Genomic DNA, 141,862 nt, shown 5'->3' with positions numbered 1-141,862 from the left:
GGAACCTTCCCTACTCCTAGAATTTTTGGAATAGTTTCATGAGAATAGGTGTTAATTCTTTTTTGAATGTTTGGTAAAATTCACCTGTGAAGCCATCTGGTCTAGGACATTGTTTGTTGGGAGCTTATTGATTACTGATTCAATTTCATTGGTAGTAATCAATCTGTTCAGATTTTTCTGTTTCTTCTTGATTCAATGTTGGGAGAGTGTATGCTTCTAAGAATTTATCCACTTCTTCCAGATTGTCTAATTTGTTGGTGTGTAGTTACTCACAGTATTTTCTTACAATTTTTTTGTACTTCTGTGGTGTTAGTTATCACTTCTCTTTCATTTCTGATTTTTTTTATTTAGGTCCTCTCTCTTTTTTTCTTGACTGAGTCTGGTTAAAGATTTGTCAATTTTGCTTATCTTTTCCAAACAACAGCTCTTGGTTTCATTGATCTTTTATGGGTTTGTTTGTTTGTTTTGTCTCTATTTCATTTATTTCTGCTGTGATCTTTATTATTTCCTTCCTTGTACTCATTTTGGGTTTATTTTGCTGTTCTCTTTCCAGTTTCCTTAGGTGTAAACATAGACTCCTGATTTTAGATTTTTCTTGTTTCTTTAGGTAGGCCTACATTGCTATAAATTTCCCTCTTAGGACTGCTTCACTGTGTCCCATAGATTGTGGGTCATTGTGTTTTCATTTTCGTTTGTCTTTTTTGATTCCATATAAATTTTAGCATTACTTGTTCTAGTTCTAAGAAGAATGTCATTGGTATATGGATTGGGATTGCATAGAATTTGTAGATTGCTTTGGGTAGTATGGTCATTTAAATGATATTAATTGTTTTAATCCACAAGCCAAGGATTTTATATGATGTGTCACATATGGCAGTGTGACTACAAGTGACACAAACTTCAAAGTGATATAGGAGAGCTCCCTCACTACAAAAGTTTTAAGCCCCCCTCACTATAGAAATTTTAAGTCTCCTTTTCCCTAGTTTCTTAGCTCCTTAGCCCCTGGCTTTGATTTCTCTTCTAATCAGTTTCTGAGTCCTAGACTAAAGACTGCTCCTAGCCTGAGTCACAGGATGTCTCTCACCCCTGCCTCAGATAATCACCTAAAAGCCTGTGACTTCCCAACATCCCCCAAGCCATTCTGGACCTAACTCTTGGTCATCCCAGAAACCAAATAGGTTTTAACATTCCCCCAGGCCAGTATACTTGTTGATTGTAATCACTAAAGCCTAATGTTCTCTCCTACCGGTTCTGGGCCCACTTCCGAGACAACTGCTACCACCTGAATGACTGGTTGAATGGCCACAGGCTCTATAGAGCTAATGGATTTATTAATTAAAATCTATTTTTCCTCATTCAGGGGCCTTGGGGATACAGAGGATACCCCAGCAAGATTACCTGTCCCAACCAAAGATGCCCACACGGTCTTCCAGGCAGATCCTGAGACCTCTTCCTCTCATCTGAGATCAGATAGGGTGAGAGTTCCGTGAATGCCCCAATAGGTAGGGACAGCTCTATGCCCCTGCCCAGCAGGAAGCAAATACAGAAGAATAGACCTCCTGTCCCTCAACTTCCCATAGAGATTGTGGGGACAGAGCCAGGAGTGCAGTTTCCAGGCTCTCGGCCTCACATAGAAAGATGCAAACTCGGGTAGTAAATGGCCATTGTGGGGACAGAGCCCCAGAGAGTAGTTTACAGGCTCTCGGCCTCACGTGAAGGGGTACTGGCTCGGGTGGTGAATGGCTGTTGGCTGTGGCTGATTGGCCGTCGGCTGTAGCCGGTTAGCCAATTGGCCGCTGGTATAACTGCTGCGGCTACAGAGGACTGCCGAGGATTGCTGAGGAGCCGAGCAGAGCCGAGGAGAGCAGAAGAGGAGAGCCGAGAGAGAGGAACAGAGGAGAGAGTGGAGAAGAGTCGTCGGTCGGTCGGTTGGTGGAAAAGCGGATGGCAGGTCGGCGTCCGGTGGGCCCAGCCTCCAGTGAGACCGTGGTGGTATGGCTCCCCTACCTATGGCTCCGTGGGTGTTCCTTGTTGGCCTCACCATATCCTGCGTTCTTGTGTGGGGAGCGGGACCAGAGACCCCGCAGGCCGCCCCGCACGACAAATGGCGGAGCGAGCAGGGTCTCCCGCACGACAGCCATCAACTGTGATTGCATGGCCATCAGCTGTGGCTAGTTAGCCGTCAGCTGTAACCAGTGAGCCATTGGCCACTAATACAACTGCCGTGGCTACGCTAGCAGAAAATGGGGGCTAGCAAGAAGATGGTGGCTGGCAAGCGTGTAGTGTGGCGGAGTGAGGGTTGCGGATCGTGTGGCTCCTGCCTCCTGTGTCTCCAACCCAGCTGCCATTGAGACTATAGTGGTATGAGTCCCCTATCTATGGCTCCGTGGGTGTTCCTTTTTGGCCTAGCCACATCTTGAGTTCTTATGTGGGGAGCGGGAGCTGAGACCCCGCAGGCTGCCCCTCATGACAGAGATTTTATGGGGATCACGTCTCTCAAGGGAAAAACAAGGCAGGCAGTTAGAGACAGGCATCAGGTCTCTAAATTACTGCCCAGAAGACCTCTCCTCTCTGTTCCCCTCTCTGTCCGAAACTTCCCCTTCCCACTGTAAACAAATGGGTACAAGATATCCAACTAGATCAAACCGGACACTCACACCAGCGCAATTTTAAAAAGATGAGGTAATAGCCTCTTGTCAATCACAGGTGTGAATCAGGTGGTCCCACGCCGGGAAAGGAACAGCCCATTTGAGAGAAAAATATGAAAACCTCACTTCATTAGTCTGGGCCCTTGAGCCAGTCTCTACTGCTCGGGTCCACTTCTATTTCTTTGAAGTGTACTCTCTCTTCTAATAAACTGCTCTTTCATCACTTTATTTCTGTATCTCGTTCAATTCTTTGCTCGAGACACCAAGAACCTGGGCATTGCACGGAGGACTCACTCTCCGATAACAAAAGTACCAGTTGCTTAAGCAAAAAGCCATTTTTATCGTATCACATAGAGGATGCCTGAGGCAAGCAGTAAGGGGCTGATGTGACAGTTCCATGCAGTCAGAAGCCAGGGTTCCTCTTATCTTCCTGCCTCCAACTAGTGGTCTAAGATGGTTGTATTAGTTACAGCTATTGTGCTTGCATCCCAGCCAGTGGGAAGGAGGAAGGGAGAAAGAAGGGTGCACCCCACAGTGTAAGACACTCCTCAGAAGTTTCTAGACACGTTCACTCACAATCTGTGGCTAGAACTCAGCCACATGGCCATACCTAGATGCAAGGGAAGTAAGGACTTGGACTTTCTATCGCAGGCATCCATGTTCCCAACTGAAGAGGGCACTTAGACATCTCTGTTACTTAATTCTAATCAGGTCTAATAATTTCCAAAATTTAAATCTTATTTATGTAGTTTTTGTTAAGTAACGTGATCATACAGCATGAAATTCAAAATGGCATGTGGTGAAATCTCTACCTCCCACTCCTGCCCCCAGAGGGGCAACAGAGGTCATCTGGGCTCGCAGTTCTCAAAGTGGGTCCTAGGATCAGCCCAGCATATAGGGGTTTTTAAAAATGGAGATTTCCAGGCCCCTACTGAGATAGGTTAGTTAGCATGATTGCTAGGTAGATAGGGGGGGGTCCCTGGTGGAATAAAGAAAAGACAGCCATATCCTAAAACTCCAGGTTTTGAAATCACTCCTTTACTCCAGGACATAATGTAACAAGGCCTTGAGGTTAATCATAAAATTCCTTTTGGCCTGACCAATGGAGCAGATCTGATAGATAAGAGTGGGTTACTTTGCTAATTCCTTTAGGATGGGTAAGCAGAACAAACCTGGTAGACGAATTTCATTAGAAGGCGCTAATTCCCTTTTTCAAACAGTTCCCTTCTTCAAACAGCTCCCCTTCCCCAAGCAGGCAAGGGAAGGTATAAAAGAGCTTTTGCCTCAGTCATGGGCACCCCCATTCGGGACCCCCTCCTGCTTGGGAGGTGCAGCCTCTTCTTCTGCCTCTAATAAACTATCCTCTTTTTAAAACTTTTTGTCTCTCCCTGGTCCGTGTTTCCATTCTTCGGCTTCACGAGATATGATCCAGGCCCACACTCAGAAACTGCTAGCAGATCCAACATCACCTACATCACAACCCCTGTCTGGGGGTGAGGTCAGGAATCCGTTTCAGCCAGCCTTCGGGGTTCCTGAGTCAGCTAAGTCTGCGAGCAAATACACGTGTGCCTGAGGGCATCCGGCCCATCTGCATCAGTGGAAATCCACTCAGAACTCAAGCTGTCCTTCTGCTGCTTTACTTGGCGGCATTCAGGACCACAGACAACTTTCCTTCTTTGCCAGCTAGACTGGGATGTAATTCACACTCCATTAGTGATGTTTAAGTGTATACACTTAAGTATATTCAGAGTAGTGCAGCCATCACCATAATCCGTTGTAAGACACTTTGATCATTCTTTGTTATTTTTAATTTAATTTTTGAATAGTCATATTCAAGTGACTCAAACATTTTAAGAAGGCCTCCCCTTCATGCTTGCCCCCACCTACTCAGTGGCTCCCACACCCAGGGAACTGCCATCTTTGAGGCTGTGTTACCTTTCGAATCTCTTCTTGGTCAGCACAAGATGGACACAGACACATTTCTTTATCCACACTCATGGACAAGGGCAGGCCGCATTGTCACAGTCTTGTACTTTGCACCTTTCCCCAGCTTTTCTGTTTGGGCCCACTTGCCGGCCCCTGTGGTGTCTCAGGGTCTCCATGGGTGACCGGCCCACACAGCAGAAGCAGGACCAGTGAGGCCTTGGGACATCCCCCTCCCAGGGTTTCTTCGTCAGTGGTCATCTCTGGGCTGCCAGCTAGGTGGGGGATGGTGACATCCCTTCTCCCACGCTCCCCCACCCCCAAATCTGGAGTCCAGGCTCGGCTCCTTGGGGCCCTGACCTGTACTCTGCTCTGACGCTGATTTTTTAAGTCTGTTCTTCTGTGGGATGGTGAGTGCACCCGGGCTTGGCTGGGGTCTGTGAGGGGTGCATCCTCACAAATATTTGTGGAATGAATGAATGAGTCAGGCTGTCCCTGCAGCCCCATCAGTAACTCTGGACCTTGGAATGTACTACACTTCCCCGAGCCTCAGTTTCCTCCTCTGTAGGTTGGGGACAACAATCTTTACCTCACAGTGCTGTGGGCAGGATGCATTGAGAGACAACCATGGGACTGTAGAAGCAGAAATGTTTTCCCCTCCCTCTCGGAGGAAAATAGCCTTGAGCACAGTCGCTCTTTCAAGTTCAGTATTCTCCACCTCTGAACTCTACCTTCTGATTAAGCCTCAAGGCGGATTGCTCTCCTGCGCTTCCCGGCCAGCCACCAGCAGGGGGCGCAGCGCACCGGAGGCCTGGAAAAGGACCTGTGGTCAAGCGGAAAGAGCTGGGAAAGGGCCTAGGTCTTGGCCAGGGGAGTCTGGAGAATTCAGTTAAAGATTTTGTTGGGCACAGGCAACCAAGGGAAAAACAAACTTCATCAAAATTAAACACTTTTGTGCATCAAAGGACGCTGTCAAAGAAGTGCAAAGACCACCCACAGAATGGGATAAAATATTTGCCAATCACGGATCTGACTAAAGTTGAGTGTCCAAAATACATAGAGAACCCCTGAAACTCAAAAGCAAATGGACAAACAACTGAATTCAAATATGGGCAAAGGACTTTAATAGACATCTCTCTGAAGAAGACATGCACAAGGCTATAAACATGAAAAGTTGCTCAAATCACTAACCTTAGGGAAATGCAAATCAAAACCACCTCATACCCATTAGGAAGATTAGAATTGCAAAAATGAAAAATAAGTGTTGGCAGGCATGTGCAGAAACTGGAACCCTCATACAGGGCTGGTGGGGATGTAAAATGCTGCAGCCACTGTGGAAGACAGTCTGGCTGTTCCTCAAATGGTTACTTACCATAGAGTGACCTTATGACCCGCAACTTCACATAAGTGTATACAAAAATGTGCACATGAATGTTCATAGCAGCCAAAAAAAGTGGAAGCAACTCAAATATCCATGGGTGATGGATAAACAAATTATGATCCATCTGTGCAATGGAATGATATTCAGCCATAAAAGGAATGAAGCTCTGACACACGTTACAGCGTGGAAGAACTGGAAAATATTAGGTGAGTGAAAGAAGCCAGACACAAAGGGCATATAGTGTGTGATTCTATTTATATGAAATGTCCTGAATAGGTGAATCCAGAGACAGAGACTAGTGATTGTCAAGGTCTGGGGGCGGGGGAGTGGGGAGTGACTGCTTGGTAGTCTTTTTTTTAACTACTATTTCCCAAACGTTATTAAAGGAAAAGGAATGATGACAAATCTCTAGAAGATAGTCAGTTTTCTGGGGTTCCACCATTAAAATTTCCAAACACATGCCCGAGTATACTAAGCAGGTGAGCAGCTGAAATCCTCAACTGTTGATCTTCCGACTTTCCCAGTCTGTGGTCTGTCTTTGCGTCCATAATGTGGCTTCATTCATTTTTGCCTGTAGCTCTCTGAGCTCCTCCATATGCAGCAATTGCAGACTTGGAGCAGCTCCATTGAAAGCTGCATCTCCTGTGTCAAAAGCAAGAAGAGGCTTGTCTAAAGCAGTAGGCAAGCCCTCCCATATGTGATTTGCGTTAGCAGCTGCGTCCTGTGTCAGGGCTGCTGGGCCACAGTCAGAGCTGCATGCTGATGCTAAAGGGGAGCCAGAGTGACACCAGCCTCAAAATCAGGGTTATTTACATCCAGACTCACCAGCCCCCGACCCCACCCCACGTCTGTAGTTGCACTGTCAGCGTTTTTTGTGTTACCAGGTACCAAGTACTTGTGTTTTTCAGCATCATCTCCATATTCTAGTCTGACAGCTAAAGCTTTCTGAATCTTGCAAGTACAGCTGACATTTCTGAGATACTTTTCAGAGAACTTGGGCCGGTCACTGCTGTGGATATTTCTTAAATTATCTCTCTTCAATCTGGTAATATCTGGTTTTCTGGTCTTTAAGGCAAGCAATACAGTTTCTAAACTCTGTTTCATCTTTGAAGTTGAAGCAGCAGATCCTGGTGGTCAGGGCCGTCAGCTCCATGGGGACAAGGGCCCTGCTTCTTGCACTGGGCCCAGGCCTTCAGCCGGAGGCCAAGTCTTCTTCTGAGACTGTGCTGGACTGGGTGGAAACGGTTGCATGAGTCTATATATGTGCTGACACCATTGAGTTATATGCTTTCAAGGGGGACTTTTATGGCATGGGAATTATTTCTCCATTAAAAGAAAAAGATTGTTGGTCAGTATGAAAATGTGGTGGCCCAGGGTGGCTCATGCCCTTACTATGCTGGCCCCCTGCCCCACCCCCAGAGCCTTTTTAGACATTTCTGTCCAATTTCTAGACATTTTCAGCTTTCTGTTGAGTTCACATTCCTGTTCATTTCTTCCCGTGATTCTTTCTTTGGGGGGACATAATGGAAAATTGCAATGTGGCAGACACCCCTGGGAGTCACCCCTGGAGGCCTGGGATGTGCAGGCTGAGGTGGGGGTATTCACTGGCCCCGGGGCCCCATTGTGCAGTCCCAGGGCAGTGACATTGGAGGGGGATCAGGAGTGCAGCTGGAGGCATCTCGAAAGCACAGTGCTCCTATCCTGGAGATGCCAGCAGGGCCAGCAGTCAGCCCTCAGGCCCCGGCGTGGGGCTCACTTAGAACAACCCCAGACTTACAAACAGTCCCTTGAGGAGGTTAACTCATTTAGCTAAGTAACACACATTGTTGGCACTGCAACAGAACTAACAAAAGTGTGTCCCCATCTTCACAGGTTTGCTAGGTTGCCCACCACGACCTCTGACCTCAGGGGTCTACAGCGAGGTCAGGGTGAGGCCAGATGGGACCAGCCCCATGGAGCCCAGGGCAGTCGCCAGCACCATGAGCTGACACGGCCTCACGCTTTTCTGGGTGTGAGCTGTGTTCTCTGGTGGAGAGGGTTTACAATATCAACAAACGAATCAATAAATGACCAGCATTTTCAGGAAAGCGAGGTAGCCATGTGCCTGGCCCATACCACCTGGGCAAACCGAGGGGTGATAGGGTTCATATGCAGAAAGTACCTCCATGGACACTGAAGCTGTCACCTCCCACAGCCCACATGGAGGGAAACGAGCAGGGCACAGCGTAGGGGAGACACCTACCGCCAGGAGGTGGCGTCCTGCGTGGTGTTCCTGTCGGAAAAGGTAGGATTAAAACGCTGCCGTGAGATCAAGTCCCCAGCTAGTGGGCACCATTCACAAGGATGCAGGTTTACGCCCCACCTGCCAGGGCTGGGGTGGGAGTGGGGGCTTCCCGGGGTGGGGGCAGTGAGGGGGCAGAGCAGGGCCCGGCCTCGGAGCCCTGGCTGAAATAAGATGAAGGATGCATCCGTGCCACTGTCCTTGGTGGTCACTTCCTCTGTGGGGGTGACAGTGGCCCTGCTGCCTTGGGGCCATGTGCGTGAATGCTGGCTCTTGTGCTTTGGGGTGCTGGGACCCTGCGTACCCCTGGACCGTGCTGGCCCCTCCCCAGGTGCCACCACCAACAGCCTGGACTGAGTAGTACTTCCCACAGCAACTCGTCCACATGGCATGGGGTACCCTGCTCTCTACCACAGTGCTGGGCATGGCTGTAAGCAGGCCTGGTGACCAGCGGGGGTGGGTTTGACTGGGGGGGACCAGGCATGGACTAAGTGGTCATTCCAGCTGCCCTCACCCAGGCCGACAGCGAGCCCTGGGAGGGAAGCTGTGACCCAGCACGAGTGTGATCTGGGGTGGCTGGAGGCCTCAGGGGCACAGGCCCTAGCCTCCTGGAACCCCACTGACCCATCCTCCTGTGCTCAGGCCTGGACTGCCTGCTCCAAGCACTGCAGACACCTGCTCTGTCACCCTCACGGTGACCTCGGAAGTCAGCAGCACCACGACAGTGTACAGATGGGAAACTGAGGCCTAAGGGGCCAGCGTGCAGTGGGGTCCCCAGTCTAGGTTTGGCCTGGGGCAGTCCAGGGGCCAGACTTAAGTCCAGGCCACACTTCCTACAGCCATCGTCTTGGGGCTAAGACCCTGCTTCATGGGGTCCCTGGAGCAATGAAGAGGGTTCATTACCCAGTCCATTCAGCTTACACCAGCTCGGGCCCTATTGGGGCAAGGGAAGCACTGGAACCAGAGAGACAAGGTCCCCGGGCTGGGGCCTGATGCTGTGGCGGGGGAGAGGCAGATGCCGTGATGGCGGTGATTTCAGAGTGATAGGAATGGCCTAGACAAGCCCCTGGCACCTCGAGCCTTGCCTTCTCCCTTGTAAGATGTTGAGAACAACACAGATGCCTTCGTCGCCGCACTGTCTGGCTTGTTGAATCTTTCCACAGCCCTGAGAGCGGGCACACACTTTCTCCGTGATTTATAGAGGAGATGGCTGAGTGGGTTTGAGCCCCTCATGGGCATGGCCGGCCTGTCTCCTCTGTGGGAAGGTATCGTCCACACTGTGTCCTGCATGAGCGTGGTCACAGGTGAGGAGGCCCAGACATCTCATCCTGGCAGCTGGGAGTCCTGCTGTGCTGTGTCCCAGACCCAGGACTCACAGTTGGAACCCAGGCAGGGACGGGTGACAGGCCTGGACCTGAGTGCAGAGGCTGAGCTCACGCCTAATAAGAGACACGGAAATTAAAGCCTGGCTGGGATATTGCTTTTCTCCTAAGCAAAGTCAATTAACACACTCTGCGGGCGAGGCTGCTTGGCTGGTGGGGTAAAATCAGTACAGCCTCTCCTGAGGATGATGTAGTAAAATCTATCACAATTATAAGTGCATAAACTTCTGCCCCAGCAGCTGGTTCAGGGCTGGCCACGCGTGTGCAGTGCACAGCAGAGCTGAGGGACAGCTGTGGCCGCCATTTGAAAATATCGCAAAAGCACAAAGGAAAAATGGAATCCACCCAGATGTAACCACTGCTGATATCCGGTGTATTTTCTTGCAGTATTTTTTTCGGAGATCATTCTTTTATTTGCTGTTTTAACAATTATTGGTATAGCTTCTATGATACGCCAAGCTCCCTTGTCCGCTGAACTCAGTGCTGAGTGTATCAGTCCACGCGTGCTGTGGTAACAGCCATCTCAAAGCCCATGGCTTAGGATAAAGGGTGTGAGGGGTGTGGGGAGTGGTGTTACCCAGGCCCTCCTGCTGGAACCTGATCGTTTCAAGTAATTCTGAGATAAACAACTCTAGGCCTAAATCTTTGCTTTCCTCGGGGTAGGTTCCAAAATGGAGTTCAAGAGTAGGAGTAAGTGAGAGAGTCTGCCAGCCTGCCCCCCTGAAAGGCTGTCCGACCGACCGGCCCACAGCATGCAGTCTGGGCCGTCCACCAGCTGCAGGTCTTACTGTTAAAACAAGGACTGCTAATCTCCAGGTGAAGACGCCTTTGGTTAATTCCCCGTGAGACCCAACTGGGTTCTAGACATCCTGTGACCTTAGGTCTGAGCATGTCCTTTGCTCTCTTTTCTTTCGGGAATTTGGGCTTTCCCTCCACACTGCAGTCATATCGACTCGTACGAGCGTTTTGCATATTAAGGACAAGCCCCCTCATCTTCCATACTTGCTGCAAATCTCTTTCAAGTAAATGCTGCCTTTCAATCTTGTTTCTGAACGTTTTTAATTTAGTCAGTTTTATCTTTCTCTTTTAAAACCCAGCCCCATCTGCCTGCCTACCCTCACCCCAGCCCTATTGCTCTTGTTCAGAAACTGACACACACATTAGATGACTGTTCGTTCGAAAAAAGCTCCCTCTGGGCTGGGATGAGGCCTCATAGGACCTGGAGCCCTGGTTCTGTGCCCTGCTCACTGGGTGCCCTCCAGCAGCTTTCTTACCCACTCCAGGACTCGATTTCTCAATCTGTTAAAAGGCCTGGTTTGCTCTTGCCTATGTCTGTGCTGGCCTCCACCCCTCAACTTCAGGCCCAAGGCCTCCTGGCCTGCCCCCCGCCGCCCCAAAGCCTCAGAGACACAGACCAGAGCCATGTCACACCCCGTGCCGCACACACTGCCCTCCTGTCCTTATCTTGTGGGGGCCAGGGCACCACTCTGGCCTGGCCATCCCTGTGACACTGATGTGGACAATGCCCCTGGCCCAAGGCTACCCACAGTACCTTGCTGGTGCCCTGTGGGGACCAGTCATATTGCAGGTTTTTATTTAAGGCAGAGGACAATTCTGGTCACCGGTGTCCAATTATCTTGTAAAATGGCAGTTCCATCTCTAAGATTGTTAAGGATTTGTTCATCAGATGGTCACTGTTGTGGTTTATTGATTAGTGACTTCATTTATTGATGTGCAGTTCATATAAAATCTTCTAGAAAAACAGATGTTGCAGCCTGATGGCCCCATGAGGGTGCCACCTACTCCCTTGGCAGATATGTGTGGAGTGCTAAGCCTGGGAAGGGGACGTTAGTGTTTAAGGAACACTTCCTGTGTGCGGGGTTGTCCAAGACACTCCCAGCCTGCTTCCCCAAGGTCAAGGTCAGGGCATTGGAGGATCAATTTCCCCTTGGTTTGGAGAAGCCCTCCTCCCACACCCAGTCCTTCAGTCCACAGGAGACTTGTGCCTCAGGTCTGGCCCATTGGAGTGTTCCAGCCTGGGCCGTGGGGATAGTTCAGGGATGGGCACATGACCTGTCAACCAATGAGATTCCACTGCAGAGTTTTTCTTAGGGCCACCAAGGGAGAAGCAGGGAATATCGAATTGGAGCTGCTGGAGGCTGTGAGCACTGCCTCTAGAAAGGGTCAAAATGCACACGAGGCTACCACAGAAGGAAGCAGAGCTGAAAGCTCTGGACACATCACTGGAGGCTCTGGACACATCACTGGAGCACCTGGGCCCAGTCACACCTGAAACTGTAGCTGCTTACCAGATTTTCCACTAACTGAGTCAATAAATTTCCTTTTGGTTTAAGCCAGTTTGAGCTTGAGTTTTGTCACTTCAAGAAACGTGTCCTGAGTAATGTGCACTGCTATAAGGGGAACACAAATAGAATCAGAAGTGTTCTCACTTCTGAACCCAGAGTCTATGAACAGGAAAAGAAGAGCCACTGTTTGTCAGGTCCCAGCAGGTGACTAGTGTAAAACACAGGCAGAGGATAGAGGGGGCAGAAGCAGAAGCTCCTGAAGGGACTAAGCAATAATCGGTGTGTGCTGTGTATGCAAAGAGAGAATAAAAAGGCAGTGGTGGTAAAATCTCATAACGTTTCAAATATTTCAAAATAAAAGTTGAGAAAAGCAAAAGCAAGCCTGCGCCAACCTCATCTGAGCCACAGTGGGGCACCTGTGGGTGCCTGGAGGGTGGCTGGGCCTCTGCCTGTTTACCTCTGCCCCCCAGGGACCCACCGTGTGCCTGTGACCTTGGGCAGGTAATTGGTGTCCCAGAACCTGCCTTCTCTATTTGTAAAATGCAGCATCACAATTCCTACTTCATGAAGTGGTCTCCTTGGGACCTTAAATCAGGACGTGTGTGCTGGGCTCGGACCAACCAACCCAGGGAGTGACAGTATTTGCAAGGTGTTGGGGGACACGCCCTGTGATGCATGGAAGACTAATAGTGGACACAGGTGGCCCCCCTGTATCCACAGGTATGTGTTGTCCCCAGCCTGCTGGCCCTGTGTAGGAGGGGCCTTTGCCTTGCTGGGGGGGTGGGGTGGTGGCTTGCCTCAGCAGAAATGAACTGAGGAAGCTCAAACCTAGGCCTGGCCCCTCCCTGGCACCTGCCCCCATGTTGTGGGTCTGCAGACCAAGTTCCTCCTGACTCCCTACTCCCACACACGACAGCGGGATGCCAGACTGGCTGTTGGCTCTGTGAACAGGCTGCCATCTGACACACAGAGGGCCTCACTCCCAGACATTGGAGGAAGTGAGACGTGGACATAGTGCAACCTCTGCACACAGAACTGACGGTACCCAGATGAGCCCTACTACAGTATGGAGAGACGGAGTCACTTAGGATAAACTGCTCTGCCCTTGAGCAGCAATGTGTACATGCTCAGGTAAACTCCTGGGGATAGGATTCTTGTGTCCAAGGTGAGGAAAGAGTGCAGACAGGGAATGTATAAAATGAGTCATTTTAACCACGGTGCTAAAATTATCAACATTATGAAGGTTGAGGCATGAGGAAAGACTCCATTTTTGCTCTAACTGGCTTGGAAGCTTAAACTATTTTGAACTTTCCTATCCTGCACCAACACCTGGATCTACACCTGGACCTCCAGGTGACCCTCTAATTATCCCTGAAGGATTTGAGGTTCCAGGCCAACTGATTACTCCCTGAAAGACTCAGGTATACACCGACCTGACATCCATTATCCAGATTGCCTGACATCTGACGGGTAACTCTCCTGGGCCAATCCTAGGGCTAAGAATGCAGGACTGATATTAATAATTCTCAAGAATGTGCTTTTTACTATAAGAACTCTTTGAACTTTTCTTTCTCCTTTGGAACACTTCTGGGTTTTTACCTAGCTGTGTTCCCAGTTTGCAAACTCTAAGACCTTCGAATAAATCTTTATCGTTTATTTCTAGCAAAGCCTTTCCTAGTTTGTTCGCAAAGGGCATGTGTGTTCGTGATTATTGTCCATAGAACAGAGGACCGCTGCCACCGGGGAGTCTGTCCTCGTGGCCGCATCTCTCAGCACTTTCACACTGTCTCATTTTTGCCAACCTGATCATGGAACATGGTATCATGAGGTTTTTCATAATTTTAATAGGAAATTTTTTTATTATAAGCAACATTTGTGGGTTTTTTCCATTAATTTTCTACTTCCATGGCTTGTCCATTTTCCTATCAGGTTGTTGGTTTTTACTTACTGATTTGTGGGAACAATTTATGAATTAAGAAACTGTGTCCTTTGTCTTTCTACTTTATCGGAATTTTGACAGGCAGAGTCTTACATAATTAAATTCATCCATTGCTTATGGGTGTGTATACAGTCGGTGCTCATTATTTGTGGATTCTGTATTTGTGAATTCATTTACTTACTAAAATTTGTTTGTGACCCCATAATCCACAGTTGCTGCACTTTCAAGGTCATTGGTGGATGCGCACAGAACAATAAAAATCTGAGTTGCTCAATGTGCACCCTCCCCGCTAGGGTGAATAGGGTGAAGCTCTGTCCTCTGGTTCCAGCTCTCAGACTCTAAACAAGGGTCCCTTTCACAATCTCTTGCATTACGGTTTTTGCATTTTTGTGCTTTTGTTGGTGATTTTGCTGTTTAAAATGGCAACAACAGCAGACCTGAGTGCTGTCAAATGTTCCTGAGAGCCACAAGCTGTGATGGGGACTCACGGAGAACATACAGAGATGAGTCTTGTTGAGGCAGGCGTTATAGTGCTGTCAGTCGTGAGTTCAATGTTAATGAATCAACAATGTATATTAAGTAAAGTATCCTTAAGTAGAAACACACATAAGCAAAGTTATGTATCTGCTGGTTGAGAAAAACGTGTGAGTAGGGGCTTGCAGTACCAAACCTGGTGTTTACCTGGGTACAGTGGCTCAGCTCACACATGCAGTGTTTGCAGCGACTCTATATTCACTGCCGCGAATAACAATAATCGATTGTATATACAGTAGACTGAGCTTCCAGGCTATGTGTCTTCCTTTAGAAATGGCACCTTTTCATCTTCTTCCTCCGGTGTCTCCCTCCCCCAGGGCACCTCCCTGCTGCTCTGGTTGGCGGCTCCTCCATGTGTGATGTGGTTATTTTCCGTGCACGCTGGGCCAGTGCACAGTAGGCCTGCCAGCTGTTTGATGACGCATTATGTCACGCAGGCACCTCTTCGGGCTGAATGAGCAGGCGCTCCGGGGGCAGGCACCGCAGTTTGGACAGAGCTGCTGGAAAGCCCAAAAGTCAAGCAGGAGAGTTCCTGGCCAGTGGAGAAAGCCTCTTCTGATGACAATTATGCAGAGTGATGTGCCCCCCCGCCCCTGCCCTGGGGTTCTCACTTAGTTGGGGTGCTCTGCTTACTCCTTTACCTCATCGCCTGTGTCTGTCAGTGCATCCCATTTCCCAAAGACATGGGCTGGAATTTAGGTGGAGCTGCCTCTTGTCCAAAGTGCAGAAAATGCACAAAAGTGAAGCATCCACTAGTAAGTAACATTTTGGTGTGTTTCCTTCCGTTTTTTTTCTCCTGTGCACTGTCACTTCCCATTATATCTAATCTTCTTTCCGTGTTATTATAAAACTCCATGAACAGCGTTGAAAGGGCTTCATCACATTTGATTATGTAGGAATAACATAGTTTATGGAATCATTTTCCAATTGTTCTGAATACTCCCGCAGGGGGCACATTTATGTGTCATTGTCGGCACGGCTGGTCACTTCGTTTGTGTCAATTCCCTAAAAAGGGATTACTGACTTAAAGGGTGTGAACACTATTAGACACTTGCCCCAACCATGAATCACTTTCCAGGAAGCCTGTGCCAGTCTGCCCAGTGAATCCATGTGAAGGCAACATGACAAGACTAGGGTGGTGACTGCGTGGCCAGTGAGCACTGACATGAGCTGTCACAGCCAAGAGGAGAACATAGCCCAGAATTCAGGGCCTTACCAGGTGGGGGCCACTTTGGACGGCAGTGGGCGGACATGTTGGGCCTGAGGTCAAACTAGAATTAAGGGAGGGTCCAGACCCCACGACCTGTCCACTAAGATGGAGCCCCAAAGAAGAAGTTTAGAGTTAGAGAAGAGAACCGAGGCTGAGATTGGGCAGTGTCCATTCAACAAAGAGAACCCACACTGGTACTTCCTACAGGGCGTTCCACGCCAGGGGTAGGTGCTAGGTGCTGGCGTGCTGAGTGAGCACTACGGGGCTCCGAGGGGCCCAGACAACAGCTCGCAGTCGGGCTGAGGCACAAGGAAGCCTGGAGCTTGGCAAGGGGTGGCCAGCTCGGGGGGTGCTTTGGGCTCAGTGGGTGGGGGGAGCCTTTTATTTGCTCACTCCTCCCTCAGAGGGGTGCAGTGTGGCCAGCTCTGGGGCCAAAGCATGCTGGGTGAGGAACCCTCTGCCCCCACTGGATGTTGATGGTAACCAAAAACAGGAAAAGATGCTTTCTTCCCACTCAATCTCCTTCTAGCACCTCTGCCACCAATGCCAGCTGCACAGGTGGAGATATTGACAGAGCGGGTGCTGGTGGACATGTACCAGGTTGGGACGAGGACCAACCTCTGTATTTAATGAAGGCCAAAGGGCAGGGACTGGCCACAGAGGTCTGAAGAAGGTTGGACAGCAGTGGCTACAGCCTGGGAGGCATTCAGGGTGTGCTGTACGCAAGCCGGCCAGTTTACCTTCAGGCCCACTTCTGTGGGTGTCGAGCTTGGACAAGTCAGTCGCCTCTCTGCCGCTTCCCGTCTGATAATAGGGCCGCTTCAGGACACTGTGAGGTGAGTGAGAGAATTCCTGTGAAGATGTAGCTCAGTGCTACGCACACACCACATACCCAGTAGTGCTGGCATCATCATCATCATCATCATCATCATCATCATCATCATCATCATCATCTTTACTTCAGCAGCTCAACTTACTCGGGCTCCACTACCCACTGGGCTCAGCAACCCACCCCCTTTTGGATGGCTGCCAGTTTCTCTAGATCCATGGGCCAAATTCCTGGGGCTTTAAGGAGAGATGAAAATGTGGAAAATGGCTGGTGCTCTCTTCTGCTCTTCCCCATATTTCATGATCCATGCAGGTCTCTTGGGCCACTTGGCCCTTCTGTTTGCAGACCAACTTGAGTCTGACCTGTGACACTGAAGGGAAGCTTGCCCAGCAGGCCCCAGAGGGCAGACGCCAACACTTTCCCCAAGCACCTTCTCACAGCTGGTCTACCTTCACTGCGTCCAAAAGACACTGAGAAACCAGGGCAGCCGTGACCACAGAGGACATCAGGGCTACTGCAATGTTCCAGCTCCTGAATTGAGCGGGACTCCCCTGAGGTAGCAGGATGGTGTGAAGGTGTGCAGGTGGCAGCGCCCCGCCACTCAGGTTGCTGAGCCGGTAGGATCAAACACTGAGTAGTCTCAGTTCTTCCTCAGACTTAAACAGAAATAAACCTAAGAGTTTTATCCATTAAAAAAATTCCTGGGACCTGGAGTTGAGCGGAGCAATTCAGGAGTGATCCCTAGGTGGACCGGGGGGCTGACGGCATCCCCTCCATCCTTTCTTCAGCAGGAATGTGGGGGAGGGGATTTCAAATACCTGCGCATCCTAGGACATCTGAGAGCTAAAGCCCCATTCTCTGGACCAAACAAAATAGGATATATGACCTTACATCTGGTGTGAGCCTGAGTAAAATTAAATAACTGTGCATAAGAGAAATAAGTTCGAATTTCGATTCACTTATTTGCTAGGAGCCTGCTGAGAGTCTCCCAGGGGACTGCTGCCAACGACAGACAATGCCTGTTGGGGGCGCGCTGGGAGTCACACGTGGGTAGCAACACATGGACAGCTTAAAAATTTTTATTTTCACTTTTTTGTTTTATAAACTTTCTCTAATGAGGACACGCTTTTAAAAAATCAGTATGTATATCCATGCAATGGAATATTATTCATCCATATAAAGGAATGAAGTACTGATATCTGCTGCAATGTGGAAAAGACCACATGCTGTGTAATTCCACTTATGAAAAGCCCAGAATTGACGAATCCATAGAGGCAGAAAGTAGATTGCTGGTTGCCTGCAGCTGAGAGAGGAGGAATGGGAAGTAATTGCTAATGGGGACAGGTTTCTTTTTGGAGTAATGAAAGTGTTCTGGAATTAGAGAGTGGTGATGGCCATACAACTCTGTGAAGATACTGAAAACCACTGAATTGTACACTTTAAAAGAGTGAATTTTATGGTATGTGAATTATGCCTCAGTAAAGCTGCTATTTAAAAAAATCACATTTTAAAATTTGGGAGTAGAGGAAATGTTACATCAGCTTATTAATTATAAAGAAGAATAAAATAAAAACTGTGTTAGAGAACACTGGGCCCTTATTTGGTGGGAGCCCCACTGGGGGGGGTCAGAGTGGAGGGGCCCAGCATTCACCCTCCCAGCCGCATACGCCTTACTGGGAGCTTCAGAGGCCCACACGACTCCCACCCCATGTGCCTGCCCCCTGCATCCTTCCTTCAGGTCCCTGAAGCCTACCCTGCCCCCATCCGTCCTCCCAGGATGCTCCACCTACCTCCTACTCTGCTTTCCCAGTGCCTTTCCCCTCCCCTGTGGGACCTGAGTTCCCAGAGGACCTAGGCTACCTGCTGTCTCTCCTGCCTGCTGGGGTGGGCTCCACATAGTGGTCCAGAGAGCCAGTGGCCCCTTGTAGTGAGGAGCTGCCTGCCTGTGCTGTGGCTTGTGGGAGGGCTCAAGGCAGTGGCCGGTTGCACTGGATCTGACAGCTCGTCTGCCCTGGGCTGCCTGAGCCCACTCAGAGGCAATGTCTGGTGGCTGAGCTTCCTCAGGCGAGGCCAGACTCCACTCTTCTGACTGGTGAGCCTGCAGGGGCCTGATGAGCAGGGGTGGAGGGTGGGCCCTTTCTCTCCCCTCCTTCCATGAGAGAGCTTTTGTTGAACACTGACTACACCCCAACACTATTGGTCATGATCATTACGTCATCTCAAAGATGAGCAAACTGATGGCATGGTTCTGTCACCTGCTGGATTCTGGCCCCAGAAGTACGTTTGCATGGGGCAGGTGCCCATTGATCTGACCAGGATGGGGCACCAGGGCAGGCTGGACTTGGGGTGACTTGGGGCTCCCTAGCACTGGAGTCTTAGGTAGCCAAGGTGACAGCAATGGGGGGTGGGAGGAGCATGTGGCCAGCTCTGTGGCCTTGAACTAACTACTTAAAGTTGAAGAGTCTCTGAGCTGGGTCTCAAGGTACTCATCTGTGACATGGAGATAATCAACTCACTTGGCCTGACAGCCACTGAGATGGCTATTCCAGGCACAAAGAGGGGTGTTGTCATCATCAGCCTGGGGCACACAGTTTGCAGGATGTCTTCTACAGCCTGGGGCACACAGTTTGCAGGATGTCTCATTCCAGCCTTAAGTTAACCAGTAAAGCAGATGGGCAGTGCTTGTTCTCTGCAGGGAGATGGAGGCTCAGAGATGTCATGTGACTAGGCTAGGAATACACAGCAATCCTGGCAAAGTTCTGGTCCCAAGGTCTGTTCAAGGATGCCTCAGGTTTCCCTTTCCTGGATCCCAGGACCTGGTCCAGAGCCCAGCCCAAGGTTCCTTGCAAAGCAGACTGTGATCTCCACTAGCTGCTTAGCTGGACACTCCCAGGGTCATGGGTCAGCAGAGGACGGAAGCTCCCTGTCACGGGAGGCATGTGAGCAGGCTGCCTGAAACCACCCCTAAGGGCTCAGAGTGCACATGGCCCTCAATCAGGGCAGGTTGTCTCTGCTTCCCCAGGGCCTAGGCTGCCCCTGTGATGTGTGGGGATACTGCTGCCATACTACGCACATCTGTGAGCTGTGGATGGGCAGCAGCCCACAGGCAATAATGTGAATGGCCAGCTGTTTCCTCCATTACCAGGCAGGCACAGTGTTCACATTCCACCAGTGCGGCCCTTTGGGAGCAAGGAAGAGGCACAAATGGCGTGCATCTATCTGGAACATGCATAGCTCCATCCCTTCTCAGTTTTCCCTTGGACAGGCCTGGGCACTCATGTCATAGGTTTGGGAGCCATGGTGCCCTCGTGGATTGACTGAGAGAGAAATTGGCAGTCTTTCAGGGCAGACAAACAAGGATGGTCAGGCTGGTTCTTCCGGGGGGGATACTTAAACTCGGCAAGAGTGGGACTCGCCCAAAGTTACATAGATGGCAGGGCAAGGTTGGGGTCTCTAGCCTCCACAGGGAAGACAGAAAGATCCTCACACCACTGCTGCTGGGAGGGCCCCAACTCTGCGGGTTCCCGCTCACATCCCTACCTTGAAGGGTCTCCCCAGGCTGGCAGAGCTGGTGTCTGCTGTTGTCCCTTCCTTGTCTGGACTCTGCGTTGGACTCCTATCCCACAAGTAGATGTGGGGACTGGAGGCTGTATTTAGCAGGCATGTGTAAAATGCCTGGCTTAGTGCCAGCACGCTGTGGAACCATGACTCTGTGGGGAGAAGTTCTGATCTGTGGTGTCTGCCCATTTCCATGGTGTAAATGTAAATTCTCCCAACATTGCCAGGTGTCTGAACAAACAGAGTTGGGAAGAAATGCCAACCCTCACGAGTCAGTCTCTGCTGGCTCTGGCACCCACGGCCAGAACCCTGCAGGGTATCAGGAAGTCCCGCTGCTCTGGTAAGTCACTTGGCACCCACCCTAACTGTGATGATTTGATATCACTCGAGTTACTTTGTGCCAGGGTCTCCAGGTCGAGCAGCCCATGGGCACACCCTGAGTCTGAAAGTTTCTGTGTGGTGGACAGTGTGCCAGGCCCAGGGGCAGAGACCAACATGAGAACCTCCTGGCATCTACTCTGGGCCGGTTGCCTCCCTGTGCCTCCCTTTCCTCCTCTGAGGTGGGCCAATGACTATACACCACAGGCTTATGGAGGACAGGGTGAGAGGTGTGAGCTCAGTGCCTTGTGTGGAGTAGGGCTTGGAAACTAGTAGTGTGGTCTTTGTCTTATGCTACCTCCCTGCAATAAGGTTCAAGATGTCCAGGAGAAGGGCATGTCTGTGGGAGTCCAGAAGAGGAAGGAGGAGAGAGATGGGGGTTGGGCGGGAAGGTGGCATTCAACAGAAGTGGGTGAGGAAGAACACTGTGGGTCACCGGGCCTCTGGAAGGTCTCCACAACCTTATCGACTGACATCCCAATTCAGCCTGTCTTAGGAGTTCTGGGGTTCAGGGCAGATAACGTCTGCCTTTGGGGCCTCAGTTTGCTTAGCTGCAAAATGGGAATGATGATTGCAGTACTGGCCTTCCTGGAGAGGTAGTAAGGTCCTGTTGGATTCCGGTCTAGTGAGACAAGGGCACTTCACCCTGCAACCAGGCTTAGTCCCTGTTGCGATGGGGGTGGGGCTCAGACTTTTTCTTGAGGTCTTCCTGAGGGTGGAGAGACCACAGGCCCTGAGTCTTAGTCTTCCAGTCTGCCCATTCTGCCCTGACACAGGGCTCCGAGGTCCGGCACACCTGCTGTGCCAGGTGAGGTGGTGAACCTGTGCCTCTTCTCGGGGACACAGGGGGCCCTCCGCGGCCAGCAGCCTCGCGGGGAAGTCCAAAGAGTCTCGGGGGCGAGGAGTGCCGCCGGGAGTGGGAGTCTGAGGGATGCTGTAGGCCGGCGCGGCTGTGGCGCCAGTACCTGGGCTTGTGCCTCCGCCTGAAAGCCGGCCCGCAGGTGGCCGCGCGCGCCCGAGGCCAGGTGGGCGTGCCAGGCCCCGCCCCGCCGCGCCGGCCAGGGGCGGGCAGCAGACGCCCCGCCCTCCTAGCGCGCCGGGTCCGAGAATGTGCGGAGAGCCGCTGCGCTGAGCCGGAGCAGCACGCGGGAGCCGGGCCTTGCAGCAGGCAGTTCCAGGGAGCCGCGCCGCGACCCGACCGTGAGAGCGACCGGGCCGGGAGCGCGGCCTCGCCCTCTTCGCCCGCCGGGCTGCGGGCATGGACCGCGCCCGCTGGCCCTGTGAGTGCTGAGCCCCCCGCCCGCCGCCTTTGTGTGCGTGCCGCGCCGCCGCAGCCCCATCCCGGCGCGCCTCTACTGGGCCCCGGGCCGCGTCCTTTGTGGAGCCGCCGCCTGGCCCGTGTCTCGCTGTAGCGCAACCTCCCTATCTGCAGCCTCACCTGGGGCCCCCAGGGAGAGCCCAGCAGGCCCCCTCCCCCCAACCCGGGACTCGGGGTCACGTCTGCAGCCCCCTCCCGTGGGACAGCGCAGCTGGCCCCTCCGGCGGCCGGCCGGGCGGGCAGGGTGGGTCGGGCGCGGGCCTCACGGCGGCGCTGTCTCATCCCATCGCTTGGGCAGGTGCGGCGGGGCCGGCACTCACGCGGGCCTGTGTGTCCTTGCCCGCAGAGATGGACGGCGATGGCGGCCGCCTAGACGCCCCCGGCGCGCTGATGGAGGCCGGGAGCGGCGCGGAGCCCGCGGGCATGGCGGAGCCGGCGGCGGTGCCGCGGGCGCGGGCTGCGCGGCCCGGGCCGCAGCGCTTCCTGCGGCGCAGCGTCGTGGAGTCGGACCAGGAGGAGCCGCCGGGCCTGGAGGCGACCGAGGCGCCGGGCGCGCAGCCTCCTCAGCCGCTGCAGCGCCGGGTGCTGCTGCTCTGCAAGACGCGCCGCCTCATCGCCGAGCGCGCCCGCGGCCGCCCTGCAGCCCCGGCGCCCGCCGAGCCCGCCACACCGCCCAGCGCCCCTGCCCCAGAGCCTGTGGGTGCGCAGGAACCCTGTCTGGACCCTGCGCCCGCCCCCGACGGCGGCCCTGCAGAGCAGGCGGCTGCAGCAGAGAGGAAGGAGGACGCCGGGGCGCCCGAGGCAAGGCCTGACCCCACGCGCGCTCGCCGGGACGAGCCCGAGGAGGAGGAGGACGATGAGGATGATCTCAAGGCCGTGGCCACCTCCCTGGACGGCCGCTTCCTCAAGTTCGACATCGAGCTGGGCCGCGGCTCCTTCAAGACGGTGTACAAAGGGCTGGACACGGAGACCTGGGTGGAGGTGGCCTGGTGCGAGCTGCAGGTGAGGGGCGCGCTAGCCGCAGGTGGGTGGTGGGCGCGGGCTTCCTGCGTGTTCTTGTTCCTGCGCAGGTCCTGTGTAGCCTTAGACAGCCCTGGGGCGTCCCGGTGTCACCCTCTGTGTGGGTGGCCGGCTGTGCCAGGGGGCAGGGGTGCCCTCTGTGTGGTACAGATTGGGTGGTGGAGGTGAGACCTTCTGGAGTGTGGCATCTAAGTGGCACAGTGTGGCCTAGGCTGGAGAGTGGGCACTTGGAGGGCGTGTCTGTTAGAGCTACTCCTTTTTGACTCCTAATTCTCGGGCTGTACTGATCCAGGCTGTCTGGACCCTAGTGTCTTTGCAGGAGCAGGATGGGCCATGTCCGTCCTGCAGGACCGTGTCCAGATCACCTGGTGGCTTGCGAACTCTGATTTGCTCTTAAGTGAGTGTCCACCCGTGTCTTGCAAGGTGTCACAGGTGCCCCAGTTCAGGGTTCCTGAGGGGCTTCTTTTGACCCAGGGTCTGTGTAAGGTGGGGCCTGGTAGGCCCTGGGCCTGTGGGCAAGGTCTGGAAGTGCTGACTGGCCTCTGGGGCTTTCTAAGCCTCTTCGTTCACAGAATAGATGTGTGAGGTCTTAAAACCATGTCATGCATGGTAGTTTGTTTGTTTGGATGCAAAGGCTCTGGGCATGCATTTTTCATAACCTTGCCCTTACGTTGGCTGTGTCAGCCCCAACCCCGGAAGATTATATAAACCGTAATCCGAGCTGTCCTGGGCGAGCCATGGAAGCTCTGCCTGTCACAGCGGGTATTTACTGTCCCTCCCTGTTTTGGGGGAGGGGGGGCAGCTGTCCAGCATGGGGCTGGCTTCAGGGGTGTAAGCCTACCCCAGAGCCCTGTAAAGTTAGCCAGGCCTTCCAGGCCTGATGCAGGGCCACCCGCCACACTGCAGGCTGCCTGCCTTTTTGGCTCAGAAATGAGATTTGGTTGCTCTGTCTTCCAGGCCCCAGCTGTGGGGGGGGTGGGCAGCGCACTTGTGTGTGTCTGTGTGTGTGTGTGTGTGTGTGTGTGTGTGAGAGAGAGAGAGAGAGAGAGAGCGAGAGAGAGAGAGAAACGGAGAGCGAGCGCTGGGCTAATTTGATGATGCCTGCCTGTCCTCAGCCGTTATCCTGAGACAAAGAAGTCTAGAGGTCACCCCTCCCTGAAACCCCTTGGTTCCGCCATGGAAATGTGGGCATCCCAAGGAGTCCTTCAGGAAGAACTGACAGCCCGTCTCCCTCACAGCCCCACTGAGAGGTGGCCTAGGATCCCTGGGGTGTGCTGAGGATGGCATGGGCGTGAGTGGTCACCACGGCTATGACGATGCAGACGGAAGACGGCAGAGGCCAGGAGGCTTCCTGCTTCTGGAGTGCGGCCGCATGCCTTCCTTTCCCACAGTCTCACTCTTGCCAAGTAACTGGTGTGGCACTCCACGCACCCATGGGTGCTCTGCTGTGGAGTGCATGCCCAGGGGTGACCAGGAGGGGGGCGCTGCACAGGCAGCTCTGGGTGATCAGCAGCAGCCCGGTGATCTGGTTGAGGCACTGCAGGTGCTGTGACCCTTGGAGGAAGAGCTGCTTACTTTCCATTCCCTTTAAGGCAAGGCAAGTGGTTCTGCCTCTGGGTCCGCAAGCAGAGCTCCCAGGGGTGGAGACTGCCTGTCCAGGGGTCTTTCCCTTCATTCTGGGTGGTAGTGGAAAGACCGGAGATGGCTTCCTGTGACCAGGAGTTACTGGGAGCCCCAAGTGGGCAGGGAAACCATCCCTGTCTCTCTCTCAGTAAGAGGGGACTGTTAACGTTTTCCTTGGGCCGGTGTGCAGCATTTGGGGTCTGCTGGGTGGGGCTGAGAGGGACCAGCTTAGGACAGCAGCTGAGAACCTGCTGTGTGTCCAGCCTCTGTTTCTCCCACTTTACTCTTGAGGTCCCCCCCTCCCTGGTCACCCGTGAGGACATATGGCAGAGGGGGATTGCAGTATCATGGGAAGAGGCCCGTGGCGTGGTGTGGCCGTCCACTTAGGATTGGAAATGAGTGTGGAGGATAGGGTGCCAGGGTCGGCCTCTCGGACCACTGCATCGGGCAAGGGGTGGTACACTAACTCTGTGCCTGGGGAGGGGTTCACAGTGTGGAGATGTTCTTCCACCTGGGTGCCCTCTGGATTCCGGGGCAGCAGGGCTCCCACCCAGTTGGAGGCTGCTCACCTGGAGCAATGCCTTCAGTGCAGGGAGCTATGGGATTCCTCCCGCCCTCAGACCCTCTTCCAAAAGGGCCTTGGCCAGCAGCTTTGGAAGGCTGTGAAAAACCGCCCTCTGGAGTCTGTTTCATTCTCCCATTCTTGGGATGCAGTGGGGCGTTGGCATCCGTTGGCCTCCCCCAGAACTAAGACAGCATGACCTGCTCGCTTTTTCTGGGGTTCCCTGCCAAGGGAAGGAAAGGCTGCATTTCTGGACCTTGAGTCTGGCTTGGAGGACGTCAGATCCCCGTGACTTCCAGTTTCCTTCCTATTAGTGTTGAAAGGGCTTTGCAGAGAGAGCAAGATGTGTTCATCTCATAGTGAAGGGCAGCGAGCTATGTCACCTCCTGAATTCTCCAGCCGTCCAGAGATGACACTCATTTTGAGGGAAAGCCATTTTAAAATATTACTTCCCTGTCTCTTTTGTTTTGAATGAATGTTTATTCCTGGCATCAGAAATGTTACAGTAGCAGTGGAGGAGGTGCGAACACACCCAGGACCACTGCTCTTGCTCTGTGCATGTTTTCCATGTACCCATGTCCTTCTTTGCCCAGCTGTATTCCTGCATAGACCCTGTCCTGTCAAACAGTGCTCAGGGAGCTGGGGGCCTGTTGTTGGCTCTGCCTGGGGTGTAAGGCAGATCTGGACCCCTGACGTGTGCCAGGAGGCTCAGGGCACTCGCTCACCTGCTGCCACCTCTGTGCCAGCGTGAGTCCTGAGGAGAGAGCACGTAGCCACCCCGGATCTGGCCAGCATCCGGAAGCCTAGTAGGAGGCGGCCTGTTGGTGTTTCCTGGACCACCTGCTTCTTCCGTGTCTTCCTCGGGAACTTGGAGAGCCTGTTGCAGCACCTGCGCACATGCTGCCCCTTCTGTCTGGCCCCTGCCTTCAGGGAAGATGGGGTCTTAGTCCCTCTGAGCTGCCTCCTCCCACAGAAGGCTGCTGTGAGCTGCTGCTACAGGGCTGGGCACTGCCTCCTGGGGCATCCTACCAACCCATGTTTCCCACGCTGGTGTCTGGGCCCACGCCCAGCATCGGGGTCATTCTGCCTCTTCGCTGTCAGTCCTTAACCCTTTGCCTGAGCGCTTGTAAGGCCCTCACGATACCACGGGCTGAGCCCCACCACTGTGGACAGGCCCGGGGCTCCCGGGTGCTGTCCTGAAGCTGTCCTGCTGTTTCGTGCTGCCTGGAGGTAGCTGGGCTCCTGGGGAGCGGTGATGGCCTGGGCTCCAGGCTGGGGAGGGCTTTGCAGATGTGGGGACCACAGGACCCGATAATTTGTGACCTGCTGGTGTTCCCTTCATGAGGCCACAGAGACACCATGTGTTCCCAACGCACCTGCCCCAGCCAGATGTCTGTGTCCTGTTCACCTGTCTGTGCCCCGAAGTAGATGTGCACATGGAGGCTTGCTGTGCGCGGCCATGCCGATTGCACTGTTCTACTCGCTGTCCTCAGAGGGTGGCCAGTCTGCCTGTGGTCGGTGCAGCCCAGCACCCAGTCCTGTGGCCACGGCTGGTCCACTTGTACCGGCACTGAGCTCACTCAGATGACCTTGCACAGGCCCACCGCCCTTCACAGACAGCCAGGCATATGCCCTGCAGTACTGGGCAGCCTTGGGCCAGGGTGGGAGGTCCCTCCAGTGACCTCATCTGCTTTCTGAGGGGCCCCAGCAGTGGATGTGGGGAGGGGAAGAGGGGCGTGCTGAGGAGATCGTAGCACCTGCAAGTCGGAGCAGGACACTTAGGGCTGCAGTCAGTTTGGCAGGTGGTCCCCTGCTTTTCAATGTTTGCTCATCTTCTAAGACCTTAATTTTGTTGGGAGAGCTGTATTTTGAAATCTGTTGCCAACACTGACTTGTTTTCTCAAGTGACACCACGCGCCATGCCAACCATGGTTCTGGTTTGGTTGGTGAGAAAGGTTGGTGCCAGCTGCCTAGAGGCCTGTGAAGATGACTCTCCTGCTCCCCTGGAAGTGCAGAAATGTGGGTGCCCAACACCCAGACACCCCGCCCCTGCCCCAGGGGACGCCGGCTAGACAGGTGTGGTCAGTGATGGCAGACAAGCAGCCTGAGCTTTGGGTCACCGTCACCGCACGCCGGGCACTTGCGGCTCCTTACCTGTTGGAAGCAGGGCGCTCCCGAGGCCGAGCATGTGCCTTTCTGGGTGTCCTCAGAAGCCCTGATGTGTTGGGTGTGATTCAGGCCCGAATCACCCAGCAACTTGGCCCTAGAGGGAGGACGTCCAGGTCATCTTATTCTCTAGGAGGCCAGTGGGCATCTCCCCCTCTACCCTCCCCTGCCATTTCCAGGTGGTGGCTGGGGGCTTACGCTGAGGTGGGCGAGCTTTCTGGTGGGTTGTTGTGGGCCATAAAGTGATGGTGGCGAGAAAAAGAATTGCTAAGAGAGGAGGAGATGGAGCTCATGTTCCAGAAGGTTCTGGATGCCAGGTCCCATGCTCAGGGCTCAACAGCGCTAGTATGGTTCGTTGGCTCAGCCAGCATTTGTTGAGTGTGTCCTATGGTTTCACCCTGGGGGCACCACAGTGATCAGGACGGACCTCAGAGAGGGGCATTTGGAGAGGCCTGCGGGACGGTGGAGCCCGTTCTGCCGTCATGGGCTGGGGGCTTGCCTGCCACTTTTCTGGCAAAAAGGCTTGGACTAGCAGCCTTCCATGTGGCTGTCAGTGTCTCTCAGTGCCTGTGGCTTGGGCCAGCTTCACGCCAGAGCTGGGCGATTGCCCAAGGTGATGACACGGAGCTCCAGGTCACTGCTTTGATGGAGGAGAACTTGACCTGATCCAGCAGAGGTTTGGGCGGGCTGCCTGCCTGGGTCTCCTTTGCCGTCCGTCCTGGCTGAGTGGCGAGGTGGGCCCTGGTGTCTGTCTGTGCTGGTGGGAACGTGTTCAGGAGCCTTGCAGCCAGGCACACAAACAGCCCAGAAGCAGGGGGCATGCTACATACATTAGACCCCAGCCCCACAGCTTCCCAGAAGGGAGGCCATGAGGAAGGCACCTGCCTTTGTGAGCCTCGGTTTACCGCTTTGTGCCATGGGGATAGTGCTAGCCCACTTTCACAGGGTTATGGAGACTGTTGAGAAGTGTGCCTGGCATTGAGCACTGAGCAGGCATAGTGAAGCCTTTCTCCCCCATGCTTGCTTCCCCTCAAGTGAACATTTTAAGAGGCAGAGGTTGAAGTAGAGAATAAGCTGAACGTGGAGGGGCAGGGAGACCTGCCCTGTGGCAGGAATCAACCCCTGGGTGGTGTGGGGCCTCAGTGCAGGTAGGCCGAACACCCGGCCCTGTCCAGCCGTCTAGCCACAGACAAGGAGAGGGTGTGAACGCAGCAGCTGGAGTCTCAAGAAGCACTTTAGGATCTGCCTCTGGCCACACCCAATCTAGGGGCTGTGTGTGGGCTGGCGAGGCCCCCGGCAAGGACAGTTCAGGACAGAAGCATAGCCCTTCTGAGGGTCTGCTGCAGGTTTTCCTGCTTCAAAGAGTTTTCAAATCTGGTTCTGTTCTCAGGAGGGCTGAATTTTAAGATTACCCAGAATACTTGATTACTTCCTCTAATTATGCCAGCTTTCTTGAAATACATAAAGTTTTTTGGAAAAGAATAAAAGAACAAGACGGTGTGGTGCTGATGAGAGAATAGATAAATAGATCACTGGAATAGAATAGGAAGCCTAGAAACAGACCACATGCATATAGTCAACTGATCTTTGATGAAGGAGTAAAGGCAACACAGTGGAGAAAGATGGTCATTTCAACAAATGGTGCTGGAACAACTGGCTATACACATGCAAATAATGACTCTGGATGCAGACCTTACTCCCTTCGCAAAAATGAACTCATAATGGATCACAGATCGAAATGTAAAATGCAAAACTGTAAAACTCTTAGAAAATAACATAAGAGAAAACCTAGATGACCTTGGATATGGAGATGACCTTTTAGGTACAACACCGAAGGTATGATCCATGAAAGAAAAACTTTATAAGTTGAATTTGATTAAAATGGAAAACGTATGCTTTGCAAAGGCACCAAAGGAGAATGAAGACAAAACAGACTGAGAGAAAATCTTTGTGGAACACACATCTGATAATGAACTATTATCCAGAATATACAAAGAACTCTTAAAACTCAACAAGAAAACAAACTACTTGATTTAAAAATGGGCCAAAGACCTTAACAGTCACCTCATTAAAGAAGATATTCAGGTTGCAAATAAACATATGAAAAGATGCTCTAAATCCTATGTCATCAGGGAATTGCAAATTAAAACAGCAGAGAGATCCCAGTGCACACCTATCAGAATGGTGAAAATTCAAAATACTGACAACACCAAATGCTGACGAGCTGTGGAGTAATAGGAACTCTCCTTCTTTGCTGGTAGAAATGCAAAATGACGCAGCCACTTTGAAAGACAGTTTGGCAGTTTCTTACAAAACAAACCCTTACCATAATCCAGCAGTTGTGTTCCTTGGCATTTACCCAAAGGACTTGGGAACATGTCCACACCAAAACCTGCACACGCATGTTTACAGCGGCTTTACTTACAATCGCCAAAACGTGGCAGCAACCAAGATGTCCTTTGGCAGGTGATGGATAAACAGACTGTGGTCCATCTAGGCAATGAAATATTATTATGTGATTAAAAAAGAGCTATCAAACCATGAAAAGACAGGGATGAATCTTAAATGGATATTACTAAGTTAAAGAAGCCAGTCTGAAAACACCACATACTGTGTGATTCCAACTATATGACATTTTAGAAAAGGTAAAACTATGGAGACAGTGTAAAAAAAAGAAAAAAAAAGAAAAAGTGGTCACCAGGGGTTTGGGGGGCATGGAGTGATGAATAGGAGGGCAGTGAAAATACTTTGTATGATAAAATAATGATGGATACATGTCTTTATACATTAGTGGAAACCCATAGACTGTGCAACACCAAGAATGAGCTTAAGGTCAACTGTGGAATTAAGTTAATAAGAATGTGTCAATATTGGCACGTCAGTTATACAAATGCAGCACATTAATGCAAGATGTTAATAATGGGGGGCTGTGTGTGGGGGGCGGGGAGGGAGACTCTGTGGGAACTCTACTTTTTGCTTAATCTTTCTATAAACCTAAAACTTCTCTATAAAATAGGCCTATTAATTAAAAAACAGCACAACAACTGCATTAAAGAAGTTTGCAGAAATGAAAAAAAAGCGCCCATAATCCAAGTGAATACAATTTATTATTTTTGCATGTTTCCTTGAAGTTTGAAGTTTGTTCACACACATACATCGTTTTTATAGATACAGCTGCAATCACAGGGTGTCACAGCTTTTAAAATCTTTTTGTTTGGTTCTGGAGTGTCTCAACACTGTTGGTTTGTGAGGAGAGGCTGTGGTTTAGGTGTTCATTCCCTTCTTTGTGGGTGTTGCTCTGGTCCTCATGGAGGACTTTTTCAGAAAGTTCTGCTTGGCCATTCCTGGGGGAGCCTAGGGGCTGGACAGAGCCTCCTAGGCCAGAGAGGCTGCCCTGGCTGTGGGCTCCCTGAGTGTGTGCTTCCAGGGGCATCAGAGCTGGATGGGCTCAGGGAAGGTGGTCCCTCTCACGCCCACCTCCGCTCTAGCTGGGCATATGTTCCAGTGTTGAGGAGTGAGGGCTGCACAGTGGCTTCCGAAATTAAAGACGTTGTGCTGTGAGCCCTGCGCAAACTCATGGGCAGAGGAGCTGGTGGAGGTGGGGGCGCTGGGAGAGGGGCCTGGTGCCCTCGAGTCCTGGTGGTTTGCAAAAGGCTGTTCTGGCTGGGCTTCAGGGGCACCCACTTGGCAGGGAGGTCCAGGCCTGGCTGTCAGCTGGCTGTGGGCGGGACGCAGGCAGGGAGGCAGGAAGGAAGCTCTGGCGTGTGAGGTCTGTCTCACACTTCTAGACCCCTGTATGAGCTCAGTGGGTCCTCAGAACCAGCTGAGGGGTTTCAGGACGCTTCACAGATGAAGAGGCTCAGGGAAGCGGAGGGCATATCTGAGCTCACAGCGAGACCCAGCGGGTGGCCTGCCTCAGGCTTCTGGCCTCATGGTCATCTTCTGTGTGCACAGTGTCGCATAGAAAGGTGTGGGGAGCGCTGCTCAGGCAGGTGTCGCTGTTGTGGGACTTCTCAGAGCCTGTAAAACACTAGCTGTGTTGTGACGCTCTCAAAGAGATGGGCGTGGGAGGCACCCCCTCCACGTTTTGTTCTGTTTTCCCCGCTTCTAGTGGGACCAGGAAGGGCTCTGGTGAGGGTGTGTTGGGCTGTGCGTAGAGGTGCAGATTTTCCCATGGCATGTCTTGGCTATGTCGCAAATCCTGTGGGGCTCCCCTCCCATTCGTCACTGGTGCCTTGGAGTTGGCAGTGCTTGGAGCTAGACATGGAAAGTCGGCCTTGCCCTAGGGACTCCCCACTTGTCTGAGGCCAGAAGCTGCAGAGGAAGGACCTATCCTCTCTCCGATGCCCACTCTTCCCCCAGGCCCCAGCTTTCCGGGCTCTGTGTGTGCTTGCTCAAGCGTGGAGGTGCTGGGAACATTCTCAGCTACAAGCTGAGTGTGGCTAAGCAACGCAGACCTTCTGATCACCCCCAGAACTGAAGCCTGCAGATGGCTGCTTCCGGGCCCTAGCGGCTCAGCAGTGTCGGCAGGGCCAGCAGTGCATTCCGTCTCTCTCGTACTCCCCTCAGCCGCGTTGGATTTGTCCCCAGTCTTTATTGCTTCAGAGTGGCAGACAGGCTGCCACAGCACCAGGCATCACAGTCATATTTGAAAGCAGGAAGCAAGTGGGTGGTTATGTGGAGGTTAGTTTTTGGTTTCCACATTTTAATCCATAAAGGAAAGTGTTTACTAGTAATCCTCTTTGGTTTCTGTGGCTAGAATGGGATTGCAAGGGCATCTGGGAAAGGCTTGATGGCATAGACAGGTTATGGTCTCTTCCCTGGGGCTGGGTACAGTGGGTTTTGTTGGTAGGGAGGGTGGCAGGCTGCGGGCGGGGCCACAGCCTGTGTCTGTCTTGGTTACCTCATCCCCCCAAGGTCTTCCTGTGCTCAGGCCCTTCTCTGCCTGGGCTCTGGGTCCCTCCCTGCCCCGCCCCCTCACTTCCCACCTCCATCCCTGTGACCCTGCCTCCGGACCCTCCCCTCTCCCCTTGTGGGAGCCTTGTCCTCAGCCCCCAATCCAGTTTTCATTTCTCCACGAACTTTTTGTTTTGAAAAACTTTGACAGGGAAGTTGGTGTTAGCAGTTGTTAACACTGGGCCCGTCTGCTTTATCGCTGTATCTCTGCTCACATTTTCTTCTGGGCCATTTGCGCCTCACCCTGGTACTGTAGCAGCGTCTCCCTAGGAACTAGGGCGTTTGCCCACGAAGCCACAGCTGTGTCACGCTCACCTCTAACTCGGACACTGTCAGCCATGCATCTGACATAGACTGTGTCTCCCAATTGTGCTCAGCAGTTTCCAGTTTGGATCCAGGACCCAGTCGAGTGTTGCGTTGCATCCGGTTGTTATGTCAGTTTTAATCTAGCACAGTCTCTCCACCATTTTTATTATTATTTTTGAATCTTTTTTGGCTTTGCCTTTTTCTGCTACAGAGACCATGTTCTAGACTTTCTGGCTGTCCTGCAGGAGCTGCGGTTCTGCCAGGTAGGAGCAGACTCAGGTCAGACTGGCCCCCTGCAGGCAGTGCCAGTTGGGATCTCTTGGCTGATGAAGAAGTAGGGACACTGCGAGGGGTTACTCTCCTGCCCCCATGACCTTTGACCTGGGCCTCAGCATCTGGGGATGACCCTGCCGGAGTCATCGGGCTTTCTGGGAAGATGCTGATCAGGTTGGTCCCTCTCTCAGTGCGCAGTTAGTGGCAGAGCCGGGACCTGCCTGGGCCGCTTGGGGGTATGCTGGGAGGCAGCACTGCAGGGTGGTCCTCCCAGGTCGCAGGCCGCCAGCCTCCTGCCCGTGCCACCCTGAGCCCGGAACGGGCGCACGGCCTGTTCTGAGGGAAATCATTGGCGCTGTGCTGGGCCCCTGGCGCTGGCTGCTCGACTACAGAAGGAGCCGTGCAGGGGGTTCGCTGGCAGGTGCTCCCCAACCTCCGGGGGGCTGTCCTCAGACCTCGCTGCCTGTTTGAGGCTCATGTCTACCCCAGCACCCCTGTCATCCCCGCTGTGGATGGTGGGGGGGGGGGCGGGCTGCATACCCCATGTGCCAGTGAGTGGGACCTGTGAGGACCGAGGGGTGCCAGGTGACGGATGGAGAAGCCACCGAATGGGGGACGTTTCCAGCTCCATCAGCTCCTAGGAATGTGGTGGACATGCGAGATGCTGAAACCCGAAAAAGAGAAAACTGCCCCAAATCTCCTTCCTGTGACACAGCAGTTTTCACTTTGGTACGAGCCTGTCTTGTCTCTTTTTTATGTTCTTGCAAAGTCATAATTGTAGCATCCACGTTAACGTGCGGTGATGGTGAGTCACCCAGAGGGCCGGGCCCCCCGCCTCAGCTTTGTCGATAACCCTCCTCAGGGGTGAGTGGTCCCCAGCCTCCTGTCTGCCAGGGGGTGCGTTCAGGGTGGGCTCAGCGCTGACTCTGCCCCTGGAGCTTGGCCCTCTTGCCTCTGGGCTGGGACACGTCGGGGCATCTCCCCTCATGCCATGTGGGCTGTGGCGTTTTAGCCTGGCTGCTGCAAGGGTCCCCTAGAAGGAAGGTGGCTGCCATGCTTGTCTTCAGGGCAGGAAGTCATCTTGCCGAGTTGGCCAGCAACAAACTATTGACACCTGCCCGACAGGTTCTGAGGAATTTATTTAATTAAGAGGTTCAAGCAGGAGAGTGAATTTGGCTTTTTTGGAAGAATCATTGCAGACTTGAGGGGCGGAGGAGAGAGGATGGGGAGCAGGGCGGGGGCAATAGCGGGGCCTCTTTGTGTTGAGGGCCTCTGGGCATGGGTTTCAGGGAAACCCCGCCATCCTGAGCCTTTTTACACAACACCAGTGACTGACCTAAGGGACTCCAGCGTCGCTGGTTATGGGAGAGAGGTGCCCCTTCCACTGCTTCTCTTGTCCTCCCCAGACTATCACGGGCTGACCTGCGCTCCTGTGGTCAGCGGTCAGGGATCCGGCACCTGAGGTCTGCATCTGGACGGCCACAGCCACAGGCAGAGCGGGCTAGTGCTAGAGGACCCTGTGGAACAGTCTAGACGGCTACATGTTCTTGGGCCCTGGGAACGTTCAGCACCCAGCCTGGCCCTGGCCACACCCTGGAGCTGTGACCCATGGGTGAGCCGATGTAGCATTTTGCTTTGGGATGGTTTGCCTGCCTGACATGACGTGGAGGGTCGGCTCGTCACATGCACCATTGGGGGACAAAGGCTGTTCTTGGTGGCTGTCTGTCCTTTGTCAGGCTTCCAGATATTTTCTTAGAGGCATCTGAGCAGGGTGGGTCTTCCCTGTGACAGATGCCCAGACTTGGTGTTTGAGGGTTTTGGGTGAGGACTTGGGATGAGGGTGTGGGGGCTGGACTGTGGCCTTGTGTGGCCACTGAATGGACCCCAACCAGTAGCCACCCCCCATTAGCTGCCATGTGGCGAAGGGACCATTCATGCTGGGAGGGGCCGTCCCCTAGGGAGCAGGCAGGGGCTGTGCTGGTGGGGAAGGTGGCTGGCTCTTGGTGTCTCCGATAGGTGGGCTGGGCAGCTGGCGGTTCTGGTTTGGCCATGGGGTGTTGGAGACCCCATGGAGTACTAGCATGAGTGAACTGGATTCATGCAGAGGCGGCAGAGCCCACTGGGAGGGGTGGGAGGGGCATGGGGTCTGGGGCATTCCAGGCCCTGCTCCACCAGTCTCCTGCCCTCGGTGGGGTGGCGCTAGCTGACTGTGGGTCGGGTTCTCTGCCTGGGGTGCTAGTGGGCAGCAGCTCCTGGGGTGTGGGGCGTCAGGGGTTTGTCTGCTCCTGTCTTGCTCAACTGCTTTTGCAGGTGTGAGGTTAACTTCTGCTGGATGGCATTCCTGGGTACCTGCAGGGCTAGTGTGTGTTTGGGAGCCCTCGGGTGGTCTGCTCGGGCTAGGTACGGGGTGCTGCATGAGGTGAGATGTGTACAGACTGCGTTGCCATTTGTGAGAAGAAGGTGAAAAAGGAGGCCAGCTGGGTGGACCTCAGAGGACTTGAGGGAAAGCGGCCAAACATGTTAAAAGCGGTCAGCTCGAAATAAAATGAAGCAAAAGCGGATGAAAAGAAATAGTAAAGAGCTTTAAAAAAGAAATGGATAGGTGGTGTTTATAACAATAAGACACCGAAGGACAGAGGGGCGCTGTTTGATTGTTGGGAGGTGAAGCTGCTGTGGCCTAGGTCAGTGCCGTGAGCCCCCCGTCAGAGGCAGAGCTCCCCGACCCCCACTGTCACTTTCCGTTCTGGGGATTACTGGCTGCTTGCCATAGAATTTCTCATGTGGGCCTCAGTGAGTGTCCAGTCTTTCCCACTGCCTGAGCTCATCATGACTGGCTTTGGGCCACAGCCTTGGCTGCACCAGTCAGCGTTGGTCCCTTGTCCACATGTGGGCACCTGTAGTCTGTTGGCCATCCACCTGCTGCCCGACACTTGGTGTCACAGGTGGGAGGGGGAGGCTGAGCAGGATGCGGGCATGTGGGGAGCTCTGTCGCCCTGCCTGCCTGCCCTGGCGTGGGTGCATGTGCACTCACGCCCCCGCTCTTGGCTTCCCAGAGGCCTGGGCGTGGAGGCTGTTCATTGTTCCTCTGTCCTTGCAATGCGGCTGTGCAGCGGCAGCCTGCCGGGCTCTGCAGATGACAAGGACCCAGACCCTCACCCCCTTGCTGCCCCGCCTGCCCCTCCAAGGGTCCCAGGAAGCGTGGCATTTGGCTGGCGTTTGGCTCATGTCTGCCTTGCCTGAAATGGTCTGTCAGCCTCTGTAAATATTTGATGAAGGCGACGATAAAACACAAAGGCCTGCTTTGTTCCTGGAGGAGAGCGAGACTGACTCTGGAAGGTTCTGGCTCTCCTGGCTGCTTCCTGGAGCAGTTTATGGATGCGTTTTTGAGGCAGGCCCTTTGTGTCTGTGAGCAGAGCAGGGGCCTGTCACGGCCTGGCAAGGTGGAGCAGAGGCAGCCTTGCCAATCGGAACTTGCTGGGCCAGAGGTCACAGTGGGATCTCACCCTTCAGACTCGACTCAGCACAAACTCTTGGCCCCAGACCCTGGAAGGGGCTCTGAGGGGCCAGGGGTCTAGGGTTTGGCATGGGTGCCTGACAGTACAGCAGAGGGGTCAGCTACCAGCCAGGACTGTCCGCCCTGGTGGCATGGTTGGGCTGCCCCGGGTGCATTGCATGTCCCCGTGGTCTTGCCCCCGTGGCCTGCATGGCAGCACGGCGCCTGAGCCTGTTTCCTGTCCATTGGCTGCTACGTGGACAGGCTCTGTGCAGTGAAGACGCCCCATCAGGCCTTGCTGGCCTGTGTGGGCACGTGCTTGCCTGGGAAGAGGCCTGCCTGCCCTGTGGGTGCTTCCGTGGGAATGACGAGCCCTTTGGGGCAGGCTCGTCCGGGGGAGCTGACGCCTGGAGTCCTGGCAGTAGGGCCAGGGCCATGCCAGGCAGTGAAAGATTTTTCCCTGGACAAGGCAGGAACTGGGGAGGGGCCAATGTTCCATGGCTGATGGCCTTTAAACAAAGGGTTTCTTGTTGTGTTTTCTCTTTAGGGGAAGGAAAATATTGCGGGCGGGGCGGGGTAGGTGCAGTTTGGTGGAGATTGAATCATGAGGGTTTCAAAAGACCTTCGTATCTTGAGTATAATTACTAGTGGCTGTGATGACAGCCTGCGTGGTTTCCTGTGCTGGTCGGGTCCCTTTGCTTTCAGAGCCCTGAGGTGATGCCTGTGCTGGGCGGGGGGAGCTGCTGTCTGCTCAGGTGGTGCTGTTCCGAGCCGTGAGCATGCTTTGTGCACTCCACTAGAGCGCAAAACATGGGCGGGTGTCGTGCGGGAGACCCTGCTCGCTGCGCCATTTGTCGTGCGGAGCGGTCTGCGGGGTCTCTGCTCCCGCTCCCCACACAAGAACGCAGGATATGGTGAGGCCAAAAAGGAACACCCACGGGGCCATAGGTAGGGGAGTCATACCACTATGGTCTCACTGGAGGCTGGGCCCACCGGACGCGCAACCTGCCGTCTGCCTTTCCGCCAACCGACCAACCAACTCTCCTCCACTCTCCTCGACTCTGTTCCTCTGCTCTCTTCCGCTCTCCTCGGCTCCTCGGCAATCCTCGGCTCTCCTCCGTAGCCACAGCAGTTATACCAGCGGCCAATCGGCTAACCGGCCACAGCCGACGGCCAATCAGCTACAGCCAACGGCCATCCACCACCTGAGCCACCACCTTTCCACATGAGGCCGAGAGCCTGTAAACTACTTTCTGGGGCTCTGTCCCTACAGCGGGGATGGCAGTAACGGGGGGTACGGATACAATATGGCCTCCGAGGGGCTCCCTTCCTCACTTACAGAAGGGAAAATCAAAATAAAAGAGATGGTTGGCCCCAGGGGAGGTCAGCAGGGTGCTTGTGGGGCGGCTGTCTTGTGTCCAGGCCCAGGGTCAGTTGGGCGGGCAGCGTGCGAGAGGCTCGGTGATGGAGGGGTCCAAGGCCGCATGCCCCAGACGGACGTGCCAGCTTACGCGCTGGGGGCACTTTGCAGATAAGGGTTTCTTGAGGTCCCTGAGGTGGGAGATGATCCTGGGTTACCCGGTGGGCCCAGTGCCATCACCTGAGTTTCCTGTGCTGGTCTGGTCCCTTTGCTTTCAGAGCCCTGAGGTGATGCCTGTGCTGGGCGGGGGGAGCTGCTGTCTGCTCAGGTGGTGCTGTTCCGAGCCGTGAGCATGCTTTGTAGAGGGGGTAGCAGGGCCCCAGGGAGACGTACTGACAGAAGATACCATGGAACTTGGGGTCCTGTAGAAGCTGGGCCAGGGCGAATTCCCCGCAAATCCCTAGGCGCAGGCTGCTGCTGTAGACCCCACCTTCTTGTGCTGCTTGGGCTTGCTATTGGGAGTCCCAGGGCGCCATCTTGCCTCCCAGTGGACAGAGGACAGCCCCTGGCTGGGAGAGACCACCTAGGGGCCCGGGGCCTCATGGGCGGGGCTTGCTTTCAGCAGGGCTGGAGCCTGGGCGGTGCCCTGGGTGGGTGCCCCTCGGGCAGGGGGCAGGGACAGCTGTCTGGGGTCCGGGTGTCTGGAGTGAGTGCTGCACATGAGGGCTTTACCTGAGGCCATGCTGGGGGTATCTTACTCTCCTGGCCTGTGGGTGGGTACAAGGGACTGTTGTAGGCCTTGGAGGAGGATTTGAAAACGGGATTCAGGGACCAGGTCCTGACGTCTGCGTGTGAGGTACCGGGGATCCGCAGCTCGGGGCTGTGGTCCTCTCCAGGCCTCATGCTGGCCTCCCGGCTCCCTGCTCGCCTCCCTGCTGGGCAGCAGGAGGAAGCGGGGCATAAGATGGCTGCCTGTGAGGAACGGTGTCCCTTGGTCCCCTGGGAGGGGTGGCTTCTGAGGGGAGAGCCTGGAAGAGGCCTGAGTACCTGGTGCAGAACCTCCGGGCAAGGCTGGCCCGGACCGGGGCTGAGGTGCAGGAGGACACATGCCCCGTCCACCCCTCACAGAGCTGCGCATGTGCCAGGACCTCACCTACTGGGGGTGGGGAGGTGGAGGGGGGCTCTCCTTCCCAATGACAGGTAGTCTCTCTTGCCCCTCCCCCACACTGCTGTCTCCTCCCCATCTCTGTCCATCCCTGTCTGTGTCCCCTTTCTCCCCATCTCTGCCTCCCCCCCCCCCCCCCAGTCTGCTTCCTTCCCCAACCTCTGCCACGGTCTCTGATCCCTGTCACCCTGTCTCTGTCCCTTCTCCCCTGACTCTGTCCCTCTCCCTCCATTTCTGGTCTGTACTTCTCTGTCCTTCCTCCCCCATTTCTGCCCCTCTCCCCTACTTGTCCCCCATCTCTGTCCCCACCTCCTGCTGGCTGAAGCCCCGTATCCATAGCAACTATTGCTGCTGTGGAAGCTGGCACCTGCTCCCTCATCCCGTGGGGAGGTATTTTTGGCACTGCGGAGATTTTATTTTATCTTTGGTGTTGCCTTTTACTCTTTGAGTACTACACAGAGGGAGTGGGGAGCAGTGTGCACGGAGGCCTGTGCTTTGCGCCACCTGGGCTGAGGACCGCCCTGTGGGGTCCTGTAGGCACAGGTTCTTCCCCAAGGGGTCCCGTAGCCATGGCCGACCCCGTGGAGTCCTGTAAGCAGGGCAGAGATACTGGCTCCTCTATGCAGCCTGTGGGGCAGTAGATCATGGGGTCACGGGTTGTACTGGGGGTCTGGACAGCAAGACAATCTCATGGTGGGTGAGCCTGGACACCCGGGTGGCCTGACTGAAGCCCCTCAGCGTGAGGCTGAGCCCGTGGTCACAGTAACGGTTCTCCTGCAGCCCGGGCAGTTGCTTTCTGGGCACCAGCTGCAGCCTAGAACCCATGCGGAGCCTTACGTGGTGTTCTGGGGTCGCGCCCGGGGTCTGTCAGCGAGGACACTGACAGAGCCAGGTGGTCCCCCGGCGTCTCGGCCTGGATCTCCTTCTGAGACTTCTCCTGCTTCCCCAAGGCCCATGTGGACAGTATGGTGTCTGGGTCACCTTCTTCCTCTGTCACATGGGGCCCCCCATTTCTTTGGCGGTCAGGGATGCTCCCCTTCCCCCCCCTCCCCCCCACACCAGTCTGGTCCTGGTGGCTGTGAGCACAGACGATCCCAGTGTTTGGCACTCACCCTTACCCAACTTTATCCCTTGCCAGGGGCACCACTGGGATGCCCAGAAGACCCTCACAGGGGCGTGGGAACCATCCTGCTTGCTTGGCAAACTTGGGTGTTGTGGCCGGGGCAGGGTGGATTTCTAGGCATCCTTAGTTGGGACACCAGAGGGTGGCGGCTGCTTGGTGGGGGCTGGGCTGGGTGAATGGGTCGTCCTATGATCCAGCGTGGGGGCTGATGTATGTCTGGCCTGCCCTCAAGTGGGTGTTGAGGATGGGCCACAGTGCGCCTGCCGCCATCTGGGAGGGAGCCAGCCCAGCTCATCATGCCCCCTCTGCTGAGTTTCCCTGGGGGGTGCTGTGAAGGCACCTGGGTGTGCAGCCCCCAGGAGGGTGCTGTGAGCCGCTCCTGACCCTCTGTCTCTTCTGCCTAGTGGGGGTGATGGCAGCTTTTAGGGGACCATGGGGCTGCCACAGTGCCTGCACCTGCCCCAGCCACCCCGATAGGGTCATGTCTGGTGTTTCCAAATCAGGGAGAAGGCCAGCACGTCTGAAGCTTACTGAGGGCCAGAACTTCCCCGCGTTGTTATTTCTGACTTGTCAGCATGGAAATTCTAACCAGGCCAGGAAGTAGAGAGAATGACTAACAAACCTCGTCCCACCCCTGGTTACCATCAGGAGTCTCCTGTGTTTATCTTCCTCTCCAACCCTCAGACTGTAGACCTGGGGGTCCCCTGCCCAGATCTCTGGCCCTGGCCGCTAGCCCCACGGGCAGGAGTCCCAGGTGCCCCAGTTCCTGCGAGGGTTGTGTCTCCCGTCACTCAGCACACAATCGGTTCTCAGTACACATTCGGGGGATGGGGCCTGCCCCTCCTCTTTGCCCCTCAAGGAGATGTTGCCCCCCCCCCGGGAGTGTGGTCAGGGCTTGGCAAGTGTTACGGGTCGGGATTCTGTGTCCGGTTAACGTGTTTGGTACAAACCCCAAAGCTGCTTATAGAACAGACACCAAAGGGGGCACTTGAGGAAAGAGCCACCATGGTCACACCCCCCCGTCCCCCGGGGAGGAAGAGATCCTGGTGGTGACACGACTGCTGCCATGGCTGGCATTGCTTTCTGCTTTTAGTTTAGTGGAGTTCAGCAGATTGCAGAGAACTGGGGACTAGGGAAGGAAGAGAAGGTCCCATGCCCTTCTCCCTAAACACAGCCCTGTTCCCCACTCGTTTGGGTCTCCCCGCCTGCTGCTTTTCGCCCTCACCGGGTTCTAACTGCCCTGAGGACCTCATGACCTTTGTCACTGCCATAGGTCCATCTCAGGATGTCCGCATTTCTTGCCACTATAGCGAACCATTCAGTGAGCAGTTCACACATGGGCTTCCTTGTGGGCGCCCGAGGGGGACAGTCCCGGGCGAGCGCCACAGGACTCGTGAGACAGCTGTGGGCACCTGTCTCTGCTGGCCTCCTGGGCTGTGGCACCTGCTGGAATGAATGACATGTCTTTGCTAGCCTCCCAGGCTGTGGCACCTGCTGGAATGGTGTGTTGTGACAGAAAGTGGAGTTTTTGTGTTGATATGCCACCCTCTTTATATTCTCCTTGAGAAATATATTAAACTCTATTGAATCCCTCCTGTCATGCGTGCCCCTGCCTGTGCCGTGCTCATGTGTGTTCATGTGTGTGCAGATGCACCCACAGGCTGGGGGTCCACGGTGGGGGGTACTGCTGAGGTGGGGCCGCTCCCAGGGCAGGGCTGGGCCAGCGGATGGAACTGACCCTGGGGTGCGCAGCCACTGTGCAGGGACCCTCCCAGGCCTGTGTCTTTGCCGAGGGGCTCAGGGGTGACCATGACCCCAGCGAGGCCCTGAGCACGGCATATCCTGTGTTAGCACTGGCCCTGAGTCAGCACCGGGACCTGGAAGGAGGACCCCATGTCGGTGTGAGACAGCCTCCTGGGCCCGTCTGTGTGGTACCCTGAGTGGGGGTGTCCTGGGCACCCCTTGTGGCCTGGGGGACGGTGCTGGGACTTGCTCAGCACTCGTGCTGTGCAGGTGGGGGTGTCACGGCCCTGACACTTGCATTTGGGGTGACTTGCTGACCGTTTGTGCAGACTCCCTCATGGCAGTGGTGTGCCCTCCTCCCTGCTAAGCGAACTTCCCTCTCCCCTACCAGGCTGCAGTGCTCCTGCTCGTGGATTCGGGGAGGACTGGGTGTGGGGGAGGCAGGGCTTGGTGCTCCCGAGGGGCAAGAAGCTCTGAGAGCTGGTGGTGTGGGTAGGGCAGCCAGGTACCTTCTGCTCTGGGACCAATGCTGGGTCCCTTCCAGGGCGTAACTCTGCTGTGTCCAAGTGGCCCTGCAGAGGGTAAGTGGAGGGTGGGTGCTCTCCACGTGTGCAGGGTCCTGGGTCCCTTCAAGCCTCCTGGCCCTGAATGATGTGTGCTGCAGTCTGACTGACACCCATTCTCCACCTCAGTCCTGCTTCACCTGTGTAGTCATGTTTCTGGGAGCCTGTAGGCCAGGTCATAGGTACACATCCATGGTCAGCTGAGTGGGGGGCAGGTGGGCAGGCCCTACACCTGGGAGGGTCCCCCTGTTTCAGGGATGCTGAGTGGGGGCAGGCCCTAGCCCTGGGAGGGTCCCCTGTCTCAGAGCACAGCACACCACTGTGGTCTCTTTTCTGTCCAAACTGTGGGGACAGGACAGACATACTCTGCCATTCTGTGGTGATGGGTTTAGGGGGACACACGATTCACGAGGAGTGTGATGAGGGCTGGGGGGACTCCCTGGGGGACAGGCCCCAGGAGGACATCCCAGGGCTGAGGTGGCGGTGGGGGTGCCTGACCCCAGGTGGTGCGTCTGCCCTGGCCTTGGCGTCCCCACCTGTCAGATGGACACAACATGAGTGCTGCCTTCTGCCCTTTGAGCAGTCTTCTTTGGCCGCTGTTAGAAACAGTCCGGTACTTCTGTAGGATGTGATACCGGTATTCAGAAGATGTGGACAGGCAGAGATAAAGTAAAATTCACCCAGCTCTTACAAAAACGGGGAGGCGCACAGCCATAGTTGAGCTTTTGTGATGTGCAGCTTTACGTGTGATATGATGTGACATGACATGCCGTGTGATGATATGACGATGCATGAAGTGATGTGTGGCGTGTAGAACATGACATGGTGTACTGTGTACCCTGGGATTTGGGGGGCTTTTAGGGCCTCCGTGATGCGGCTGGTTCCTCTCTGGCTGTTGTGCACACTTGTTCAGCCTTCAGCCACTCACTCATCATTCAGTTATTCGTCTCACTCTTCATTCCTTCATTCATTGGTGCCTTCGTGTGTTTATCTACTTTTTTCTCATTCATTTATTCACTCACCTTTCATTCATTATTCATTCATTTACTCCTTCATTCACTCATCTGTCAGTTGTGGAGCACCCCTAGACCCTGCAGGGAACTATAAAGCAGAGGGATTTCCTTACCTGTTTTCTGGGGTGGCTCTGGGTTTCAGCAAAGTCAGCTTCTGGAAGGTGGAATAAGGGAGCATTGGCTTTAGGGGTTAGAGCTGATCCCATTGCTGTGCTTGGTGTGGTCACGGCATGTGTGCCAGCAGGCAGTGTCCCAGAGGGGCTGGCCCTGCCCCAACACTCTTCCTGACAGAGGCCCGCTTGTTTTAGCCAGGTCCCCACACTCCTGCCTCCCCTGCCGTCCCCTAGGGTTTGGGACACTCAGGTCCCCACACATCTGGAGGCAGCGGGAGCCAGGCTGGCCTGGGGCCATGTTCTGACTTGCCTCTTGCGGAAGTGTTGAGCCTCTCCGAGCCTCAGCTTCCTTTCTGGAAGTGAGGCAGCCTGCACTTCCCTGGCTCATAGGGCTGAGGTCTTGTCTCAGGGTCATCTTCACGGGCTCGGCAAGTGGCTGTCCAGTAGGTCATGGCCATCAGTAAATGTTTGCCTGAGGGAGAGAGAGGTGTGTGTGTGTCGGGGGAGAGGGGGCATTCCTTACCCTCCAGGGTGGAGCGACACCCAGCCCCAGCGGGGTCAGACCTCAGAGTGGCTCCTGGGCCTTGGGTTATTCCCACCTTTGCAGGTGAGACATCACAGGCAGAGACGGAGAAGCCCCTGGGGGATGGCAGATACAGCTTCTCTGGGTTTCAGTAGTGACATGGGGAGGTAGCTTTGCTATCACCTGGGGAGTAAGCCCACCTGTAGGAAGGGAGCCCCACCGAGCACTGGCTCTTTGTTGCATTTGGGATTCTGTTCTGAAACTGGGGAAGGACAAAGATGCCATCTTCCCATAGGTGATCAAGGCAGCAAGGGTGGTTGTGCTTCTGCATGGGCAGCCCCGGGAGACCTGTGCGGTAGGGCTGGGCGTCGGAAGAGGGCAGCATGGAGGAGGACAGAACGGGTTAACGGGGGGTGCACATTTCACTGCATTGGTAATTTTTGGTCACCATTTCATTACATATTTGGGTATCCACATAGTGGTAATTTTAACAATTGAGGTGTGGTCTCAGATGTTTCTGCCCTGTAATAGGACGAACCATTCTTGGAGCTCTGGGCTTTGGACAATTTGAGTTCGCACTTAGGGAGCTTGTTATACATTCTTTTATACTTTTTTAGTGGTTCCACTAGAGTTACCACATGTATCTTTGATTTCTAAAGTCTGATATCAACTAGTAGGCCTTAGGACATTAAACTCCATTTATCCCCATACCCTCTGCCTGCCTTTTACGATATTGATTCTAAAATTTTTCTTTGAGTCTTCAATTTTTAGGAGGTTTTTTTGTTTGTTTCTTTTACTGTAATGTACCTTGGTGTGGTTTTCTTTATATTTAACTTGATTTGGGTTTATAGCATTTCTTGAATCTAGGTCTGGGTATCTTGCTTAAGTTTTAGAAAACTTTGGGGCGTTATTTTTCAAACATTGCATTTGTTCCATTCTTTATGCCCTTTTATTCCAAAACCCCATTTACACATAGAATGGACCTTTTCATTGTGTTCTATAAGTTTTTTACCCTCTTTCCTGTATATTCCATCCATTTGTTCCTCCATGTTTCATTCTGTATGTTTTCTACTGGTATGTCTCCCAGTTTGCTGATACTGTTTTCAGCTATGTCTAATCTACTGTTAAACCCATATATTGTGTTCCCAATTTTATTTCTTAGTTCTAGCTTTCATTTGATTCTTATTTCATAGATTTTAGTTCTGGTGAAATTATCCATTTTACTCTCTGTTTTGTTGACTGCACTAATCACAGTAATTTTAAAGTCTGTGTCTGCTAACTACAATATTTGGATCCTCTTGGTGGGGGGGGGGGGCAGCGGGTGTTGTTGCTGTGGTGTGTTTTTTTCCTCTTGATTTTCTCTCGTTTGGTCTTGTGTCCTGGTATAGAGTGAGCGCCTGGGTGCTCCGCAGGCCTCCACTCCTCAGCAGGCCCTGTCGGGCTGTGGAAGCTTTGTCCAGCGTCTCTGCATCTAGTCTGTGTAGCGTGCAGTGCTGACACTCTGACATCACTGTCCTGTGGAAGTGTCATGTGAGCCACATGTATGATACTCAGTTTAAAGGCCACATTAAAAGTATGAAGAGCATTGGTGGGATTTTAATAATATAATTTGTTTAATCCAATGTATCCAAAATATTATTTTTTTAATGTGTAGTTAATATAAGATTATTAATGAAAATTTAAAAAATTTGTTGTAAAAAATTGCATGTCAGATGCTCATAACTGTTGTCTTGGACCACACAATTCTTGGGGAGAATGTGCTGAATGTGGAGGCTCTTCTCTCCAGGGGAGCCATACCCTGAGCTGCTGGGTCGCCACGTGTATGTGCCCTGTGCGATTGCTGTCGGGTCTGGACTGTGGCCCCCAGGCTATTGCTGCCACCTTGGAGAAGAACAAGGATTAGTTCACAGGATTGGGGCAGATGTGAGCTGCAGGGCCCTGGGCCTCCATGGTCCTCTGTGGCCCTGGTCACACGTGCTGCTTTGTCTGTTGATGCCTCGTGCCCTCCACCACGCACCGTGCTGCAGTGCCTGCCCCAGAGGGATATCATGCATGTTCAGGACTGGCAGCAGGGCCACTCACACAGCAGCCTGAGGCCATCAGTGGCCAAAGTCCTTGCTGCCGGGCCTGGGAGGGCATCTCAGATCTGTTGGTGCGATTGCTCAGGCTGCTCACGGCCTGTGGGCAGAAGAGTGAGGTCTAGGCAATGTCTTCCTGGGGTAGGGCTAGAGGTCTTGGCCAGATAGGGCTTCTGCAGCAGGAGGTCCCCCACCTCTGCTCCTGAGTACTCAGGGCTGCGGGTCTGGGCATTCCCTGGGGTGGGAGGTGTGCGAGGGTGGGGGTCCATAGAATTCAGCAGATTGTCACAAGGATCCTGCACCCACTGCTACGCTGAGGTGTCCCGGCCTTTAGACCCCGTGCAGTGGGAGGGGCAGCTGCTTGATAAAGTGGGGTGCTCCTGACTGGCGCTACCCCAAAAAGGCTGACCTGTCAACAGGTCCTGGTCCTGGGGCTGCCCCAGACCTTCCCATAGGTGTGGTCCTTGGTTGAGGTGCTCATCTTGGCTGACCATGTCCATGGTGTGTCCACATCTATCTTTAGGTGTCCCCATGAGCAGTGGCCTGGGGTGGGGCTGGCCCTTCCTAGAAACCAGACATGTGGTGTGGTCAGCTGCAGGGGTAGCGGCTGCCCAACCTCTGTGTGCTGGCCTTTGAGGTCACCTTGGGTAAGTGCCGACGCTTTTGGTTGGGTCCCGGGTGTCCTGTTGGGAGCCTGAGGAGGGAGTGGCTGGTGGGTGTTCCCTTGTGGCTTCTGTTTGCCCTTCACACTGTGATGACCTGCCGCTCCGGCCCAGGTCCCAGGTCCCAGAGTTAGAGCAGGTGTGCCCCTGAGAAAAGCAAAGCCCTCCTGGATGCCACCATCTGTGCGGTGTCTGCTGCCCTGACCGCGGTGGCTTCTCTTGTCCCACCTGAGAGAAGCTGTGTCAGGAGGGAGCGCGTTTTGGCCATGGCTGTCTGTCCCTGCCCTGGACTGTCTTTGGGGCTGGTTCAGGTTTCTCCATGGCCTGTGTGAGGCCTGAAGTCCCGCGGGAGGTGTTGTGGGGTGGAGAGCCCGTGGGATGGGCACTGCCCAGCTTGCTCCTGCCCCTGCGGATGCTGGTGGCCTGTGGTCGTGTCACCAGGCAAATGCGCCCCAACCCCCATCCTGCCTGCTCCTAGAGCAGTGGCGGCCTGCCCTCCCCTCCCCATCCCACCCAGGTCCTCTTCCTTCTCTGGGGCTCCTCCTGGGCCTGGCCTGCTGTGTGGTAACAGCTTCCACTGACTTCCCACCATGGCCCTGTTTGCACCTGTGATGAGGCTCGTGGGCAGGCCTGCGGTGTGTGGAGTCCTGCAGCCTGCCCACACCCATGGCCCGGGCGGGGGATGGGGCAGAGGCCTTCATTCCAGGAGTGCCCAGCACAGAGGGCCTGTCCCCAAACTGACCCTCTGTGCTCCTGCCAGGGATGGGCTCCCTAACAGGAGGGCAGGGATCACCCCTCACCACCCCAGGTCCCACTGAAGGCCTGGGGATGGGGGCCACTGTGGATGGGGTGACACACTGCACTGTGTCCGTAGAACTGGAGGTGGCCCTCATGGGCTTCCAGCTGGTCCTGAAGGGTCAGTTGGGGTTGGAGACACACTTGGGTTGAGTGTGGAGACCTGGCATAACGGGTTCCCCACCCCTTCTGTGTGCTGTGAGCCGAGGTGAAGGGAAAGTCCTGGCTCGGCCTCTTTCGGGTGATAATTAAAGCTCACTGGGGACAGAAGCGACAGGGAGAGATGCATGTTCAGTCACACGTGTTACATGTTTAGCCAGTGGCACACTCCTGGTTTGTCATGCTAACTCAATCCAGGAAAACGGAGGACCCTCAGAGCTGTGTGACCACAGGAAGTAAAACCCGGCAATTCCAATAAGCACCTTCTTCGGGCAGAGAAGTGCGGTCAGGTGGTCAGTAACAGAGTTCAGGGAAACTGCTGCATTAGGTCTGTGGGAGTGGAGGTATGGGTCCAGACTGGGGTTTTATTCACGTGTTTGTAAAATGGCCGGAGAGACTGTCCAATTCCGTGGGAACCGTTTCAGAGAACATTAAAATAATGGCAGTGTTAGCGACATGCTGAACATGATGCCCTTTACACCTACGTGACAGAGATCCAGCTCCCGAGTGGCGAGGGCGCCCAGTTTACAGTCTCCTGCAGGTGGCAGGCAGGGCTGGCCCTCCGGGTGGGCTGCTGGTGGCTCTGCCTTTGACGGAAGAGCAGGAGTCCCAGGAAGGCCTTTTAAAGAGCAAAGGACCCTGAAAGCCACTGTTTTCAGCCCTTTGTCCACCTCGTTACTTAACAAGATAGTATTGTTTAATAAAAGTGTTTAGCCGCCCTCCTCAGGGAGTCACACTGTGTTGGCGGCTGTGACAGTGATGATGGGATCGGTCGCTGGAGCCCTAGCCTCCCTGAGTGGCCTGTGCACTGAGATTGTGCCCTCAGCCCCTGCCCAGTGGGGCCTTCCGTTTTCGTGCCTTCTCAGCCTGGGGTGGGCGTGGGGGGGGGGCGCGTCTAATGTAGCAGCAGCCACCTGCTGAAGGGACTGTTTGTTTTAATAACATGCCTTTATTTTAAACAACAATTAGCGAAAGCATTCACCACTCACCTGAGATTTCACTTATTTTATTACTTAGATGAGGTGAAAGAGCACTTGGGTTTAAAACAAGTAAACTTATTTTTATACCTGCAGCAAATACTAGAGGGAGTGGGTCACAGCCCAAAGCGTGAGACATCACGCTGTCCGGGTCTCTCCCTTGGTGGCCCCAGTGGGAAAGCAGCACCTGTTGTTGTCCCTGGACTGAAGCCACACTCGGCCCGCTCCCCTGGGCCCTCACACCTACACACAGGATCCTACTTTTCGGGGCAGCGCCCTGCCGGTGCCCTGGGAGGTGAGGGTGCCCTTCTCCTCAGGCCATTGGGGCTTTTCTTCTGGCCCAGGGGTGTCCGCTGGTGTCGCCCACCTGTCCCTTCCTCTGTCTTTAGGTGCAGTGTAATTGCATGTTTACCCATTTTCTTGGCTGTTGCCTACTCCCCCTGAGGTTGTCCAGCCCTTACGTGCAACCTAGAGCCTCCGTGACCGTTTTGGTGACTGAGCCGGGCCTGTGGGCACCCACCAGGAGGAGCAACACACAGCAGCACCCTCTCCACTGGGTCAGCCCATCCCTGGGGACCTGGTCCTGGGTCGACTGTCCCCGAAGCTGCCTGTTCTGAACTGACTTTGTACCCAAGTCCCCTCTTGGGTTGGGTTCCCTGTACAAGGACAGGTCTCAACAGACTCGTGAAAATTTTTTTTGGTTTTGATTTATGACCTAGCGGATGGGACTGGAGAGAGGTCCCAGGCCATGTTGTCACCAAGGGTGCTGTGCTGATTCTGGGCAGTCTCGTCCAGTGCTTATTATCCCTCTGTGCCCTGCGTGTGGGACCCAGCTTCCCCGGGCTGGGCTTGGGGTTGCCTGGCTGAGAGGAAGTGGCCGGAGAAGCAGCCTGCGAGCAGGAGGGTGGCCTCCCGGGTCTGAGCACGTCAGCCCTCGCTGGTAGTCTGAATGGTTTCCAGGCCGAGCAGGTGACTCCTGGGTCGCACAGGAGAGGCTTTCAGATCCAGGGCGGCCCCCTCTGACCACTTTGGCGTTGTGACCCAAGCACCCCACCCCATTTCGCTATTCCTGCTCTGAGGGTGACTTTTGCTACTGGCTGGGAGACAAGAGCCAGCATTCTACAGAATGCCTTCTCCTTTGTCATCTGGTTGGCTGTCACTGTCTGTGGGGGAGCAGCAACCACTAATTCAGGCAGCCCTGGGGCGTGGTGGCAGGGGGCTGTCAGGGTGGGTGAGCCGTCAGCCCCATGGGGGTCGCTGGAGCCCACCCTCTCAGTGCTGCACCTCAGGACAACCTGACGGGAGTTTGTGAGGGTCCCGTGGGGTCAGGAACTGCCCTCCTGCCCTGGTTTGTGACCTCCAGCCATCCAAGCACATCAGGTCATGAATTCATCCCACAAGCAGTGACAATGGCCAGTCCGGTCACTCGGGTAGCTCTGCCTCCGTGGAGTTGCTGATCTCACGGGGCTGAATAGCGATCAACAAACAGTGATGAGGACTCGGGCCAGCTCTGCGAGGAGAAGCCAGGCAGCACTGCTGGAGAGCTCTGGGCAGCGCTCTGAGAACACACAGCTGACCTTTGAAATGATCAAGCAGTGTGTCACCTAGTTAAAAATAGCCTGGTGGCTTAGAACATAAAATGAGGTCTGTTTCCCCCTCCCCCAGCTTCGCGAGGCACTGTTGGAAAGATCTGACTTCCGAGTTATCCCTGTGACTTTGTCACCGTTACCCCGTATCTGTCATAGAACCAGACTGTAGCATACACAGGGCCCTTTCCACCCCCTCTCGGTAGTTGCTAGTTACGTTATTTTTAACACAAACCTTTAGCTCTGAAACTACAATGAAGCCTTTGACTTGGCTGTTGGTTGATGCTGAAATATTGGCAAAAACAATTTATATTATAAGCAATTCTCTGAGTTTCCTGTAAAATCAGCGCCCAGACCAGCAGAAGGGAATTGGAACTGGAATGTCATCGCCCAAAGCCAGCTGGCTGGTGGGGAGTGTGTAGGGGACGCCTCACGTCCTGGCTCCCTCTGTGTAGTGTCTGCGGCCGATTCAGCCCCAGGCCCTGCTGGCTGCATTCCCTCTGCTGTGTCGTTCAGAAACCCTTCAGTGACCATTTCACCCCGCGTGCGTGGAGTTGCCTCTGAGTTCTCCAGTGTCTGAAGCAGCCCTGGGGCCTCAGGTGTGACGTCCCTTTGGCTGGGTGTCGAGTTCCAGGTCAGAGTGAGTACTGTGATGAGGCCGCTGGCAGTGGCACTGCGCAGGGAGGGGGGACAGAGGAGACCCCCCAGCCCTTCCCGCCTCCCCCAGCTCTGCGGCGGGAGAGGCCTCAGGCGTCCGAATTTCTTTTGTTGGAACCAGTCTGGTGGGGATCGTTTTCCTGCACTTGGACCTGACGGGGCACTGCCTTTTATTCTGAAGGGTTGTGCTCTCAGCTCAGGGAAATGCTATCCCGCTATCTCCTGTCCTTCCTGATCTCTTCTTTCCTCTTAGAACTCCTGGTACATGTCCTTAGGACTTCCAGCTGGTTCTTCCACGTCTCTTGCTATTTCTCTTGTATTTCTCACATGTGGTTTTTGGAGTTTTCACTTTATTTTTTTACATTTGAAAAGTGGAGCAATAACTGACATACAGTGAACCCCACCTGAGGTGAACAAGCAGGTGTACATACCTGTAACCACATCCTCCAGTACACGGGTTCCCTTGCCCCCAGATTCTCAGCTCTGCACCCTCCACCCCCCGCCCAGAGTCAAGTACCCTTCTGGTTTCAACCCCACTTGCTAGTTTTGCCATTTCTGAAATTTGGGGCTGTTGTGATTGGATCCACTTGAAACTCCGTGTATTCATCTTCTGTGGATGCCTGTTTCTTTGTCTTGGGTGGGTACCCGGCGGGTGGGGAGTGGCTGGGCCTAGAGCTGGGTGGGGACCTGCCACCTGCACTTCCAACAGCCTCCCTGGTGCCCAGCGGCTGAAGTGATCCTTCTTTTCGTTTGACCCTGCTGCTGGGTGTGAAGTGGGACCTTGCGGTTGTCATGGCATTTTCCTGGTGACTTAGGATGCTGAGTACCTTTTCGTGTGCTGTTTGGCCATTTCTGCATGTTCTTTTGTGATGTGTCTGTTTGTCTTTTATTCTTATTACTGAGTTACAGGAGTTCGTCTGTATTCTGGAGCTGAGTCCCAGGTCGGACACCTGTACTGGGAACAGTTTCTCCCAGTTGGTGGGTAGCTTGACTTTTATCTTCTTAAGTAAATCATCATTTTTGATAAGTGGAATGTGTTTTCATGTTTTTATCTAGATTAAACTTTGACTTTTTGTACTTACTGTTTCATTGGATTATAGAATATCTTTTTTTAAACATTGAGCTTTAATTTGTGCGAGCTCTTTCTTGATTGTTACTTCTTAAATGAAAGCTTGGTTTTATTTATGTGTGTCAGCCTCTTGGATCCTTATGAGGACATGAACTAGATGGTTTTGAAGTTGCCTTTGTCCCTGAGTTGTTTCTCTGGGATCAGCCATGCCAGGGGTTCCTCCTGGCATTTCTTTGCTCTGTGGGTAATCACGCTCGCTATCTGGACCCACTTGTGCATGGACAGGCTGGAGGGTGGGGTAGGTGGGAGGGAGAATGTCTAAATGGGTACAGCCCCACTTCGGGTAGAGTTCCTTAACCAGATGACCTTGTCATGCTCCCGGCCCCCCCCCCCCCCGGATTGGTTAGGGTCTGCCTTGATGTCCTTTAGGGTCTTTTGGAAGGACCCGAAGCCCTGTGTTTCCTTTCAGCTCTGATTTCCCCCTTATCTGTCCAGTTGCATCTCTGTCTTCCTGAACTGTTCAAAGCCCCCTCTTCCGTGTTCAGTTGTGTTTATGTTTCTCTTGGGGGGGGGCTCCTCCTGCTGGGAGGGCCAGGCGTGTGTTGCATGGGCTCTGTGGGTCATTGGACCAGGATGGAGGTGATACTGGGGGCCGTGTGCTCAGGTGTGGGGAGAAGGCCACCCTGGGGCCTTTGGAGTGAGGTTCGTCTGTGAGACGAGTGTTCGTGCTTTGTTCTGAGCGCTCTGTGGCGAGAATCTATGGGCAAGTTTTAGGCAGAGAAGGGCCAGGCTCCAGGCAGCTGGTGTGGACGAGGCGGGGGTGTGGGTGGTGGCAGATGCAGGTGGGGTCACTGCAGCCTGCGGGTCACGGTACTAGAGGGTGTTGAGATGTGCTGAGCGTGTTGGACGCAGGTTGCCCCGGGCCCGGGAGGTCTGTGTGCTGTATGCCCAGTACCGCTGCGGGCTGGCCTGGGTCTTTCTTCACTGCTCTCGGCTTGGAGCTCTCCTTGGCTTTCTGGTTCTCACCCTCATGGTCGTGAACGCATCCTGAAAGTTGCGTGTCAATTCTTTCCTGTAAGCTCACTCCGTCGGTGGACGTGTGGGGAGCAAAGGCGCAGGCATCTTTAGGAGGAAGCCTGTGAGCACGGAAGTGGGCTTCGCGGTGTCTCTGGCTTCTGGAGACCTTTTTCATGAGCTCCCCGTGCAGGGTGTGACTCCCCCGGGTTGGCCCTGCCCTCCGTCCTGCTCCCTGAGCAGAAGCAGCTGAGGGAGCCGCCTGTCTACGCCTGCCCAAGCTCACCTGGCTGGGGAAGGCTGTTCCAGTGTCCCTCTCAGCTGTGTGTCCCCGCAGGACCGGAAGCTCACCAAGCTGGAGCGGCAGCGGTTCAAGGAGGAGGCCGAGATGCTGAAGGGCCTGCAGCACCCCAACATTGTGCGCTTCTACGATTTCTGGGAGTCCAGCGCCAAGGGCAAGCGCTGCATCGTGCTGGTGACTGAGCTCATGACCTCGGGGACGCTGAAGACGTGAGCACACCACCTGCCTGGCTGGCGGGGGCCTCGGGGTGGCCCGGGCGTCCTGACTGGTGGGAGGCCTGCACCCCTCTCTCACATGCGTCCCCGTTTGAGTGGGGAGCCCTCCCCACACGAGTGGCCAGTGAGCTGCCCCCCCCCCCTTTGCAGGTACCTGAAGCGGTTCAAGGTGATGAAGCCCAAGGTGCTGCGCAGCTGGTGCCGGCAGATCCTGAAGGGGCTGCTGTTCCTGCACACCAGGACGCCCCCCATCATCCACCGGGACCTCAAGTGCGATAACATCTTCATCACCGGGCCCACCGGCTCCGTGAAGATTGGTGACCTGGGCCTGGCCACCCTCAAGAGAGCGTCCTTTGCCAAGAGCGTGATAGGTAAGCCTGCGTCTTTGCAGCCCTCCCCACCTCGGCCAGACTGCGGCCCTGCATTGGCCCCTGTGGGTCCCTGGCTGTGTGGTCAGCTGGTGAGGCTGGTCGGCCTGTGGGGCTGCAGGAAGGAGCCCAGATGACAGGCAGGCGGGCACTCTGCGGTGGGGAGGCGGCCCCGAGGCCTGAGACCTGGAGGGAGCCCTGGGATGTTTGGGCTGGAGCGAGCACGCTTTCGGGGGGGTCAGTAGGTCTGGGGCCGAGGGATTTGGTGTGGATGCCCGTTTACTGGCCATTTTTTCCTCTGTATTTCTTGTCCTCCTGAGAAATTACCCTGTAGCCTTTCTGGGTGGGGCCTTAGCCCATAGCTGCCATCCACAGCGTCTAGTGTCTGTATGCCGTCCTCAGGCAGGGTCCTGGCACACAGGGGGCCCTGTGTCCACAGGGTCCATGTCCCAGCTTTGCAAAGAGAGTGCTTGGAAGGGCTTCGGGGCAGCTGTTTATGGGGTTCAGGACATTGAGAAAGCCCCAGCGTGCTGCAGGGCCACGGCTTCAGGTGTGGCCCGGGAAGCTATCCCAGAGATGGCTGTGTAAACATTTCGATGACCCCCATCTGCTTTTTAACACAGTAGTTAGTTCATGCTAGTTTTCATCTGCTGTTGTAAAAAACTGGGACATTGTGAAAATCTTCCAAAGTCAACAGAGAAGTTAAAAGCAGCCTCACTGAAGCAGATGCCCCTGTTCCTTGTATTCAGCTCCACAGAAGCTCAGGTGGTCCTCTCTTCATAGGAGGATTGCGTGATTTTTAAAGCAAGAAGTTTGTTATAGAAACAGTAAAAAACCCAGACCAGTGTAATGAAAGGAAAAATCAGCCATAAGCCCACCGGCCAGACAAGTCATTTGGTCTGTGTTGTGGTTTGAATAGGTGAGGTCAGCGTGTACATGCATCTTATATTTTGTTTATTTTACTCAGCCGATCGTAGGTCTCCATGTCCTTACAAATTCAGGCTGAGCGTTATTTTAAAACCTTTTGTGCTTAGAACGCACGAGCAGTGCCCACCTTAATACCGCCCAGGTCGCTGTCAGGGGAAGTGCACCTGCCCGGCCACCCACCCCCGATGCCCCTGAGCGTCGTCTGTGCTGCCTCGTGCTCTGCTGTGTGCTGTGGCTGGCTGGGAGATTTGGGGCCTTTCTGGGTTTTTGCAGTTTAGGCAGTCCTGTGGTGACCACAGATTCTCATCTGTTCTGGGTGCTCCGGCCTGGGCGGGGAGCGTGTGCTGGCTGGGGCTCTGCCTCGGTGAAAGCCACCTTCAGCCTTTCAGGCACAGACCCTCCCCTGGGAAAGAACAGTCCCAGCTCTGTGGGCCGATCCAGCCCAGAATCAGGAGGAGGGTCCAGGTGGAATTGTCTGAAACTTGTCTGCGGGAAACTCCTGTTTGAATCAGGATTTCAGGACTGATGACGTGGCCTGTGGGTGGGGGAGGAGGCCGGGGGCTATGAGGGGTGCTGGGGGCTCCCCGGCCGCTGACCGCTGGCCCTGCGTCTTGCTCCCGGGCACAGGCACCCCTGAGTTCATGGCCCCCGAGATGTATGAGGAGCACTACGACGAGTCCGTGGATGTGTACGCGTTCGGGATGTGCATGCTGGAGATGGCCACCTCAGAGTACCCCTACTCGGAGTGCCAGAACGCGGCCCAGATCTACCGGAAGGTCACCTGCGTGAGTGCCGGCCGCTGCGCTCGCTGCGCGTCCCCGCGGGATTCCGTGTGCCTTTGTGACATCCTCACAGCGGCTGTGTGAGGATGGGGATGAGGCCATTTCACAGATGGAGAAATGGGGGTGGAAGCCACACAACAGTAATAATGTGGGTGTTAGGGCTGTGCCAGAGGTTGTCGTCCGGGCCTCCCAGTGCAGCAAGACTAGGGGCCCCACCAGGTGCCCAGGCCCCTGTCCTAAGAACCCCTCATCTGGGCCACTCAGGGGTCTGCTGGCTTTTCCGCTTTCCAGTATGTCCCCAGATTTGATCGGACAGGTCATCCACCCTCCCTGTGTGGCTTTCCTGCTTGGGGGGGGCGGAACACAGACGGAGCATCCCAGGCAGGGCAGCAGGACTGTGGCTTTCCTGGGCCTCAGTCCGTTGCCACCTGTCTGTGCCTGCAGCCTGGCCCCACGGCCTCCATGTAGGGGCTATGTCACTATAGACCCTCATTACTTCTGCATGAGGAGCCTGGCTGTAGCCTCCCAGGGCACTGCCCTCGTCCCGCTCTCTTCCCTGAGCCCTCCCTCAGGGTCACAGCTTGTCTCTCTGCTTCGGTCCTTAGTTCTGAGTTAGCGGTCACTTGTGCCCTCTGAGCCCCTCCTGCGTGCCGCTGAGGCTGTGAGGTAGGAGTGCAGGGTCCTTGGCTGGTGGCACTTGTGGGTGTGGGTCAGAGACCCACAGAGAGGTGTGCAACGCCCAGTGATGCTGGCAGGAGAGAGCTGTGGACAGTGTCCTCCAGGGGGTTGGGAGACCTGAGGGACGTGCCAGTGCCGGGATACGGGAGGGCAGCCTGGAGACCCTCGTGCTGTCCATCTGCTGGTCTGGGGTGACGTGGACCGAGCCCTCCGGGTGTGCTCCTCAGCCACCCTGGTTCTCCTAGCAGCCCTACTGCCCTTTCTAGGCCCCAGGAAACACGACATGGTCGGGCTCCCAAGGCTCCTGTGTTGCCCATGCTCAGCCCCCCGGCCTCCCCGAGGAAACCAGAACAGGAGTGTGACCTGGTCCTCATGTGTCCTGTGTTCAGTGACCTTTGTGCTTCTGCTGGCCCCTCACTCACTGTGCACCCACATGCTCGCTGGTCCAGCCTGTGACCTAGGGTCTGGCTTTCTGCTGTCCTGACTGTTTCTGAGCCCAGATGTGTGAGCCCCTTCAGAACAGTGCCTTGATTTTCTGTTATGCTCTTCACTGGCTTCGGGGGCCTCAGTCTTTCAGAGATTTAAATGACAGTGTGTGTACACTTACCTGTGTTTATAGTTTCTCAGACCACCTGGCCCCACAGGCACTTGGCCCTTCCTCCTGGCATAATTAAACCTCTTTCTCTGGTGGCTTCAGTGGAAACGCATAGGGGTCTCACTCATCTCCAAGGGGAAACCCTCGGCCGCTTCTAAAGCCCAGGGTTCTGTCTCCTGCAGACTTTCTTGCACGTCGGATATAACACTACCCCAGTGGTTATGGGCACAGGTCCTGGGGATTAGGAGTTTGGTGGGTACAGTGGGGCCACACCTGGGTTTGTGGGAGTTGCGGGGGTGGTCCTGTGTTCCCTGGTCTGTCCATGGACGGGCCTCCCCCTTCCTACCTCCCTCAATATGGGGAAATACATGGTTCTCGTTCTGTACATTAAAAAAGATATCAGGATAGGCCTTCGAAGGCAGAGTCTTGTTGAAGGAGGAAGAATGTGGATAGTTGAACCCTCAGTGTGTTTAAAGTGTTTAAAAACCAGGTGCCCCTCAGGCAACCCCCTCTTCCAGCAGATTACAAGTGAACTCTGTGGTCTGACCCTTGCTTCTCCTGGAATCCCTCTGTCTGCCAGTTCTGCTCCCCTCCTGCCATGACCACAGGGATGAGCAGTGGCCGCCCCCTGCTGGCACCTGCTAGGTCTCTGGTCAGTGTGGATGCTGGGCCACACGCTGACACCCCCAGCCTGAAAGTCAGCTGGCCTGGCTACTAGCTGCGGAACTGCATGGTGGAACTGCATGGCAGATCGTTTGCAAAACCTTCGAGCTACCAGGCCTTGAAAGTCAATCCCGCTGTGGCCACAGTGGGGCCAGAGGCTCTGGTGGCCCTTGGCCAGCAGCAGTGACCACAGATAGTACCCTCAGCACCCTTGAGCAGGGTGTGGTGAGAAAGGCTGGCCTTATGTGGGGGGCAGTTCCTCCTCCAGCCTCTGAGACCCTCTGGGTGGCACTGGAAGCCCTGGCCGGCTGGCTGTGGCCTCAGACGGTCCACTCTGCCCCACCCCAGCTCCTCCGTCAGCAGAGTGAGCATGTGTCCCTGAGTCGCTCTTCCCCAGACCTCACTACTACAGCCCACCTGTCCTCCAAATCTCTGCACTTCCTCCCTGTTCTTCTACAGGGGTTAGTGTGAGGTGGGCAGGAAACACCCCTTGGAGAGGTCACTTTTGTGTCAGATGACTCTGCTTATCTCATCTTCAGGGCATCAAGCCGGCCAGCTTTGAGAAAGTACACGATCCAGAAATCAAGGAGATTATTGGGGAATGTATCTGCAAAAATAAGGAAGAGAGGTGAGTTCCCGGCAGCACTGCATCTAGGCTGTTTCTCCTGCTGAATTCTTTCCAGCTGGCCTGCAAAGAGCTTTGGGAGATGGCTGCTTTAGGCCATGGGCGTCCTGGGTGCCAGCACGCCCTCCGGGCAGTCCGTGGACAGCCCCTGGAACACACTTCCAGATTTTGGGGACCGTCCTGGAGCCCCTTCTCTCTTTTGCTGGCTGCTTCTTGCCCACCCAGCCTGGAGCAGGCGGGCTCCTGGGGCCTCGCTCTGCCCCTTATTGCCTTTTGTCTGTGTTGTCCCTGGTGGGCCCATCTATCCCCCGGCCTGTAGGACATGCCTGTGCCTGGGCTCCTTGATTTGTCTCTTCCTGCCCTCCCCTCTCAACTCCAGGCTGCATGTTCATGCATCTATGTCTGACCCATCCCAAACCCCCTGCAGGTTATCATGTTCAAGTAAGAGATGCCACCAAAACCATCCCCCACCTCCTCAGCTGGTCAGCCAGGAAACTGGTTGTCTGTTCTGAGCGTTGCTCCCTCCTCCCTCTTTCCCCCCCACTTCCTCTCTTCTTTCTACCCCTGTCTTTCCTCTCTTGCCCATCCCCCACTCTCTCCTTTCCTCTTCCCCCTCTCCCCTCACTTTTTCCTCTCCCCCTCATGTGCCCTCCTGGCCTGTGCATACCCAGCATGTGACCACCCTGGGCACTGGCCCCAGAGGTGATCACTGTCCTTTCCCACAGCCATCATCTCGAAGGCAGGGGCCCTGTCCTGATCCCTGGGCCTTCTTTTCTGCCCCCTGCGGGTTTTATTCTTTAAGGAAAAATAAAACCCATGTTATATTTTTGGGTTATATTGTGGTTATATGGGTTATATTGTGAGATATAACCCATGTTAGAAAAGTACAAGAAAAACCACACAGAGCCAAAGAATCCGCAGAGTAAACCCTGCAAAACCACCTTGCAGTCCAGGACCTACAGAGAGCCCAGGGGCCATGACCTTGCCCCCCCACCCCCCTTCATCCCCTCTCCACCCTCAGGGGATCTCAACCAACCTCTGATCCTCCCTAGCGGCCATGACCTCAGCCCCTCTCCTGGGACCCTGTAGCGTTTGTCAACCTTGCTGAGGGTCACTTCATCTGGGTGTCCCCCCTTTCATTTTGAGGTAGCTGACCACAGGGGTTGGGCCACTAGCCTACGGTGACCACAGATTTGACCTTGGGAGGAAGCCAGGCCTGGGATAATGCATGGATCCCTTCGTGCTGGGGACGGGAGGGAGCTAAACTAGGGAGCTAAACTAGTGTTTGGCCTAGGTGGTTACCATGGCAACACCCAGTAGCCACACCTTCCCTGTCCTCAGGAGTTTCCCAAAATTCCCCTGAAAATGGGTCCAGTTCAGTCTTACCTGGAGCCAGGTATCTTTGTGACGGCTGAGCTCACCTGCCCCTCAGCAAGCCTATGTCTATACAGCAGAGTCAGGCTTGAAATTCTTTTCTGGATTCCCTGAGTCTCTCACCGTGGGCATGTTTTCTTTTTATAATCAGAGAAAAGTCTTAACTACTACCCAGTGATATGTGGCCGGGAGTATTTTTTTCCTCCCCTGGGAGTTAGGGAATGCACATGCAAACTGTTGTGTGCCCCCTGGAGGGCAAAGCCTGCCCGGCAGGTAGTACGTAGTCAGAGAACTTTCTAGAGGCAGCTGGGTGGCTCATGGCCCCAGCACCCCGTTCAGGGTTGCCCAGCAGGTGTGCCCCTCAGCCTCCCCCTCCCCAGGTATGAGATCAAGGACTTGCTCAGCCACGCTTTCTTCGCGGAGGACACGGGCGTGAGGGTGGAGCTGGCCGAGGAAGACCACGGCAGGAAGTCCACCATTGCCCTACGGCTCTGGGTCGAGGACCCCAAGAAACTGAAGGGCAAACCCAAGGACAATGGGGCCATAGAGTTCACTTTCGACCTGGAAAGGGAAACGCCCGACGACGTGGCTCAGGAGATGGTAATGTGATGCTCGCTTGCTGTGGGTGGTGGGTGGTCTGTGGCAAATCGTGACACGTGCCTTGAAAGCCTGTAGTTTCCAAAGATTAGAACAAAGTCAGAAAGGGTGCACGGTCCCAGCCAGAGGGCGGACTGGAGGAGGACCGTTCATCGGGTACGTCTGTGAAGGACAGCACATATGGGGGTCCCCGCGCCGCCTGGACGCTGGACACCCACTCAGGAACGAACAGTGCAGAGAGGGGCCCAGGGCCTGGTGTGGCAGGAAAGGCCCTTTCAGCCAGCTCCTTGCTGCCTTTGTGTAAATGTGGGCCTTTGAGTTTGCATCTGTTTCATTTTGGTTTTAAGGGGCCTTGTGGCCCAGAAGGCCCAGTGGAGCAGGAGTGTGGGGGTGTTCAGTGTGGCAGAGGGAGAAGGGGGCATGTGAGAAAGTGATGAGACACTGATTTTCACTGGAAACTGAGCAGAAGTAAAAACCAACTTGCTCATTGCAGGGAAACCAGCACTTGCTGTGCTGTTGTAACCATACGAAGTGCACGCCCCTTTCCCTCTCCTTCTAAATGAACGCTTTACTGAATATAGCACATCTATCAAAAGTGTGCGTAAGTCACAAGGGTACGGCCGCCATTCTCCACAACTGGACTCCCTGAACTTAAGAGTGGGAAGTGGACTGTGGTGTAGAGGGTGGGTGGGAGCGGCGGTGGGAGGCCGCCTGTGCAGGCTCTGTGGGCAGCACATCCACCTGCGGTTCTCCAGGCCCTGCTCAGAGCTCGAAGCGGAGGCTGGCTATACCATGTTGGTGTGGGAGCCTCATGGAGGGGCCCAGGCACATGGCGTGTGAGGCGTCCGGGGGGGCTACGTGTGGGTGGTGTAGCAGGTCCATGAGGGATGGAGCAGGAGTGCATGGCCACCATGCCCAGTGGCCTGTGCCCCCGCTGCACCGGGCACGTGCAGCTGGGTGTGGTGTTCCTGTGGATGGCCCAGAGCCCAGGTCAGGACCACCCCACACCTTCCCAGCTGCCAGCAACATCCTGGGGCCCAGAAACAGACACATATGCTGTAAGCGGGTTTAATGGGTCGCTAGCTCCCTGTGTCTGGGAGGCTCTCCCACGGACCTTGCCTGGTGCGCTGTCGAATTGCTGTGTATTTACTGGGAGTTGTGTTAAGATAATTACCAGCATGGTAGTCTTGTGAACGTAGCATCGCCCCTTCTCCTTGTGCTGTGACATCACTGTCTCTTTCCGCTTCCTGCTGAAATTTAAAGCACTAGTGTAAGTAATGAGCGACGGGGCGTGCAGGCCAATAGCCTGTGAGTCAAGGTTCCAGACAGCAGGTCATGTGCAGAATGTCCTGGGGGGGGCCTTTGGGGCTGGGGGGCCTGGCCAGCAGAGCATGCTGACCAGGTGGCAGTGGACGGGGACAGCCCTTGGGGCCGCCTGGGGGGGGTGCCCCTCTGGGATGCTGAGGTAGTGCCGCTGCAGCAGCTCCGGAAGCACAAGTAGTGCTTCCGTCGCCTGTGAGCGTCACCTGCTCTGCAGCTGTGAGGGCACTGGGGAGCCTTCCTGCCCCAGAAGGGATTCAGGCTTCAATGGGAGCCAAGCAGGGTCAAGTATGTAGTCCCAGGAGGACAACAGGGGCTTTGGCACAGAAGGGTTCCATGTGGTGGTGCTACTCAGCGCCATCTGTGCCTCAGCCACCTCTGGCTCAGGGTCTCGGATTCAGTCGCTTTCCTGGGTCCCGTCCCCCCCACCCCCCGCCAGAGGACTGATCTCAGTCTAGATGCCCAGCCCCTCCTGCCGCACAGCCGCCTTCCCCCAGGCACGTCCTCACCAGTCCTGGCACTTGGCTGCAGTGGTGGGCAGCCCCGTGCCCCCCACCCCCATCCTCTGTGCAGTGCAGTGCCCGTGCAGGAAGCACATGACCATGTTCAGGTAAAGAATAAAAATGAAACAACACGTCCCTACCACTCTGCTGAGGAAACAGAAATCCAGCGCCTCGGAGCCAGCTGCGCTGACCTGAAAGTGGCTGCGGTCCCCCAGAGGGGTCTTCATCGCACTGGCCACTGCTCCTGGCTCCTGGCTGGGCCCTGTGGTGGTGCGGGGTCCAGCGGACACCAGGGTCCAGGCCCTCCCTGGATCCTGGGAGCACAGTCCCCGGGCCCCTTCTGGGCCACCCCTGGGCCGGGACCCGGGACCCTGAGGAGGCCCCCCGGCTGCTCTGCAGGGTGGTCGCTTACCCACCGCGGTAAGTCAGCACACATACTTCTTCAAAACTTAAAGTAACAGAGACAACCATGAATGAAACACCAGTGTCAGTTGTCATAAACGGAAGGCCACTTCATAAACAAACTCAATGGGAGCACAGGGTGTCACCATACCATGGGTCTGGGGACCTGGTACGGTGTCTGGGCTGCCTTGTTCTCACGTAGTAGCTGACAGTGAGTGTTGGGTGTGGAAGATGTTGCAGAACTTCATGAGGCCGCCTGAGGGTGGGAGGGAGGCAGATGCGCAGCTTCTCTTCTGCCTCTAAATCCACATCTGAAGTCACCCCCTGCAGGACTTGGGGGTTGTAGGGAGCGTGTGTATGCGGGGATCAGGACATGGGGCCCGGGGGCTGAGGGAAGGGTGGGTTCTCTGGGGCCTGGGCTGCCTCTGATCTGGAGGTGTCCCCTCGGTGTGGGCCGTCAGGGGAGGGAAGAAGGACTGGGGCCCAGCCCCTGGGGTTCTTGAGTCCGAGGTGCCAGCCCTTCCCCTGTCCTCACAGTCTCCAGATAACGGGACATCCCAGTGTGGCCTAGAATTTGGCCAAATCCTTCCCTGTTTGGGAAAAAATAGAAGAAACACCTTGGAGAGGATTGCTGGGGGCATGGGGGGAGTCTGTGAAGATGGAGACAGAAGGAAAAATGGGTCATGGGCAAAAAATAGAAGCGGCAGGCAGGAGCATGTGTGAGTGGCCTCAGTCAGGTGGCTGCGTGGGCCCCGCTGGGCGGCAGGCAGGGCTGACCCCAGGCTCAGCCCCTCACTCACCCTGGCGACATGGGTGGCCTTGCTCACACCTCCGCCCTCCTGGGCTGAGCCTGTTGGGGCCTCGGTGTCAGCAGGGTTCATTCTGTCAGAGTTGTTTTCTGAAACGAGTTTTTGAACTAATTGCAAACTTACAGAAAAGTTGCAAATGTGTGACAAAGAACTGTTTTGAGTTGACATTGCAGCCTAATGCCCCGTGAACTCGAATATGAGGTGTCTGCTTCTCACAGATAAGGACTTTCCTATACAGCCGCCCAGGCAGTCAGAACTGGGGGGCACCCCAGCCCCACTCAGGGCCCCCAGTTGCCCAGTGGAGCCTTCACAAGAGCACAGAGCACAAGTAAGGGGCACGTCCGCTTCAGTAGTCCTGCCACCTTGCTCAGCTCCCTCTCGATCCATCAGTGCGTTTGCAGGAGTGCTGGGCGCACACCGACTCTCCAAGGGTGCTTTCTGTGATCGCGTGGTTGCTGGGTGCCTGCCGCAGTCATAATTAGGAGCTGTTTTGTGGGGAGGTACCTTGGAACTATGCAAATGTCCCAGTTTCACCAAATTTTCCACTTATTTCTATCTCTGCACTCATGGTAGGTTACAGGTGCCAGTGGTGATTTACCTGTCACTGTGCAGCAAATGACCCAAACCAGCACTGTTCATGTGACCTCCCCTGGTCTCCGAGGTCAGGAATTGGCAGTAGTGGCTTAGCAGGCACTTTGGACTCAGGGCCCTGCATGAGGTGCGGCCAGGGCTGACTGGGGCTGATGGTCGGCATCCACACTTACTCACCTGGCTGCTGGTGGGAGATTTAGTTTCCAGCCAGGTGGGTTGTTCCACAGGGGCACTCATGATGCAAGTGATCCACAGGAGGGAGAGACAGCAAGAGAGTGGTAGAGGCAGAGACTGAGTCAGATACCGAGGTGAAGACAGCAAGAGAGACAGAGAGGGGAGGGAGAGACGGAGAAGCAGACAGTGCGAAGACGTGTCCCCCTTTGTAGAACCTCATACTGGCAGTGCCACCACAGATCACTTGTGTTCCTCTTGTGTGCATTTGTGGATATGTTTTTCAAACCATCATGGTGTCACTGTGTATTTTGATGCTCAGAATGTTAGTTTGGCCAGTGGGTGGCCCTGGGTGCTGGCTTTCTCCCTCCGTGGCTGCCATTCTCCAAGCACATCCTCACACTGTGGCACAAGCTGACGTCCAGGCCCCTTTGTCCTCTCCCTGCGGACCTAAACCTGCTCTTGCGTGGGAGCCTGTGCTGTTAGCGGCGTGTCCCGGTTCTGCGTGTGCGTTTGGTCGTGGTTGCCCTCAGTGATCGGTTCAGAAGCACATCTGTGTATTGTGCACACGCTACGCCGTATGCGCACGCGTCTGTCAACATCTGCCTGTGTTTGTCCGTTGTGCATTGAAAGTTGCGAGTTCACACAGTGCCTGACCAGCACCACAAGATTCCTTCTCTGGTTTCTCACTTTGCATGTGGGGATGCCATGGTGACAGCGAGCAGCCTGGCTTCCTTCTGCTGTCTCGGGGCTTGGCCATGAACATCCTTGGAGAGAGCCGTGACGTTTCCTGGGGAGTCGGCTCCTTTACTCATGCTCCCAAATGCTCTGTTGGGTAAATCAGGTTCAGAATTTTGCCAGACACTGTTCATACCTTTTCAGTCTCAAGTTACAGAATGTGCTTCTTTCCCGGTCTCCCTGACTTCTAAGAGAAGGCCACGGACAGCAAGGGCTGTGATCCCTGTCCTTGTTGTCCCTGAGAACACAGACTGGGCCAGCACCTCCTTCCTACCCTTGGGCAGCCTGGCTGTGAGGCTCTGGGAAGCCCCCAGGGCCCAGCTGACGAGCTGCTCCAGGGTGAGAGGAAGATTAGGTCCCCTGTCCTTAACCCAGCCGATTGTTAAGAGCACCTGCCATGTCATCATTGTCCCAGGAGTTGTTCCAGGAGCTAGGTCAGTGCAGGTTTGGATGGTCACTCTCCCAGTGGATTTATAGTCGATGGCTGGAGGGATTTCCTTACGGGATGACGAAGGCATCCCTGAAGGACAAGGGTGAATATCCCCTGAGGAGGGGTCTTCAGCAGAGGTTGCAGGAGCCAGAGGTGCCAGTGCAGGCGGCAGGAGGGGCTCAGCAGTGGGACATGCAGGCGAGGGAGGTCCCAGTAATGACAGGTGACTCCCTTTACAGATTGAGTCGGGGTTCTTTCATGAGAGCGACGTGAAGATTGTGGCCAAATCCATCCGTGACCGCGTGGCCCTGATCCAGTGGCGGCGGGAAAGGATCCGGCCAGCGCTGCAGCCCCAGGAGCAGCGGGAGCCAGGCAGCCCCGACAAGGCCAGGGGCCCACACGCGCCCCTGCAAGTCCAGGTGACCTACCACGCACAGGCCGGGCTTCTGGAGCCCGAGGAGCCTGAGGCTGACCAGCACCACCTCCCCACCGCGCTGCCGGCCAGCGCCACCTCCCTGGCCTGTGAGTACCGCTCTCCCCCATGCCTGCCCCGGCTCACCCTGTAGGTGTGGGCCATTGGTGCGGGCAAGCCTTCTCAAGGAGGTTGTTGGGAGAGTCCCCAGTGTTACAGAGAGCAGACCAGAGGGGTTTAAGTCTTGCCCTTCAGGACAGGTGGGGACAAACGTGCAGGCAGACCCGGGACCTCCTGTGCCCCTCAGGACAGGTGGGGACAAACGTGCAGGCTGACCCGGGACCTCCTGTGCCCCTCAGGACAGGTGGGGACAAATGTGCAGGCAGACCTGGGACCTCCTGTGCCCCTCAGGACAGGTGGGGACAAACGTGCAGGCAGACCTGGGACTTCCTATGCTGCGAGCCAGCGGGATACAGTGGCTCAGTTGGCTACTCACCCGCGTGGAGGATATTAGTCTCAGCCACATGGCTGCCTGGGCTCAGTGTGGCCGCTGCACCCGTGAGAGAGTCTGTGCCAAGACACCTTTGTTCTGGGGCTGCCATTGGCTGCAGGTGGAGCAGTCATGCTGCTGCGACCTTTGTTTCCGGGAGTGTGCGTCCCCAAGATTATCTCCCTTGTAGTGCGGAACCTTTGGGCCTGTTGTCTGTTCCTGGGGGGGTTGCTGATGAGCAGTGGGATCGCTTTGTACCTGGCTTCATCTCAGAGCACCGGAAGTCAGAACCCAGTGTTGTCTGCAAGTCTAGCAGAAATGTGTCCTGCCTTTGCCCTCAGTGTCCCCAAATGCAGCTGTGAGCTGAGGACGGAGGCCGTGGCCTGTTCTGTCTGTCTGAGAAAAGTGTGCAGAGAGCTGAACAGCCTGCTGAAGCCACTGTTTCTGCTTGTTCACGTGGAAAGACGGAAATAGTTTAATTTGTTTAGTGGCACACCCTTCGTGTGTCATTAAAGTAGCTGAACGTCCTTCAGAGTTGGCTGTTCCATTTAAAAAGCAGTGGCTGGCTGTCACTTGGAGACGGTTTGCTTAGTGTTTACTTCCTTCCGATCTGCTCAAGTTTGCTTTGGAGAATAAAATTGCTGCATTATCGTGTTTCATTTTCTGATAAACCAAAAATACTGATTAAAGAGCATACGCTTTGTTTAGGAAAAAGCACTGCACACTTTTAAAATGTAATTGTTAGTCGAACAATTTCTAGGACAGGAATTAAAACATTTTTTGTTGTTGTTGCACTTTGGAGGGACAGTGTGGACCTAGAATAGGCCCTGCTGTGGTCAGAAGTCAGGATCCAGCTTTGACCCGTTGTGTAGACAGAACGGGCTCAACAGATGAGTTCAGTTTAGGGTGGTCATTCTGTCTGCAAACAGACCCCTTCCTTCCAGCTCAGAAGGATTCTGCATGCTTCATGCAGCGGCTACACTTCTCTGCCAGAGTGAATGTTTTATGGATAAAGTGTTTTTACCCATTTATTGTAATTTTTTAAAAATAAGTAACATTCGCGTCATATAAAATTCAAAAAGTGCAAGATGGTGAACAGCAAAAGTCAGTTACTATTCCTCTCTGGAGGCCACTGATGTTACCTGTCCCTTAATTGTACCTTTTTCCAGAGAGAGCCTACACATGATTGCTCACACACACGTGCACACATGCACTCCTGCCTCTGTGCCACAACCCAGCGCACGCTGTCACTCAGCACTTTGCTGGGTGCAGACACGAGGCCTGTGCGCAGCTGTCCTCTGGCTACAGTGCCCATGGATGGATGGCTCTGCTTCATGGAGGTAACCTGATGGGGATGCCAGGCCGCGCACGTCACAAGAGAAAGGACCTGACCTTAGGTAACAAGATTGGCACACACGCACGTTCATATGTTGGAAGGTCCAGCAAACATCACATTTTATGAGTCTCCATTACGTTTTCTGCTACGTAACTACCCACCACAATCCACATCAAGCTCAGTGAGGGGGCTTGGCCTAGCACCTGATGACTGCAAGAGAGTAATTTGTCAGTAGGTTTAAAAGCAATTTTTAAACCAATTTTTAATTATACAAATAATAAACATGTCAACTTAAATAATTTTAAATGTTACATGTACAGTTAGAATTGGTTTATGTGAAATTTGTCAGGTCTGTACCCATTCTCATGCATTCTCTCTCTCTGTTTTTGTGTCTGTGCTTCCGTCTTGTGCAAGCACACTTTCTATCTCTGTCTTCGTCTGTCTGTCTCTCTCCTCTCTCTGTCTTTACTTCTGTCTCCTCTTTCTCTGTCAGTGGAAATCACTACCAGACACCTCATTAAAAACCAGAGCCATTTGTCTAATTGGTTTTGCACAATCAAATCTCAGCATTCTTATGTCTTCCACGGTTAAAATAAGTTCTTATCAACCCTGGGGAAAAATTATTTTGATGCAAAGCTGACAAGATTCCCTTTTATTTTAGTTGTTTGAAGTTGCAAAGGGACATTATGTTGAGAATCTGAAATGTGGTTCCCTGTAGGAATAGCTTGGTGTTCATAGGTGACAAATCGTAATTTTTGTGTAGCTTTAGAATCTGGAAGCAGTAAACTAGAAGTGCCATTTCAAGTAGGTTTTTGTCACTCTTTACTCGCAGAACCACACAGGTGACCTGCCTTCCTTGGTACGTTTGTGCAGATGAGCTGTGTGCTGTGTGGGTCCTGTCCTGGGGGCCGCTTGCCACTGTGGCCACTTTCACTGGCCATTCTGGGCTAACTGGCTGAGGCCATGGGGCTTCTGGGTCCCCTCTCATGGCCTCTCTGCGGGATACGGGCCTTGTCAGCCCCATTTTTCAACCAAGTTAGACCTGGCATGTGATATGAGAGGCTGGGTTTGGACCCAGATCTCCCTGCTTCAGGCTCTTTGCCATGGTCAATAAAGGGGGTCAGGGTCCCCCCCGTGCCTCCATGTGATAACTGTTTCTTCCACATGACTGGAGCGCTTCCTAACTTGGACATCCCATTGGCCTCTCAAGATCCCTTGCTCCATTGACGAGTTGAATGAGGGTCACTGTCAAGTACAAGTTTGGTGCCACATGGGGTCCCCATCTAAGCCAGGGAAGCAGCTGTCCTGCCTATGAGGCCTGTGTGAGGTGCCCCCCTGGGGCCCGGGGTGACCTACAGTGGTGCCACACCCCTCCCCCACCAGGGTCATCTCTGGGTGGTACAGTTAGTGCCCATACTGCTCTGTAGTTGACTGTGTAAAATGACCCACATTCAGTACTTATGTGATCTGGAAACATAACCAAGTCTTTGTTTTGCAGAAGAAAACATACGGACGAGCCAAGCGTTCATGTGTGAGCCCACGTTTGCGTCCTCCGAGTCTTGTGTAGAATGCCGTGGGAGTGACGTTTGTGGTGCTCCCTCTGAGCTGTGCCTTTGTCTTCCCTAGCCGACAGCACGTTCGACAGCGGCCAGGGCTCTACCGTGTACTCGGACTCGCAGAGCAGCCAGCAGAGCGTGGTGCTAGGCTCGCTGGTGGATGCAGTGCCACCTACTGCCCAGAGTGTGTGCAGCCCCCCAGTGAGCGTGAGCGATGGGACCGCCTTGCCACGTAGCCTGCCCTCGCTGGGCGCCTACCAGCCTTCCGTCGCGGTGAGTCAGCTCAGCTCTTGCACCAGAGACCCTCGTGCAGTCTGTGATGGACTATCCAGGCTTTGCTGGCCTGTGGTCAGTTCCTGGCCATTCAAAAGCAGGCCCATGGGAGGCCCATCCTTGTCAGTAACTGCAGGGCTGCAGGCTGGCGCAGGCTGTGACCTACCCTGAGAGAGCTGCCTGGTGAGAAAACAAGCAGCCAGTGACACCCAGTGCTTGCAAAGCTGTGATGAGCTGCCAGGGTCCCACTCTCAGAGCCATGCAAAGCTGGCATCATCTGTAGTACGGAAACCTTTGATTTTTGTCTGTTCAGCTTCCCTGAGGGGATGGCACCTCTGCCAGGTAGGAGGCAGCTGTTAAATGTTAGAGGTATAGATGAGGCTGAATCGTGGGAAACGTTTTCTGTGTTGTTTGAGAAGCTGGATGGAAAGGGCCTCATGCTTATACCTGAATGTGGGATACTGGGTAAGCCTAATAAGCGAAATGGAAATGGCTAGATGAGAGGGTCACATTTGACATTTGTTTTTCGATTCTGATTTGTTTTTCACTCTGAAGAAAGTAAAAGAATCGCTTGCTTCGCAGCCCCAAGCAGTCAGAAGTTGGCCTCGAGGCAGGCAGTGGAGTGGGGTCCAGAGACAGGTTAGACCCCAAGGCCCAGAAGCGGGCCAGGGCTTGGTGCCCCTGCCCTAGGAGCTGCCCCAGTGCCCCGGGCTCTCGCTGGCACACTGCCTCCCGGGCCCTGCAGCCTCTGGCCGCCTTGCTCTCTCCGCCCTCTCCTGCTGTCTGCTTGGGAACAGAAGGCCCCTTTGTAAAAGCAGTTGAAGTGTCTGCCTCTGCTCATCCGAGTCCGGGACTCACTGGCAATGTGCCTTTGCAGTTTTGCTCGTTTCACGAAATGAAGTGAAATACAGTTTTAAATGGCAGGAACAGCTTTTAGGAAAAGGCCTCTTGCTCAGTGGTGTTTCTTAACTTTTGGTTCACCTGTGCTGGAGGTGAGCTGGAGCGTCCTACTAGGTGTTCCCTTCCTGCAGGGTGTGCTCTGTCCATGTTGGCAGCGCCCGGCCAGTCCCAGCTTCCGCGCGCAGATGGAAGCCCGGGCACAGGGAGGTCAAGGGTGGGCGGGCCAGACCACTCAGCTGGAGCATTTTTCCCCTGTCTTGCCTGTTTACATCTTGGACAGAAGGGTGGGGCCTGGAGGGGGTCCCGAGGGCACGCCCAGGGCTCCTGGGGAGGGTTGCTGTGGTGAGCTGCTCCTGGGACCCAGTGGAGGACAGAGGGCTTGGGAGCAGAGCCACTCTTCTGGGACTTCTTGTGCCCATGCGTGAGGGCTCATATCTGTGGCCCCATTTCTCTCCTACTGTCCAAGTTGCTGGAGACCCCGCCTCTGGAACACCTCTGCATCTGGTGCTGTCCCGCAGTTTGTTCCCAAGTTTCTGTTTTCTATGAACGTATCACATGCGTACGTGTTGTATAGTACTATAGACAAGAAGCACGTACATTTGTATCTTTTCCCCAGTGAGGGATATAACAAGCATTTCTCCATGGTTTCACAAAGCCCTTATAATGATTTTTTCTCATGGTTGCATAACATTCTGTGGAGCTGATGTTCCAGAATGTTCTCTGGTTATGAATTGTGGCCATTCTCGGCTTAGGGGCCACCACACCTTGCTTCTGCTGATTCATGTTATTAGGAAAAGCATCCCTGGCAGGACTGGGCATGGGGAGTGAGAGATGGGTCCCTGCGGCTGTCACATGCGTGGCTGGGTGGGGGTCTTCAGGGCAGCTGCTGAGCCTGGCCCCTGCTGCTCTCTACAGCCTGGCGTGTCGGTGGGCCCTGTCCTGCCCCTCACCCGAGCTCCACTTCCACAGCAGCATTTCCCGGAGTCGGCCATGAGCTTCACCCCCGTGCCGACTGGCCCAGGCCAGCCTATGCCCTCTGGCCACCAGGTGAGTGCAGGCTGCCCCTCCCTGTGGCCACCATGGGTGCTTCAGTCTGCCCTGACCATCTGTGTTGGCTGGTCTGGGCCCAGGTGCCGATGGGAGTTAGGGCGGGTCTCTTGTGGCTGTGGACCCATGGCAGTTGGAGGGGCCTCGCTCACATACAATGATTCTCCCAAGTCTTCCTGTCCTGGGCTCCTGCTGGGTGGGTGTATGCGTGCGCACGTGCTCGTTGATTTTTTCTGTCATGTCTCAGCACCTGGGGCATCTCTCAGCAGGACGCTGGTCTAAGAGAAGCCCCCCCTCTCTCCTCCAGCCTCCTCCGCTGGCCCAGCCAGCACCCCTGCCACAGGTCCTGGCCCCGCAGCCTGTGGGCCCTCTCCAGCCAGGGCCCCCCCACCTGCCTCCGTACCTGGCTCCGACCTCCCAGGTGGCCCCTGCTCAGCTGCAGCCCCTCCAGATGCCACCCATGCCCCTGCAGCCACTCGCTCAAGTCCCTCCGCAGGTACCTCCCTACTCCTGTCCTCCACCCTTCTCCCACAGTAGGGCCGCGGTGCCCACCTGCCCTGTGTCTGTCTCAGGTGCGTCTGGCACGGGCTATGTTTGCCTGACTCAGGTACGCAGATACAGTCACTGTCTGTCCTTAGAGCCATCTGAGGCCATGCTGACCATGGTCCCTTGGGGGCGGGGGTGGGCACTGTGTGACCAGTGACACTTGATGCCACATGGTTGGTCCTCGGGTGCCGTTGCCCAGGCTAATGCCATTGTTGGTCATGGGGATGGCTTTCATCTCATGGTCCTGTCACAGTTGTCTCAGGACAGTGATGGAAGCGCTGCTTCATGAGGAGGGTGTGAGTGTCCCTGCGGCTCACCCTGCCCCCCAGCGGCTCTGACCTGTCAGCTGTTCCCCGTCACCTGGCCTGTGCTCGTCATGTTGTGTGAGAGTCACTTTCATTGTCCAGCAGCTGCCTTGCTTATTGGTGGTCATGGCAGTTAGTGGCTTTTCAGATACACAGAAGTTGGTTTGTACATTTTTGCTGCCTTATAATCACACAAAGGCACTTACATGGTGCTCACGTGCCTGTCACCGGAGAGGCTTTACTTTAAAGAGGGACTGTCAGAGAATCTGCTGAAGTGTTTCAAGCGTGGGATCCAGACACTGGGACTTTCCAGGGTGGAAGACCGGACATGGAAGGTTTGGAAGCTTCCACTGTAGGGAGACGCCCTCCCCCCTGCTAAGTGGCATGGCCAGCAGCAGGGGGCTCAATGATATGCTTTCCCCAAGAGAACCTGCCAGGGAATTTAGTCTCAGTGTGAACTGATACAGATTAGAGAGAATCAGGCAAAGTAACTTCAGCTGTTTGGGCCCTGTCTGGTGGTCCTCACCATCCTAGCTGTTGTGAATGAAACATGCCAAAGCTGTGAACTGGTGGTCACTGCTGTGACTGCGCGCATGTGAGCTTCCTCTGCCATCTTCGGAGCCACCCAGAGTCCCTCTATGGTGGTACTGAAGGGAGCGCCCCCAGGTGGTTCCTGCGCCCCTCGCCCTTCTGAGCCTCCTGCCTTTCCTTCTCTGGTTGAACATGTTGTTCACCTGGTTCCATTTAAATTAGATGTACATTTGAGTTCCTTTGGCAGCTGCATGAAAGTGTCTTGGGCAGAACCTGCGGGGGGTGTGGCTGTTCTTGCCTGGGGCAGGTGTGCCTCCAGGCAGTGGGGCTGACATGCTCATGTCTCTTTCAGATGCCTCCACTTCCTGTCATCCCCCCCGTCGCTCCGCTGGCCACAGTCGACAGCCTCCCCGACCTGCCGGCTGCCAGCGGGCCCACTGTGCCTCCCCCTTCTCAGTATTTCTCTCCGGCCGTCATCTTGCCAAGCCTCCCACTCAACACCGCTGCTCCCCTGCCCACGTCACCGGCCTTGCCTCTGCAGACAGTCAAGCTGCCCCACCCCGCCGGGGCCCCTTTGACCATGCCATGCCGGACCATTGTGCCAAACGTGGCAGCCGCCGCCACTGCCATCCCTCTGCTGGCTGTGGCCCCACAGGGCATGGCTGCCCTGTCCATTCATCCTGCCGTGGCCCAGCTCCCGGCCCAGCCCGTGTACCAGGCAGCCTTTCCACAGATAGTGCCCAGCGACGTCCCGCCTTCTCCCCTCCACACGGCACAGAGCCTGAGGGCCACCCCTCCGCAGCCAGCACCCCCCACGCTGCCACAGCCCCACCCGCCAAGCATCACCCGCCTTCCCGAGCAGACGGCTCCTGCCACTGGGGTGGGGAGCCAGGTAATCCACCTGCTGGGGGCCTGCCCTCTAGGCACTGGGAACCCCGTGGCACCCAGCGATGTGAGGGTCTGCAGGCCTCTCTCCTTCTGAGCACCTGGGCGGGGGTGCGGGCAGAAGGTACGCACGAGCAGGCGCCACGGCTCTGCAGGCTTGCCTTTGTCTCCAGCATGGGGATGTATGCTGCCCTCCCATGCCTGGCACAAGTCAGGAGCCAAAGGATCATGGTGGCAAAGGTTCCACTGTGGGCCTTTCCCAAGGGTCAGTAGCAGCTGCTCGTGGGGGGGGGGTCTCCAGCCACACGGGGTCACGGCACCTGCCCTCACGTACGTGGCGCCTGGCAATCTGTATGCGGCTGTGTCAGCTCCTGTGGGATCTGGGAAGGCTCACACTGCCTGTTTGTCCCCTCCTAGACCCCATGTCAGCAGCCAGGAAATGGGGTACCAGGGTTCTTGGAGGGGGGGGTCTGTCAGTCATGGGCTGGGCAGTGCTGGAGGCACATGGCTGCTGGTTCCAAGGCAGTGATGGCAGCCAAGGATGATGTCCCAGTCAGGTGGGGGTCTCAGTGACTTGCCAGGCTGACTGCAGGGAAACAGGGACACTTGCCCTGCTGGATGGGCTGGCCTCGTGGTGGCTCCACAGGCCCCACATGTTTGAGAGTGTCAGGGCTGTTATCCAGCCTGTGTGAGGACAGGAGTAGTGTTGGGGCCTCTCACCTGGGCGCCTCTTTCCAGGGCACCCTCCTACCTGAGGGGCCTCTCACCTGGGCACCCTCTCACCTTGGCACTCTTCCACCTGGGGGCCTTTCATGTGGGTTGGGCCTCTTACTTGGGGATCTTCTCACCTGGTCACCTCTCACCTGGGCACCCCTCAGCTGGCCCCACTCTGGCTCTAAACCTCAACAGCCCTGTGCCCATGGGCACCATCCTTTGCCTTTTAAAGCTCAGGTTCCTCCTTTGTAAGGTGGGGCTGATGCTCCCTTTTGGTTCTGTCAGGAAGATTCATCCCATATCTTTCCAGGGTGCCAGGTGCCCTTAGCTCATGGGAATTACTCCAGCCTGACTAAGACTCCACGTCCTGAGTGTATGTAAATGCTGGACACGCCTCTTGTTGTCTTCACAGAAGGGATTTGTTTTTGGAGACGGGAAGGATGGTTTCTGTTGATTAAACACAAGTGTGAGGAGGCACAACAGTCCCATGTCCCGACTGAGCGAGCGCCTGGACAGTCTGTTACTTAGAGTAACGCCCACTCATGGGTCAGGGCCTTCGGGAAAGCCGAGGCCTGCTTGGAGGCCTGCAGCATCAGGGCCTGGGCACTTGCTGCCCACGTTGGCCTGGCACGTCATTGACATTGGGTTGTTTGCTCAACCTGTGGCTGGAGAAGGCACTATGCACTCAGAGGTCACCGGCCAGGCCCAGGGCCTCCCCACTGCCTGGCTAAGGGTGGGTCTGGGCTTTATTGATGGGCTGGGCTGGCTGCCCCACGGGCTTCCCTGTGGCTGACCCGTCTTGTGCCAGCAGGCGCAGCAGGGGGTCGTCCTACTTCTGACTTCAACCCTGAGCTGGAGCAGGATGGAGTCTCCTGCCATTTCTGGCTGGGGCACTCCTGCCTGTTAGCCTCTCCGCTGATAGTTTTTAAAGAGAAAACAGTAAGGAGTCAATCCTGCCTCCCAGGTTGCCCCACGGGGCCCCCTCCTCAGGAGGAGGAGTTGGGGCAGCATGCAGTCCAGCCGGTGTTGGTGCTGCTGAGTGACCACACTTACGGCTTTTCAGCCTGACTCAGCTAGAGGTGCATAAGTGATTGTGGTTTTAGGTTAGATTTTACACAAGTGTGGACTCGAGTGCCTGTTCTTGTTTGTGTCTGCTAACTGTACAAACATTCTCTGAGGCCAGGCCTTGCTAGTGGGGGGCGTGGGCGCACTGGAGAGACACAACTTGACACCCGCAGCCCAGGTGTGCTCACTGCCTGGCTGGACAGGGAAGGGCCTGCATTGCCGCAGGATGCCCAGGGCCCCTCAGGGACAGCAAGGCACCCCAATTTGCATCCCTGTCCTCTGTGCCCCCAGGTCCTGCTTGGCCACCCACCTCCGTATGCCATGGACATCACCGCCCAGGTCCACACGGTGCCCACTCCAGCTGCCGTCCTCTCCCCACCTCTGCCGGAAATAGTGCCACCTGCTGCCCCTGAGCTCCTGCCTCAGCTCCCCAGCTCCCTGGCCCCTGTGATGGTGGCTGCTGCTCAAAGCTTGCCCGTGCAGACCACTGCGCTCCTGCCGCCTTCTAACCTACCACTGCCCAGTGGTCCTGGGCTCTCCAGCTCCTGCCCAGCTGTCCAGCTGACAGTAGAGCTGGCCCCTGAGGTGTGTGCCCTCCCCATGGGGCTAGGAATCCAGCGTGTCACCCCGATGCCTGGCCCAAGCATCGCAGCAGCCCCCCTTGCGGTGCCCTTGGGTCTCAGCCCCAGAATTCGGGTTGCACTGGGGAAGGTGGAAGCATGTGCCCCAGGACAGCTGTGGGTGCCGTTCTTCCTCGCTCTGCCGCCGTGTCACACTTTCCTTCAATGCACATCCAGGTGGAAGGGGGGTGACTTTTACACAGAGGTTTAGAGTGCTTTCCCTCGGAGGTGATGGGAAGGCCTCTGCCACCAGCCTCCCTGGGTGCATGTGCTGCCTCGTAGGGGTGAGCAGAGTGGGTTAGTGTGTTTGAGAAGGGGAGGCTCCAGCGTTTAGGAATCCACTTGCTTCCAACGAGATAAAAACCTTCACACCTGCCGCCCTGTTGTCAGAAGGGAGCGGGCAGTGGGCTGGGCTGTGGAGGTCGGGAGACAGCCGGCCGCCTGTGGCTGTGCCGTGGGGAATCCACTGTGATCCATCTTCCTTTCCATGGTTTTATTGCAGGAGCAGGCCTCACAAGACAAGCAGCCCGGTCTCCTGCAGAGCTGTGAGAGGTAACGGCTCAGGTGGGACGCACGGGGATGGTGTGGGCCCACATGCCAACTCAGCCTGCCTGCTGCCGGGGTGCAGGGATCCCGCCTCACTGCCCCCACATGTCTGGGCTTCTGACAACATTCCCTGGTTCTGAGCCTGACTTGGGGAAGCCTCAGGGAGCTCCTCTGGGGTCTTTGTCGTCACTTGTTGAAATGTAGTCGTTGTCAGACACTCCCAGCTGTGTTCGAGGTCCTGGCGCTGGTCTGTGGTACCGAGAATGCTCCAGAAGGGAGAGTCAGTAGGTCCAGGAGGTGGGGGAGGCTGGGAGGGCAGAGCAGAGTCCAGCGCACACCTCGGTGTCTCCTAGTCCTGGGACATGTCGTGTTGGGCAGGGCCTGGTTGTAGGACGTGACCCTGCGTCCCACCTCCCGGTGAGTCAGCACTGAGCGCATTGCTCTGCACTCTCCTCAGATTCTGCAGCAGCCCCACTGCTTGGCATGTTCCCATTGCACAGATACAGATAGGGAGACTGAGGCACGGAACACGATTGTTTCTTAATCCTGATGTTTACTGTAAGCAGGTTGGCTGCTTCACAGGTCAGTAGGCTGAGAGAACCCAGGTCTCGGATCAGAAAGCCCAAGCGTCCCCCACAACCTCAGAGCCGCCCAGGATTCCGAGCAGGCTCGGGAGCTTTTCTGCTGGGCATGGGTTTTTTTAGCTGAGCACACTCAGATGCTAGAGCTTCTGGCTGTTTTCTGAAAAGCCAAGCTTCTCATGTGAGGCCAGATTGCAGGTCGTTTCTGTGGGCTCAGTAATATTCTTGGTTTTCCGGCAGCTACGGCGGTTCCGATGTCACTTCTGCGAGGGAGCTGAGTGATGGCTGTGAGGGTGCGTTTGGTGGGGGGAAACTGGAAGGCAAGCCCACCCGGAAACATCACCGAAGGTCCACACGCACACGCTCCCGCCAGGAGAGGGCTAACCGTCCCCGGCTGACCATCCTGAATGTGAGGAGCCCGGCGCGGCAGGCTGGTGGGCGCAGGACTGGCTGGGAGCGGTCTCCTCCTTGGTCTCACTGCTCCAGTGTCCCATAGGTATGCAACACGGGTGACAAGATGGTGGAGTGCCAGCTGGAAACACACAACCACAAGATGGTGACATTCAAGTTTGACCTGGATGGGGACGCGCCCGACGAGATCGCCACATACATGGTAAGTGGGGGTCCCGCTGGGTCAGGTGAGTCAGTGACTTCCCTGGTTGGTGAGGCTGTCTCCTCTGTGTCCCTGGGGTCCTCAGCTGCCAGCCCCCGCTGAGGGAATGTTTGTGGCCAGCCTTTCCTGTCCTCTAGCTGTGCTGGCTTGTCATCAGGCGGCCTGCTTCTCAAGCCATAGGTGTTCCTGCTGAGCTGTGCAGTCCCAGGCTCAGGGACCAAGCCCCCTGGCCATGTGTCACCTCCGGGGTTTACTACGGAGCAGAAATGAAGCAGACCAGGCCGTGAGGACCGGGCAGGTCGCCGCGCTCCCACGGCCGCGCCCTCCCACAGCTGCTGTGCTCTTGCAGGTGGAGCACGACTTCATCCTGCAGGTTGAGCGGGAGACGTTCATTGAGCAGATGAAGGATGTCATGGACAAGGCGGAGGACATGCTCAGCGAGGACACGGATGCCGACCGTGGCTCTGACCCTGGGGCCAGCCCGCCGCCCCTCAGCACCTGCGGCCTGGGCACTGGGGAGGTGAGTGGGCCTGCGGGGTCGTGGGAAGCCCAGGGCCTGCTGACTCCCAGCCACAGGCTCTGAGAGCAATGCTCGGACATCATGTGCCTACTGCAGGAGCCCTCAGGGTGTGCATTGTGGGGGGGATGCGGCAGGCGGTGGGCACCTGTGTCCAGTTGGAAACACCCAAGCTCTGAGGCCCTGGGATATCTGGGGGCACCAAAGTGCTCCCAGTTCTCGGTGCACACAGTCTGCTGATTTCTGACCCTTTACCTCCCTCAGGAGAGTCGCCAATCCCAAGCCAATGCCCAGGTGTATCAGCAGAACGGTATGTCTGCCTCCTGGGCCACACCCCACCCATGTTTGCCTCGGAAGCAGCATTTCTGTCATTGTCTGTTCTGTCTCCCAGCAAGCGTTTGATAAGAGCCCCACTGAGCATATTGTTAGGGGGTTTGGCTGTCACATGGGGGCATTTTCAGAGCACCACCACCCCACCACCCCAGGACAGCCACTCTGTCTGTCCCAGGTGTGGACTTGGCTGCTGCCTTCTGGTCTCTTGGCCAGCAGTATCCCTTCCCTGATGGTACCTTGTGTGTCATAGGAGCTAAGCCTGTGCTGGGGATGCTTGCAAGGGCCTCCAGTGGCCACGAGGAGCCCCGAGTGGGCTGCATAGCCCCCCACTGGTGGGAGATGAATTTCCTAAAGCCTCCTGTGGCAGGTCTTGTGCCAACGGCGAGGGCCATGCCGGCCTGGGAGGAGCACGCTCACTTTCAGCAGCTGTTCCTGTTTCTGTCTCGTCCTTAGTCCTGCACACGGGGAAGAGGTGGTTTATCATCTGTCCGGTGGCCGAACACCCAGCGGCCGAGGCCCCCGAATCTTCACCTCCACTTCCTCTGAGCTCCCTGCAGCCAGAAGCCAGCCCAGGTAGGAGCAGCCAGCACCCCAGGCAGGCCTGCCTAATAACTCCGCCCTGCTCCTTTGTCCCACGTCTCACTCCGTGTCACCTTGCGGTCCTTAGCCTGGCTTTCCTGGACTCAGAGTTCACCGGCCAGCCCGTGTGCACAGCACAGTGAAATGCAAGGGCCTTGCCCTGCGGGGCCATCCCGAAGCCCCAGCAGCCTGCGTCGCTGCATCCCTGTCCAGGTTTCCTACCGAGTGAGCCATGTCCAGGCAACACTCAGGCCTGGGCTTGCTGGGCCCCTGTGCTGTGCACAGGTGTGTGCTGAAACGGCTCTGCCCTCGCTCTTTCTTACTGGTGTCGTCTCAAAACACGTAACTCCTTGTCCTTACCATCTTCGTGGCCCACCTGCAGGGACACCCTGCTTGTTTTGGGATGGAGTGGGAAAGTCCCTTGTAGTGATAAGACTCTGATTTTAAATTGTCACCAAGGAAAATGACACTCGGATATTGATCTGCACCTGTATTGCAAGGGCAAACCAATAAATAGGCTTGCCCTCGGGACTGTTGGTTAAATCTTGATTTTGTGGTTCCTTGGGAGGCTGAAAATAATCACTTAAACAGACTTAGCTTTAATTCCCTAGAAGCTGGCAGGAAAAAGTTGCCGATTATATAACTTGACCTAATTTATGGTACCGTAGTTCTATCTTATCCGCATTTTCACTTTCTGTGGTGTAGTTTTCTGTGTGCAACCGTGGTCCAAAATATTAAATGGAAACTCCCAGAAATAAACAATTCGTAAGTTTTAAATTGCACTGTTCTGAGTAGCGGGATGACATCTTGCACTGTCCTGCTCCCTGCCACCCAGGACATGAATCTTCCTTTTGTCCAGCCTCTCCACACTGTAGATGCTGTCTGCCCTTAGTCACTTAGTAGCCGTCTTGGTTATCAGATCGACTGTCACGGTATCACAACGCTTGTGTTCAGGTCACCCTTATTTTACTTAATAGTGGCCCCAAAGCACAAGAGTAGTGATGCTCGTGATTATGGCCGAAGAGAAAGCTGTAAAGTGCTTCTAAGTGAAAAGGTGAAAGTTTTTGACTTAATAAGAGACTAAAGATCGTATGCCGAGGGTGCTAAGATCTATGGTAAGAAAGAACTTTCTATCCGTGAAATTGTGAAGAAGGAAGAAGAAATTAGTGCGAGTTAGCTGAGAGACCACATTCACATAACTTTAATTACATTGTTATAACTGTTCTATTATGTTATTGTTGTTAATCTCTTGCTGCACCTAATTTATAAATTAAATGTTACCATAGGTATGTGTGTAGAGGAAAAAACAGAGTATATCCCGGGTTCAGTAATGTCCGTGGTTTCAGGCATCCAATGGGGGTCTGGCAGCATATGCCATGCTGAGGGACTACTGTACACTCGTTAAAAATATGTGTAAATTAGTTTTAATTTTGTACCATGTATTTCCAGTGACTTACATTATGCCTTTGGAGATTCATTCCCATGGGGAAAGGGTCAGCCTAATAACCCCCAGCAGAGCCACAGGCAGACTTGGTGACCTCTGGTAAAGGGCCAGGCCCAAACTGGGCTGAGGGGTCAAGGGAGAAGCAGCACTATCTGCAGTGGATTAATTTTAAAATAAGAATGTGGTTATATATTGCTTTATGATTTTGATACACATTCACCCAGTTAATTGGGGGAGAGAAAAACCTTATAAAATAAAGCTAATTTTTAGTATGATTTAATAGTTAGGACATGCTTGGAGTTAAACCCTAGTTCCTTCATCTGTGCACCAACTTCAGGAAACCTTTCTTTATAAAAAACGATAAAAGAGGTGGCCAGTTACAGGGATGGCAGACCTGTTAATTTGGATTAACCGTTCACTGAGGATGATAGGAAAAGTTGGATGAATTGTAAAGACCATCTTCTTGAAGGTATTCAGGAATTCTGAAGACTAGACAGTTACCAGGCTGGGGTCCGGAGGAGGGTGGAGACTCAGGATGTGGCCCAGTACTGGTCTGTTTCCCTGGGGGCATTTTCCATTCCTGCAGGTGGAGAGGCTGAGTGTTGAGGCTTCAACAGCTCACCTGGCTAGAGAAAAAGGGGCTCAGAGCCCTGTGCCAGGTGGCTGGCCTTGCTGGAGTATAGTGCTGGAATAGGAAGGGCTAGCTGGAATTGGGCCAGGCAGAGAGAGGAGCTACTCAGAGCACGGTGCCTTCCTGAAGGCAACCTTGGAATGCCATGTGCTTAGGTGGAAGCACACAGGTTCTTTTTACAGGAAGGTGACACCATTCTGGACACCACATTACCCGCACAAACAATTTTGTGAAAACAATATTCAGCACATAATAAAAAATGACTAGGCAGAGAGTCCTGGTTCTGGGTAAGACGGTGCATGCATACCCCATCACCCCTTTTCTCCACTGAGCCTAACTACACACTGGAGCCAGTCGATACAGGGCACAGCTCTTTGAAGGTTCAGGAGATAAATAGCAGCAGGAAGATGGGGAAGCACACCAAAATTCCCAGTACCGCTGAGCTGGTGGTGAGCTTAGTGTTTTCCTTGTGGTGTCTCCTGGCCTTAGCGCAGGGCAGCATAAAGACTGGGAACGCGCGCTCGGTGCAGACAGAGAAGCTCCAGGAGACACCCTCTAGTTTCAGCTTGCAGAGCAGGGAAGGGAACTTTTTGTTTGTTTGTTTGGGGTTTTTGTTTGTTTGTTTAGATTTTTATGTCCCTTTATTTTTTGGGGAGGAAGGGAACTCTTAAAGCTCAGAGAAAAGGGGGCAGGTCCCTCCTTTTTTCATTTTTTCCCTTTCTCTTGTGCCCCAGCCCACAGACAGTTCTGAGGGGCAGCAGAAGGTAACAGGAGCCAAAACCGGGAAAAGAGAGAGACTTCCCCTCCATAGGGTGGCGATGGGGCTCAAAAAGTTCAGAACCAAAACCTATTACTTTTTTTCTCTCTCTGTCCTCCTGCCACGTAGCCCTGCTCACATTGTGGAAGTGCATGGTTTCTCCAGAGATTCTGTGAGGGGAGTCCCAGGGAACCTGGAAGTACCAGGAAAATCACAGAAAGGGAGGAATAGGGGAAGCAACCTTATAAAGTTGCTTTTTTTTTTTTTTTTTAAGTCATGTTTCAGAGTGTTTTTTGTTTTTTTTTTATTTTAAGATTTTATTGTGGAAGAGGAACAGGACTTTATTGGGGAACAGTGTGTACTTCCAGGGCTTTTTTCCAAGTCAAGTTGTCCTTTCAGTCTTAGTTGTGGAGGGCGCAGCTCAGCTCCCAGTCCAGTTGCCGTTTATAGTTGCTGGGAGCGCAGCCCACCATCCCTTGCGGGACTCGAGAAATTGAACTGGCAACCTTGTGGTTGAGAGCCCACTGGCCCATGTGGGAATTGAACTGGCAGCCTTCAGAGTTAGGAGCATGGAGCTCTAACCGCCTGAGCCACCGGGCCGGCCCCTAAAGTTGCATTTTAATTCCTAGGCTCACCCCAACCTGTGCATGCATGCATCTGATCCTAATTAGCATATAGAAAACTTTGAGAACTGAGCTAGTAGGTAGATTTCCACCCAGCTTCCAAACCGCCCCTCAGTGGTACACATGCCTTTCAGATGAGATTAGTACAGTAAAGAAATAGATAACTGAACTGACAGTGTAGCCACAGTTCATAGAAAGCAGGTTGCAACTTGCAGTTTGAACTTAACCAGGTCAATTGCCTGCTAAAGCAAAAATATCAACATTTACCATAAGATTTAAACAGACTTAGAATCTCATATTAATTCAAAATCCAGTCTAATCCAATCCAGCCAGTGCGATCCAAAATTGCTCCTCAAGGGAAGAACCATAAAAATGTCAACTTGCATGGAATAAGACAGTCAACACATGATAATGGCAAGATAACATAGATATTACAATGATCTGACAAAGGCTTTAAAGAAACTACTATAAAAATGCTTGAACAAGCAATCACAAGCATTCTTGAAACAAATGTTAAAATAGAAAACATTGGTGAAGAAATAGAAGATGCAAAGAGACAAGGAAATTTTAAAACTGGAAACTGAAATACCTGAAACTATCCAATCAGAGTTTAGAAAGAAAGATACAAAGAAAATGAACAGAGCCTGTGGAATAAGAACAAAAATTGAGCATTTGTGTCATCAGAGTCCCAGAAGGAGAGGAGAAAATGTTCAGTGCTGAAAAAATATTGAAGAAATAATGCTGGGAACTTCCCAAGTTTCGTGAAAGACGTAAACCTACAGATTCAAGAAGTTGAGAGTGAATTTCAATAGGATAAATCCAAAGAAATCCATACCTAGACACATCATAAACTGCTGAAAACTAAAGACAAAGAAAAAATTGTGAAAGCAGCCAGAGAAAATTATTCATTACCTGGAGGTGAGTGGCCGTTCAAAAGACTGCAGATATCTCATGAAACCATGGAGTCCAGAAGGAAGGGGTGCAACATTTTTAAAGTTTTGAAAGAAAAGAACTATCAACCAGAATTCTGTATTTAGAGAAAATATTCTTCAGGAATGAAACTGAAATAAAGCCATTCTTAGATTTAAAAAACAAAATAAAAACCTAAGAGAGTTTATAGCTAGTACACATACTGTAAAAGAATTGCTAAATATCTTTAGGCAGAGGGAAATTATACCAGGAGGACACTTGAAATATCAGGGCTGAAGGAAGAGGAACAGAAATAATAAATATCTGAGTGAATATAACAGATTATTCTCCTCTTGAGTTCTTTAAAACATGTTTGACAATTTAAATAAATTATAATGTCTGCTGTTGGGGCTTTTAATTTATATAAATGTAATATATAACACCATGATCATAGGAAGGCGTAAAGAGACCTATATGTTGGTACTGTTATTACCACATTTCAATTAAAGTGGTAAAATACTGATTCTGAGTACATTGTGAAAAGTTAAGTATGTATTTTGTAATTCCTGGGGCATCCACTAAAAGAATTGAATGACGAAATATAATGAAAATTATAATGGATAAACTGAGATGGAATATGGAAAAAAATTAAAATACTCTAAAAAGAAAGAAAACTCTGGATTAAAAAGGGGGGCAGGAACAAATCATAGTTCTAAACATACCAATAATTGAATTAAATGTAAATGGTCTTAGCATGTCATATAAAAGACTGAGAATGTGAAAGTGGATTAAAAATGAAAAAACTCGACCTAAGTATTTGCTGTCTAAAATAAACTTCAAATATAATGATACAAGTAGGTTAAAAGAAAAAGGATAATAAAGATATACCATGCAAACACTAATCAAAAGACTCCTGCAGTAGTATTTTATATCAGACAAGATACACTTTAGAGCAAAGAAAATTACCACAAATAAAAGAAACATTACATATTCACAAAAGGGTCAAGACGATACAACAGTCCTAAATATGTATGCATCTAGCAATAGACTTCAAAACTCTGACTCCTTTCTTTTGAAAGGAGAAATAGACAAATCCATAATTATATTTGGAGACTTCAACACTCTTCTCTCAGTAATAGATAAAACTTGTAGACAGAAAAATCAACAAGTATTTAGAAGACCTGAACATAATTATCAAATTGACATTTATAGAACGCTCCACCCAATAACAACATATTCTTTTCAAGTGTATATGGACCAATTGCCATATTATGAGTTATACAACAAAACTTAAATTTAAAAGGATTGAAATTATACCAAATATGTCCTTTTCATATCATGTAATAAACTAGAAATCATTAACAAATATAACAAATTTCAAACTCTTTAAAATTAAATAACATTTATAAAGCTGTAAATCAAAGAAAGTCTCAAGAAAAATTAGAAAACATTTTGAAATGAACAAGAATGAAAATAAAACATAATAAGATGTGTGGGGTGCAGCTAAAGCAGCAGAGGGAAGTTTATAGCACTAAATGGTTAGAGGAAGAAAGGTCTCAAATCAGTAACTCAAATTGCCACCTTAAGAAACAAACTATAAAAACTAGACCAAAACCCAAAGCAAGCAAGCAGAAGGAAGGAAATAAAAGATGAGCAGAAATCAGTGAAATTTGAAACAAAAACAATAGGAAAAAACAGTGAAACAAAAAACTGACTGGGAAAAAAAATAAAATGATGAGCCTTTTTTGTAAGACTGACAAAGAAAAAACACAAAAATACCAGTATCTGGAATAAAAGAGAAGATAATCACTGTAGATCCTCCATAAAAGGATAATCACGGAATACTATGAACAAACCTACACACATAAATTTTACAATTTAGATGAAAGAGACTAATTCCATGAAAGCCAAAAACTACTAAAACTCACCCAAGATGGAATAGGTAGGTAACCTGAATTCTCCTGTATCTATTAACGAGATTGAATTTCCAGTGAAAGATTTTCCCCAGAAGAGTTTTCCAGGCCCAAATGATTTTACTGGTGAATTCTATCAAACCTTTTGAAACAGCAAATAACACCTACACATTTATTTTATGAGGCCAACATTGCCCTGCTATCAAAAACAGACAAAGAGAATACCTAAAAAGACTGACTAAAATCTCTCATGGAGATAGAGGGGAAAAAATTCTCAATAAAATATTAACAAGTCAAATCGAGCAATATATAAAAAGAGCAGTACACTATGACAAAGTGGAGTATATCTAGGGAAGGCAATATTCAAAAATCAATCTACCATATTAATATTGATGGGAACTTCCCTTTCCTACAAAGGGAATGACACATACATGATTATATCAGTTTATAATATCAGATTATATCAGTTTCTGATTAAATCAGAAAAAGTATTTGACAAAATACAAAATCCATTCATGACAAAAATTCTCAGCAAACTAGGAACACAAGGAAACTTTTTCACCCAGATAATGGACATCTACAGAAAACTGATGACTGACATCGTATTTACTGCTGAAAAGCCAAATGTGTTCTCCCTGAGTTTGGAAGATGTCCACTCTCTCCATTTTTATTTAACATTGAACTAGAACTCTTAGCCAGATTACACATAGGCAAAAAACAGAAATGAAAAGCATCAGGATTGAAAAGGAAGAAATAAAGCTCTATTTACAGAAATATGATTTCTGGAGAAATCATATTTGGAGATATATGGAGCAGATCATAAGGATTCTAAACAACAAATAACTCCTAAAACCATAAGTGAATTTAGCAAGATCACAGATTACATAGTCACTATATAAAAATAACTATATTTCTATATACTGACAGTGAACAATTGATAACTAAAACTTTGAAAGAATACCATTTACAGCAGCTCCAAAAAAAGAGATACTAAAGCAGTCTTGAAAAAGGAGAATCAAATCGGAGGAACCACACTACCCAATATTAAGACTTATTATAATGTTACAGTGGTCCATACAGTGTAGTATTAGCAAAGGGATTGGTGCATAGATCAATGGAACAAAATAGAGAGCCCAGAAATAGACCCATACAAATATGGCCATTTGATTTTTGACAAAAATGCAAAAGCAATTCAATGGAGAAAGGATAGTCTTCAATAAATGTTATTGGAGCATTTGGTTACCCATATGCAATGATTGAACCTTGACCTATGCCTGGCATCTTATCCAAAAATTAATTGAAAATGCATCATATATCCAAATGGTAAAACTATATGCCTTTTAGAATAAAACATTTGGAGAAAAATGTTTGTGACCTGTACTAGGGAGTTCTTAAACCTGACACCAAAACTATGATCCATAAAAGAAAATGAATAATTCAGATATTGTTCAAATAAAAACCATTTGCTCTCTGAAAACCACTGTTAAGAGAAAGAAAAGACAAGCTGCAGACTGGGAGAAAATAATTGCAAATCACATATTCAACATAGCATTTGTTCCTGAAATAAGTAAAGAAATCTAAAAACTCAACAGTAAGAAAACAAACGGCACCATTAAAAACTGGACAATGGGGACTGGCCCGGTGGCTCAGGCAGTTGGAGCTCTGTGCTCCTAATTCCGAAGGCTGCCGCTTCGAATCCCACATGGGCCAGTGGGCTCTCAACCACAAGGTTGCCGGTTCAACTCCTCGAGTCCCGCAAGGGATGGTGGGCAGCACCCCCTGCAACTAAGACTGAACACAGCACCTTGAGCTGAGCTGCCTCCCGGATGGCGCAGTTGGTTGGAGTGCGGGCTCTCAACCACAAGGGTGCCAGTCGATTCCTCAACTCCCACAAGGGATGGTGGGCAGCGCCCCCTGCAACTAAGATTGAACACGGCACCTTAGGCTGAGCTGCCGCTGAGCTCCTGGGTGGCTCAGTTGGTTGGAGCTCATCCTCTCAACCACAAGATTGCCGGTTCGATTCCCGCAAGGGATGGTGGGCTGTGCCCCCTGCAACTAGCAACGGCAACTGGACCTGGAGCTGAGCTGCACCCTCCATAACTAAGACTGAAAGGACAACAACTTGAAGCTGAATGGCACCCTCCACAACTAAGATTGAAAGGACAACAACTTGACTTGGAAAAAAAAGTCCTGGAAGTACACACTGTTCCCCAATAAAGTCCTGTTCCCCTTCCCCAATAAAAAATCTTGAACAAAAAACACAAAAACTGGACAATGGTCTTGACCAGTCTTCACCAAAGAGGATATAAGGATAGCAGTTAAGCATATCAAACAATATTCAATGTCACTGACAACCAGGGAAATGCAAATTAAAGACACAGTGAAGGGTCACTGTACACCTGTTAGAATGGCTCAACTAACAACATCAAGTCTTGGTATGGATATGGAACAGCTGGACCTCATAAGTTTCTGATGGGGATTCAAAATGATGCAACTATTCTGGAAAACATTATGCCTTTTTAAAAATAAAAATATATTAAATACAAGACAACAAATTCACTCCTCAACATTTATCCTAGAGAAATGCAAACTCATGTTCATTGAAACACCTATGTATGAATGACGATAGCAGTTCTAGTCATACATGCCCAATTGCCCAAACTGGAAACGCCCCAAATATCCTACAGTGGGTGAATGGATAAACTGGTATTTTGAAAAAGAAACAAACATTGATGCATGCAACATGAGTGAACCTCATAGGCATGGAAAGGTGAAAGAAGCCAGTCTCAAAAGACTACGTACTGTACCATCCCATTTATAATGACATTCTCCAAAAAACTATAGTGATAGAGAACAGAGTCAATGTTTGCCAGGAGTTAAGAGTAGGAGGAGAGTGTGACTATAAAGAGATGGCACCAGGAAGTTTTTTTGGGGTGATGGAATTGTTCTGTATCTTGATTGTGGATATGGATATATGTGTGTTCTATTTAAATGTGTGTGATAATTTAAAAAGTGAAAAAAAAGTTTACATATGTTGGAAAAAAAATGACCTGGCAGATAATGAAGCAAAATAGTATGAAAGAAAAGCAGCAGCAACAACAACAAACAATAAAAGAGATCCTCAGACTTCTACCTTAGGCCAAGATGGAACACAAGCACTAGATATATTCTTCCTCAGAAAACAGAAAGGCAGGCAGATCCATGAAGCAATGTTTTTCAAGGCTTTGAACATAAGATGATAAGGAACATTGATCCTTGCAACACTGAGAAAACTGATTTTCTCAGCTGACGGCCCAGAGAAAGATTGCAGCCACAGAGCAGGGAGGGAAGGTGGGAAGGATTCAGGCAGAGCTCACCAGACTCCCTGTGCTAAGATCAGCCTGAGAGTTTGGGGAGATCCAGTGGCAAGAGTTTAAAGGGCAGAGTTCTGGAGAGGAGAAAGTGGCACAAACAAGTCTGGAGACTGACAGAGGATTCCCCTTGATTATCTTGCAGAGCACTGCTCATGAGGAAACTAGCTAATGCCACAAAATGAACCACCTCAAAGAGCTGAAGGGAATGGTACTGGAACTTATACGTTCAGCGAATGTTTGTCCCAGCAGCCAGCTGGAAAGCCTTATAATTTAAATGGCATTGGGTAGAGTACTGAGAAGGGCCTTCCCTCAGTAGTGAATACTTAGCCCTAGAGTAAATGTTCTTTTGTCCCGCCTGAAAAACCTTAACAGCGAGATCTGAAAAGATCAAGCCATCTTAGAGCAGCTTAACTGCATCCCACAACAAAGAATGTTTATCGGTATATGTATTCAGTTCCCAAGAAGGTAAATTTTACATTGTCTGATAGCCAATCATAATTATTGGGAAGGACGATATAAGAAAAATTCACATTCTAACCAATCTTTAGCTAACAAATTTGTTAGAATTAGCAGACAAGCACATTAAGATAGTTAAGACAACTGTATTCCATATGTTTAGAAAGCTATAGGAAAGGAATGTACTTCACCATATTGATAAATTAGAAAACAAAGAACAAAACCAATTCATATGGTTATCTCAATAAATGCAGAAAAGGCATTTGACAAAGTTCAACAACTATAAACATCCTCAGCAAACTCAGAATAGAAGAGAACTTTATCAACTTAATCAAGAGACTACAAAATCCTATAGCTAATATCATACTCAGTGGTGACAGACTGACATCTTTCTCCCCAAGATCATGAATAAGACAAGGATGTCGCTCTTACAGTGTCTATTCATTATTGTATCGGAGATTGTAGGCAGGACAGTAAGTCATAAAAAGGGAATAAAAGGCATCCAGGTTGGAAACAAAGACGTAAGGTTGTCCTTATTCATAGACAACATGATTGTGTAGAAAATCCAGTGGAATCTCCAAAAAAGCTGCTAGAACCAATAAGTGAGCTGGTTGTAGGATATATGATCAATATACAAAAATCTGTTGTCTAGCAACAATCAAAAATTGAAATTTAATGATTTTAGCGAGGCTGCTGTTGTAGCCACTGCTGTCTGCGCTTTGCCATGCTGCCCAAAGACGACAAGCAGAAAGATGCTGGAAAGTTGGCTGAGAAAGACAAAGACCCAGTGAACATATCTGGAGGCCAGGTCAAAAAGAAGAAGTGGTCCAAAGGCAAAGTTCGGGACAAGCTCAGTAACCTAGTCTTGTCTGACAAAGTGATGTATGACAAACTGTAAGGAGGTTCCCACCTATAAGCTTATAACCTCTGCTGTCGTCTCAGAGATTCAAGATCCACGGTTCCTTAGCCAGGGCAGACCTTCCTTAGTAAAGGACTTATTAAATTAGTTTCGAAGCACAGAACTCAAGTCGTTTACACCAGAAACACCAAGGGTGGGGATGCCCCAGCCCCAGCTGCTGGTGAAGATGCAGGAACAACAGGTCCAACCAAGTGTACATTTAGAAAAATAAAACTTTGTTAAATAAGAAAAATTGAAACTTAAAATAGCTGTTTTTTTTTTTTTTTTGTTTTTGTTTTTTACAATTTATGAACTATTAGGGTTAAACCTGATAAAATATCTGTAAGACCTATATAGTGAAGACTACAAAACAATATAGATTGAAACTAAATTAGACCTAAGCAAGTACCCTGATCATGGGTTATAAGATACAGCATTCTTACGGTATTCTCTCTCGATTGATTGATAGATTCTTTGCAGCTGCCATCAGAATCCCAGAAGTCTTTGTAGCAGTTGAAAAGCAGACTCTGAATTTAATGTGAAAATGCAAAGGACGTTGGAATTTGGAAATAGAATTAAATTGGAACACTAACACCCTCTGATTTCAAGAATTATTATAAAACTATAGTAATCAAGACAGTATGATATTGGTGTAAATATAGGCAAATAGATCAGAATAAAAATAGAGTCCAGAAATAGACCCATATAAATAGAGATACTTAATTTTTTTCATAAACATGCAAAGAACATTCAGTGAACGACAGCCTTTTCAACTCTTGGAACAGTTGACCATCCATATGTGAAAAATGAATGTCAATCCATACTTAACACTGTGTACAAAAATCAACTCAAAATGGAATGTAGACCTAAAGGTAAAACTGAAAACTATGAAACTTGTAGTACAAAATGTAGGAGAAAAATTGTGGGACCTTGGATTAGACAAGAGATTTCTTACATAGAGCACCAAAGTATAATCTGCAAAAGAAAAAAATTGGTAAGTTGAATTTCATCAAATGTAAAATGTCTACTCTTTGAGAAACACCAGGCAAATGAAAAGACAAGCTGGAGACTAGGAGAAAATATTTGCAAACCATTATGTAATGAAAGACTGGTGTCCAGATGATATAAGGAACTCTCAAAATGCAATGAGAAGAAAATAAGCAGGCTAATGAAAGATTTGTGCAGACACTTCATCTAAGATACGTGGATGCCAAAGAAGTACATGAAAAGATTAGTCAGTAGGGAGATGCAAATTCAAACCACAACAGGACTCAACTGTACACCTGTTAAAATAGCTCCAATGCAAAAGACCAAGTGCTAGTGAGGAGGTGGGGGAATTGGAAGTGTTACACACTGTAGAAGATGGTACAACCACTTGGTAAAACAGGTGGTAATTTCTTCTAAAAATAAACATAACTACCATAGGATTCAGCCATTCCACTCCTAAGAAAAAAAGGAAGCAGATATCCAATACAAAGACCTAACGTAGGGTGTTAACAGCAGCTTTATTCACAGTGGCCTAAAGTGGAACCAGCCAGGTATTGAGCAGCCAGTGAGCACTGTAGTTTATTCACACAGTGTAACACAACTGTGCAGTGAGGGGAATGAACTGCTGATACACTTACTGCATGGTGATTCTTAAAGTGGTTATGCTTTTGTCCCGCCTGAAAAAAAAGAAGCCAGACAAAAAGAAATGCATACTATTATCTATGACCACATTTATATAAAAGACTAGAAAATGCAGATTAATCTATAGGGACAAAAACAGATCAGTAGTTGTCTGGGGTGTGGCAGGAAAGGAAGGGAGGGATAATTGCAAGGTTCGTAAAGAAACGTGACAATGATGGATATATTCATTATATTGATTGTGGTGAAGGTTTTGCTTATATACCGGTGTCGAAACTTATAAAACTGAAAAATTTATAAATGTGTACAATTTATTCCACGTCAGTTATACTTCAATACAGTGGTAAAAAACCAAACAGTAGTGACAGAAAGCAGACTCAGGCACCAGACAGTGGAGTTACCAGATAAGTATGTCTGCTTATTGTGTTAAAAATAAATAAATAAATGACTAGAGTGAAGTTTTTGGAGAAGAATTGGTAACTATATTCCCCTCCCACCAAAAGAAGAAAGAGATAAACAAAACATAAATGGAAATTCTAGAACTGAAAGATACAGTAGTTAAGATTAGATCTCACTGGATGGTTTGTACACTGCTGGAGAGAGAATTGCAAACTGAAATGTAATTCAAAAGAAAATAAAGTAAAATAATGATATTAGAAATGATGGAAAATACAAAAGAGGAACTAAGAAATAAGGGGTTACCTTGAGATATGATATATGATATAATTGGGGTCCCAGAAAGTAGGAGAAAGATAAAATTAAGTTTGAGAAGATAATGGAGAGAATTGAAAGACACTAAGCCACCAATTCAAGAAGCCCTTCAAATTCTGAGAGAAAAACAATACTTAAATATATATAATAGTTAAAGTGCTGACAACTAAAGACAGAAGAATGTAAAGCACACTAGAGGAAAAAGAAGGTATATTTAATGGAGCAAGAATGATTTGGACAGCTCCTGTCTCAGTAGATGAAATGTTTGCCAGCAGACCAAGGAATACTGTTTTACTCAAATGCTAAAGAAAATACATGAGCCCTAATGACTCTTTTGGAGCAAGAATTAATATAAGACCTGGTCTTATTTTGGGGGAAACACAGTAAGTGCCAACCTTGAATTTTTACCCACTGATAGGATCAACATAAATAAAGATGAAATGAAGACTAAAGAATTCATTACCTTCACATCTCAACTGAAGAAATACTAGAGGGGAATTTTTTAGATAAAAGAACAGTGACCCCAAATGGAAGTTCAGAAATGCAGGAGGGAATAAAAGTAATGGAATGATAAATACACAGGTAGGTCTAAAGGAATGTAGATTGTATAAAAACAATGAATTCTGAGATTGGAAATGTGCTGGTTATGTTAAAATACATGAAAGTAGGCATATTTATCAAGGGGAGGGAATTGTACTCACAGGGATCCCGGGTTCTTACATTGTTGGGGGAGAGAGCCAAAATCAAGAATGGATATTGTAGTCTCTGGAATACGCTGTGAGAATTGTAAAATAGCAGATAACTTCTACACTGATAGTGGAGGGGTCGAATGGGGAAGAATTTTTAAAAACAAATGGTAGGAAGGAGGAAAGCAACACCAAATACTATAAACACAAAGAGAGTCATTAGTAAGATGGTACTTCTAATCCAAATAGATTGGTAATTAAATGTAAATGAACTAAATAAAAGGTTGTCAAATGTAGGAAAAAATAGAACAAACCAATAATAAAGTAAGACATAAGAATATGAAAGATTAAGAGGAAAGAAAGCTAGTGTAGATCTTTTCATATCAGACAAAGTAGACTTTAAGGTAAAACATAATGGTGAAAGATTCAGCTATTCTGTAAGATAGAATCATTCTATATTTGTGTGTCTTTAATAACAGCCTGAAAATATATAAAGCAAAACTTAACAGAACTAAATGAAGAAATAGAGAAATCTATAATCATAATGGGAGTTTTTACCTTTAGAACACGAAGACAAAAAATAAATAAGAGTATAAAGAAGTTCAACAATAGAATTGGCAGTTTTATTCTACAGTAGAACACCTAATAGCTGAAGAGTACATATTTTGTTTTCAAGCCCACACAGAATATTTTAAAATTAGCCATATGCAAGACACAGTCAATCTCAGCAAATTTCAATGGATCAAAATCATTCAATACATGTTCTCTAACTATAGTTAGAAGTAAGCTAGAATTTGAAAATAAGATATCTAAAATGTTTCCATGTTTGACAGTTAAGAAATGCATTATAATATCCCATGAAGCAAAGAAGAAATTATAATAGAAATTAAGAAAACATTCTGAATGATGATATGAAAATCATGCAAATGAAAATATTACATATAAAAATTTGTAGGATGCCGCTAAAGCTGTATTTTGCAGAAATTTGCAGCCTTAAATGTATATATTAGAAAGGAGAAAAGGCTAAACATCAAGAACCAAAATATATTCATTGTAAAACATTAGAAAGAGAAAAGAAAATTGAATGCAAATAAAAAAGGGAGGAAATAAAACATAAGAGCATGAACTAATGAAGTGTAAAACAAACATACAATAGACTATCAACAAAGCTTGAAGTTGGTTCTTTGAAATGACTAATAAAATTGGTAAGCCCTTGGTGAGACTACAGAAAAAAAGAGAAGGCACAATTAGTATCAGGGATGGAAAAAAAGAGAAATACAACTTACCACACTTACCTAAGAAGAAACAGGAAATTTGAAAAATGCTATAAACAAAAAAAATGAATCAGTAATTAACAACCTCACGCTTACTCAACCTTACTCGCAAGGTTGCTGGAACAGCTCAGCATATAGCCTTACAGGTTCAAGTGCAGGCAGGAAAGAGAATCATCTCTTTTCAGAAGGTTGTAGAAGTTTTGGGCCTGACTCCACTGTGCAAAACTAAGAGTCATATCTGTCTCTACAGCAATTACATGTCCAAGTGGTTGCAATACACAGACTGACTTGTGTCCAAGTTACATGCACATTCCTGGAGTTGAAAGTAGGGACAGCTGTGCTCTAGAGGAAATTCAGAGTGGAAGAGATGATTGATGTTGCTTAGTCAAAACTGACAAATGTTCACAATAGTAAGAAATGTGGACTCACCCAAATGTTGGAAAAGAGGTGATAATTGTTGAGAAAAAGAGAAAGAACAAATGGAGTTTATCTGACGAGTGGAGAACTCTGCCCAGATTTAAAAGACAGAAAGAGGGAAAGAAACCCTTGAGAATATAATGGGGAGGAATGACATCAGCAAGATGGCAGAATAGGAGATACCAGCCTTCATCCACCTGTAGAAACAACAATTAGACATCAGTCTATAAATGGAAACAGCCTGCGAAGGAACCTGTAGGAACATGGTGGAGCAACAGTGGAGAATAACTGCACAGAAAGGATTGCTGGGGAGATGGTGTTTGCTGAGACATCAGGAGACAACTAGGAACAAAGAAGGGTGGCTCTATATCAGTCACATGGCTGGTGCCATCATGGTTCCCAGTGGCCTGCTCTGTGGAGGACCCATCATCCTCTGCTGTTGAGGACCTCCACGGCCCCCATAGCAGCCATGGACTCCCTGAATATTTCACAGCAGATGACCCCACAGTGTTAGTGGACATGGACCCTAGTGGCTGGCTTTGCAGAGGACATTGACAGCTTTTGCATTGAGGTAAGCAACAGCATTGCTGCCATGAATCCCCCAGGGAGACAGATGCTATTGCAGCCTCCCCCTGAAGGTGCTGCTGCTGTTGCATAGCCCTGGGACCAGGACTGCCAGCGGCCTCCCCCAGCCCTGCACATACCCCGGACCCCAGAACCCTGGCTGTTCGGAGTGCACCCATACTCCAGACCCCAGCTCTATGGCAGCTCCACATTCACACATCTCAGGCACTAGAGCCACTGCAGCTGTGGGCTAGCCAGAGCCCCAGAATCTGGAGTCGTCATCACTCTGAGCACCTGCATTCCAGACCTCTGCTTTATCTCTGGTCCATGGGTGCCCATACATCAGACACCAGTGCTACCACTATCCCTGAGAGTGTCCATAGCTAAACCTGGCACCAAGAGGGATCCCCTTAACCACAGCATCCCCATGAGAGAACAGTAGATCAGGAGGTGCCCAGCAGCTGTCACCACTGAAGACACCCACAGCGCCCACAGCCACTGCAGCTGTGTGCAGTTGAGGATCCCTGCCATCTTTGCTCATGCTGACTCCAGCTGATGGGACTGCAGAGACTGCACTGCTGGGCCTGCCCTGAAGCTGGAACCACCATACTCCACCCAGCTTGTGTCCCTGCACACTGTTGCAGGTGTAAGTCTTTCCCCACCAAAACCAGTGTGTAACATCCGGTAGAGATGACTCTTCCATCTTATGCACAGGTGTCAACACAAAGGTACAAGAAACCTGAAAAAGCAAGGAAACATGACACCACCAAATAAGCAATAATTTTCCAGTAAGTGACCCTAAAGAATTGAAGGTCTGTGAACTTCCAAATCAAAATAATTTCTGTAAGGAAGGTTGGTGAGCTTCAAGACAACATATGTAGACAACTAAACAAAATCAGGAAAAACAATATATGAGCAAAATGAGAAGTTCAACAGAGAAATAGAAATAAGACGAACCAAACAGAAATTCTGGAGCCAAAGATACAATGAATGAAAGAAAAAAAAAATGCAGTAGAGAGTATCAACATCAGACTTGATCAAGCAGAAGAAAGAATCTGTGAACTTTAAGACACATCATTGGAAATTATCAGTCATAGGAGAAAAAAGAAAGAATGGAAAAAAATGTGAAGAAAGCCTGTGTGAATTACAGGGCACCATGAAGCAACTAATATTTACATTATGGGAGTCCCCAGAAGGAGAAGAGAAAGAGAGAGAAAGGGCAGAAATCTTATTTAAGAAATTCCAAAATCTAGGAAGAAATATGCACATCTAGGTACATGAATCTCATAGATCCCCATACATATTTAACCCAAAGAAAACTTCATCAAGATACATTATAATAAAACTATCAAAATTCAAAGACAGAAAATTTTGAAAGCAGCAGGAGAGGAAAAAACCCAATTAATTTAGCATACTTCTAAGCAGAAACCTTCCTGGCCAGGAGAGAGTGAAAACAACATGACCAAAGTACTGAAAGAAAAAAAAAAAAACACACAAAAACCCTAACATTCAAGAATACTTTCACTGGCAAAGCTGTCTTCCAGAAATGAAGGAGAAAGAAGGACTTTCTCAGACAAACAAAAGCTAAGGGATTTCCTCAGTGTTATACCTGCCTTACAAGAAAGGCTAAAGGGAATTCTTCAAGCTGAAGTGAAAGGACACAATTAGTAACATGAAAACACATGAAAGTATAAAGCTCATTGGTAAAAGTAAGTATGTAGTCATTCAGAATAATATAATGGTTGTGTGTAAATCACTTAACTCTAATGTAAAGGTTGAAAAGGTATTAAAAATAACTACAATAATTTTTAATGGATACACAATATAAAAAGATATAAATTGTGATAGCAAAGCCATTAAATGTGTGTGGGGGAAGAAAAAGTGTAGAGTTTTTGTGATTGAGGTTTACTTAAAATAGATTGTTACAACTGTATTTTTAATGTAAGCCTCATGATAGTAATTAAGCAAAGACCTGTAATAGATACACAGAATATAAAGAAAAGGAAACAACACATAATATTGTGGAAAAATCAGATCACAAAGGTAGACAGCCAGAGAGGAAGAAAGGAAGAAAAGAACTACAAAGCAGCCAGAAAACAATTAACAAGATGGCAATAGTAAGTTCTTACTTTTCAGTAATTACTTCAAATGTAAATGGTTTAAGTTCACCAGTCAAAAGATATAAAGTGGCTGAATGGATTAAAAATACAAGACAAAACTATATACTCTCTACAAGAGACTCCAACTTTAATGGCACATATAGGAAAGTGAAAGATAGAAAAATATATTCCAGGGTGATGTAAACCAAAACAGAAGTACTTATACTTACATCCAACAAAAATAGACTTTAAGTCAAAATCTTTAATGAGACAAAGAAGGCATTATATAATGATAAAGGAATCAATTCACCAAGAGGATATAACAATTGGAAATATATATGCGCCCAACATCAGAGCAGCTAAATATATTAAGCAAATATTGACAGATCTGCAGGCAGAAATAGACAGCAATGCACTAATAGTAGGGGACAAATACTTCACTTTCAATAATGGATAGATCATCCAGACAGAAAATAAATAAGGAAATACTGGACTTGAATGACACTTTAGAACAAATGGACCTAAAAGACATATACAGAAAATTCCACCCAATTGCATCAGAATACACATTCTGCTCAAGTACACATGGAACATTCTCTAGGCTAGATCATTTGGTAGATTACAAAACAAATTTAAGAACATTGAAATCACATCAGGTTATCTTTTTCAACCACAATGGAAATCAATAAGAGCAGGAAAGCTGGAAAATGCACAAGTACATGGAAATTAAACAACACACTTCGGAATAACCAATGGGTCGAAGAAGTCAAAAGGGAAATAAAATATCTCTTGACAAATGAAAATGGAAACACAACATACTGAAATTTATGGGATGCAGGAAAAACAGTTTTAAGAAGAAAGTTAAAACTACATGAAGAAACAAAGATCTCAAACAACCTAACTTGACACCACAAGGAACTTGAAAAAAAAGAATACGCTAAGCCCAGAGTTAGCAGAAGAAAGGAAACAACAAAAATCAGAGCAAAAATAAATGAAATAGAGACTAGAAAAACAATAGGAAAGATTAATGAAACTAAGAGCTAGCTTGTTGAAAAATTAAACAAAATTGACAGACCTTTAACTTAACTAATAAAAAGGAGGACTCAAATAAAATGAGAACTGAGAGGGGAGACAATACAACTGATGCCACAGTAATACAAAGAATCATGAGATGAGTATGAACAATTATACGCTAACATACTGGGTAGTCTAGGAAAACGTACAAATTCCTAAAAGTGTGCAATCTACCATGACTGAATCACGAAGAAATAGAAAATCTGAATGAACCCATAACTAGTAAGGAGACTAAAAGAGTAATCAATAATTTCCCAACTAAGGAAAGTCCAGGACTAAATGACCTCACTGGTGAATTCTACCAAGCATTTGAAGAAGATTTCATGTCAATTCCTTTCAAGCTTTAAAAAACAAAACAAACAAACAAAAAAATTGAGGCGGGAACACCCTAAAATCGTTTTACCAGGCCATAATTAACCTGATACCAAAGACAGACAAGGACATTACAAGAAAAAAATTACAGGTCAGTATCCTTGATGAATACAGATGCAAAAATTCTCAACAAAATACTAGCGAAATGAATTCAGCAGCACACTGAAAGAATCATACACTGTGATCATGGCATTTTTGAGATGCAAAGATGGTTCAACATAAGCAAATCAATAAATGTAATACACCACATTAACAGAATGAAGGATAAAATGATAATCTCAATAGATGCAGAAAAAGCATTTGACTAAATTCAACATCCTTTCATGATAAAAAAAAAAAAAAAAAAAAATCCCAACAAATAAGGTATAAGAGGAATGTACCTCAACGTATAAAGGAGATATATGACAAGCCCACAGCTAACATCATACTTGATGATGAAAAACTGAAAGTTTTTCTTTTAGATTAGGAACAAGACAAGGATGACGACTCTTAACTATTTCTATTCAACATTGTGCTGGAAGCCCTACCCAGAGCAGTTAGGGAAGAAAAAGAAATAAAAGGCATCCAAATCAGAAAGGAAGAATAAAATTCTCTCTGTTTGCAGGTGACATAATCTTATATATAGAAAACCTAAAGAGTCCACTAAAAACTGTTACAACTAATGAACTCAGTGAAGTTGCAGGATACAAAATCAACATGCAAAATCAGTTGTATGTCCATACACTAACAACAGACTATCTGAAAGATAAGAAAATAATTCCATTTACAATAGGATCAGAAACAATAACATACTTAGAAGTAAATTTCACCAGGGAGATGAAGACCTGTACCTGAAAACTATGAGACATTGATGAAAGAGATTGAAGTAAATGGAAAGATATCCTGTGTTCTTGGATTGGAAGAATTAATATAGTTAAAATGTCCATACCACCCAAAGCCATCTACAGATTCAGTGCAATCCCTATCAAAATTCCAATGGCATTTTTCACAGAAAAACAATCGTAAAATTCATATAGAATCACAAAAGACCCCATATAGCCAAAGCAATCTTGAGAAAGAACAAAGGGGGAGCATCTCATTGCTTAATTTCAAATGATATTACAAAACTATAGTAATCAAAACAGCATGGTACTGGCATAAAAACACACATAGATCAATAGGACAGTATAGAGAGCCCAGAAATATGATCAATGATCCATAAGAGAAATAGGGAGGGAGGGAGAGAGGGAGACAGAGGAAGAGGAGAAAGGGAGCAAGAGTCCAAAGAAAAGCAATAGGATTGAAGAAGCGGGCCCTGCGTCACACAGTGAAGTCTGCCTCTCTGTGGTTGGCGCTCACTGTCCTCTTGTGAGGGATCCAGTCTGCAGCCAAGTTTAAGAGACAGTGCTCTGTCCACTTTAAGGAGGTGTTTTATTTTTCATTTGAAGAAAATGTCATTCATTTTAAAAGGAGGTTTTCCAAAGCAAATTTTTGCTTGTTTCAGTTGCTACCAACTTGAGGAATGCTTCCTTCTATTATCTGTTCCAATATTAACCACTCTTTCAGTGGAAATGAATACGTAATTCACGCCATGTAGTAAGATCCTCAGAGCTGGGTGATTATGCAGATTTTCCAATGTAATTCCATATTGGTGCTACATAAAAGGGGTTGTTCTTTTTAGCATTACTACTTATTAAAAATTTGGACAGAACAAGATAACTGTCTTATTCTAAGAAGCCCTTGATATAAGATTTATTGTATAGGGCCAAATTATAATTCTTTCCAAGGAATATGTTTGTTAACACTTTCCTCATTTTGAAGTTGACGCAGCAGAGAAAAGGAGCAAGGACCAGTGTATGGGGTGCCGCCCGCTTGCAGGGGACCAGTGTATGGGGTACCGCCCGCTCACACAGGGCATGTTTTTGGCCAGCATAGCCGGGTACATAAGAATAGAGTAGGCAGCACAGAAGCATTTTTCCTATTTCTTCTAGATCCAGCGCCCTGTAAAGACCAGCTGTCCTCGAAAGAAAAACCTGACCTCCCCGCTGGTCCACAGCTTCTGAGCCAAGCAGGCCCCAGGGATGCCCCTGAGAGTGTACCAGCCCCTTTGGTGCCATCCCCGCCCCCCATGACTGCTGTGCCCCAGGACATGTCTGCACCAGCTGTTAGCCCCAAGCCAGAGCCAGCAACAGGGGCTGCTGTGCAGGCAGGGGACCCAGGGATCTCTCAGGGTATAGCCAGCGAGCATGAGACCCTCCAGCCACTGGCAGAGACTCATGATACCCCGCTTACTGCAAGGTCCCTGGGTGTGGTCCTAGGGCCTTGTGCCTCCCCTCCAGGGGCCCATCACCACCCCACAGGTCTGGGGGAGCCTGCCTCCAGGGAGGCCAGCGCCCAGGGGGAGACCTTGCCAACTCCAGCCCCTGCGCTCAGTGCCCCCAGTGGGACCCTTCAGCCTACTCTGGGCCAACCCCTAACCCCACTTCCTAATGCAGTAGGGGCCGTGAGCCTGGCTCCCCCCCAGCTACCCAGTCCCCCACTGGGGCCCACCGTCCCCCCTCAGTCACTCTCGGCCTTGGAGTCGGATGGGGAAGGGCCGCCTCCCAGGGTGGGCTTTGTGGACAATACCATCAAGAGCCTGGACGAGAAGCTTCGCACGCTGCTGTACCAGGAGCATGTGCCCACCTCCTCGGCCTCGGCTGGGACCCCTATGGATGCGGGCGACCGAGACTTCTCCCTGGAGCCTCCGAGAGGGGACCAGCCTTACACAGAGGCCTCCGAGGGGGACCTGGCCCTGCTGCCCCAGCCTGCGGTGAGTACTGGCCTTGCCCAGGGGTGCCGTCCTGGGGCAGGGGTCTAGACGGGTGGGGGCCAGCTGGAGCCTGGTGGCTACACATCCTAGCCATGCACAGCTGCCTCACTCAGCCTGGCCATCGTCCTGCTCTTGGAGACCCACCTCTTCACTGCACCTGCCCAGCACGTTTTGCAACAAGTGGCCCGTTTGGGGATGTGGGACATGAATGTGCAGGGTCAGGACCCAGCTGGGGTGGGCAAGTGCATGTGGAGTGCCTGGGCCTGGCAGGGAGGAGCCCAGCTTTTGGACAGGCGGAGAGGATTTGCAGTTTAGCTGCAGAGATGTCAGCAAGTGAGGCTCCCGGCTCTCTCCTTTTTCTTCCTCCAGTTGGACAAGTCAGAAATGGCCTCTGGGCCCAGGGCCATGTTGGAGCAGGCCACATCCTCACCAGTGACAGGTAAGGAGCCCCAGGTCACCAGCCCTGCCCCTACCATGCACAAGGTGCCACCAGCCTTCCTTGCCCTGGGGCACTCTACATCTCCACCTTTCACCCTGCAGCATCTTGGGTGGGAACCAGCCATGGCAGAGCCTGTCATGTGCCTTTGTGTATGTTCACACCCCAAGGAGAGAAAGTCCTTCCTGTGGAAATGGATGACAGCCCCAGCCCGCACCCCAGCCTGGCTGGAGGCTCTGTTGGCCTATTACCTTTCTACTGCAGCATGGCTATCCAACTTGGGGCTGACACACAGCCCCAGCCTGCCCATGGCTTTCTTTTGCTGTGTGTAGGCCTCAGCTCAGGCCAGTCTCCCACACATCAGCTCCTGCCCTGTTGTTCATTCTTCACTGCAGTTCTGGGAAAGCAGGCCAGATATATGCTGTGTCCCCATTCTATAGGTGGGGAAACTGAGACAGCCTCAGATGACATGGACACTGGAACAGCAGGGTTCAGAATTGGCTCTTGATCTCCTTCCAGGACCTCATGAGACCCTTTTATCATCAGAACATGTGAGGGAGAGACAGGGTGATACCATCAGGTGGTAGAGATGGCAGATGAGACAGGTGACAGCTCTCAGGTATTAGAGATGGCAGGTGAGACAGGGTGATACCATCAAGTGATAGAGATGGCAGGTGAGACAGGTGACACCATCAAGTGTGTAGAGGGCCTAGCTGTGTCTGAGGGTCCGGAGCAGTTGCGTGTCGGACCTCCTCCCTTCCCCAGGTTCTAGGGCATCTCCTGTGATGTGAGGGGCTGAGGACAGCTTCTCACTGGGCTCCCTTTCCCTCCTGCCCACTGCCCTCCCGCTGTGATTCAGCAGGCCTTGAGCCATTCCTGCCCGTGTGCTCGGCACCAGTCCCAGTAATGATTTTGATGTTCCTACAGCAGCACCGTCTTTGAGCAATACTCGGGGCTCTGATGGAGGCTGGGTGGCCTCAGGTTCCCCGGCAACACCCAGCGCCCCCCAGGTAGGTAGTTTTCTGTGGTGAGATTAGGAGATGCTTGGCCGGTTGGTGGGGTTTGCTCTCTGCTTGGGTTTGCGTGGAATATTCTCCTTTATTCTGTTTCCCAAGGATACCCCCGCTTCTGCCATTCCTGCACACCTGGAGCCCACAGACCAGAGTGGCGGGGTCCCTGGGGAAACCTCAGCCGAGCCAATGCAGCGCTGCCTGGGGATGTTGACCAAGGGCAGTCAGGCCAGCTACCCCCAGATGCACGGTCCTCTGGCCTCGGGGGCCCCTCTGCAGCAGCCAGGGCAGCAGGATGGCAACTCACCAGCCAAAACTGTGGGCCGGTTCTCGGTAGTCAGCACGCAGGACGAGTGGACCGTGGCCTCCCCTCACAGCTTACGGTACTCTGCCCCACCCGACGTGTACCTGGAAGAGGGGCCCCGCAGCCCCGACGTGAAGCTGGCCCTGCGGCGGGCGCAGACGGCTTCCTCCATCGAGGTTGGCCCTGGCGAGCCCGTGTCCAGTGACTCTGGGGATGAGTGCCCTCGTAGGAGAGCCCCTGTGCAGAAGCATGGCTCCCTGCCGGGGAGTGGTGGCAGCGTGGCCAGTGACTTCGTGAAGAAGGCCACTGCCTTCCTACACAGGTCCTCAAGGGCTGGCTCCCCTGGCCCCGAGACACCTAGCAGGACGGGTGTGAAGGTCCCTACCATCAGTGTGACCTCCTTCCACTCCCAGTCGTCCTACATCAGCAGTGACAATGACTCAGAGATTGAGGACGCTGACATCAGGAAGGAGCTGCAGAGTCTTCGTGAGAAGTAGGTCCTGGGGGATGTGCAGCCGGTTGGTGTGGGGGCCAGGGTGAAGTGGGCAGCTGAGCTCTAGTTTACACCATGTGTGTTTGGAGCTTGGGCAGGTGACAGGGTAGAGGCGATGTCACTGCCGCCTGTTGGCCAGGTCCCTGGTCCTGGGGCCGTGCCTCCCTGCCGCGTGTTCTGCCCCCTCCTGTGACCCTCAACAGGACAGGCCTGGTTTTGCTCAGACCCAGGACTCCCTTACATTTATTCTCTCCACCTGCAAGTGTTCCCTGCCCCCACTGTGATCAGAGTCCCTGAAATGCAGCTGCACCCTTAAGTCTCCTTCCAGCCAGGTGGGGCCACAGTGTAGTTACTAAGGGGGGAAAGGCTGGTGTCCTGGGGAGGGAGTGGCCATGGGCTGAGAGCTCTTAGAGTGGAGCCAGAAACTGCCCACGCATGGGGAGGAGCCTGAGCTCGGAGCCTACTGCTCCCCCGTGGTGGTTGGGGCCGGGGCGGTGCATGCTGGGAGGGCCTGGGAGATCTTGCCACGCCCTGCCGATGGTCCCTGCCTCCTAGCCCCACCCACACCCGCCCTGCCCACTGGCTCTGGCCCCGCCCATTTTCCAGTCCCTTATCCCAATTGCTGGAGTTCAAGACTACACTGGGACACCTGATGCTAGTGCCCTCTGACAGCCGAGGTCCGGGTGTGGAGCAGCCGTTAAGGCGCCAGGTTCCAGGGGTGTGGTGTCTGAGGGGGCATGAGCCGGATCCTTGGGTGCATGGGGTGGGGCCTAGTCTGTGTTCTCATAGGGGTGTCGCCCTGGAAGCTTGCAGTCAACAGGAACAAGAGGAGACAACAGGAGCCCAGACATAGCTGCCCTCCACTGTGGGGAAAGCTGTGGAGGGGTGGGAGGGTCTGGATGTGAGAAACTCAGGGAGAAGCTGCTGTGCGCTCTGAGGGGATGGGGAGAGGGCGGGGCCTGGAGGTGGGGGTGGGGCCTGGATGTGAAGGGGCGGAGCCTAGAGATGAGGGGGGGGCCCTGAGTGGGGGCAAGGCCTGAAGGAGGAGTGGGGCAGGGGGAGGGAAAAGAGAGACCAAGAAACACCTCAAAGGAAAGGATTCCAGGAGCTGGAGAAAGGAGGAAATCCAGGATACTAAGTCCTGGCTCTCTGGTCTGATAAGAGGGCGGTGGACACCAGTGGAAAGGGGAGACCATTTAGAAGGGGGCAGGGTTTGGACCTGAATTGAGGGGACTTGATGGCTGCTGGATAGAAGGTAGTCCTGCTTGTGTCAGATCTGCTGGGCACCATGTGGGAACACAGGTGCCTGCCCCCGTCCTCCCACCAGCCAGTATTTGCAGTTCTTAGAGCCCCCTTTGAGAGGCCCACTGCAGCTCCTGGGACTGGGTGGAAGGAAAGGGTGGGCTTTGGGGCAGGAGTCTCCTAGAATGGGGGCCTTCCCCAAATCCTCCTAAATCAAATTCCCCAGTTGACCCAGTATCCCTCCCCCCTCCAGCCAGCTTTTGCTTTGAAACATCATACCTTGTCATAAGCTAATCCGATGCAGTAGCAGTTTGATATTTAGAAAATAAGTTTTCTAAAACAAACCTGTCAAGCGTTGAAGACACAAGAGGTAAAATCAGAACTTGCCTCCTTCTGTCCAACCATGAAAAAGACCTGTTTCCCAGCTGCACACAGAGGAGATAGGCCTGGAGTGAGGCCAAGGGACTGAGCCTCCTCGCAGAGTGGCAGGGGCCCGTGATACACAGCTGAAGGGACGGTGCGCAGCCCAGTGCCACTCGAGTTGCAGGAGGGCGGAAAGCAGGTGGGGGAAGTGTCCAGGGGCTCAGTCAGCGAGTCCTGAGGGAGGCTGGCAGCGATCACCCGGTCCTTTTCTGGCTTGTCTTAGGCACTGCCCTTGCCCACAGCCAATACTTCCATCTCAGTCTTAACAGAGGTCTCCTGCCTGTGTGACCTGTCAATTTAGCTCTGTGCCCTGGGCGTGCTGCCTGAGCTGAGAGCCCCCCTGGCAGAGATGGGCTGGAGCCAGAGCCCCAGGCCCCTGGCTGACAACATGTGTCTCGACTTGCACCTGACGGCACGTCTTCATCCGAGAGCCCTCTCCTACTGTGTTCCTTCCCGTGGAGGAAATAACACCTGATAAATCAAGGCAACCTACTAATTCTGAGCACTGATTATTTTTCTTTTCACCTGTTTTTATTTTTATGTGGGTTTATGTTTCAAGCATAAATGTGTAAAGTCACCCATTCCACCACCCCCCCCCCCCCAAACAAACAAACATCTATGAGCCTAGATGTTGGAAAACTTGAGTCCTCTTAGGCTGGCCTTCTGCAGTTCTGTGTCATTGGGTGTCGATTCCAGGGCCCCCAGTGACAGCCACTTGGTTTAGATGTAAACACAAAGTGATGTTTAAATTAAATAAATGCTCCTGTGTCCCCTCCGAGTGGCCCAGTCTGCCCAGGCTGGACTGTAAGCTGCCCGCCCCACTTCTTACACCCATCGCAGGCTCTCCTGGAGGGAGAAATGACAGGAAGACCCCCCTGCCTCCTCTTCTCTCCCCTGCAGGCACCTGAAGGAGATCTCAGAGCTGCAGAGCCAGCAGAAGCAAGAGATCGAGGCTCTGTACCACCGCCTGGGCAAGCCTCTGCCCCCAAACCTGGGGCTCTTCCACACGGCGCCCCCTGCCGGCCGCCGGAGAAAGACCAGCAAGAGCAAGTTGAAGGCAGGGAGGTTGTTGAACCCGCTGGTGCAGCAGCTCAAGGTCGTGGCCTCCAGCACAGGTGGGCCCTGTGCCCTCCTGGCCACACGTGGGCGTGGGCGTGGGCTGGGCAGGGAGCGGGGCAGATGGAAGGCAGGCACCTATACCTGGATGAGGGCTCCTTGACTCGCCTTTCATGGGAGCGGGGAAGCCGCTGTGGGCTATGAAAGGCCTGGGCCTCTGCCCCATGCTATGGCAAGAGGAAAGGACTGTGAGTGGGCCAGCCTGCTCAGAGCCCTCAGCCACCATGGGCTACAGTGTGCGAGGGAGGAGGCGGCTCAGGTCTCCAGAGCTGAGAGCCGCACTCCCCCACCTGTTCCCTGCAGGGTGCTGGCTGGGACAGGTCTGCTTCCTCCTGCCCTGATTCTCAGACATATGTCACCTGCTGAAAGTGGGGGTTGAGCAGCTGTTTGGGGAAGAGAGGAAGGGTGGTGAGGATCCCTGGCCCTTAACCATCATGCCCTGGTACTGAATGTGTACGCTGTCCCCGAGCCCCCGCACTCTGGGGTAGAGATCCAGGGTGCTGAAATGCACCTTTGCTCCAGGTAGGAAGCTGGCAGTGAGCTGGTCCCAAGCCATCATCCTTCTTGGTGTGGCACATAACCTGCAGGGCACACGTCCATGAAATGCAAGAATGACACGAATCCCATGCCAATGCCCGAAGCTAACAGAGACGGATTAGAGTGAGGAGGGAGTTTATAGGCCCACTTTGAGCCCAGGGGTGCATCTCCACACGTGCTGTGGTCCTCTCACTGCATTTGTGCAACACAAGCCTGGCACGGTGTTGGTGACTGGTGGACACTGGTCATTCTTTCATCTTCCCAACACCCACGTGGGCAACCCCGCCACACACCCATGGCCTACTCAGCTTCTTCAAGGTCACCCAGCAAAGAGCAGCGAGGACAGATGCACCTTGCACTGGCTCATCTGCCCTGCGGCACCTCATCGTGCCTGTCCCCCTTCTCCCCACCCAGGTCATTTGTCAGACTGCAGCAGAGCCCCTCCTGCCAAGGACCCTGCCAAAGCCGGGGTGGGGCCCGCGGCAGCGTCAGACCCCTGTGGGAAGGCAGTTCAGACCCAGCAGCCTTGCTCGGTGCGGGCCTCCCTGTCTGCAGACATCTGCTCCGGCTTAGCCAGTGACGGAGGCGGAGCGCGTGGCCCAGGTGATTCCCAGCTTGCCGTCTCTGAGCATGTGCTAGCCACGTAGGGCCCGTGCGGTGTAGAGGGGTATGCGCTGTGGCCAAGACTCCTGAAAGAAGTAATCATAGGTGTAGCCTGAATGAAAAGAGTGGATGGCCCCCCGTCAGTGAGTCCTGCTGCAAGCGGCTCAAGGGGAGGCGTGCTTGCTTAGAGCAACCTGGGGAAGGCACCGGGACAGAGTGGTCACACGCGGTTTCTGCTATGTGCTCTGTGCCGGGCCCCAGGTGCTGCCCTGCCCCCCCCCACTAAATACAGGTCCTTCTGTCAGGAGGGCCGTTGGGGGTCGAGGGCATAGCTCTCAAGCTGGGTGTTTGGCCTTGAGGAGGAATTGCCGTGGATGCAGCAGCCGTGATGAGGTGCTTCCCATGCCATCTCTGCCCAGAGACGTGGTGGTGACCGCTGCCGTGTCTGGTCCCCACCCTGCCCCGCCCCCTCTCCTGGGGTCCACTTCTCTTCCGCTCCAATGCTTCCTCCGTTCCATTATGTGGTCAGTGGCTGTGGTCCTCTGGGCTGGGCTAGGTGCAGCCGTGGATGCTAAGTGACGAGGCTGCTGTGGCTGGTGGTGTAGGAGGAAGCCCAGAGACTGTACTTGATTCCTGTCTCTTTGTTTTCTTCCCTCTATATTCATTTGCAGGCTGGACGGTTTACCACCCAACGTCTGAGAGAGTGACCTATAAGTCTAGTAGCAAACCTCGCACTCGATTCCTCAGTGGACCCGTGTCTGTGTCCATCTGTCTGTATTTGTTCTTTTGTATTTTACCACCTCCTGGCCCTTGGTTTCTCCCCCACCCCTCCCTGTCTTCATTCCCTTTCATACATTTTGTAGGGCGCCACCCCCACCCCACTGAGCTCACCTAATTCAATATTGAAAACAGCCCTGTCCACACCCACCCTCTGGGCCCAGAGAGCAGCAGTGCATGCTCTCGGCTCCTGTCTGGGCACCAACAGCATGTGCAGGGGCCTGCCCATCCCGACCTCGGTGCCCTACCCTGAGGCACCCCTGCCAGGCACTCTGCATTTCTCTTGTCACTCATTTTGTTTTTATTTTTTACATTGGACGTAATTTTATTTCTGTTGCAATTGTGGCAGATACACACGTCCACTGTCCCCAGTTCCACTAATAGCAAAAAGAAAGTCCTGGCCTTCTCTAGTCGCATGGTGTGTTTCTCACATGTCTGTACTTTGAAGACATGCATGTAGTGAGCCAAGACAGTGCTAGAAGGTCACTGGAGGGTGTGACATCTGTCCAAGGGCCGTATCACAGCACCCAGTACTGTCCACCCACCACCTGCTTCCTGCATGTGGAAATGTGGAGAGCGAGCTCCAGCTAGGATGCCCCAGCCCCTCTCTCCACTCTGCTCTGGGAGAGGTGATGCCCAGCCTCCCGCCGCGCTCCCCATCTGGGCCTGGCCCCTCCTGCTCTTCTCTCTAGCTCCTGCACTTGACTTGGTGCGTCTCCCTCTTATCTCATGGACCTCAGAGATGAAGTCAATTACGCAGTTCCTCAAAGCCTTGCGAAACCAAAACTCAGTTCCAGTTGTCCTCAGAGGCCCTGGAATGCCTCCTAGAACCCAGGATTCATGCCCACGAATGGCGTATCTGCTCAGGGCCATCCAAAATTGTTTTCATCCCTCATATCAATTGGCAAATGAATCAGAAGCTGTGGGGTTTTCAGGTTTTTGTTTTTTAACAGAAAAATTAAGCTTTTTACCAGTTGGATTGGACACGCTGGTTTGGGGCACGTGGCTTTTTGCTTGTACAATAAAGATACATTGTGCTTGTTGGGACCTGAGGCCTTCCACAGTAGACACCCATCCCCGTCAGAGGGTCCACGGTATCCTCCCCAGGCAGGGAGGACAGGTCGGAGGCCCAGGACGAGACAGAAACGCCCAGGGACTGCCCAGTGCAGGTGGCTGGCTTGCTCGGGTGTCACTGGGCTGCTGGTTAGTTGACAAGCTGGGTGGTGGGGTGTGCACGGCTATTGCCTGGGAAGCCACAGTGTGAGGGCACCTGGGTCTCCAGGCATCTAATGCTCACACAGGCGACTGTGTCCCTACAGGGAGGGCCGCTGACCAGACATGGGAAGCACATTAGAGTAGGTGGTAGTTTCCCCGGGGTCCTTGGGTAAAGCCCTGTGAGTGCGCACACCAGGCCTGCCTCTCAGGTCGTCACGTCTGCCCTTGTACCTCCCTGGATTTGCTTTCTCTAAAGGGTTTTCTTTTGCTTCATTGTTACTTACTGTTCCAGGATAAAAGAACAGTGTGAGGTACAGCAGGGACAAAGAGTTTCGGTATTGCTTTTGTCCCTGGCTAGGAGGACGGGATTTATGAGGCATAGTGTGGGGTGGACGGGGCCCTGGCCTGTGGGCTGTTGTTTGGCCGTGGCACGTGCGGGTCTGCTGGGCCTCATTTCCTCTGTGCTGTGGGTACGCTGCTGCTGCTGTTCTCAGCCGTGTTGTCTTCAGGCATGTCTTGGCTGAGCTCCTAGCCTCTTCAGGCCATGATGTGGCCCCACTCATTCTGAGGTTGCTGGTGAGGAGATGGCTTGGCCGTGGCTCTCTTGCTCACAGCCACAGGGACCATTGCTGCTCGCATGGCGCGCTGAGTCAGGATGCACACACTCTCCGTCTCGTCCTGACAGCCACCCCGCTGGCTTTCAGGGCTTTTCCTGGAGCTGTTGTCTGCTGGTTCCTGGGTGACCAGGGAGCATAGCTGTGAAAGACCGGAGGGGAGTTCAGAGCTGGTCGGGGAGGGCTGAGAGCTTGGCCACAAGGGAGGAGGGAACTGGAACTCAGGCTCTGAGAGCCACGGCTGCGGGGTGCGGGGCCGCTGGCCAGCCCAAGCTGAAGCAGGGCCGAGAGAGGTTTTCAGTTCCTTGTCCTGAAAGGAGCAAGAGACAAAGTTCTGGGAAAACAGAATCTGAAGAACAGGAAACCCCAGCTTCCCTGAAACTCAGAGAAGATGAGGGAAGTCGGGAAGGGTGGTGGCACTTGGGGTGGAACTGTAGGCAGCTTCAGGAGGTGGGGAGGTGACCCCATGTGGGACAGGCAGCCAGGTCCGCGACACAGATCCTGGGGACGTCACAGCACCTCCTCAGGGTGGGCAGGCCCCCAGGGAGGGCTGGACCCTGAGGCGGCTACCCATCCTATAGGGCCCCTCCTGTGCCAGTGAATGATTTGGGCAACTTGGGCTGTGGAAACAATGGTGTCTGCTGTCCTGTTGGTCAGAAGTTGTTCTCAGACCCGTTGACCCTCCCTGCCTCTGGCTTTTCTTCGTCTGACTAGGGGCAGTTGTCAGTATCCTTCAGGACCTTTCTGTGCACATGGAACCATTGTTTTTCTCACGTTGTTTTTGACAGCGGGCCTGGCGTCCATACTGCAGCAAATTTGTTTCTGGGACGCCTCCCCCCAGGCTCTGCCCTCACCTGGATTGTGGGAAAGGGCCCTGGAGCAGGGGAGGATACTCTTCCACACAGCCCCCCACCATGCCCAAGCCCACCCAGGCCAAACTGGTGAGTGGGTTGCATAGCAGGCTGTCCACAGGGCTGGCCCTGTACTTGGGGACCATGCAACCCAGGCAGTGCTGCTCAGAATGAAGTCACCCTAGGGCAGAGCCAAGATGCAGCTGCTTCACAGACAAATTGTGGCACTTTTTTCAGCTTGAGAACTTGGTGGCTCAATACATAGACCCCCGGAATGGTGCTCTGGTGTTATCCACCTATTTGTGCCAGAACCGAGCGCCTAATGCTGCAGTCGGTTTAAGGCCACCACTGGAGATATGCCTTTCGTCATGGGTGGGGGGCGGGGGAGCCCTGGCTGGTCTGGGGGAGCCCACCCTGAGGCTGCAGCCCCACAGCTCCTCCGGGCCTTTGTCAGTATTTGAACATGGTGATAAATGGCAAGTGTGGGGATGGCTGTAGGTTGGCCCATTTTTGAAGCAGTCTGTCTGCATCAGATGCCCTTGAATTTGAGGCATCCTCCTGGTAGCCAGCCAAAGGCCTGGGGGGGTATGGGAGGGTGGTGCCGAGCAGGAGCAGCCTCTGTTCTTGTGCTGGAGGGAATATGGGGGCGAGTGGTGTGGGGCCTCTCCTCACTGCAGGCCTGGGTGCTGCCTGAGCCCCTGGTCCGGCCTTGAGGGCAGGAGGCTGGTTGCTGTGGGGCACTGCTGTAGGTGCGCTACACAAGGACAGACGCTAGGTCATCCTGTGTGCTACCCTTTCAGTCTGGGAAGAACGGTGTTCTCAACACGGGGGGCCATCCCAGAGCCCCTTCCCTCACCCCAGTACCTGTCCCACGTGGAGTTTTGGAGCCGGGGACTTCCCAGAGCCTTGGCCAAAGACAGAGTCATACAGGGAAAGCCACTCTCCATAGGAACCCAGGGTCGGGGCTGGTTCGAAACCTCCTGCCCCTTGTGGGCCTCTCATGGGCCCTGTGTGGGTCCCCTATGGCTTTGTCTGGGTCCCGTGTAGGTCCTGTGTGGGCCCTTTGTGGGCCTCCTCTGGGTCACGGGTAGACCCCGTGTGGGCCCCGTGTGGGCCCTGGTACCTGCTGCTGCCTTTCTGTAGCTTGGTAGCTTTGTGGGCAGGAAGCAGGGATCGTATACACCAGCGGGTGGGGTGAGCAGGATGGCGTGGGGCTTGTCCGTCAGATGCTGACTGTGGTCAGCAGGCACCAGGCCAGGACACAAACATTGTGGAAAGGTTGGAGGAGGCAGGGCTGTGGCTTGAATGAGGGCTGGTCACCAGCCACATGGTAGCTGTCCAGCTGTGGTTCGGCACTCTGCTGGACGGCATGATCTCAGTGTGGAAGGCCCCACATCCAGTGGGTTTGTGTTGAAAGGTGAGCCCGGAGGGCCAGGAGCCATCTGCTCTGGTCAGTTCAGGTCTGTGTTGGGCAAGGGTGTGGCGGCCTCTGGGGGCCGGTGTGGCTCCCCAGCTCCAAGCATGGTGTTCTGGTGGCCGGTGGCCCCAGCACCAGCTTCCCAGCAAGGTCTGTCTGGGGCCCTGATTGCAGGCCCAGGCTCTCACGGGCAGCTCTGAGCAGGCAGCTGGCCATGGGTGGTCCTCCTGTGGGTGTTTTCCTTCCCATGAGGATGACGGGAATCGGCCCTGAACCCAGGCCTCTCACCTGGCAGGCCCAGAGCAGCTTTCTGCAAGAACCTGCTGCCATTAGGTGCAGGACCTGCAGTCACTGAGTCCATGCTGTCCGTCGCCTACAGGAGACTGCTGTGGTCTGAGAGGCTCCAGCCACAGAACCTGGCAGGGAAGGTGCACACGCCTGGCGCCCTGCACAGTCACTGTGCCTGGGGTCCTCCGCCCACACCAGGCCACCCCAAAGGGCCCCGTGCACCCAGTAGGTCCCCATCTGGAACGTCACCAGTCAGGGCCCTTCAGTGCCAACACCAAGTTGATGGGTCTGGACTGCCTGAGCGCTCAGCCTTTTTGTTTTCATTTGCACATTAGAGATCCCAGCAGAGCGTCACCTCCCTTTCCCCAAGAGCCTCAGCACACAGGCTGCACTAGAATTCTGAGTGCAGCACATGCAGCTCTTCTGCAGGAGCCTGGGCCGACCTTTGCCCCGTCCTCAAACACAGGAGGCAGCGGCCTATGTACTAGGGCTGGGGTGCTGGGGAGAGCGCTGGACACCCCAGGGGAGGGAGCAGCGTGGCTGTGGGGGCCGTGGCGGGAGCACAGCAGACCCTCTGTGATAGTGCAGCCTTGCTGGGTGACCTTGGGGCTCCTTGCCTGCTCCCTGGGAGCAGGGTGAGCCGGTGTGGCAGACCCTCCGGCCAGCTCATCTGCTGTCTAGTTGGGCACTGACTGTTAGGTAGGTCACACCAGACACTACAGTCACATGTCACCTGCTGGCACCGACAGTCTCTAGGGACTGCAGGGTCCGGCAGCCCTTGGTGGAGGTCCAATGACAAGGAGCGCTTGCTGTGCCCTGGTGGACCCCTGTCCACCAGATGAGGCTGAGTGGAACGGAGAAGCAGGTCAGCCCAGCCTCCCACATCCATAGATAGGACCCCTTGTATTTCCTCTGTGACACCCACCACTGGCCTGGTCAGGGCAGCTGTCCAAGATCCAGGATTGGCCTCAAACCTGCAAAACAATGTATCTTTTTGCACTTGGAAACCCCTCCATGGCCCTCTTGGCCAGACAGAGCCACCCCTGGCTGACATTAGAGGGGTTTCCTGCCTCAACCAGTGGGGCTCCCCAAAGCCCTACATTTGAAAGCCAAGTGGTATGCTTTACCTTTATTGTGCGATATTTTTGTTTGTTTGTTTGTTTTTTTTGTTTTTTTTTTAATATGCTTCTAGAGACACACATACTTCTATCTGAAGCTTGGGGCTTGGCCCTGCACCTCTGCCCCTCGGTGACACTCTTGTGAACTGCACACTGACTCGGGGACGCCCAGTGAGCCCAGGCGGCTGGTCCCTTCTCTCTGAACTGCTGGCCTGTGCTCCTCCTCGCACACTGATGTCTTTTGCTTAGACTGTGGTGGCTCGTCCCCGTGTGTGCTGTCCTGCCTAATCCTGTGGTCTTGTGTCGTTTCTTTTTCCCTTGCAGGGTCTGCCTTGAAGCGTCTCTGTCTAGGCAAAGAGCACAGCAGTCGTAATTATCGGGTTTCTTTACCCCTTGTCTGCTCTCCATTGCATGGGCTTTATTGTGGCTAGTGTGCATCAAGGTTTCTGTGGCCAGTCCTGGAGCCACGGGCCGCTGGGCAGGCAGCTGTAGCCTGCTCTGCGTCCACCCTCTGCGGGTGCTGCCTCGTCTCCACCTGGTGGGACAGCCCCCCCCCCCCCCCACAGGTGCCCCTTCGCGTCTCCATGGCTCCTAGACTTTGTGCATTCTCGCTAGTTTACATCTAACAGACTCTCCTTCTCCAGAACAAAACACATTACCATTTGTTAATTGGCTCCTTTTCCAAAACCATAGGAATGAGTGTTTCCTTGAAGTGCTAAAGATGAGTGCGCCCCCCCCCCCCCCCAGAGGAGAGATGCTGGGACAAAATGGGTATCAGTCCACCTGGGCCGCCCACTGCTCTCATCTCGCGCCTTGTTTGTTTGTTTTTTTTTTTCCTTTTTTCTTCTCTGGCTGAAATGTTCATGTAGCTAAGCTCTGCGTGTGTAGAATCTCATCACTAATGTTTAACTGTGTGTCTGTGCTTTTTTGTTGCTAGCCACTAAAGTAGACTACATTTTGCAACGGCTTGTTTGAAGAGATGGTCAATGGTTATTTTTTTTAATGCAGAACATTTAAAAATTGGCTTATTCAAAATTGCCAGCCAGGAATTATGTTGGAGGAGGGAGGGGACACAGTTTTTTAAAAAGTCAAATGTCCTGTTTTGGTCATTTAAAACAACCTTTCAGTGAAGTGGCGAGTGCGCTCGTCTTGGTCCTGATCTGAGTCTTGGCCGCAGGCCTCCTCAGCAGCTGGCCCTGCCAGCTCTGCCTGGGTGCAGTTTCTGTGTCTCTAGTTCCAAACCACCAAGCCCTTCAAATTCATAGGAATGCCCGTGATCTAGTCTATTGCCATCATTTTCCCTCCGCTGGAAGAACAGCAGGAGCTGCTGTGTGCTGAGCCCAAAGCACTGACCCCTCTGAGCCTTGTCTTGGAGCTGAGAGTGCAGGGGCCTGAAGAGGTTCCTCCAGGCTCCCCCTTGTCCAGGTTTGCTGCACTCACTCACTCTGGAGCCTGGTGGGCCCGAGCAGTGTGGGCACAGGGTGGATGCTGAGTGAGGCTGCCGGCCGCTGGGGTCCTGTTCTGGCACCTGGCTATAAGATAGCCATACAGCCCAGTCCCCTGTGTCTAAAACTGGCACATGGTCCCCTCAATGCAGACCATCTCCTGAAGCAAGGTGTTGTCCAGCCTAAGCGCGCCATTGTACGAATGACTGCAAACTGGCCATCGTACTGTCGGGCAGTGTCACCAACCCTGGCCTGTGTGTGCCTCCCCAGGGTCCTCCACCAGCAGCCTGGTCCCAGGCCCCGAGCCAGGTCCCCCGCCCGCCCTGCATGTCCAGGCTCAGGTGAACAACAGCAACAACAAGAAAGGCACTTTCACGGATGACCTTCACAAGCTGGTGGATGACTGGACCAGCAAGACAGTGGGGGCTGCTCAGCTGAAGCCATCGCTCAACCAGCTAAAGCAGACGCAGAAGCTGCATGACATGGAGGCTTCGGCTGGCTGGCCCCCGGGCCCTGGCGAGGTGCAGGCCGTAAGTGGGGCCTGGTGGGGTCAGGGACAGGGTGGGAGCGGGGCTGCAACCTCAGGCCTCAGCAGAGCAGCAGCATCCAGGGCCACCCCTTGTTGGGCTTTAGTTGAGGTCCGCCCGGACCACGTAGGGTGGAAGCCACGGGCTGCTGCCTTAGGTTTTGTCATGTGATGCGTTCCCGTGTCAGGGCTGTCAACTTCAAACCTACCTGAAGGAGTGTTCCCTCTTTTTCAATCTTTGGAGGAGTTGGTGCAAGATTGTTATTTCTTCCTGAAATGTTTGGCAAAGTTCACTGGTGAGACCATCTTGGCTGGGAGGTTTTTTTTTTTTTTTGGAGTGTGGGAAGTTTCCCTATGACCTTTTAGTTTGAAAAATTTCATACATACAGAGGAGTTGAAAATTCTGCAGTGAACTCTCATGGACCCGCTACCTGCATGTTGTGGTTGACATTTTGCTGTTTTTCTCACCCATCTGTCTATCCCTTGAGGGTAAGGTTTTCTTTATGGATTCAATTTCTTTTATAGTTTTAGTGGAACTCCTATTTCTTCTTTCTGTTCAATTGTCCTTTTCTAGCAATTGGTACATTTCTAAATTTATCTTAAGTTTTCAAGTTCATACTATCTTCTCTTTTCATGGTTTGCAGGATTTCAGTGATGTCTAGTTTTTCATTCCTGCTGTTGGTGATTTCTGCATGTGTGCACTCTCACTCTTCTTATACAGTGTCTTTAGGGGTTTATAAATTTTTTTAGCTCTTCAAGGAACTCATTTTGGTTTTGATGATATTCTTTATTGTATGTTTCATTAATTACTTTTATTACTTCCTTCTACCTTTGGGTTACTTTTTTTTTTTAATTTTTAATTGGGGAATTTTGGGGAGCAGTGTGTTTCTCCAGAGCCCATCAGCTCCAAGTCGTTGTCCTTCAATCTAGTTGTGGAGGGCGGAGCTCAACTCTTAAGTCTAGTCGCCGTTTTCAGTTTGTAGTTGCAGGGAGCACAGCCCGCCATCCCATTTGAACTGGCAACCTTGTTGAGAGTTCTAATTCTAACCAACTGAGTCATCCGGCCACCCCTCCGGCAGCTCAGTGGCAGCTCGTTGCCTTCAATCTGCCATATTTCCCCGAAAGTAAGACCGGTCTTATATTAATTTTTGCTCCAAAAGACACATTAGGGCTTATTTTCAGGGGATGTCTTATTTTTTCATGTACAAAAATCTACATTTATTCAAATACAGTTATGTCATCTTCTTCTGGAACATCATCATAATTCTCCAAACCCCGAATTCAGGCTTGAATTTCTTGCGACTCCATATCTTATAGAACCACTTGCCCCAATTGCTCATGTCCAGCAACAGAGCTCTCCTTAAATGAGCATGTCTTGTCCGTGTAGCCTGCTCGTAGTGCACTGGCAACACAGCTGTCAGTGATTTTATCCCATGAATTCTTCACCCAAGTCATGACCTCTTGCAGGCTAGGCTTCACAAAGTTTCCACGCTGACTTCTCTCCTTTCTATTTTCAATGTAGTCATTGATTTCCATGTGCAAACGGTCCTTGAATGGCTTGTTTATGGCACTATCGAGTCTGGAGATAGGCAGTCATTCCTGCCGGAATCATTATTTGATCTATTATTCTCTCTCCAAGGAAGTTCTTCATGTCTTTAGTGTGGTGAGTGCTGGCTGAATCCCAGACTAGCAGACCTCTTTGGCCACCTCACAAAAGAAGTGGCAGCATTAAATTGACCCACTTCCTTGTAATTGCTTGTGTGCACCAGGCTTTTTCAGTTTCAAGAACATAAATGGCCTGAAACACGTTCAACCTTTTCTTTCTTGCCCTTAGTGGTGATAAGAGGTGGGGCTTTCTTTCCATCCAGAAGAATTGTCAAAGTACAGGTAACACGTTCACTTTTGTAACCAGTGGAGGGAATGTAGATTGATGAAGCACCCCTCTGATCAATTGTCGTTTGAGATCCTTGGCCCATAAACACTGCAGTTTCATCCATAGCAATCATGTTGGAGAGTTGGTATTTACAAAAGTTGATGCCATCAACAAAGGACTTGAATGCAAGTGCACATTTAATAACTTCAGCCTCTTCCAGCTTGAACAGTGTTGTCGATCTTAGAGACAGTTCATATCGCTGAAGAAGCCATCCAGCCAGTGTTGTGATGCTTTGAATTCTTCCAGGGGTATTTCTAACTGTGATGCCATTGCAAGGGCAAATTCTTGAATATCAGCCCTGCGCACAACCAAAGCCTTTGCTCTCCTGTCAGCAATCCATTCACAGGTGATGTCTTCCAGCTCAGGAAATAATGGTTGCAGACCTGATCCACACTTGCGCTTCTTAGCATTTCCCTCGTCCACCTGTTGACTGAGGTTATCGTACTCTGCTGGCCATTTTCGGACCATTCGGAGATCCAACTTCTCCTCTTTGCAGAAAGCCTTAAGATTCTTGCTCCGGGAACCCTCCACAATTCCTTTCTTGTACTTGGTAGAATAGCTCTTTCTTTTTGCACTTGTCTGGAGGTGAAAATATTATTCCCTTTAAAGCTACCATTAAATCAAGTGTTAATTGAAGACTTACGAGACAGGTGTGGCAACAAAAATGATGACAGTTAAGAATGATGGTCCACACAAAAGGGATGAAAAATTGCAGGCACCAAAATTCAGAAAATGTTTCTGTATTTCACATGAGTGCAATAAGTACGTCCGTTACAGCACATGATGTACTGAATTATGAAGATTCATATTAGACTCAACCACGTCCGTTCATTATCAAGTGCGCACGTTATTTGTGTGTTGTGTCTGTACTCCGATTGGTCATCCGGCAATAAGTCTCGAGTTCATCTGTTTACATAGGTGTTTACCTCTCGTCCAAAGGCACCCGCTTGGGTATTTACAAATACTTAATTATAATTTGTATTATCATTTATTTTAAGTATTAATGTCAATACGTCCTTCGTGTGTTGCAATGGATATACTAAATGTGTCCATCTGGCTGACTATCTTAACTGGGGCTTATTTTTGGGGTAGGGCTTATATTACGAGCATCCTGAAAAATCATGCTAGGGCTTATTTTCCGGTTAGGTCTTATTTTTTGGGAAATAATGGTAGTTGTGGAGGGCGCAGCTTACTGGCCCATGTGGAAATCGAACCGGCAACCCTGTTGTTCAGAGCTCACGCTCTAACCAACTGAGCCATCTTTCCGCCCCGGGTTCCTTTTTTGTTCTAGAAAGTTTCTTGAGATGTGCAGTTCGTTGATTTCCAGCCTTTCTTCTTTCATAATGCAGGCTTCAGACTATAAAATTGCCTCTAGTGGTTCTAGTTGCATCCCAAAAGTTTTGTTATGTACATTTTCTTTGACCTTCAGTTCAAAATGTTTTGCAATTTCCACTATGATTCTAAGTAATGTAGTTATTAATTTCCTTGTGATCTTTTTATTACTGTTTTTTAGCCTAATTGCACTCTGATAAGAGAACAAATTTTGAGTGTTTTCAGTTTGTTAAAACTTACCGGCACTAGCTTTTTGATCGAAGTGGTCAATCTTGCTTCCCTGCTCTATACATGGCTGCTTGAGCCAGCTTCTTTCATTCCCTCTCACACCCACATTACCCATCTAAACCCACCCTGTTTCTCTTCCGACTGCAGCTATACCTTCATCAGTCTAACTCAGGTCCGTTCTCCATCATTCTGCAACAAAGTTGAGAATCCTTCACATGGTCCCAAGGCCATGCAGGGTCAGTGCCCGAACCCTGGGCAGGCTTGCGTCAGCTCTGCTGTCTGGGCCCCCACACCGGCTCTCTGCCTGTGCTGGGCCATGTCCTGTGTGTGTGTCCTGCTCATCCTGTTGCTCAGATGGCTAGGATTCCTACTAAGGTTTTTTTTTTTTTTTTTTTTTTTTTTGTGGTAAATCTATAGAACATAAAATTTACCATTTTAATCATTTTAAGTGTATAATTCAATAGCATTAAGTATATTCACAATGCTGTGCATCCATCACCACTATCCATATCTAGAACTTTTTCATTATTCCAGTCAAAAACTACTCATTAAGAAATGACTCCAGTTCCCTCTCTCTGGTACCTCTGGTTGTCCAGCCCGTTAACTTTTATTCTACTTTCTGTCTGTAGGAGTTTGACTATGTAGGTACCTCATATAAGTGGAATCATACAGTATTTGTCCTTTTCTGTCTGGATTATTCCACTTAACATAATGTTTTCAAGGTACATCCAAGTTGTAGCATGTTTTAGAACTTCATTCTTTTCTTTCCAATTTTTTTATTGTGCTAAAATACACATAATATAAAATTTGCCATCTTAACCATTTTTAAATGCCAGTTCAGAGGCATTAAGTACATTAATATTGTTCAACCATCACCACCATCCAGCTCCAGATTTTTTTTATCTTGCAAAACTGAAACTCTGTGCTCATTGAAAAGTTACTCCCTACCCACCTCCCCCCACCCCAGCCCCTGGCAACCACCATTCTACTTTCTGTCTCTATGAATTTGACTACTCTAGGTCCTCATATAAGGGGAATCATATAACATTTGTTTTTTTTATAACTGGCGTAGTTCATCTAGCATAATGTCCTCAAGGTTCATCTATGTGTCAGAATTTCCATCCTTTTAAAGGCTGAGTAATATTCCATATGTATATACCACATTTTGTTTATCCATTCATTCATCTATGAACACCTGGGTTTAGCTATTGTGAATAATGCTGCTACGAACCTGGGTGTACCGATGTCTTTTTGAGACCCTACTTTCAATTCTTTTGGGTGTATATACACAGCAGTGGAGTCGCTGGATCATGTGGTAATTCTATTTTTAATTGTTTGAGGAATTGCTAAACTGTTTTCCACATGGCTGCACCATTTTATATTCCCACCAACAGTACACAAAGGTTTCAGTTTCTCCTCCTTTGTGCCAATACTTTTTATTTTCTAATTTTTTTTAATAGTAGCCGTCCTAATGGGTATGAATTGTGGTATCTCATTGTAGCTTTGATTTGCATTTATATGATTAGCGATGTTAACATATTTTCATGTGTTTATTGACCATTTGTATATCTTCTTTATCTGCTTTTGAATAGCATTTTGTTGTTCAATTGTAGGAGTTCTTTATTATTAATCTCTTTGCAGATATTTTCTCCCATTTTGTGGATTGTCTTTTTACTCTGTGGATTGTGCCTTTTGATGCACAAAAGTTTTTAATTCTCATGAAGACCAGTTGTCTATTTTTTTCTTTTGTTGCCTGTCTTTGGTGTCATATCCAAGAAATCATTGCCAAATCCAGTATCATGACGCTTTTCCTGTATGTTTCCTCCTAAGAGTTTAATAATTTTAGCTCTTATTTTTAGCACTTTTATCCCCTTTGAATTAATTTTTGTATATGGTATTAGGTAAGGGTTCAGCTTTATTCCTTTGCGTGTGGATACCAGTTTTCCTAGTAGTACTTGTTGAAAAGACTGTCCTTTCCCCGTTGAATGGTCTTGTCACCCTTGTTGAAAATCAATTGAACATATGTACAAAGGTTTATTTCTGTAGTCTCTATTCTATTCCATTTGCCTATATGTGTGTCCTTTTGCCAATATCATACTGTTCTTATTTCTGTAAATTTGTGGTAAGTTTTAAAACCAGGAAGTGTTACAAACTTTGTTTTTCTTTTTCAAGATTGTTTTGGTTATTGGAGGTCGCTTGAAAATCCTAATGAAATTTAGGATGGGCTTTTTATTTCTTGAAAAAATGCCATTGAGACTTTAATAGTGATTGCATTGAATCTATAGATCACTTTGGGAGTATTGACATATTAAGAATACTAGGTCTTCCAATTCATGAACATGGGATGTCTTCTTAAATTTCTTTTAGCAATGTTTTATAGTTTTCAGTGTGTTCGTCTTTTAACTCCTTAAATTTATTCATAAGTGTTTTATTCTTTTTTTTTATAATATTGTAAATGCAATTGTTTTCTTAATTTTCTGTTCAGATTGTTCATCATTAATATATAGAAATGCAACTGACTTTTTGCCCTGCAACTTCATGAATTAACTTTAACAGGTGTTTTGTTTGTTTTGTTTTGGTGGATTTTTTTTTTAAGGATATCTATGTATAAGATGATGTCACCTCTGAACACAGATCATTTTACTTCTTCCTTTCCAATATGGTTGCCTATTATTATTATTGTTATTATTCTTTTGTCTAATTCCTCTGGCTGGAACTTCTAATACTATATTGAATAGAAGTGGCAACAGCAAGGATCCATGTCTTATTCCTGAGTTTAGAGGAAATGCTTTCAGTCTTTCACCATTGAGTATGATGTTAGTTATGGAGGTGTATATATATATATATATATATATATATATATATATATGGCCTTCATCATATTGAGAGAATCCCAGATTTGGCCAGACAGAGATGTACACCTTGTGTCAGTCCTTCAGGTGTCCCCCAGACAGGTTAGGAGAGACATACAAAATAATTTGTGAATAAGATCATCTCTGCTCCCTCCAGAACATGGTACCGCACTGGGAATGCAGGCGGCCTTCTTTAAGACAGCTGTAAAGCCAGGGAGTGGGTGGCCCAAGGCCAGTAAAAATACCACAATGCTTTCCTGCTTTTTAAAATTTGCTTTTTTCTTTATTTGCCTTTACTTCTACTTGGTTGTTATAAATCGTTAGCTGTTTTCTGGAGTTCTGATAAATAAAGTTAGTTCTGACAATTTCTGGTTGTTTTTTTCAATGGTTTTGTGGCAGAATGGAAGTTGGGAACTGCCTACTCCATTTTGCTGATATCACTCTTAAGGAGTTTCTCTGTGTTTATGTATATTTATCAGTTATCGAAAGAGGAATTTAAAAATTTTCCATTATGGTTGTGGGTTTGTGTATTTCTTATTGTAGATCTGTTGATTTTAGCTTTATATATTTTGAAGCTATGTTATGAGGTATATTCAAATTTAGGTTTACCACATCTGACTTGTAAGTTGAACTTTTTAACATTGTGAAGTGTCTCTATTGCCTTTGTGATCTTTGCCTTTAAATCTACTTTGTCTGAAATTGCTATAAGTATGTTAGCTTGTGTTGGGTTATTATTTACATGGTGTATGGTTTACATGGTGTTGGGTTGTTATTTACATGGCATATGGTTTCCCATTCTTTATTTTGTCTTTCTATATCCTTGTTTTATTTATTTTTAAACAGTCAGCTGCTTTGTTCTGAAGACTTGTTATACTATAAATTTCACACATTTGTTAATTTTTCAATTAAATAAGACTTTCAGTATTATTTTATATTAATTTCAGGTGTACAGCATAGTGGTGAGACATTTATATAATTTAAGAAGTGATCCCCCTGACCAGTCTAGTACCCACCTGGCACTATACATAGTTATCACCATATTACTGACTACATCCCCATGACTAATTTGTAACCACCAATTTGTACATCTTAATCCCTTCAGCCTTTTCACCCTGCCCCCCCACACCCTCTCCCATCTATCCTGATAAATCTGGTACCCATCTGACACCACACACAGTTATTACAATATCATTGACTATTTTCCTTATGCTGTACCCTACATCCCCATGACTACTGTGTACCAACCAATTTGTACTTCCTAATCCCTTCACCCTTTTCACTCATTACCCCCAATCCCTCTCCAATCTGGCAACCATCAAAATGTTCTCTGTATCTATGAGTTTATTTCTGTTAGATTCCACAGATAAGCGAAATCACATTCCATCTCTCTTGCTCTGTCTGATATACCCCACTCAGCACAATAACCTCCAAGTCGATCCATGCTGCCCCCGATAGCAAGAACCCATTCCCTTCCATGGCTGAGCCATATTCCATTGTGTATATGTACCACCTCCTCTCTATCCATTCATCCATCGACAGAAACCCAGGGTACTTCTTGGCCACTGTAAACAATGCTGCAATGAACATGTGGATGCACACGTCCCCTTGAAGTAGTGTTCTGGGTTTCTTCAGATAAATACCCAGAAGTGGGATTACTGGGTCCTTCTTTGCTTTGTATTATTGCCTTTGTTTTGAAGTCTGTTTTTTTCTGGTATAAGTATTGCTACTTCAGCTTTTAAAATTTTGTTACCATTTTCCATTCCTTTTAGTCCGTGTATGTCTTTTGATCTGAAGTGTCTCTTGTGGGCAGCATATGTAAGGGTCTTGTTTTTTTATCCATTCAGCCACCTATCTTTTGATTGAAGCATTTAATGCATTTACATTTACATTTAAAGTAATTGTTGATAGATATGTAGTGATTGCCATTTTATTATTCATATATTTTTTTTCATCTTAAGTTCCTCTAACATTTTTTTTAAAAAATTATTTTATTGGGGGATATTGGAGAACAGGGTATTTTTCCAGGGCCCATCAGCTTCAAGTTGTCCTTCAATCTAGTGGAGGGCGCAGCTCAGCTCCAAGTCCAGTTGCCATTTTCAATCTTAGTTACAGGGGGTGCAGCCCACCATCCCATGCAGGAATTGAACCAGCAATCTTGTTGTTAAGAGCTCGCGCTCTAACCAACTGAGCCATCCGGCCGTCCCCTCTAACATTTCTTGTAATACTGGTTTGGTGGTGATGGACTCCTTTAGCTTTTCCTGTCTGGGAGTCTCTTTATCATCTCCATCAATTTTAAAAGATAGCCTTGCTAGATAGAGTAATCTTGGTTGCAGGTCCTTGGTTTTTATCACTTTGAATATTTCGTGCCAATCCCTTCTGGCCTGAAAAATTTCTCTTGAGAAATCAGCTGAGAGTCTTATGGGAGCTCCATTGTATGTAACTAGTTGTCTTTCTCTTGCTTCTTTTAGTATTCACTCTTTGTCTTTAATCTTTGCCATTTTAATTATAATGTGTCTTTGTGTGGACCTGTTTGGGTTCATCTTGTTTGGGACTCCGTGCTTATTGGGCTTGTATTATATATCTATTTCCTTTGCTAGGTTAAGAAAGTTTTCAGTCATTATTTCTTCAAATGGGTTCTCAATCCCTTGCTTTCTCTCTTCTCCTTCTGGTACCCCTATGATGCAAATGTTGTTAGGCTTGATGTTGTCCCAGAGGTCTCTTGAACTATCCTCATTTTTTTTGGATTCTTTTTTCTTTTTGCTGTTCTGATTGGGTGTTTTGTGCTACCCAATCTTCCAAATCCCTGATTTGATCCTCTGCTTCCTCTAGTCTGCTGGTGATTCCTTCTAGTGTAATCTTCACTTCTGACTGGCTCTTTATTATGGTTTCTCTGTCCTTTTTTATGCTTGCTATGTATTTGTTGAAGTTCCCATTAAGTTCCTTGAGAATCCTTATAACTAGTGTTTTGAACTCTGTATCTGGTAGGTTGCTTGCCTCCATTTCTTTTAGCTCTCTTTCTGGAGTTTTCTCCTGTTCTTTCATTTGGGATGTACTTCTTTGTTTCCTCATTTTGGCTGCCTCTCTGTGTTTGTTTCTATGTATCAGGTAGATCTGCTACATCTCCCAGTTTTGGCCAGGTGGACTTATGTAGTAGGTGCCCTATGGAGCCCAGTAGCACAGTCTCCCTGGTCATGTGTACCAGGTACTCCAGGATTTTCTCTTGTGTGGGTTGTGTGCACCCTCCTATTATACCCGCCTTGATTGCTATTGGCATGTCAGTGGGTGGTATTGCCCCTCAGGCTGACTGGCTGTGGGGTTTGGCCATGTCCACAGCTTATGAGCTGCTATGTGGGGGGCTTACCCCACGGAGCCAGATTCACCCCAGTGGGCTCTGGATCTGTTGAGACCATCCTTCGGGTGTGCTACTTGTGGAGCCAATGGGCGGTGCCCTGCTGTGATCTGAAGCCAACCTCCAGGTATGTTGGTTCTGGGCCTTCTTTGGAGGGGCTCTGGTGCAGGCCCTGGTCAGCCACTGCCTGGTAGGAGCTACAAAGAGACCTGTGGTTGGTTGATCACTGTGTTTGACCTGGCAGTGCATGGGAGAGACCAGGCTGCGAACCCAGAATGGCTGCCACCAGTACCAGGCCTGGGGTAGCTCTGCAAAAAGCCCTGGGCACCCAGAGGCCTGCTGCCACCTACCCACTCCCATAAAGCTCAGCTGATGATAGTCTCTTGTGGCATGTGAGTTGCTTGAAGCAGGATTTCAGAGAGTCACCAGGGTGGGACGAGTGGTGTTCACCAGATTAATGCAGATTTTGGTTTGGTGCCAGTGCTGAGCTTGGAGCTACTCAACAAAAGTCTCAGAGCACACCGAGGCCATCTGCTGCCACCTGGGGCCTGTGGACCCCCAAGAGTTGTCCAAGAAAGAGTTCAATGCGGATGGGGTGGTTGCTTGCTGAGAAAGTGTCTTTGGCATTGCGTGAGTAGGGTGTGGTGGGGTCCCAGGGAGTCACCAGGGAGAGCGAGCAGAGTTCACCAGGACAGTGCAGATTCAGACTTGGCTGTATGGGCAAGGCCTCAACACAGGAATGATGGTGCCCGCCTGCTGGCTGCATGGAAGGACTCTACACAGGGAAAATGATGACTGTCCCTCCTGTCCTCGCCTTGAAGCCTCACAATTCAATCTTTCCTTGTATATCTCTGACACCTCACAAGTCACTGTACCTCCATTGGAGCCCAGGGTGAGTGCCTACAAATGACTGAATCTGTGCGTGGGCCCTTCAAGAGGACATCTGGGTTTCCCACAACCTTTTGTCTCACCCGGATGGTTGAAATCCCCACTGTTTTTCACAGCCAGATGTGGGGGCTCCTCTTCCCAGCACCAGTAATCTGGGCTGGGGAAACCAGTGTGGGTCTGGGTCCCTTGCTCCTCCAGTGGGGAATCTTCGCAGCTGAGATATCCCTCCAGATTCTTAGCTGCCACACGGAGGTGTGGGGCAAGCCCATTCTGCATCTCCGCCCCTCCTATCAGTCTCGATATGGCTTGTTCTTTATATCCTTAGTTATAGGGGTTCTGTTCAACTAGACTGCATGTAGTTCTCTATCATGGTTGACTTTAAATTAGTCCAGTGATCAGAGTTCACACCATATCTCTTGCATCAACAAATCAATGTGCCATCTACTAGTATTTCCAGGTTTGCTTTCTGTAGTCTCTTAGCTGTCTGCTCTGCATAGTGCATTTTGTACTAAAAGGCCAAATTCTCTAAGGCAGATCCATAACAGGCCTGTAAGGCATCCATTAACCTCTTATCAACCAGCCTTCTGCAGAAACCTTAGTTGGTGATTGCTGTAGTAAAGCTTTTCATTTTCTTAATGATGGAAGTGAAATGGCAGAAGTTTTAATTTTGTTAAGGTCCAGTTTATCAAATTTTTTCTGTTCAGTAATTTTTTAATTCTAACTAAGGAATCTGCTTAATCCAAGACCAGGAAGATATTCTTCTATGTTTTTTCTAGAGGTTTCATTGTCTTAACTGTTGTAGTCAGGCCTGTAAGCCACCTCAAATTAACTTTTGTGTATAGTTTGACGTAGGGGGTCACATTTTTTCCTGTATGCATATCTGGTTGTTCCAGGACCTTCCTTTCCATAGACATTCATCACATGGCTATATATGTTTAGATCCATTTCTGAACTCACTGTTTTGTTCCATCAAGCCATTCTTTTATCCTTATGACAATACTAGACCCTCTTAATCACTGTAGCTTTATAGTAAGTTTAATGTCTGATAGTGTAAGACTTGTGGCATTGATCTTCCTCAAGAATTTAAAAATTTTTTTCTAGGTCCTTAAATTTCCATATACATTTTTGAAACAGCCTGTTAATTTCTACAAAATAACCTGCTGGGATTTTATTGGGTCTTTTGATCAACAGTGTGAGATTTGACATATTAGTAGTGTTGAGTGTTCCTATGAACATGATGTTTCTGTTCATATCCTTTTTATTTTCTCTCAGTAAAATTTTGTAGTTTTCAGTGTAAAGGTGTTACACGTATTTCATTAAATGTTTCCCTAGGTAGTGGATGTTTTGGAATGCAGTTGTAAATTGTATTGTTCTAAAATTTCATTCTCCAGTTGTGTGTTAGTATATAGAAATGTGGTTGAGTTCTGTACCTTGTATCCTGCAATCTTGCTAAGTTTGCTTGTTAGTTTTAGAAATTGGTTTGTTCATTCTTTTGGGCTTTCTCCATACACAATCTTGTCATCTGTAAATAAAGATGGTTTTACTTTTTGTTCCCAGTCTGTGCCTCTGTTTCTTTCCTTGCCTGGGCTGGGACTTCCCATGCATGTTGACTAGGAGCAGGGGTACTGTGGGAAAGTGTATTTGGCATTTCTCATCTGTACAGGATTAGCTTAGGGTTCGGCAGAGCCTCTTCCAGGATGGAGGAGGCGCCTCTGGCCTCGGCTGCTGTGCTTTCCTTGGACTGTGGCATTCCTCAGACGCACTCCCTGCATCTGAGAAGAGCACCATGTGGGGTTCTCCCTGGGCAAATAGCTGGAGTGAGGTGCAGCGATTTCCCCTGGGACAGCAGCGTTGCACTTCTGGGCAAACCCCACTAGGTGGCGATGTTTTATCTGTTTTTAGTTGCTGGATTAGCTATGCCAAGATTTTGTCTAGGGAGTCTGAATGAAGTTTGTCGGTCTCCTTTCTTGTTGCATTCTCAGGTTTCTGCGTCACGGACATGCTAGCCTCACCAACTGTCACTGCTCACTGTGCCACCCTCTTCTCTGGGGTGTGGAGAGCAGAGGAGCTGTCCCCCCAGGCTCTAGGCACATGCCCCTCACAACTCCTGGCTGCCCTGGGCCTCCTGTAATGGCACTGACCAGTCAAGCAGGAGGCTTTTGGGTTGGGGTGTGTGGTCTGTTTGCCCCCTCAGGGTTCAGGCCCCACAGGGCCTGCTCTGGCCTGTGGACAGCAGAGGCATGTGATGCAGAGGTGGCCAGGCTGCAGATTTGGAGAACAAGGAAAGGTGGCCTCTGCCTCCTGGCCCTGTGCTGTTAACTCTGGTGTTAGCTGTTAGAAGGCACCCCAGGGCAGGTCCTGGAACACTGTCTCCTGAGGATGGAGAAACTTCGGGAACCCCTGGGGCCACTGGGGGAGGCCAGGTGATTGCAGCTACATGTGTCCTCCTCTTCTTGTCTTGTAGATGAGCGCACCTCGAGCAGCAGTGGGGACACCATGTCTGGCCCTGGCGCCTGGCCCTCTACCCACCACGGTCATTCCTGGAACTGCCCTGACCCTGCCTGTGCCCATGCCAGGTACTGCCCTCTCTGGCCTCTCAGTCTCGCCCTGTGCACTGCCTCTGGGCCAGTACAGAAGCCTGCTCCCAGTTCCAGTTGCCTGGGGTCCATGGGCAGCCCAGGCTGGCAGCCAGAGCCCTGCCTGGGGGCCAGACTTGGGCACAGGAGGCGGTCCCATGCTCCCCATGTTCTTACCACCGCCTGCGGTCTGCACGCCTGGTCCCAGGCTGCGGATCATGTAGCTCTAACCACTTGCCAGATGGAATGCACTGAATTGAACAGCCTGGAGGAGCCTGGTTATGGCTTGGCGTCTGAGTTTTGCCCTGCCTTCCCGAGGGTGCCCAGCGAAGGGGTCAGTGTGAGGAACCTTGCTCCCTTGTTGCTGCAGACCCCATTTCCCCTTAGGTTCCATTGGTCTACACTCATAGACTTTATACCCACTTGCTGTACTTGAATCGATGGTTAGAACATTGTAATCACCCTGCAGAATTACAGTGCCTTGAATTTCAGCTTTTCCGTTCCCCAATGGAAAGAGATGTTTAAAAAATCATATATTGGAAAAGGTGTATTTCATTTACAATTGGATTGTGCATTGATAACTTTATTTCCCATTAAGTTGCAGAGATATAAATGGTTTACAAACCTGAAGCTAAAGTCTAATCTTTAGTTTTCTGTTGTAAATGGCTTTTTGAAAAAACAAATTGAACTAGTGACACTAAATATTGAAGAATTGCCAATGGAGGGGGGCTCTGACTCCTGCTCATAACAGGAGGTCTCTCTGGGCTCAGGGTCACTGGTAGCAGACAGATGGACACATACCCTCAACTGCAGCTCTGAGGCGCTGCCAGCAGCCGCCCGTGATGTATAGTTCCTGGGGCTGTGCATTGCTAGTGGCAGTCGGTCTCTTAGGAACAGAGTAGTAGCTATGTTGGGCTGTGTGGAAACTGCTGGAAAGTACTAGGTAAGCAGACACACCCTCAGGCCCCAAAGCCAGGCAGGCTGCTGTAAGGTGGGGAAGGTCAGGGTATGTGTCACAGCAGGCCGCCACCCTGCAGTGACAGCGTGGCCCCTTTGTCTCTGGGGTCCAGCCTACCCTCCTGCTGGCCCTCCTTCCTTTTCCATCATCTTTACTGAGGACTGTGGCCTCCTGGGCCTTGACTTGCCACGCGTTCACAGGCCAGTCTGCCTACCTCTGGGCCCCAAACTGCTCACCAAACACCAAGGTCACCCTGCCAGGGGCAGGGTGTTCCTCCCCTGGGGCATCAGTGGGACTTATCCCAGATAGGACCAGACAGCCCCAGTGGGAGTTGCAGGCCCTGCTCGTCACTGCAGGATGTGGCCTGGGTCCCTCTGCGCAGTCCCACTCCCCAAAGGGAGGCAGCTGGTTGGGCTGCCCAGCTGTGAATGGTAACGTCCTGCTGTACTTTGGGACCTCAGTAGAATTGGCTAACTTATTTTGGTTTAAATTGATTATTCCATCAATTAAGTTAGAATTACATTTTTAGGCAGTTACGCAGAATCTTCTGCCAGGGCACGATGCTGTAGTAAGAGATTCTGTTCTGTGAGGTGTCCCATGGTCCTTTGTTGCGTCTGGTTCCTGAGGGTGGTGGAAGCTGCCCTCTCCTACTCCCCTCCCGGCACCAACTTGAGGTGTGGAGTTCTGGCCTTGTACAGGAAAGGTCAGTGGCATGGAATCCCCAAGAGATTGTATATATGAAGCAGAAAAATAAACATTTTTGCTTGAAAACAGTGTGGAACAACATCTTTTTCTTATTCTCTGTCCATGTAAAAGCCGAACCAGCCAGCCTCAGGGGGCACAGGAGAGGGTAGCGGGTGGGTGGGCAGGCAGCGGGGGCCATCTCCCCGGCGGGAGCCAGGTGTGGTGGATGCTGTGCCACTGGGCTCGGGCTGAAAGTGAGGTGTCAGGCGGGACCCCGTCTTGTGCACAGAGTGCCTGCTGGGTGTGGCCTGGGCCCAGAGGTCAGCCGGCCTCTGCCAGCTCCGGGCCTGGCTTGGCCTGTTCACTCTGCTTTCAACCACTCACCCTGAACTGCATTTAGACGTGGGGTAGGCTCTGCCGCACAGACAGAGGGAGTCCCATGGTCAATTAAACAGTGTCCCTCACCCCTGTCTACGTTGGCTGTCTTCCAGAAAGCTGGGTTTGGTGACTCTGGATGAGGCATCAGGAGGCGTCAGGTTCTAGGTCTTGTGAGAGGAGGGTGTGGAGCTGGAGCTACCCGAGGGTCATGCAAGGGACTCTGCTGTCCTGTAGGCGCAGGGTCGTGGCGCAGGTGGGGGTTTGGGGAGGGTTCTCCCCCACCCCTCATGGGGTTCATCATTTGTTCCTTGATGGCCTCACGCTCAGTGGTCTGTGCTCCTGCATGCACTCACGCTGGGGGGCACAGCACCTCCTGCTCTGCCCAGCTGGGGTGGTTGCCTTGGTCTGCTGGTCCCACACTCCCACTGAGATGTGGTCTGGCTTTGTGCATCTGCTCGTGGAAGGATGGGGACCCCCTGCTGTATTTGGTGCCTCATTTCAGTGCTGGCATTGGGCAGAGGCCAGGGCATCTGGGTTTGCTGTGCTCACGAGCCAGAGGCAGCTTGCCCCCCTGTTGCCTCCCAGCCTGTCTGATTTGGGCAGTGTGGAAAGGGGCCGGATGGCGGAGGTGGCCTGGGTCCCTCTGCACAGTGCGCCAGGTTACAGTCGAGTCCCCCGGTCCCCTGAAGAATGTGACTGCTTTGGCGTCACTTCTCCACCTTCCAGAGCCTGGTGCAACTCTGTAGGCCCTGTAATGAGCTGTGGTGGTTTTGTCTTCTAGATTCTGAGAGTGAGAAGCCCGACTGAGCCCAGGCAGGCTGACCTGACCCAGACGCCAGGCCTTGTGTCGTCACGCAGAGAAGCGAGTCCGCGCCTCGTGTCAGTTCACTGTTTTGTAAACACTTTCTAAGCATTTTTTATTCACAATTGGAAACACAAATGTAATGCAAGAATAAAAAATATTTTGGGGGAAAAAGGACTTTGGTTTTCAAACTCTCCTTTCTGGTGGTCCCTAGATAGGCAGGTGGCCTGATACAGCAGTGAGCAGGTGAGGGGTGCTGGAGAAACTTGGGACCTTGCAGTGGACCCTGTGAGGTGCCCACAGCTGAGTGGGTCCTGGGTGTGGCGGTGAACATTTGCAGTTTACAGGGCACTTTACAGGGCACCTGAGAGGTCGGGGTCCTCGAATCAGGTGGCAGTGGGCTAGATCAGACAGGTGACGCGTGGTCCCACCTCTTGGACAAGCAATCGAGGTTAGGATGGCAGGTGGCCTTGTCCGTTTTCAGGCGTTTCCCCTTCAGGCCCAGGACAATGTCCATTTTGTGCAGTGCCCATCTCCGGTGAGGGCAGTGCCCATCCCTGGCCTACATAGATAGGGACGTTTGCACACAGCTCCGTTTTGCCAACCCGCTAGCTACCCTGCTCCATGTCACTTGGAGGCATGTCACTGCCCCCCCCCCCCCCCAGGCGCACAGGGGCATCCACAGTGGCCTGAAACGTCCCTCCAGAAATGTGGGTGGTGGCATCGCCGCCTGGCTCACAGGGTCGGGCTTACGCTGGGACCTGGGGACTGGGCTAGAACTCAGGGCTCACCTGCATGTGGTGGGGAAATGCATCTTTGTTTTCATTGATTTCCCATGGAACTGAGTGCTTCTGGGGTGAAATGTGGGATGGGGATTGCAAGCCCTGGGGCGTGTCGCCGTGGGAGCCCACAGATGCTGCGTATGATACTCAGCTGTCATGGCTTCAGACATTTATCTTCATCACAATGAGATGTCAGCTCCTGAGACTCAACTCCTGTCCACCTGACTGGTGAAAGCAGAGCAGCGCAGGTTTCCTCCTCCCACAGCTTCTCTGGGAGCTTATGGGTGCAGCAGGAGGGCTTGCGGCCCTGGCATCCACCTGAGGTGGGCAGGCGTGGTGTCAGTGTGGGTGGGGGTGGGCGCAGCATGGGGACCTGCACAGGGCTGCCCCCCCCCCGTTCTCGCCAGCGGACACCCCGCCAGCCTCCCGCCCTGCTCTGCTCTGAAAGCAGAGGAGCAGGTGTGCCGCCAGACTTGACGCTGTCCTGTGTTTTCACTCTTCGGTTTGTCACTGTCTGTGGCTCCTGCTACTGCATATCTGATGACGGTGGTAATGCAGTTACCTTTTTGGACAGCACACTTATTTAAATCATTCCTTTTAAGCAAGTAATAGTACAGGTGCTAATGGTAAAAATGGGTCTTAAGATAGTGGTGAAATAGTAGGAATAGTACATGAACTAATGGTAAAAATTGTGAAGGCAGAGACATCTGTTTACACCAGGGGTGTCCAAACTTTTTTCAACGTTTTTCACCAAGGGCCATATGCGGTAAAATACACAAACAGCCGGGCCACTCATTCGAGGTGAAATACATATAGCCTCACCTGGTTTATTTAAGTAAACTAAATATATTTTTGGAATTTGCTGTGGGCGCAGTTGGCCCGTGGGCAGCAGTTTGGACACCCCTGGTTTACACCATCGCACAACTGAGAGCTTTCTCGCTCCCCCAGCACGAATTGCCTTCTGAGCAGGAGCCAGTCAGCACTTCTAACTCCTGGGACCCCGCGTAGCAGAGTCTGCCCACCCCCACTTGGAGCAGTGGGTTGGGTTCTCCCTGCAAACCCGCATGGCCCTCTGGAAGTTCTCCATTGCAGGGCTGATCAGCACAGAGGTGTTAGGCACGGCTGGGCCGAGGGGAATGAGTCGCTGGTATTAGAATTTATTTGGCGTGTTTGAGCTGTGGGAGGTCAGGCTAGAAAAAAATATAAGTCTCCGAGCAAAAAGGGGTATGGGGTTTTATAGTTTTATAGGAGGGATAAAAGAGGTTGTTCCCCCTTCAATGCTTCAGGGGGTTTTCGTTGCATTGTCTCTAGCAACCAAGGGTTTCAGGGCATGACCAAGCCCTCTGGCTCCACACCCTGGTCCTCAGGCCTCCGTCTGGACCTCCCAGGCCTGACCAGGCCCACTGATCACAAGCCCCTAGGAGACAAACAAAGTACAAAGCAAGACTGGACAAGATGCTTTCCACATTCCAGGCAGCTTCTCCAGGCCTAAGGCAAACACAAGCTGGCAGGTACAAGGTACAAAGCAAGACAAGATGGCTTTTAAGATAAGAAGGTTCCTGTTCCCGTCCTAAGTATGGCCTAACAAGGTGGAGGGACAGGCCAGTGCTGGTGACGATCAAGCTGTCACCCTGTGTGTGTGTGTGGGGGAGTGGGAGGTGTTCCTGCATGTAAGTCTTCTGGGGCCCTGCACACCCAGCCTCCAGAGCCCCTAGGGTAAGTCCCCATCCCTCTCTAGGAATCCAAGGCTCTCTGCTGTCCACCTCACCCGTCAGATAGGTTCCCTGCTTGAGACTTGGCTGTAGGCACAAGTCTCGCCAGCCCCACCTCTGCCCCTTGCTGCTGCTGCTCACTTTCCTGCAACTCCAGCAGGACCCTCGCCAGACCCCCAGAGGGGTCTCATGTGTATGTCTCTTTTGTCCCTTTGTCACACTTGGCTTTTAGCTTCCCAGGGGCAAAACTTAAGGGCACGTTTCCTATCCTGCACCTCCCAGAACAGTCATCAACAACCACAGCTGCTGCACAATGCATTGTGGCCAAAAGCCAAGCTGTCCCTGTGGGCAGAAGACACCAGTGGGTACTTGTTGCTACTTCCTGGATTTCGGGAATGGAAAGGACCCTCCGAGACACAGACGGCTGCGTCATCCACGTCTGTCCTGGATTCCACCTGCTGCAGCTGCACTGCAGGCTCCGTTCTCATTCTACCCTGAAGGGCTCCCCGCAGCCGGTGCTTTGCCGTTTCTGCTGTGATAGGTTGGTTGAACAGCTTCAGCTCTGCAATGCGCCTCTTATTAGAGGGCTGGTTGATTTTCTATGACCTAGGAAAACCCGGCAAAACAAAAGGAAGCATCCCCAAGGGTTCTGAGTAACTGAGGTTATGCTGTTGCAGAATCCAAGACCGGAAAGAACCCAAGTGACACTCAGTTAGAAGAGTCAGCTTTATTACGCCAGCAGGCTCAGCGGGATCCTTCCTAAAAGACTGAGCCCCTAGCAAGGTTTTGAGCAGGTTTTTATGGGTTGGGGACTTTCTTGAGTTGGGGAAGGGGTAGGTGTCTTCTGGTGATTGACTCAAGGTGTGGCTTGGAGGGGGTTATGCGGAAGTGGGCTGGGGCTTAGGCTGGGGACCGCTCTCTCCGCTCAGGCCACCATTTTAGGTCGGTTCCACGTGGCAGGGAACCATTTTAAGGTCAGTTTCCCCATCAATGCTATTATAGTACTACATTTCCAGGTCTTAAGTAACTTCACACTGATACAGAACCAAGGGGGTCCACACACTTCACATGCAGCAGAGTTTTGCAGTGGAGAAATTAAAGTGGTTTATTGGCAGGCACCAGGAGAGCCGGAGCTAGTGCTCAAAATCTCAATTCCCAGATGGTTTTTAATCAAGGGGTTTTAAAGGCAGAGATTTAGAGTTAGAGGTTAGGATGAACGAAGCTGATTGGTTAGTTCTTGTGCCAGCCTCAGCAGGTTTCCTTAGTCTGATTAGTTCAGTTCCTGACGTCATCTTGAGGTCATCTTGTTTGGTGCCTTAACCAGGTTGAGGAACCAATTCTGCAAAAATAGCTCATCATTGTGCTTCAGTGATGTTATCTTTAAAGCAAAAGGCAGAAACTAAATGTCTTGTTACCATTGTTACTGTTTAAGTTACTGTTTTGTGCTTAACTAGCTATATTTTTCTATTATCTCAAGCAGTGTACTTATATTTATTTTTATGATGCAGAATTTATTTTTTGAATTGTTATGTATTTTTATTAAGCAAAGTGTACGTTAAAACATTTTTCTTGGAACTTGCCATACAGGCAGGCCTTCAGAACATGACTAACATACTTTATAATCTTTGACTATAAGTCACTAACATATTAATCTTTGACTATAAGCTACCTGACAACCAAAGCATTTAAAACATTTAGTTAAAGCCTATATCTACATTTCTACACCCTATGATCTAATCCCTAAACAGGTTTCCTGTTAACTGCCAGTTTCAGTACTCTAGTGTGGGAGTCCTGCCTTGACTTATGTTGTCTCTTTGGGAAAAAAAACACATGGTGTCTCGGGCCGCCATAATAACCTCATACTAGATGGCTCACACATTTATTTCTCACAGTTTTGGAGGCTGAAAGTCCAGGATCAAGGTGCTGACAGGTAAGTTTCATTGTGAGGCTTCTTCTACCGGCTTTTAGGTGACCATGTCATCTCTTTGTTCTCACACAGCCTCTGTGTGCACACCTGGAGAGCTCTGTTTTCTCTTCCTCTTATAGGGACACTGATCCTATCAGATCAGGGCCCCACCCTTGTGATCTCATTTAATCTTAATTACTTCCATGAAGTCCCTATCTCCAGATAGTCACATTGGGGATAAGGGCCTCAACATATGAGTTTGGCAGAACATACTCAGTCCATCACATCACACATGGTTTATTAAATAATTTTGGTACACAGTCTGTTTGTAATATGAAAACTATACTTATCCCTACTTGCATACACACATTTTCAAACTAAAATTAAGTGAATGAGAGAGAGAGAGAGAGAGAGAGAGAGAGAGAGAGAGAGAGAGAGAGAGAGAGATGGTGTCGAGACATATTTGTGGCAGAAAACTGGAAGGAATCACTTACTGCTCTTTTCTGGGCCCCACATGAGCTCACCCTCCCCAGCCTTCAGAACCACAGACTGGAGGCCAGTGGCCAGTGGTGAGCACACTAGGCCAGCTGCATGGGGTTCATCAGTGCACCAACATGAAGGTCTCAGAGCTCTTGGTTTAGAGCTCAAGCACACAGAACCACAGAAAAGAGAAAAAGGGGAACAAAGAACAAGTGAAATAAATAAAAATCAAATTGCAAGATGATAGAATGAACCCTAACTATATCAATAACCAAATTTGTCATGGTATGTGAATGATCACTTTGATTAAAAGAAATTTTCAGGTTGGATTCTAAAAATAGAACCAATGATATGTTGCATACAATAAAATATAAATATAAAGAAAGACCCATAAGTAAAGTAAAAGGGTGGACCAAGTTATGCCATCCTAATAGTAATCAAAAGGAAGCCAGAGTGACTCTATTAATATTAAACAATGTGGATTTCAGAGCAAAGTTTATGAGGGCAAAGATATTTCATAATGAAAAAGAGTCAACTCATCAAGGACACATACAATTATAAACATGTATGCCCCCCAAAACAGCTCCAAAATACATGAGGAAAACAGGACTGCAAAGAGAAACAGACAAATCCACAATTATAGTCATATATTTCAATGTCTCTCAGTAATTGACACAAGTAGACAAAAAAATCATAATAGAGACTGACTCCAATTTTTGGTGTCTGCCCCACATCTGGGAAAGCTGATAAGAAGCCCTGGTGTTCCCTCCCTAGGCACTGTGGGAAATTCATGCCATGAGTGGAAGTCCTAATCCTAACTCTACCCCCTAACCACCATAAAAGCCCTAAGCCAGTCTCCTTTCCTTGCTCCCTCAACCCATGTTAAAGCTGAAAGCCTCATCATGTGAGTAACAAACACTTTCATCCTCTCCTGATGTGTATGTGTGTGGCATAAATCTCAACATCTGAACCAAATTTGGGGTTGAGGTCCTTCCTGTCCTGTGGAGGGGCCACAACAATCACTAAGAACATAGCAGACTTGAATGACACTCAACCAGCATGGCCTATTGACCAACTTCTCAAACATTCCATCCTCACTAGAACACGTTCTTTTTATGTGTACATGGTCCATGTACCAAGACAGGTCATATTCTGAGCCAGAAAAATGAGTGAAAAATTCTAAATGATTCAAGTCATACAAACAATGTTTTCTGACCACAGTGGAATTAGATTATAAATCAACAATAGATCTCTGGAAAATACCCAAATATTTTGGAAATGAAATAACATACTTCTAAATAATCCATGAATCAAAGAAGTAGTTAGGGAAAAAATTTAACTAAATGAAAATGACAGCATATGTCAAAATTGGCAGGATACTGCTAAAGCAGAACTTAATAGAAACTTGATAGCACCAAGCCTGTATTAGAAAAGAAAACCAAATCAAGGAATTCATCTTCCACCTTAAGAAACTAGCAAAAGGAGAAATTAAATCCAAAGTAAGCATAAGAAGTTGAATAATATAAATCAGTAAAATAGAAAACAGGAAAACAATAGAGAAGAGTATCAATGTAACCAAAAGCTGATAAGTGCAAAACTCAATAAAACTGAAAAACCACTAGACTGATCAGGAAAGAAGAGAAGACACAAATTTCCATTATCACAAAGGAGAGAGGTGACACCAAGACCGGTTCCATAGATATTAAAAGGGTTATTAAAGGGCTATTATGAACATCTTATGCCAATAACTGACCGTTTTGGTGAAATGGGCAAATTACTTGAAAGATACAAATTACTAAGCCTTAGTTAAGAAGTAGTGGATAACCTAAATAGCCCTCTATCTATGAAATAAATTTATTTTGTAGATAAAATTTTTTTCACAAAACTCTAGTGGTGAATTCCTCAAGTTATTTGAGGGAAAAAAATGCCAATTTTACACAAACTCTTCCAGACAATTCTGTTGCCCTCATTCTATGACGAAAACAACCCACAAATCCTAGAGACCAACATCTTTCACAAGCAAAAAAAATTCTAAATGAAGTATTAGCAAATTGAATGAAGCAATATATGAAAAGGATAATATTTTATAACTAAGTAGGATTTTTTTCAGAAATTCACAGAGGGCTCAACTTCCCAAAGTTAATCAATATAAAATTACCAGTTATAGTAACACCAAAAAGTATGAAATACTTAGGGAGAAATCTGACAAAAGATGTGAAAGACCTATATAACATTGTAGAAAGAAGTTAAGGACGACTCTAATAAGTGGAGACACATGCAGAGTTCATGTGTTGTAAGACTTAGTGTTGTTAAAATGTCAATCCCCCTCCAATGGATCTATAGATTCAGTGCAATCCAGACCAAACTCCCAGCAAGTGTCTTCCTTCCTTCCTTCCTTCCTTCCTTCCTTCCTTCCTTCCTTCCTTCCTTCCTTCCTTCCTTCCTCCCTCCCTCCCTCCCTCCTTCTTTCCTTCCTTCCTTTGTAGAAATTGACAAGCTGGTTATAAAACTCATGTGGGAATGCAAAGGGCCTAGGACAGCCGAAGCAACTTTGAAAGGGAGCGAAGTTGGAGGACTAACACTACCTGATTTTAAAATGTATCATGAAGCTACAGTGATCAAGATTGTGTGCTAATGGCATAAAGATAGACAAATAAATCAATGGAATACAATAGGCGTTCAGAAACACATATATGGACACCTGATTTTTAACAAAAGCACAAAGATAATTCAGTAATAAAATATAACATTTTCAACAAATGGTTGAAACAATTGGATATCCATGTGCAAAGAAACAAAACTTTGATTCATACTTCACCATATACAAAAATTAAGTCAAAATTGACCGTAAATCCAAATAACCTAAAAGTGTAAAAATTTTAGAAAAAATTAAGAAAAGATCTTTATGATCATGAGGTAGGCAAAGATTTAGATACACCAAAAGTACAATACATTTTTAAAAAAACTCATACTATAGCTCATCAAAATAAAAAACTTCTCTTCAAAAAACACTATTAATAGAATAAAAAGACAAGCCACACAGACTTATACCTGATGAAGAACTTTATCAGACACAAAAAATATTCTAAAACTTCAATAATAAGAACATAAACCAATTTTCAAAAATGAGAAAAGGATTTAAAGAAATGCTTCACAAAATAAAAGATATTTATGGCAAAGAAGCACAAAGGCTGTCCATGTCATTAGTCATTACAAAAACATGGATTAAAACTGTGGTGAGATGCCACTATACACTTCCTGAAATGGCTGAAATTTAAAACACGGAGCACGCCAAGTGCTGGTGAGGATGTGGCAGAACTGGGACTCACACTGCTGGTGGGAATGGAAAATGGTTTCAGTCCTTTGGGAAACAATTTGGCAGTTTCTTAAAGAGGTAAACGTGTATTTACCCTATAACCCAGCAGTTCCACTCTTAGGTATTCAACTGAGAAAAATGAAAGCAGAAGTCCATATAGAGGCTAGCATATACCTGTTCACACCAACTTTATCTAGAATATTCAAGAACTGGAACATCAGACTGTCCATCCACAGGTGAATAGGTAGACACACTGTGCTCTGTTCTTACATTTGATACTCAGTTACAGGGGAGAATCAACCAGTGGTGTGCCCAACAACATGGATAAATCTCAAGTTGTGCCAAGTGAAGATGCTCCATCAAAAAGGAGTACCCAGCTGTATGATTCCATTCGTATATGATTACAAAAAATGTAAATAGATTTAGGGTGATGGGAAGACAACCAGCAGTTGCCTAGGGAGGGGCTAGGAGATTGTAGAGGGACAGAAGGACACTCCTTCAGGTGAGTGATGAGTCCACAGTCTTAGTGGTGATATCACTGTTGTGTCCATACAGTGGACGCTTGAACAATATGGGGGTTAGGGGTGCTGACCCCTACACAGTCGAAAATCCACATATAGTTTTTCTTTTTTTAATTAGGTTCAGGGGTACAAAACAGCATAACGATTAGATATTTATACCCCTCTCAAAGTGATAACCCCAAGTTAACAACCCATCTGACATCGTACATAGCTATTGTAATACCATTCACTATATTCCCCATGCTGTACTTTACAACCCATGAATATACTGGGGGTGCCAAAAAAACTGGGGTGTCAAAAAACGTATACAAGTGGACTCTTTGGTCAACATTGCTCAAGCAGTAGTTCGCCGTAATCAGAAGTATCTGGACGCTGATGGTAACCACTTTGAGCACCTCTTGTAATTGCAGAAGTCAAATGTGACTTGTATCATCTTTTGTTATTGGTACATATTGACTATTACAATTTTCATACAGTTTTCCTTTCTTAAAATGTGTACACATTTTTTGGCACCCTCCGTTGTATGTATATATATATATATATATGACACTCAATATGATTTTATATTAGTTTCAGGCATACAGTGCAGTGGTTAGGCATTTATATGATTTATGAAGTGGTCCTCCAGATACTTCCAGCACCCATCTGACACTATACATAGTTTTTTACAGCATTATTGACTACATATATTCCCCATACTGTGCTTCACATCCCTGTGACTATTTTGTGACCACCAGTTTGTACTTCCTAATCCCTTCACCTTTCTCACTCATCCTCCCAACCCTTCTCCCATCTAGCAACCATCAGATTGTTCCCTGTATCTGAGTCTATTTCTGTTTTGTTTATTTATTTCGTTCTTTAGATTCCACATACAAGTGAGATCATATGGTACCTGTCTTTCTCAATTAGCATAATATCCTCTAGGTCTATCCATGTTGTTGCAAATGGTAACATTCCAGTCTTTTTTATGGCAGAGTAATACTCCATTGTATAAATGTACCACCATTTCTTTATCCAATCATCTATTGATGGGCATTTCGGTTGTTTCCATATCTTGGCTATTATGAATAATGCTGCCGTAAACATAGGGGTGCATATATCTTTTTGAATTAGTGTTTTGGATTTCTTTGGATAACCAGGAGTAGAATTGCTGGGTCATCGGGTAGTTCTATTTTTAATTTTATGAGGAAGCTCCATAATGTTTTCCATAGTGGTGCACCAACTTGCAATCCCACCAACAGCACACAAGTGTTCCCTTTTCTCCACATCCTCTCCAACACTTGTTCTTTCTTCTTTTTGGTAAAAGCCATTCTAACAGGTGTGACTTGATTTCTCATTGTGGTTTTAATTTGCATTTTCTTAATAATTAGTGATGTTGAGCCCCTTTTCCTGTGCCTGATGGCCATCTATATGAGTATGTCTGTTCAGGTCCTCTGCCATGTTTTAATCAGAATGTTTGTTTTTTTCTTGTTGTTGAACTCTTGTATGATTTCTTTATATATTTTAGATATTAACCCCTTATCAGAAG

At 50.7% G+C, this 141,862-nt stretch overlaps 1 protein-coding gene and 2 pseudogenes across 13 annotated transcripts; 2 read left to right on the top strand and 1 right to left on the bottom strand.

Moving 5' to 3' along the window:
- Nucleotides 1-6,448: 6,448 nt before the first annotated feature.
- Nucleotides 6,449-7,105, bottom strand: LOC109435759 (tRNA-splicing ligase complex subunit RTRAF pseudogene; annotated as a pseudogene).
- Nucleotides 7,106-21,448: 14,343 nt separating this feature from the next.
- WNK2 (WNK lysine deficient protein kinase 2) lies at nt 21,449-131,794 on the top strand. 13 transcript variants are annotated; one of them, XM_074330184.2, is made up of 30 exons: nt 21,451-21,649; nt 22,034-22,689; nt 53,024-53,196; nt 53,353-53,573; nt 55,125-55,282; nt 57,755-57,843; nt 59,595-59,814; nt 65,015-65,297; nt 68,640-68,842; nt 70,658-70,789; nt 71,097-71,285; nt 72,524-73,063; nt 75,127-75,420; nt 75,958-76,007; nt 76,823-76,991; nt 77,079-77,195; nt 77,545-77,715; nt 77,977-78,022; nt 78,499-78,618; nt 100,402-101,222; nt 101,592-101,661; nt 102,586-102,668; nt 102,774-103,465; nt 106,031-106,245; nt 107,198-107,386; nt 108,058-108,156; nt 113,991-114,035; nt 115,382-115,641; nt 128,684-128,795; nt 131,597-131,794. In XM_074330184.2, the coding sequence occupies exons 2-30, from the start codon at nt 22,036-22,038 to the stop codon at nt 131,620-131,622; spliced, it is 6,441 nt and encodes a 2,146-aa protein (XP_074186285.2). In that variant the 5' UTR covers nt 21,451-21,649; nt 22,034-22,035; the 3' UTR covers nt 131,623-131,794. The 13 variants fall into 13 exon arrangements, with proteins under 13 accessions (XP_088649199.1, XP_074186286.2, XP_074186280.2 ...); XM_074330185.2 differs by lacking the exon at nt 128,684-128,795 and having other exon boundaries at nt 21,450-21,649; XM_074330179.2 differs by lacking the exon at nt 131,597-131,794 and having other exon boundaries at nt 21,450-21,649; nt 102,589-102,668; nt 128,684-130,524.
- LOC141571093 (small ribosomal subunit protein eS25 pseudogene) lies at nt 78,625-100,389 on the top strand (annotated as a pseudogene).
- Nucleotides 131,795-141,862: the final 10,068 nt, after the last annotated feature.

Source organism: Rhinolophus sinicus, chromosome 16, assembly GCF_057876585.1.
Source record: "Rhinolophus sinicus isolate RSI-liver-muscle chromosome 16, RSI-T2T, whole genome shotgun sequence".
Classification (NCBI taxonomy): Eukaryota; Metazoa; Chordata; class Mammalia; order Chiroptera; family Rhinolophidae; genus Rhinolophus; species Rhinolophus sinicus.
This window is presented reverse-complemented; position numbering and strand designations above follow the sequence as displayed.

What these genes read in the sequence shown, in the direction of transcription:
- WNK2 (XM_074330178.2), top strand. Translation starts at nt 22,036, where the DNA reads ATGGACGGCGATGGCGGCCGCCTAGACGCCCCCGGCGCGCTGATGGAG. An exon ending in CTTTGCCAAGAGCGTGATAG is followed by an intron (nt 53,574 to 55,124) that starts GTAAGCCTGCGT and finishes TCCCGGGCACAG; the next exon opens with GCACCCCTGAGTTCATGGCC. An exon ending in CTCCTGCAGAGCTGTGAGAG is followed by an intron (nt 76,008 to 76,822) that starts GTAACGGCTCAG and finishes GTTTTCCGGCAG; the next exon opens with CTACGGCGGTTCCGATGTCA.